This window comes from Juglans regia, chromosome 12, assembly GCF_001411555.2.
Source record: "Juglans regia cultivar Chandler chromosome 12, Walnut 2.0, whole genome shotgun sequence".
In the NCBI taxonomy this organism is placed as follows: Eukaryota; Viridiplantae; Streptophyta; class Magnoliopsida; order Fagales; family Juglandaceae; genus Juglans; species Juglans regia.
In genome coordinates, this window is record NC_049912.1 from 29,799,133 (window position 1) to 29,908,333 (window position 109,201).

The following is a 109,201-nucleotide window of genomic DNA, read 5'->3' on the forward strand; positions in this document are numbered from 1 at the left end:
GGCTTGCCTTTCATCTTTTTCTTTTGTTTTAGATCATGGGCCACGTATTAGACCCAACCAGGCCCAAATCCCCCTCTCCGCCCCCCAACCCACCCAGAAGTTCCGTATTAGATCATGGATGTACTGCTACGTTAGGCTGTGCGTGTAATCGCGGCTTAACATGAACCACTTATCAAATGTTTCTGTATGTCCTATGCGTGCTACTGTGCGACCCCTCACAAAAAGGAGATGGGGAAAAAGACAGATCCACGTTTTGCGGGGAAGGCTAGGATTAGATGGGCCAATGTTGTACCAGAATCGTCGAGTGACCACAAGCCCAGGCCCATATATCTTGTCAGCAAACCGATTGATTTCGAACATTATTCTACCCATTATCTTAAAAAGTTTGTTTCGGTACCAAGATATAAATCAGGCATTGCATACAAGAAACCTAAGTAGCTACACCATGGGGGCATCCTACTTTTTCCCACCCCCCCATCAAGTCTCTCCCCATCACTTTGGAAGTGCTGAAGCCCAGCCAACAGTTGATTTGTTTATATAAATATAACAAAGGAATCTAATTACAATAAACGATCTAAAACTTTATTATTGGCATTTTATTATAAATATAAAATAATCAAGCAATTCTCAAGACTTTCGGGACAGTAATGGCTCCGATTGCGGACTGCCCGACTCCAAGTTGGCAATTGCCAAATCCTCCCCTCTCTGTTTCCATAATCTCTGAAATAAATTTGGTTTATCATCAGGCTGAGGATCTGATGTCTTAGACGTTTCTTTAAAACTCTGAACATGCTGAAGGCAAACTTGAACAGCATCATGCACTCTCACAAAGTACCACTCCTTACCAATCAGATCAACAACACCAGATTTTGATAAGGTGAGCAGAACTTCTCTGTTTGGATTGGAAATGGCAATCTGCAAAGAACCGAGACATTGCCAATAACATTATCATCATGGTATTGAGAGATTCAGAGTGCTAAAAAAGAAAAAAAAAATAACATTTATAGACTCATTTAATAGGGATATTTAACCTGGATGTCACGTGATTTGTACTCCTGATGCAAGTCTTTCAAAGCTTGAACAGCACTGGAGTCTATATATGTTACAGCTGCAATAACAATAAAGAAAAAATAACTCACTTTGAACTCTGGATCAATAAGGGAGGGCGACCCAATGTATTCATGACAAAAGAAAAAAGAAAAAGAAAAAAATTTAGTTTAGCTAACAACTCAACGTGAATTGTTTTAGTCATCAGTTAAGCATTCTTCATCTGAGACTACATGCCGGTATTGTAATGTATCTACAAACCACATTACTTGTATGCACTTGTATAGAGGAAATCATTTTAACTACATGGAGTAAATAAGACATCATGAATGCTTCAGCATGAATAATGACCCAAAACAGTACTGTAGATAGAACTCAAAGAAGCAGAAAATGACTTACGTGCCATCTCTATAATAACGAAGTAAACTCTTTCAACTCCAAAACAGTACTGTAGATAGAACTCAAAGAAGCAGAAAATGACTTACGTGCCATCTCTATAATAACGAAGTAAACTCTTTCAACTTCCGGTCCACGACTAGTAGATCTATCAACAACAATTTCATATTCCCGTAGCCTGACAGATGACATATGAGTTAGATATCATCTTTAAATTGCAGAAACTGGTAAGCACAAATCAACTGTGAATATTAGCAATATGAATTAACATATACAATGGGAATTGTCACTATTATTGAATTTTTCCAATATAAATAAACAATAATCTTTACCTTTCCTTTATGTAACTTATGTTTGCAAAATATATAGGAGCATCAATCCGAACCACCACAATTCCATTGTACGTGTATGATTCTGGATACTGTTGAGTGTTTCGATAAACAGTAGTGCCTGGAAGACGCCCCAAGACAGCTGCAGTACACCCCAAATTAACAATTAGAAGATACAGGTATCAATACCCTGAAACTAAACACGGTTGCAAATTGAAACTGCACTGGCATTGAGCCCCTAGTTTTTATTTCTAGCTGAAACCCACCGAGTAAAAAGAAACTTTCTACTACCAGAGCCCACTAGGGAATTATGTCTTCTAGCCAGAACAGAACGAAGTGGTTACGAAAACTGACTTGTCTAAGCAAGCATTTGAATAATATTCTGTAATGCAGAGAACACAATGGTACATGTAAATAGGCATACACCAAATAAATCAAGCTACTTACCAATATGTGGATTTGCTGATTCGTGGATGACAAAAGCAAGCGAAACACCAACCTACATGTTTATGTAAGGTATATCTATTATGTCTCTAGTTTACACCTTATGCAATATTGAATCATGTGAAATATCCCCTTTAGACAAAATAAATAAAACTGCTACATTACTTTTAGATGTTTATAGTTATAGGGTGGGAAAAGCTTGAACAAACCTTTTTTTTTTTTTTTTTTGGTATAATAGAGTTCAGAAAATAATTTCAAGAAATATGTACTGACTCACTGAGATTCAGATTATTTCAGACGCAATATGATACAAAGCTTCTTTGGATGCCATATTGGGAGTTTAAAGAGCCCTAAAAATTTGTGGCACAGAGCTTTCAAATATATTGGATGCATTAATATGAGTCAAAATGCAAACTAATATGGTAAACTGTATCAAGTACTCACCCCAACAAGGACACCGATCTCAATACCAAGAAACAATGTTGTAGTGCAAGTAATGGTCCAAAGAAGAAAATCTTTCTTATCTACTCGCCATAAAAATATAGCCTCATTGTAATCCACCTGGAACGATACATCCAAAAGAAAAATGTAAAAAGTTTTTATCTGAACATGGTAATGGTGGTTACCAGTCCTAGTCTGATAAATGTCAGCTAATATACCTTGCAAATTCAATTGTCTAACAATTAAAGAAAGTTGACAAAGTAAGCATCATCGGCGTGGAATTTTAAAAATACTCACCAGACCCATCACAGCAGAGATCACAATGGCAGCAAGAGCGCACTGGTATGAAAGAGATCACAAACACATGGTTAGTGTTCCATTAAAGTTTGGAAGGCAAGAGAATAGAAAGGATACGCAGCAGTATAGATACCAACTCGTGTTGTATAAAATGTCAACTTCCTAGACCATGGTTCCCATAATAAATCATTGATAAGTTGTTCAAACCAGGAACCCCTAAGAATAAGGACATGGCAGAACATGCTATCAAACATGACCTGCAAGTTGCATCCCTACTGAGAAAAGAATGTGTTAAAGTTGAAACAAACCTGGGGTATGTATTCAAACAATGGAGTCAAGAATAAAAGGGCACAAGCCATTATGGTTCCGGAGACAATGCCAGATAAGCCAGTTTTTGCTCCACTTTCATGATTCACAGCAGACCTAGAAAAGGAACCTGCATGTCACATTCAAAAAACATGAGCCTATTTCTAATAAGTACGAATGTTTAGTAAAAACTGTAGTGATAAATAAAATTAAAATGAATGAAGAGATCATTTCTGTAAACACTCGTAGCTAATTATGAAGCATGGACTCATGTTGCAGATCTTAGAATTTTGCAGAAGTATCACCTGTGGTAGGGTATGCTGAAAAGAATGAACCCATAATGTTGGCTACTCCAAGACCAAACAACTGTTTAAAACAAATAGAATATTCATTAGATATTTCTTTGCTCAAAATAACAATTGCACGATGTCCTAATATTAAAATAGCTAATTACCACCATAAAAGATCAACAACACCCAGTTCTTTTTTTTTTCCAGTACATAATATAGCATTGTCTTCTATAATAAACCATCACATCTAAACAAAAACTTCATAATCAATGGAAATACATTGTTCAGTTCTGTCATTTTGCTAGATGGGCAGTGCAATCCAAGGAATTACGAGCAACAAATGGTAAATAAATTGCAGATTGTATACTATGCATCATGTATGACGTTCATGATACCAGTTTCTGTCAAGCTACATTATCAATTCCATTGAATTCCATTTTAATTTCATGGGGGGAAGGAAAAATAAACAAAAGCGGAGACTCTTATATGTAGTAAAAGATGCTGAAAATAACAATAAATTTATTATTCTACAAGAAAGAGATGTTAATTGCAACAACTAAGAGACCAGGTATTTAGCTGATTAAACCTCCTCGTGATGAATTTAAAAATTGGTTTCTCATTGAACTACGTGAAGATCCATATGGGCTATGGCAAGGAGAAATGCCTCACAAATGGAAACTAAAAACAAAAAACATAAGAAACAAACATGCCACTATATTTAGCTTGGACCATAAGGTGCTCATTTGAGTATTCCTGTTAATTTCGTGTATGGTGTACCCAAGGACTAGTTACCACAATATATAGATAGAAAAGCCACAAAATATGAACCAAATGAGAGCATTTTAAAAGAAACTGAAAACCAACTGAAATATGGAAAATGATTGTATAGTCCTAAGGTATGCAAGCCCTGTGCAGTTAAGTGGGGCATACTAGGGACCCATCATGAAACAACCCACTTTTCATGATGGGCCCTACTTTTTTACAAAAGGCTTGCACACCATTAGACTGTATAGCATTACTCTCAAAATATATCCCATTTTCTACATAGCTATGGAAAGAAGTTTTATTTTTGGTTTGGTATCAAAATGAAACACATTGTTCACATCATTGTAATAAGAGCATATATATTAATATTTGTGTAGTCAAAACTTCATTCCCATAAACCAATTAAATTATTCGACTGCATGCAGCATGTCAAGGAACATAACAGAAATTAAGCACACAAAAAAAGAAGAAGCAAACTTCCTAAAGTCAAGATTTGAATCATATTTTGTGATACCCCATATGATATGGATAAGGGTAGGTGGTATATGGGATCCCACATTGCTTGGGAAGGAAAAATTCTTGCTCTTTATAAGGTTCTAATGGGGCTCCAATTGTATCATTGACTAGTTATTTTGGAGTATAAGTCATGTGGTTTGGGCCTTCCATTGGGGCGTTACAAATGGTATCAAAGCCTATCCCAACCAGAATTGTGGGACTTGAGCCATGCCACCTACAATGAACAGGCCCGACGAAGACGTCGGGAATTTAAGGGGGGTAGATTGTGATACCCCATATGATATGGATAAGGGTAGGTGGTATATGGGATCCCACATTGCTTGGGAAGGAGAAGTTATTGCTCTTTATAAGGTTCTAATGGGGCTCCAATTGTATCATTGACTAGTTATTTTAGAGTATAAGTCATGTGGTTTGGGCCTTCCATTGGGGCGTTACATATTTATACCCAATGATGCAGTCAAAAGGTAGGATATCATGCACTTCATACAAAATCAGCTGATCTGAGATCATTAAACACAGGCTGGAAAACGTGTGAAAATGACTGGATTTTAGACATTACATTCCCCATCTAGCCACTTGTGAAAGGGAAATTTAGAATATTGATCCATCCGCAAATTGCAGTTGAGCCCATTGGAAAAGAAGAGTTTAAACTGCTACAAATGGCTGAAAATGTACATGCTTCCTTTTTGTTTTTGTTTTTGTTTTTTTTTTTTGGAGGGGTGGATGGGTAATAGTTCACTTGCATAAATATTTAACTGTGTACAGGCCTTCATGCTTGCCCACCCCATTAATTTGTAAATAAATCAGCACCTTTGGCAAATATCTGAGTTGCATATATTCACACATCTAAAGACGTCTGCATTCTGCCTTTTAAAGGCATACCTCTTGATTTGAATCCAACTCGTATCCATTCTTTGCTGCCAATGCTTTTGCAATCCCCACAGATTCCTAGAGTTAAAGATGTAACATAATTTTCATCAGTACTGCAGTTAAATCTAAGAAAAATTTACACGATGAATAATCAATGCAATGCCTCTTACCAATATGGCTACACCAGTGATGAGAAGAGCAGTTGGAATCAAAGATGTTACATACCCAAAACTTTTGGGTACAGAAAATCCTGGGAGGCCCTGAGGTATACCTCCTACCTAAGACAACACCAAGCATCCTTTGTCAGTCTTGTTGAGATGTTATTGGTCTAAGATAGATAAAACATTAAGACAAGTAAAAGGAAACGTTAAAAATGAACACGACTAGCAATTTTATCTGAAGTTTTTTGTCTTCACATGATGCCACTTGAGACCGTGATTATATCATGCAGAAAGTAGCATAAGTTATGACATTTTTTTTTTTTATCGGTAAACAAAATTTTATTAATCATGAGAATAGGCAAGAGCCCAAGTATACGGGACATATATAAGAGCATCGCCTCTGCATGCTAGTTTATGACCAATAGTTGAGATTAAAAATGTTGTAGTGCGTTAGAGATCCCTAAAATTAAGCAGTAGAAAGATATGACTTTTCCGCAAGTTGGAGAAGTGATATATATAAATATGCATATATAAAGGATATATTTTGTTAGGATTGAAGGAATAAGAATTGCTATTATATACTCACTTCCACCTAAATCATGATTATGCAGATGAGAATTCATGGATGTTACTAGAATAGGTTCTTTTCTATGATAGATTCATGATTACTACTTTCTGGTTGATATCATATGAGCAAACATGGACATCTTTAATTCATTAATCCAGAAGCATCAAACTAGTAATATTTCCATGACAATATTACTAGATCTGATACCCATTAAGTTAAATAGAGTCTAACATATGCCATTCTCACCAAAGATATGGAAGAGGGATTAAATATTTTCACAAAAGTTGTTCCCAAAACGACTGCTGTCAGGGGACCTGCAGCTCTCAGGAATCGCAAGTACTTCCTTGTTTTCCCCTACACATGAAATGTCAAAATCATAACTCGATTACAGGTAAAAGACAAATGTCCCTTCAAAACAAAGACAATGAATTCGTACCAGGTGCTTCATGACCAGAAGTATTGCAAGTATTATGGATCCCATTACAAAAGGGGGCCATGAAAACTACAAAAAGAAAAACCTCCTGTTGTTAAAATGGAACTGATAAGCAAATATGCAAGGGCAGCATGGGTATGCTAAAATGAATAACTTAGGATAGAAATGTTTAATCATCAATACGACATGACTTATTCAATGCTGAAAACCATGGCATGCTGGGAAACAGAGCCGACTGAAGTTGGCAAATTACCGATGCAAACTACCCATTTTCGCAATCTTTTTATTTCACTTCAGCTTCCAAATTTCAGTAATTCCACATTCCAAACGAACTCCTAGGACTTTTTAAAATTGAAAATTAAGTTTAAAGGGATTGTTTTATATCCAAGATTTAATCCTAGAAGCCTCCACATTTGATCTTATAGATAAAAAGATATTCACAGCCTCATATTTCTAACAGGCTCCTATTAGTTTTTTTCTTTTAACAAAAACCAATCAACTTTCCCATAGCAGCTCATTTTGGGTTATGAGCAAACCTCAGAACACCAAGCAAAAAGAACAAAAAAATACAACCTGTATAACTACCCCATCCTCCAAAAAACAATGGATTATTAACATCTCATGAAAGGTGGAAAAGCTTTTCCAATGGCCAAAACGTCCCTCACTTCTCATGGAACATCATTTAAATCATAATACATGTCTATCATTTTGGGTTATGAACATCTCTATCAGAACCTTGAGCACCATCTTTAGCAAAGAAATAATCAATATTATTAGCCACACGAAAAACATGTCTCCAGCAAGGCACTGACATGCTGCTGAAAGCCGTTCCCAATATTCCATTACCCTCCATGGCTCCTATTAGTTAAGAAGCCACTGACTGCCACGGGTAGGCTAGGATCAGGCAAGGTTAGGCACGAATGGGAAATGTACAGACCAGCAAACATACGAATAAACTAATATACGAAGGATAGACGACTTGAGCATGCAAAGCATACCCCATCTATCCCAGCTATGATGCTCTTAATCAATGGCACAATCTTGCTACTCCGTTCTATATCATATCCCAAAAAGTATTTTGCTTGAGATAGCGCAATCACGACGGCTGAGGCACTTGTAAAGCCAGAAATTACAGAGTGGCTGATGAAACGAATAAGCCACCCAAGCCTGAAATTTCATATAATGGACACATAAATAAAATGCATGAGAAAATCAAAGATCATAGTTCAAAATGATACGACAGCAAAAATAAAAAATATTCACTTCAAGTAAAACTAAAAGTAAGTGACCAGGGTTGGGATCCATGTAAACCCTCAACCCTTGCCCCACTCTTCAAAATGAGAGGCAGAACTAAATAATAAGTCATTGCTTCATGTGCTATAACACTAAAATTTTTATTAAACGATTAAGTTCATCATATCCTATCAGCTTAAACTTTTGAAGCAATTATTAATTTAACATAGGACTAAAGTAATGGTCTTAAGTTCAAAACCTGATTTCTAGTCTTTAGCCCTATTTAGTGAGAGGAAGTATTGCCACATGTAAATAATGGGGTTAGAATATTGATTAAATAATTAAATCTACCCTTTTCTATAAGCTCAAGTTTTTTAGAAGATTGACAATCTAACAATAAAAAAACTTTAATCTACCTAAGAACAATGATATGAACTTTCAAGTGTTCCACAATGTGAGCTAGAAGACTGTCATTATACAGCTTGAGAATTATCTTTATATAATATGATGACCTACACAAACCAGGAATCAATATTATTTATATAAGGTATATTTTCCTATCTCCACATGATTCAGCATGTTCAATTACTGAGGTTTTAAAGCTATACCAACAAAATTATCTACCACTGCAAGACCAGATTTACATTTTGTAACCGCTTTCATGAAGAGAAAGATAAGCAAAGGAACCTCAAGAGCCCCATTATGCATTCCAGTATCCCAACCATAAGCGCCAGCAATATTGCAAGTTCTGTGTATAATTCATCAGATGAATCAACAATTTCACTTAAGACATTGGAAACCAGGAGAGAAACCAATGCTACTGGACCAACTGCAAGCTGACGAGATGACCCAAATATGGCATACACAAATAGAGGCATAAAACCAGAGTCTTCCTTGCAAAAGCAGAAGTAACAATTCAAAAGTTTGATAAGCAGATTTAATATAGGGAAAAATCAGAGGTCTGTCTAAAGTACAGAGGTGAAATAAAATAATACAGTAGACAAAAGTGAAAGAAAAGAATATAATTCAATAGAAATTTAGCAATAATTCAATAGAAATTTAGCAACGTTTGTTGGTATGTAGCAATCAGATCTGTCATAACTGAAACACTACTTCCAAATGTGTCCAGTAGGCAAAAGGAAGTGTTAGATGAAGATTGAAGACAGGCACAATTTGGAGTCCTCAAGACCCAGTAGATTTTTTTCCTTACTTTTGCAAAATTCACATCATATGAAGTTTTCACTCTCTCGTAGGAATTGGAAAATGAAAAATTTAAGAAGTTTTGTCTCTAATCAGGAAGAAGCACAGTAGAGCCAAATTAAAAGCTGATTTGCAAGGGAATTCAATTTTAAACTTCTCTACGCCAGCTCGTAATTAGAAGATTCTCATTCTTGATTACAATAGAGTAAAGTTAGCCACGTCTAATCTGGTGTTCTGCATGGATATATTTTGCCATTCACCATATCAAAATCAAGCTCTCTCACTCATTTGTTAAAAATCATATCAGTTTCCATCATAATTCAATAATAATTATCAAAGCATACCAAGACGATATTTCTAAAAATCAAAACTTCAATAACATTATAATCCAGTATGGCACTTACAAAGTCCATATATTGGTTGAAGCCCAGCTAATTTTGCATAAGACATCGCCTGGTCATTCACAAGATACAGTCAAAACAACTTGAATCCATCCATGTTATCAAAATATTCAATTAAAACAAATCACATTCCAATAAGGTGTCATGTCTCAATGAAAAAAAAACCCAAGGGAGAAAACGGCACTAATATCGTTAGAAGTTACAATCAACTAGCATTGATGCTTCAGTGGTTGAATAGAGTATAGAAACAGCAATCAGACTCATATTGCGCCCAACCAATCATCAATTGTCTCAGCGCTTGGTACATAGCACCCAAGTCGGGTCAAAGTTACAGTCATTGGAATTCTCGGGTCTGTAATAGTGAATAAACAACCATTTGAAACTTCATTGGAGGAAGGGAGAGAGATCAGCTATCAGATCATGAACAGTTAAGCTTACGGCCAAAATCCAATAACTTAATTCCAACATTAATTATGAGACTGGACCATGACTTCCGTAAAACCACCTACTAGAACAGTAGAAATATCTCTGATAATCAACGTTTGACTGGATAATTCTACCGCGGGTTCAACGGGAAAACAGAGGAAGGCATACGATCAACAAAAAAATACGTGCACAAGGAAAGCTTTGAGTTGCCAGAGAACGGAAAATAAAAATATTCAATATTTTGTTGTCCACTGAATTAATCATTTGCAAATTGCAAGAACATATTTTCCACTCGAGCGATCGCAAAACAACAGTCCAGCTTAGTTGAGCTGAGCCCTGTATCTTTCAAAACAAAAACTTAAGGGTTAATTTTCTTTCCTTTCCTCGGTTTCCTTTACGACCAAACAGAAATTATAACTCCGTTTGGTCGCAGAGAAAGAAGTAAAATCATCAATACAATGGAAACATTATCTACACTGAAGAATTGTATGCTGCGTTCGTTTCTTTTATTGTCTTTGAAGGAAGGAATGGGGAAGTGTAGGATATCAGTACCTGGGGGACGAGCATGACACCGACGGTCGTCCCAGCCATGAGATCTATCTGAAGGTACTCCCTCCATTTGTAAGTCCTAATCCAACGGTAGCAGGGGAGGAAGAGCTCGATCCACTGGACCCAGGTCATGCTCTGCAGCTTCAACGTCCATTTGGAGAGAACTGCGCTGGGATATGAAGTAGAAGACGAAGACGACGGCAACGTGCTGGGGTGCTGCAACGGAATGATCTTCACGGACCGGGTCGACGTCGGCATCGAGTAGTCCGACTCCGCAAGGTTGGGTGAGCTGGGCGATGCATACGTTATCTCCATGCGCACCGCCGGCGCATCCGATTATTTAACTATCGGGTGATTCAGGCCGGTGTACGTTTTGGGTGGCCCAGGATGGTCCACTTCCATGATCATGAAAAATAGAAAATCATTTTAAATAAATAAATAAAACCACGAGAATTTTCTCCCCAGAAATTTTAGCTGGGGGAAGATTAGAAAATGGCGGTTGCTTCTCGAGGTTTGAGATTTTTGAGTTCATACATCGAATGTATGTATAGAAATCATAGATCGCGGCCGTTTGTTTTTGAATGGATGAGATGAGGGAAATTAAAATTAAAAAGTTAAATAAAATATTATTAGAATTTATTTTTTAATATTATTTTTATTTTAAAATTTGAAAAAGTTGAATTGTTTTTTTTATTTTATGTAATAATTTATAAAAGTTGTAATGATGAGATGAGAGATTTTTAAAATTTTAAATTTTAATTTTAAAAATAAATTAGGCTTAATATATGATAAATGATAGTTGCAGTCGTGAGTAAATAAGTATTGTACAATTATTTTAAAAAAATATGAATATATACGAAATTTATATGAAAAAAAAAATTAATAATAAATCTTACTCTTTTTTAAATCGATTGTACAACGCTTATGCAATATAGTATTACTCTAAATATATTATATATACAATTTTTTTTTTGGGCAATTTTGCAACAAATACTTTGGGCTCAAAATTTCAAATAAATAAAGAGGAAGCACGACTTAGAGCATTATCATTGGATTAGCTAAAAGTTAAATCTAATGAGTATTTAGTTATTAAAGAGTAAAATATGCTCACATTAGATTAGTCAAATTCTAAATGAAATTTAGTTACAGTAACTTTCAAAAGTTTTTTCAAATTTGAAGGTTATTATTCATACATCAAATACATATTTTATTAATTATTTATCTCTTCCTTTCTTTCTATCACATATTTTATCACAATTAATATATTAATTTGACTTAGTGATATATTAATTTAATAAGAATATGATTATTAATTAACATATAATAAGTAGAATAATAAAATATGATAAAATTAAAAAAATTAATAATTAAAAAAATTAAATATTTTTGAAATTATTAATTATTCATTACCATATAATGAATAAATATATAATCTAATGTGGAAATTTAATGTGAATAATCAAAACTAAATTTATCTTATATTATTTTATTATTATATAATGAAAAAATATATATTTCAATATGGAGATTTATGTGAAGTGAATAGTTAAAAGTTAAATTTCTCTTATATTCATTAAAATTGTCTTTTAACTTTGATTAATCTAATGAGAGAGCTCTAACCATAGAAAAGGACGATATATTTCCATCAAATTTTTTCATCTCTTTAATTGCATCAATGATATATTTTAAATAATTTGATAGATCAATCATTTAAATAAAAATATATATATTTGATACATTAATTGAGAATAGCAAAATTTCAAAAGAAAATTGAATTGTGACAAAGCTACATAAAAAAAACAAATCGAAAAATCCAAATATTTACCCAGAATTGATCTTCATTAGGTAAAGCCAGTAAATTCAAATCGTTGGAAGTACGTTAGGAAACGGAATGAAAGGCAAGAGTCATTTTACCGGGAAATGATGGGGAAAGTATGTGGACAGCGTAGATGCAAGGCGTGTCGCATAATAAAATTTGAACGGAAAGTCTGCAAGTGTCAGATCCGTGCACGTTTATCTTTTTGTTGCTGGACCTGAACCAATTTGCATCCAACTAATCCCAAACCACGTGCGTATCTATTGGCCGCTGGCCAATCATATTAAACACGCATCTTCATATATTATTCTATATTTTACTTCAAGGGTTTTATTTTGTATTTGTTTTCAATTCAATCCAATCCAATGCGTTATTTGCGTATCTACGTTGCAACTCGTCCTCAAAAAAAAAAATTGCAACTGGTCCCAGAAGGTCGCACATGTTAAAGGACTGAGCAGTGTAGCACGAGACGGTCCGAAAAGAGCAAAATAAATTTTTTTATTCATTTTTTTATATCCTTAAATATCTTTTTTTAAAAAAATTTAACATCATTATAAAATATTTATTTAATCATTAAGTAAAAAAATTGTTCGAACCCAACTGCAGGTGAGAGTAGTATTTTTTTATGCACTTAGAACACTCTCATTAGCTTGACTAAAATTTAATTTTAACCAAATTTAGATAACAAGACACTTAAAGACCTCACATTAAATTAGGTATGTTTATATAAATTTAGACATTAATTACAGTAACTCACCAAATATGTGTACAAAAATTTAACCAAATACTATAATATTCATTTTGCACTCCTCTCACTAAATATGTAAGTATTTTTTATCATTAAGAAATTATGTTCAATTTATTATTATTAAATATAAAATATGATAAAAATAAATTAATTAGTTAATATTAATTAGACTATTAATTATTTAATTAATTATAATATAATTATAATTAATATTAATATTTAATAAATGTGATAAATATTAATATTAATTTAATTTAATTAGAATATAATCATTATTATCATTTAATTGGTAGAATTATAAAATGTGATAAAAATAAATTAAATAAAAAAAATTATTAAATTAATAATATTTTATTATTACATAAAAGATAAATAGATAATCGGGGATTGAATTTGAACGAAAGAGGCAAATTCAAACTCATGTAATATTGGCAGCTAAAATTTTAGTCAATTCAATGCGAATGCTCTTAAATGAGCAATGTTTCGCGCGTTAAGAAGCAGGACCAGCCCCGACAAATTGCACAGGCAAGTCGGTTCTCCAGCTACAAAACGTCCCCCAAGTATTGGCAGTTCCACCAACCTCCAGCCATCACAGCCAAAAGAATTTTTATCGTACACTTCGTGGAAACAGGAACCCGTAATCGAGTGTGCCTTGGAATTACGAGAGCTACGACAAGTTATTTAATTTTTTGTAGTGGACTAGTTTGCCTGAGCATGCTCTGGTTTGTGAGTGTACTCGTAATCAAGATGTACAAAGGCACGCTCTATCTCAGGCAGGAGCTCGAGCTTCTCCTGCAAGGATTCCCCGATGTCGTGAGCCTCTTGCAACGGCATGCCTGCTGGCAAGACTATGTCAACCTCCACAAAGTAATGTGACCCAAAGGTGTATGCCCGGACCGTATCAATATGCCTCACGGCCTTGTGGTGGTTCCAGCAGAGGTAAGTTAGCTTCTGAAGGTATTCTGGAGCAGCTGATCTTCCCACAAGGGAGTTCACATTCTCCAACACTGTCAGTGACCATGTACGGATGGTGTATAAAGCCAGCTGTAGCAAGTCCAAAGTGATATGTCAGTGTAAATCTCCTCTCTGATAGAGAGAGAGAGAGAGAGGAACGAAATGCCAGCAGCAACATTTACTACAGCATAGGTGCACAACTCCCATGTTAACATGAGAAGAAACAAAAGATCTGAGAAAGAGAGAGAGAGAGAGAGAGAGAGAGACTTACAACGATAGCTCCAACGGGGTCCATCCAATCATCAATATATTTTGCCAGCAGAGCAGCAATTAGTCCAATAATGTTGGTGATAACGTCAAAAAAGTGATCCTGGGCATAAGCTTTGACGATCTCATTAGTGAAAGAGCGGCAATAAAGAACCAGAAGGAATTTTACCAAAGTCACAGAAAGCATAATGCCAACAAGCCATTGCTCTTGCTTCATGGTCAAGTCGAACTCATGCTGATAGGAAGCACATAAATATTGAGAAGAAATATCAGAGACGATTTAAGATCTCAAGACCCAAATGCATCCAGTTATTCAGAACTTTCTAATTATCATAGTCATGGAAAATGAAAGGTTTTAAACACATTAAGAATGCAACTAACATCCACTTACATCAGAGAATAGTGTCCGCATCGACTCCAGGATAATCTGCAGTCCAAGAGTCGCCATGACGGAGGCAAATACGAGGATCCCCTGCAAATTGTTGAGATGTATCAAACTCTGCTGTAGTAATATTATGTTGCAAGGCATGTATGAACACTTGCAAGGACTACAAAGATTTTTTAGCAAAACAAGAGCCCTCCCTTTTGAATGAAATAAAATGAACCTCCCTGATCTCATAAGTACAAAACAACAGCAATGAAGAAGACATGCATTCATTCATGGTAAACATATTAAATTTCCCTTCCTCCCATTGATTAAATCACGGACGAATAGCAATTTTACTCAAGGCAATGTCCATTCAACCAAATATAAGTCAAGTGATATCCATCTACAGCTAGTGACTGATAACGAGTCTTGCTGGTAAAATCAGTTTCACATACTAGGATTACAAATAACAGTAAGAAAGCAAAAATAATCCAATTGGTTATTAGTTATCTAGAATCAAAATGGCCCAGCAGAAAGTAATTTGACAAAGATGGGGGTTGCATTAAGTCAGCACTATACATGCATGCAAAGTAAAATAATCATGTTTAGCATAAACTTGGGCTGCACCAGCACTGCACTGTTCATTTGTAAACTTTAGCGTGTAGATTAGAATATCACAAAGAAAGTTTAGAGGATAACTTACCAATGGCTGCATACGTTTCTTTCCAATAGGATACTGATAAGGGTTGGGTGTTTGCATAGAGAATGCAGTAAACCACAGGATGAAGCCAGACAAAAGATCAAGAAGCGAGTCCAGTGTGGATGCAATAATAGCCAAGGAACCACTTTGAACAGATGCGTAGACTTTAGCTGCAAAGAGAGCCATGTTTGCAACATTTGATATTCTGATGGCAAATGTTTCGCTTTTAGCCAACTTCTCTTGCTCTTCCTGAAACCATAACAATAGCACGATTATGGTTTTCAGCTCCAGAGCCAAATGTAAACAAATAAAAGCTTAAGGAATTGAAAATTGCAATGATCGTATGAACCTTTGACATCCCAGGAATAAAGCCACGCTCTGCTAAAGCATCCATTTCATTAAAGCCCTCAAGCATTTCTACCTGCTGCTGATAGTAGTCAGCCACATTGTCTTCAGGACCTGCAGCCATCAAGCAAAACAATTGAGAGTCATTCGTATGATATCTCTGAAGCCTTGATTGTGAGTTATATTACTTAAAGAATCATTCCAATCAATTTCACTTGCCCGGTTTCTCCAAGTCATAGTGTCTCCCCCTTCCACTATTATTTAGAATTAACCAGTGACACACTCAGGCTATACAATTAGCGGCTTTTAAACCTTTTAGAAGAAAATTAGTGACTTCTCAAATATACAAGGATTTCTGAGAAACTATTCATAAAATCATACTATGCTGAACTGTTAAACCTCTCAAACCTCTAACACATTAAAGTATTCTGTTCTTCCATCTTGGCGGCTTATAGGATGCTATCTGCTATCCAAAATTCCTACTTTTGCTTACATGAGAGAACAAAATATCAAGCATGCCAGCACACAAAAATAACCTGAACCAGCCAAGCAAGCAACCAACTCGTGAGCTAAGAAGACCCCCCCTCCCCCAAAAATAATAATAATAATCCAAGTCTCAACGCCTCCACCAACGGTTTAATTACTCTTTTAACGATCAATTTACAAAGCAAAATCCAGAATTGTCACCTATTCTCACCAATTTTCTACCCAGGAATTTGTACCGCTTATATATGGCAAAGCAAACTGAAGCTCAAAACAACCATAGGCTTTTTCCCATACATAACAACCACTGGTTCATATAAATTTAAAGATATGGGAAAACACTAAGAATCAACTAACTCCACCGCCTGTCAACTGAAAATAAGGTAAAAGCAAAGCGAAATAAAGCAATTAATACAATAATTTGGAGGGACATAACTATAGAAATAACACCAAAACAAGCAAAATGCCCAACAGACCAAAAACTCGGAATAGAATATCGCCATTAAAGACCAAAAGAGAAAGATCATCAACAAATTACCAACCACGAAGAATAGTGAAAATACCTAAAACCCCCAGGCAGTCGTGGAGGCCACGAGGAAGCTTTTTCTCCTTCTGCTCTCGGCATAACTGGACCCCGTCGAAGTTCAACCGCCACGACCCGTCACCACAGTTGGGCCGAGCCAAGAGAGAGCGCTCCTCGTCGCTCTCGAGAGCCACCGGCTCCACCATTTTCCTCTTACCCAAGAGCAATGGAGAACGAGGGATATTTGGACTGGAAATAAAATTGGGAAAACAAGAGGGCTTTTTCGGGATGTTTGGTGAATGACTGCTGTGGCTGCTATAGTCGGAGATTCTTGAACCAGGGAAACTGGGAAAGTAAAGAAGAGCACGAAAAAAGTTAGCGCGCACCAAAATTTCTGACACGCTCCTAATCCACGCGCTTCTGTAATTGGATTAGGAAAGACCGGGAGCAAAAGGTCTTGGACCTTGGGATCCCATGGGGTTATTGAACGGTAATCTGGCGCGCGTGGGATATGGTTTTTCGGATTTGTTGGCATGTCGATGAGCATTGGAGTGGCGACACGAGATCGGATTAGGTGACGGTGATAGCGTGGGGGAATAACATCCGAGAGCTCGGGGGGAAAAAAAAAAAAAAGGCGTGGTACAGAATTTGCGACCCGTGGACGGTTAGGATTTCATGAAAGAAAATGGAACGTAGAATAGGTAGACAAAGAGAGTCAGTGGATTGCCGAGGAGAATCACAGACTGATACCTGCCTGAGCCACATTATTCATTGATTCCTTCTGTGGGCCTTTAAGTTGGCGTGTGGGTCCCATTTTTAACTCCGAACCGGACTTGGCATTTGATTCTATCCGATAAGTGATTACGCCTTCCGGAGTGATCAATATTATTTAATATTGATATGAATAATCTATTTTTTTTTTTTAAATAAAAAATTAAATTCACGTAACAAAATTCGAGGAACGGAACCTTTTCAATAACGAAATTCGATTTGGAGTCTGGACCATAAAGAGCCTGTATTGAATGTCATTGGCTTTATAGGGATGGGTATCTGCGATTCGTGGACCCAGTTCCCAGCGGTTAGCGCAGCCGCAGCGCCCGCCGGGGGTGGTCACGATTCCCTCCTTAACGTCAAACCTCACGTGTGGTCGCCTCCTTTGCCTGCTGCAACCATGTCCGCGAAACAATAATTTATACTGTAATGCAATTGCAACCGCGGAACCATATAATTGAAAAGCATACTTTATGGGGCACCTTACAGCCATGCTTTATTAACTAATCTAAATATTCTCCTTTAGCTCGCATAGCTGCTAATATTGAATGCTGATATTAATATATCGAAAAATTTAATATGTAATTACTTTTACGTATTTATTTGTGTATAAGTCAATATGATTGGTTGTATTATTTTTTTTTAAATAAAATAATTGTTTAATTCCGTCACATCAGTAGAATGATTAAGAAGTATGTGTAATTGACTATATATATATCTACTTTCTAATAAGTACCAACTAGAAAATGAGAAAAAAAATTCTTATACACAACCGATTAACAATTCTCTTAACCCGATGACGTGGCACTGACCACTCAACTAGCTCGGCCCGATATCTTCAATAGAGGCCCGATATCTCTAAAATTTTAAAATAGAAAATCATTTGTATGGTTTCTGAATACGGACAGGTTTGGTAATTAAAATAAAACATAAAATTCTTATTTTATTTTATTATTATATTTTTTTAAAATCTCTATATAAAATATAATAAACAATTTAATTTTTTCAAATTTCAATACATATTTTTTATATCTCAAAATAATAATAATATTAAAATATAATATTTTAAACTTCAAAACAAAATACAAAATTCTCATCTCACTCTCCAAATTTAAAGTATTTTAAAATATCCATTAATAATAATTAAGTAATTTGTGAATTATAGTAATATAGTTAGTAAATAATTATTAAATAGTAGTGGAATAATTTTATAATATCAAGTAATATTTGTGTTCCTAAAGGGATCCTTAGATGCATAAGTTTCACATAGTCCATGCGTATAAAAGCGAGGCAGATTTAAATCTTGTTTTTCTTTAAATTGATTGTTCAAGACTTGCACAATAGGTCGTGTTTGGATGTTAGATAATTTCAAATGATTTAAATTAATTTATAAATAGTAATATTTTGTAAATTCTATTGAGATGTGTTTAAATATAAATATATTGAAATATGTGTTTGAATGTACGAATTATGTGAATATGTGTTTGATTTTTTTATGAAAAGTTGAACAAGTAGTGGATCTCATCGATGATTAGTTTAAGATGAGTTGAAATCATTTTAACTACCAAACATAACTATATCTAATATTATTCTTATAAATTTTAAAAAAAAATCAAAATACAAATACTTATTTATAAGAGTAATATTACACCTACAGAAGATTTGTCCCGAATTGGTGTCCAAAAATGTCTATTTCATCTTTTCATTCTTTTTTTTTTTATGTATTTTTTTAATCATAAAATATGGTAATCTTCTCCAATTAAAAAATATAATTTCTTAAAATTTCTTAAACCAACCGTATTCTTAATGCATCCATTTTATTAAAAAAAAATAAAATTGTAAGCTGTGTCTGTTGTTGTGGTTTTTTTTTTTTTTCTTTTTTTAATTTGTGAATTTTGGTTTTGTAACTAAAACAATGTTACTATTAATCATGAATTTATCAGCATCGATAACATTATTAGATGTGATGTATTTTAAATAGTCATACAATACTTAAAATGCATTATATAAGCAAGCCTACAATTTGAAGATAATAAACTCCAAAATTAGTTATGATATTTTTCTTGTAATCAATACTTCAAGTTGAAGAGCTTTTAACTCCTAATTACTAGAGTTACTTTTAGGCCCGTTTGGATGTTAGACGATATTGAAATCAATTTAGTTCAGTCTAATTTTAAGTTGAATTTAACATCTAAACATCAAATTTTTTAAGCATTAAATATCACTCAATTCAAAACATTTTTATACGTAGGATCTACAATATTTTTTAATTCAACACCTCTTTACACACATGATCTATAATCTTTTTCAATTTCTCATAAATACATCTAAATTCATATTATGTGAATTATACAAAACTCACTTCACCATCTAAACTCACCGTTATTTATAAAAAAACTCAATTCAATTCAACTTAGCTCAATATCCAAATGAGGTCTTAATCAAATGGTTTACAACCTATTTTTTCAATATTTTCAATAACAACTTCGTAATTGTTAAAAAATATAAATAATTAAATCTATTCATTTATATTAATTTAAGTTTTTGAAATAAATAATGATTTTACATGGTCAGAATAGGGATTATGAGTTCTAAATTCTAACCCTCGCTCACTTTACTCAATTTAATTAAATATTTATTGTGTTATATTCACTTATTGAAATGAAGCTCGTTTAACACGTGAATGAGATTGTTAAAATAAATATTAAATCTGCATATTTTAAATATTTTAAAAATAAGTGATGATTTGATGACAATATCATAAAAGAACAGTGATATTAATTCAAATTGATGAGCCCACTTTTAATTTAAAACTATATTCCGATAGAAGCACCACTTTATTTGTGATTTATACACTATGATTATTGCCGATTTTCCACGACATAAGGAAGGTACCAAAGGAATTTATATACTCTTAGATTGTGTTTTGGTAGTGAGGTATTCTCAAATATTTTGTAAATAATAGTAAAAAAATAGAATATTAAATAGTAATGAAAAATAGGTAAAAAATAATAGTAGAATAATAAATAATAATTATGTATTTTGAGATATTCTCAGTACCAAAACTATGAATTGTTAGTTTAAGAATTGTTAAACCTGTCAACACGGTAGGTCATTTTTGGAAATAAAAAATTTCAGAAAAGTTTCTTTAAATTGTTACAATCTATGTAAATGGGAAAAATCTGAAAATCACTTATATTGGGTAAAGAGTAGGACCCAGGTTACAACCTAAATATAAGGTATGGGTTGAATAGGGCCGGAGACATGGGCCAGATTAGAGCTCAGGTGCACAGGTTGGGACAGACAGTAGCACTTGGGTTAAGGCTCGGGTATGATGCCTAGGTCGGATCCTATTCACAACGGGAAGCAAGACAGAAAATGCATGCGAAGCTTAGGAGGAAAGGAAACCACAACTCATTACCCAAGGAAGAGACTTGCGATAGTTTACACCCAACATTAATGAGAAGGCGTCAAACACTGACTTAAGCATCGGATGATCAACAGATCCCAAGGTCTCCCATTTGGTTACTGTGCAGGTGATCACTAGTACACTGCCTACGTGAAGTTGCCCAGGCTCACGAAACACGACATCAACAATCTCAATATCAAACATCTTTAGCCCAAAATAATCTTAATGATCTTAATAAGCCAAAGCATTTTAGAAAGACTTACTTTCATTTATATTTTCAATAGTCTCCATCTATTTTCAAATTTCAATAAAAAAATGATAAACTTTCTGAATTTTAACATATTTTTAAAGGGTATAGTCATTTTTATAAAATTATATAGAACTATCTTTAAAATATAGTAGACCATAATTTAACCAAACAAATACAATAATTGTCTAAGACTATTCTCATCCGTTTTTCTATAAATTTTTCTATAATTTGGCTAAAAAACATATTTTTTAAATTTTACTTATATTTTAAAATAATATTTATTTATTTATTATTTTTGTTCTCTCACTTTTATTTATATTCTATTAAAATATAAGTTTAGAATAAAAAAAATCAAAAGAAAGATTTAGGACGTGTACAGTTACTCTCTGGAGAACAACTGTACACATTTTAAAATCAAAATAAAAAATTACTATAAGAAATTCGATGTAACTCATTTTTCTTTCCTTTTCATATTTGTTTTTCTGTAATTTAACCAAGTACCGCATGCGAAGAAGCCTGGGAATGCTCTAAAAGTTGAGAAAATATACTTACAACCGTGAATTGTGTAATCGTTTTGAAAAAAATGAATAAAATATGAGACTTACATGAAAAAAATTAATTTTTTAATAGTAAATCTCACTCTTTTTCAAAGTGATTACGTGGCGGTTACGCACTTCACGGTTGTACGTAGAATTACTCGTAAAAGTTAAGAAGTTTTTAAAGAAATTATTGCAACCAACGACACCCGTCGTTCTGTTCTGTCGTTTTGTTATGTCCTTGTTGCCTTGCCGTTGGATTGGGAGATTACAGATTCCCCCATCCGTACCCACTCCAAGGAGCAATTAGTTCATCATCGTTGACACTCGGGAGCCTCCATTCGTACTTCCATCCATTAAACCATGCTTGTCGATCTCTTCAAGTCCCTCTTCCTTATTCTCGCGCTTGCACCCTGTCTTTACAGAACCCTAGTACTCGGTTCCGTCCCAGAAATCAATGGCTCTCTCACCTACCTCTGGCCTCTGCCCTCAGAGTTCACCTTCGGTAACGACACGCTCTCCGTTGACCCCAGCCTCTCGCTCACCTTCGGCGGAAAAGGTGGCAGCTCCGGTATCCTCAGTGCGGCGTTTGACAGATACAGAGCGATTGTGTTCAAACACAGCGATGTGTTTTCTATATTTAGTAGATTCAGGGGAAGGAGATCCGTGTACGATATTAGCGAGTTGAATGTCATTGTTCACTCTGATAGCGAAGAAGTGAGTTGCTCTTGAATGGAAATTGGGTAATCTTCTTTTTTTTGGGTCGGTGAATTTGAAAGTGTTCTGGGTTATTTTTCAGCTTCAACTCGGCGTAGATGAGAGCTATTCTTTGTTTATTGCGAAGAATGACGGGCAGTCGATTATTGGGGGGGCGACGATTGAGGTAATTTCAGGGCTAGAGATTAGCTTTAGCTGCTCCCGTGCTGCAAAAGCTCAATGAAGGGCATTTTGGTTAAATTTTATCGTTATTTTGATGAATTGAATGGACAATTATTTTTATCTCTGTGATGCGTTATTGCGTATTTCACTCTATGCAGTCAGTCACGAGTTTATTTGTGTTGACACTCTGTTTATTGCAGGCAAATACTGTTTATGGCGCCTTGCGAGGATTAGAGGTATGTATGATGGCATTGTTGAAGCCTGCCATAGCAGGCATTTGCTGCATGCATTTGCAATCATCCCTTCCTGTTTCTGCAGCACTTTTTTAGAAAAGATCGGCAAGCTGGTGATCGTCTCGAGCGTTATGGGTTTTCCATCGCTGACTATTCTATTTTATGATTTCCAGACTTTCAGCCAATTATGTGCTTTTGATTATGGAACTAAGTCAGTACAAGTATACAAGGCTCCTTGGTACATCCTAGACAAACCGAGATTTCCATATCGTGGGCTTCTTCTTGGTAGGCTACATATGTGTCTGGAAAGTATATTTGTAAATTTATTATAACTATGCCCTATATATATATGTAACTGTATCCTTTAATGTTGCTCAATATATTAACTGTGTCCTGTAATGTTGCTTAATATATTAATTGTGTCCTGTAATGTTGCTTAATATATTAACTGTGTCCTATAATGTTGCTTTACACCCATCTTGATTGGCATATTTTTGCAGATACTTCGAGGCATTTTTTACCAGTTGACGTGATTAAGCAGATAATTGAATCTATGTCCTATACTAAACTTGTAAGAGTTGTTACTTGGTATTCTTTTCAAAGTGGTGTTTCACAATTGAATTTTACTCAAGGACTTGGCTGATGATTATTTCATCCTTTGCCTCTCTAATTAAGTGCATGTAAGTCTGATACTGATAATTGCATTCAGTAGAATGTCCTTCATTGGCACATCATAGACGAGCAGTCATTTCCTCTTGAAGTACCCACGTATCCAAATTTGTGGCAAGGGTCATACACCAAGTGGGAACGTTACACAGTTGAGGATGCTTACGAGATTGTGAAGTAAGATATCTGGAGAAACTTTAAATTTCTGAGTAACTAGCTTTAGAGATATTCAGTAACTTGTCCTAGAACTTTATCGTTTCCTATCATGGAGTTACTTGTCTAATAGTTTTAAAAACATATCAATTATATTTTGTGACTTATAAATTTTTTTTGTTGAAATATAGAATTATTCAAACCATATGATGCTACTGTCTTCAACAAAGAACTAATTTTTCATGACAAGAGTTGCAAATCTCATGTTGTATCGAGAACACCGAAGGCTAGGTAAATATATGAGACATAACATGGTACATAAAAAAGAAGACAAAAAATTTGACGTGATGCTTTCAGTATGCAAAAGATATATGACTTGCAGGTGCATTGCTATAACCAAACATATAACTATTTATTTTCTTTATTTGTGCTCTATACACATGGCTTTGTACATGTTCCGATGTTGCTTATACTTTTATGCTTTCTTTGTCTGCCATAGGCTAACAGTGTGTTTTCTTTTCATGTTTCAACTTTCGTGCATCAACCTGAAGCTTTGCCAAAATAAGAGGTTTGTTCTAGATTTATAGTTTTTGAAGCTTCAGTAAGACGCTTGAAAAAAGTGTCTGGACGTTGAAGTTCACAAGTTTTCCCTTTTCAAATTGAATTTACATGCATTAGAAATGTGGCATCTCAAGGTCGGTTAGAAATGTCAAACTATAATTTTTTTCACAATAGGCCATAGAGCAAGTTTCAGCTATTAAATTAGAATTAAAGAGGTTGAATTACCTTAGGGCAAGAATGTCTGGATTTATCTATTTTTCTTGATTATTTCACCTGGTCTATGACAGGTATCAATGTCATGGCGGAAGTGGATATCCCTGGTCATGCAGAATCATGGTAAAACACATATTAATGTCTACCTTTTGTTTTAGTGCAAGCTGATACTATGATCTAATTATTGAAGCTAAGAATCTTTCTGAATTTGAAGACTGTAAAAGAAACCTTTTTTCCAATAAAAAATCTTCTTGGGCAAGCCCAGATTTGGCATAGTAGCGGGTCCTGACCAATAGAAAGGAAATTCCTTTCTGGCCTTCAACCCGTAATTCGGTTATGTTCCCCTTCCGGTGCCATAATCATGGAGTAGAATCCTGGTCTGTAAACTCTTACCTTGCGATTTTTTCTGGCAGATCTGGGAATTTGGTTGATTCCTTCTGCTGTTTCCTCAAATTCATTAGAGGAAACTTGTGAGGCATTCATAAACTCAAGTACCAAAAGATAAAAATTGTTTTAATACTTCATCTTATATTGATATGTTTCCTCAATGAGATATCGTGCGATATACCTTCTACGCAGGGGTGCTGGATATCCTGATCTCTGGCCTTCTCCTTCATGTAGAGAGCCTCTTGATGTGACAAAAAACTTCAGTTTTGATGTTATCTCTGGTATTCTGACAGGTTAAGCTCCTTTACAACGTTTTCCCTGATAATCATGTAATTTTTTTTCCTCTCTATACTGAAATTGTGCACAATATATATAAATATTAGTTAAAAAGCTTATTTTATTCATGTGCTGTTAGATGTATTTCTACTGAGGGGTGTACTACATAATTCAAAGATCAATAGGTGTGCTGCCGTGTGATATAAACAAGCACGTGAAAGTGTATTTCTATAAGAAGTTTATGGTTACACAGAAATTTTAGTGAAATTTGGAAGGGAAAAGCAAGGGAGGAGTAATGCTTAATTTTGCAATTTATTTTATTTTTTCCTTTATATTGCTTCAAAATTTCTCTCTTCTTCATAGGTTTATTTATTAGCAATTTGAATTTTACAGATATGAGAAAAATTTTCCCCTTTGAGCTCTTCCATTTGGGTGGTGATGAAGTTAATACAGGTTAGATTTACTGGTTTTCTTATTGCATGCTAAGATTTTGTTATCACTATTTTGAAAAACTAAATCTATTTTCCTCTTGCATTATGAGATTGAATGCAAATAAACAATGTTTAGCACCAAAGCTTAGTTTATGTTAAGATTGATGTATGTTGTCCCTTTCTCTGCTATTAAGAATTGAGACTGCAATTACTGATAAAAAAGAAAAAAGAAAGAATTGAGACCACAAGTTTCTTCCTTTTTCCCGCCATTATTATTATTTTTTTGATAGATAAATTGAAAAAGAATAATGTTTTTAACCATGTCCATTATTATTATTAGAAGCTTGAGCTTATTGCTAATCCATCTTTATATAACCAAATGTTATAGAGGAGACGAAAATCTTGAAGCCCTTAGAATTTGTAGTGATGACCTCTCACTGAAATTGTGCATTCTCAAAGTTATTGGAAATACCTACTCCTGTCCATTTCTCCAAATTTGTTCACTATTCTTTCAGTCAATGGAGAAGCTTTATAGGCATTTGAAAATCTCATAGATACAGCCTCTGATTTAATTTGTCAAAAGCCACAATATCTGCCATAAACTTTGACTTCATGGTTAGGAAGCTTAAATGAACCTAAAATATTTGTTGGTAATAAACTTTATCCTTATTTGCTTGACAAGTAACTCTGTGTGTGTCAATTCTCTCTCCCCCTCAGTTCTAGTTTTGTGCTAACAGCCTTCTGATGTTTATTGATATGAAATCATTCTATTTGACAGATTGCTGGAGCTCTACTCCACATGTTAAACAATGGTACATACCTCAACTTTTTTGGTTGGAAATCTGGTCATGTGATCACTAAGTTTTACTCAATGTTTTGAATACCGTACCGGAAGCCGTACAAGTCAAGGCACTGAAACGAAATATTTCGGTACTGGTACCGTTTCGGAATAGTCGATATATGAATAAATTATATATATAAATTATATTCCAAAATAATAGTCTATATATGAATAAATTATATATATATAAATTATAAATAGCCTAATCTGAATTGGGGGTAAAAAAATGAGCTTGTAGTTTGAAAAAATGAAAAAATTAAAAATAAAAGGCCGAAATATCGGTTGGTACAAGCCGAAATACAGGCCGGTAAAATAACTGGCCCAGTGGCCGGTACGGTACGGCCGGTATTTGGGCTGGTTATTTTGTACCGGCCTAGTGGCCGGTACGGTACGGTACGGTATTTGAAACACTGGTTTTACTCACTATGTTTTACATGTTGACCACTTAAAAAAAAAAAAATGTTTTACGTGTTGACCATATAGCCTGCACTCAGAATAATCTTAGTCCTCTAATGTTTACTTTTATGTTTGTTCTTTGTTCCATCTATGTGAGTGTGAATATAACAGGAAATAAGAAATGAAATACTATTAGTAAGCTCTGTGGGTCTGGTCAAGTCAGTTTTGATGGGATAATTTTGATTTTGCACCCGCATCTATAACTATGCTGACTCCTTGGTTACATACTTCAAGGGCGTGTTTGGTTTCAAATCACTGAGTTTCATCTTTCTCATAATTTGGTTTAGTTCTCTTTCTTATTTATCTGCCACAATATTTGGAAGAGATCAGTCTTCCCCCCTATTAAGTTGCCCTCAATAAGTTAGCATTGGATAATTATATTTCTATTGTTGTTTTAAAACTAATGCTGGAGTATTTTTGTCAATAGCATACAAGTGATGTTTGTTATGCTTGAATGTTGGAGTCAAACTTAACATTGTGGTGTTGAGGGATGAAATAGCGGTCACTTTCCATGCAAGCTTATGGTGGCCCTTGAACTATGGTGTTAAAAATTCATCTTTATCAAATGTTTCCATTTAGTGATGTTTATCTGACATTGACTAACATTTACTCTCTCCATCAACTATTCAATGTGCAGGCTTCAGGATCGAAACATGACCACTAAAGATGCCTACCAGTATTTCGTACTGAAAGCTCAAGAAATCGCAATTTCAAAAAGTTGGACCCCTGTCAATTGGTATGTCCTAATTTACCACAATAAGATTGCTTGCTATTTAAACTTCATGTTAATTGTAAAAAACCTGTTTTTGATAGGTATTTCCGACTACATTAATTGTAGAAATTAAATGGAAGTTCTAGTATATCAGTATAGAATATGGAAATGGAAAATAAGAGAAATTAAAGTTCAACATGCATAGCTTACAATTGACCTCAGCCAAAAAAAAGAATGTCCACTTTTCTGCGTGTACCCCTAAGGAAGTGTCATTTTATTAAAAGACCGAAGCGTGTGACAGATTCTGATTTTACATCTCAGGGAAGAAACCTTCAATACATTTGCAGCAAACCTTAATCCACAGACTGTAGTGCATAACTGGTGAGTTTCTCTTCCTGGGATAAGTATCACATTAGAGTATGATGCTGACTCTGTAATTGTGTCAACCTAAAAAGTATTTTGTGTGTTGCTACAGGTTGGGCCCCGGTGTTTGCCCGAAGGCAGTTGCGAAGGGCTTCAGATGCATTTTCAGCAATCAAGGCGTTTGGTATCTTGATCATTTGGATGTCACTTGGGATAGAGTGTACACTGCTGAACCACTAGAGGGAATAAATGATGTTCACAAGCAAGAGCTTGTGCTTGGAGGAGAGGTTTGCATGTGGGGTGAAACAGCAGATACATCAGTTGTTCAGCAAACAATATGGCCTCGAGCTGCAGCAGCTGCAGGTATGCCTTTATTGGAAGAAAATCACCAGTTACAACTAATGGACTTGTTTCGAGGTTTTCTATATAGGGAAGTGGTGGTGATTTTTTCAAAATATTTTGAGAGAGAGAAGATACTATGTGCACTAATAGATTTTTGAAACGTGGACTGAAAAAGCCCAAACAAAATCCATTGGTTTCAATTCAAAGTGTGAGGTCTGAGATACATTACACACCAATAGGCACACTTCCACACTGGCAAACACTTTGAGTTTTGCAGAGACGTCGGAAGGGTGAGCAAGTTCATCCTATATTTTCATTTTGTCTTGTTTTATTATTGTCTTCTTTTGCAATTTATAGATGCTCAAAATTATTATTATTATTATTATTATTTGATAAGTAATAGATGCTCAAAGTTATTGTCTTAAATATTGGGTGAGAATTTTCCATTGTTTCCTATAGAGCGTTTGTGGAGCAGGAGGGAGGCTATATCCACAGGAAATATAAACTCAACTGCATTACCCCGGTTGCAATACTTCCGATGTCTCTTGAATAGGCGCGGGGTTCAAGCTGCCCCCATCACAAATAAGTATGCCCGAACCCCTCCAATTGGTCCAGGGTCATGCTATGATCAATAATATTTCTGTTGTGAGATCAAGTGAGTTTAGGCTTCCCACGCTGCATTAATTTTCTTTACACAACATTCAAAGAATGCAAGCGATCTGGAAATTTCCTTGAAATAAATCCAGTACTGTGTGGTAATGACTTGCTGTTGGGTTGTTGTCAGTCATCCCATATATCCCGCCTATGGAATCGTGTGCTTGGTAAAAATTAAGATCAGTATTGACTGTGAGGTAATCTCTGAAATCTATTATTAGTGGTTTGGTATATTGATGATGTTCGTGCTGTTGTTGTAATTTACTTGGAATAAATAAATGTGTTCAGTTTTATCACTATCTCATATGTCCCTGTCAGAGACCTTATTCCTGAGGTACTCTTCACTAAATTCAAGTTCTTCATGATGGGAGTTTTCTGGAATTTTGTCTCAAAGAAATATCGCCCAGCCAGGTTCCTTGTAGGCCGAAGTATTCAAATCTACCAATATTACTTTGAAATCTACCAATGATGAAAGAGTAATGGTGCACGTCTGAATTCAATTTCCGATCCCATGTTTGGAATTGGGGACCCAGTTCTCTTGAATTCCACAAAATTGAATTGGACTTGTAGTTTACACTTGCTGACCAGTCCTCATAGGTGATAATAGCCGAGGAGTTCAACGGGTCTCTCCTATTACTTGTAGAAAGAAGTGCAGAGTCCAAGGTAGGACTCGATCGAGATGACAACTTCAAACTTAGCCGTGCACTCCTTAATATCCTACCCTTTGCAATGTTGTCTTGCTTGCTAGTTTGGGTCGTGAGAACGACTTTCAAAGTCGAGTGAGAGTGCCTTCCTAACAAAATGCTGGGCTCTGTGACTCATAACGAAAGACTTCATTGATGAAGGTTCCTTGATTTTTTTTTCTCTCTTTTCTTGTGAGAGCGACTTATTTGGTACTTTTAAATTATGGACAAAGGTGACATTTTTATCCTTTTCATTCTAATATAAATTCTCGTATTATTCAAATTACTTTCATGAATAAGAATATTCTAACTTTTTAATAACATAATATCTTGTGATCGGTTGAGATTTGAGAATATCCTTGAAAAAATTATGTATATTTATTCTAATAATATTTTATTTAATTTTTAACTTTAATCTCAATTCATTTCATCTCATATGCAAAAATAAACGAGGTCATTGCTTCTCATCTCATCTCCTTTTAAAACATAATTTAAATACAAATATTTTCAAACTTTCAAATAAAAAATAAAAAATAATTTAATTTTTTCAAATTTTAAAATAAAAATAATATTATAAAACTATATTTTAACAATATTTTACTTTATAATATTTTTTATTCAACTTTTTTTTTAAATCTAAAAAATATTCAATTTAAACTATTTCATTACTATTTATAATCTATGTTGTATTATTTACAAAATTCTTACTTTATCATACTCTCCAAACAAGCCGTAAGAATTGCCGGATAAAAAGGTCATTTTTTTTTATTCTCATGTAAATCCTGATGTCTTGAACCATTTGCTTTCATGTCAGTGAGTGCTGATGTAAGATTTCTAAAGAATTCAATGTTGAGGAAATGCCATTTTCTTTACCTCTATTCTCAATCACAATTTATTCAAAATCCTCACTTTTTTTTTTTCCCTTGTCTCTTTGGTTCATGTCGCACATGAATAAGATTTGACTTGACTCATATTCATTTAATTAAACATGCTACACTCCTTGACCCTAATTTGTTAATCTTGTGTTAGGTTTGCATTGAATTTGCTGGTATGGCAAAAATCGTATTATGCTCCAAATGTCGATTGTCTAGTCTAGAATCATATCAAGTTAGGTTTAGATATCTACGACTTCAGGCCTGATAGTATAACACCCACATCTTTAAAATAGAGATTATGGATTCGAACCTCTCCCCCAATATATAAAAAAGAACAAAATTTCAAGATTTATTTGGATATAAAAATTATCTCACCTCAACTCATTTTATCATTATAATTTTTTAAAAATTTCACATAATATATAATAAATAATTTAATTTTTTTAAAATATCAAAATAATAATAATATTAAAAAAATAATATTTTATTTAATTAATCTAAAATCATCTCATTTTAACTTATTTTACTATCGAAATGATCTCTTATTATATGTAAATGAAGTTTCAAACTTTCCACCATGCGACGCGAATTGGGGCTAATGCCGCTAATCAAGACTCGGATCATCGCTTACAAGAAAGAAATCAGGTTAATTAGGTCCTCTCACGTGACCACGTCACGCAGTCGCAGTCGCAGTCGCAGTCGCAGTCAAATAAACTAATAAATAAAAATAAAATAACATAACCGTTGGCAAGGGCTCCCATTTCCCTAACCCCCAATTTCTACGCATTGTTCAGTGTTGTCTCCTTTTTCACTCTCTTCGTGCTCTGAGCTAGCCCTCCCTCCCTCCCAGCCGCATCTTCTCTCTTTCTCTAAAATTACGTCTTTTTCATGGGTGCCTTTCCGTACTTCATTTTGTAAGTCACAAATCTAACTTCCTCTCTCTCAACTTCGCATCACTGGAAAACAAAACACAAGAAAAAGAAACCCTAGAAATTTAAACTATCGTTTCGTTCATTATGAGTTTTTCCCCAATTTACTTCGTTTCAGTTCATTTCATTCTGTTTTGTTGTCTGTAAGCATTTCACTCCAAGGTCGAGACTAAATTTTCCACCTTTTTGTTGCTATTTTGTCCTGTAGATTTGCCACTTTCTTCTCCCTCCAAATTGAGAATGCTTACTCATTTATTTACTGTCAATCTCCCTTTAATTACACCCCTTGTGTTATCTGCTTAATTGTTCTTTTTGTTTTCTTTGCGTAGGCGATTTACCATCTATTTTTATCTGTCGCAGTGCGCTTGATCTGATACGGGTTTAATTCATCATATGTTGGTTAACCCCGCCCATGCTTCACATACCAGTGATAGTATGTAAATAGTTTGGTTTCCCAGGTTTCTGGGTCTGCTTCCGTTTCTATAGTGGGATAGGAAATTTTGAAGTGGGCATGGTGGGTAAAGAGGATGCCTCCAGTAATTCTCGGGCTCCTTGTCAAGCTTCCAGCAACCATAGGATGTTTATGCGCTCAGCGTCATGGTCCTCTTCCCGTGCTGCCTCTCAAAACCCAGATGCTGAAGCAAAAGATTGTGGGGATCCAAATGGTAATGTAGGAAATAATAATGGGCAAAATCGTCGGTTCCCTGTTCCATTAACCCCGCGTTCCCATCAGAATTTCAAGGCTCGGTCGTGTTTGCCCCCGCTACAGCCATTGGCTATTGCTCGCCGGAGCTTGGATGAGTGGCCGAAGGCAGGGTCAGACGATATTGGCGAGTGGCCTGGACCGCCTACACCAAGTGGGAGAGGAAGTGGGGATAGATTAAAGCTTGATTTGTCATCAATTCAGCGAAACCCAGATAGGAATGGTGGGCTTGTGAAGAGGGATAAGATTGCTTTCTTTGATAAAGAATGTTCAAAAGTGGCTGAACACATATATCTTGGTGGGGATGCGGTTGCAAGAGATAGGGATATACTAAAACAGAATGGGATTACGCATGTTCTGAATTGTGTAGGTTTTGTTTGTCCCGAGTATTTCAAAGCCGATCTTGTGTACAGAACTTTGTGGTTGCAGGACAGCCCTTCAGAGGATATTACTAGTATTCTATATGATGTTTTTGACTACTTTGAAGATGTTAGAGAACAAGATGGAAGGGTTTTTGTTCACTGTTGCCAAGGGGTGTCTAGGTCTACATCCTTGGTGATTGCATACTTAATGTGGAGAGAAGGGCAGAGTTTTGATGATGCCTTTCAGTATGTCAAGGCGGCGAGGGGTATTGCGGATCCAAATATGGGTTTTGCTTGCCAGTTGTTGCAGTGCCAAAAGAGAGTGCATGCATTCCCTCTTAGCCCGAGTTCTTTATTGAGAATGTATAGGATGGCCCCACACTCACCATATGATCCTTTGCATCTTGTCCCAAAAATGTTGAACGATCCTTCTCCTTCTGCACTGGATTCTAGGGGCGCATTTATTGTTCATATACCTTCTGCAGTATATATTTGGATTGGCAAGAACTGTGAAGCCATAATGGAAAAGGATGCTAGAGGGGCTGTTTGTCAGATTGTCCGGTATGAGAGAGTGCAAGGGTCGGTAAGGATGATCAAGGAAGGAGAGGAACCGGCTCATTTTTGGGATGCTTTTAAGCACCTCTTACCTTTGATGGAGAAACCCGGCAATGGTGCAGAGGTTGGGCAATCATCTGTCACGATTTTCCCAGGTGACAGGAAAGTAGTCCCATATAATGTCGATTTTGAGATTTTCCAGAAAGCTATTAGGGGGGGCTTTGTGCCTCCATTTGCGTCGTCTGAGAATGAACATGAAACCCAACTTCCTGCTAGAGAAAGCAGTTGGAGTGTACTAAGGCGTAAGTTTGCATCTGGCGACATGAAGGAGTTTGTGACAGCTCCCAAATTGTACCTCTCCAGGGTCTACTCAGATTCTAGGATGATAGGACATTCATCAACAAAATTGTCATCACCTTCGTCATCATTGTCGTCTTCATCCTCGTCATCATCTTCTGCTTCTTCACCTTCGCATCTCTCTCCAAATTCCACCTCTTCGGATTTGAGCACTAATTCGAAGCATCTGCCAGAGTCCTCTCTGGATTCTCCTTCTGCCGCTTCATGTTCTCTTCCAGTATCTTCAACGCTGTCTAACTTTTCTAACTTGTCCTTCAAAACTACTGATGGACCTGAAGTTGTTGGTGTCAATTTTCTTTCACAGCCATGTTCAAAATCCACTTCTGCTCAATCTAAAATATATTCACCTTCCCTTGCTGAGCGCAGGGGTAGCTTATCAAAATCTCTGAAACTGCCATTGATGGCTGATAATTCGAAGGTGATATATACTACCTCATGTTATCTTGCTGATCAAGAAGATTGCGTCAGGATAAACAATAATACCTGCCCTCCATGTGAATTGGATAGGATAGAAGATGTTTTAGAGTCCAGGGATATAGCTCAAAGTGGGGAGGGAAATTTAACTCAATTCTGGAGAAATAATCCTATGGCAAATTTCCTGGGGTCTTCTGTCTCAAATGGGATGGAGGAAAGTGGTTCAGCACCTAGTAAGCTTATGCGACCTTTAGTATGTCGGTGGCCCAGTTTAGAGAAGATTGCAACATTTGGTGCAAGTGATGTGAATTCTAAAGATGCTTTCGCTATTTTCTCTCCATGTTTAGGCAAAAATGAGAATAGAATATTATATTTTTGGGTAGGAAGGTCTTTTGATCATGATGAAAGTCGGACTCGATTGGAAAGTGACAGAGAGTTAGATAATTCAAAAGAGCTTGACTGGAATCAAATTGGTCGAGATGCTCTTACCCAAATGGGTCTTCCGAAAGACACCACTATCAAGGTATTATTCTTCGCTTACTGCATTATATGCTATTTTCTTCTTTTTTGTCTAGAACTTTTATCATTTTCAGCCTGCCTACAACTTTAAGGAAAGGTTTATATATTGTATGATTTAGTCTGTTTGTTATTTCGAGTTTTGATGTCTCGTGGGAAGATGCAGATTCACTATCCATTGTACTTTAAAGCCTTAGCATTTTAAAGGTAATAGAAATGCCTTTATTACCTTTAAAACGTTTAAATGTTTGGGCAGAATGAGTTGTCAAGTTTAGCATGTTTTTCAATTTAGGTGGAACATGTGGTACTGATCGGGGGTTTTCCCTTTGTGGTGTTTGTTTATAACTGGCGGTACTTATCAGGGGCCTCTCTCTCTCTCTCTCTCCCCCCACATTTCAGATGAATGCTTATGTTTTTGTAAGTAAAATAAAATGAATGCTTATGTTATTGACCTGCATTGATGATCTTTATTTATGTGTGATTGCGCCTTTCAACAGCAATAAGGGTGAAAATTTTGTTAAGTTTGTAATTGAATAAGTTTTACTCTTTATTGGTATGTGAAATGGGCTTGCAAATGGAAACATCTAGGTTAAAATGCTTCTGGAAATCTTGGGAGCTTCCTGACAAGAAAATTTGGTTGTCTTGATAAAATTTGATTTTGCCATCATGGTTCACTTGCGGGTTCTTTTCTATTTCCTTGTTTGTGTCCATATATATTTTTAACATTCTGCTATTTGTAAAACTAGCAGGGCTATTTGCTCCATCTATTCTACTTGGTTTTAAGATACAGCTTTGATCGGTTAAGTAGCGATCACATATAACTTCTTGTAACATAACATTTCACCTTCAGCACATTTCTGGTCCAGCTTTCCAAAGGACAACTGCTTCGTGCTTTCTGTTTTCATTTCTAACATATGTTATAACAAGGTTTATGCATTCTTTCTTTCTTGCAATGCCTAGTAGGTCCTCTAATTTGCACTCTGGATGTTGTTCATCAACAGATTGTTAAAGAAAATGAAGAGCCGATAGAGTTTCTTTCATTTCTGAGTTCATTGTAGTGGCGATATGAAGAGTCTGGAATCCAATGCCTTGGATCTTTGTCTGTTTCATAGGTTGGCTTAACTCCTTGCAACTTCTCAGGCATCAAGATGGACTTACCCTGGCAAGATGACCAATGAGGTAATGGCCATCCACCTAAGTACTTTTCTTCTAGTTACCTTGAGCACATGATGGTGCGTCTTTTGTTGTAATAGGGGTACTAGTTTTTCTCACAGATTAATTTCTTAGAGATTAATCTTCTTAGAACAACTCTTACTAACAACGTGTTAAATTCAAGCAAGACACTTCTTTTGACTATATATGTATGAGCCGGGACAGCTAGTTTTCCATTGAGATTAAAAGTAAACCATTGCTGCTTGGCCCACAGTGCGACTGCCAATGGTATGCTCAATTATTTAGCATCTGCTCCATCAATTTTACGTTGGCATACTCATCAGCTGGCCTTTGAATGGTCATAACTAATGTCTTGGGCTTGTAATGTCTTGGGCTTGTATTGTCGAAGTAGCATGCTTGCAAAGATAATAGCCGGAAAACCCAGCACAAAGCTTTGTGTATTACTACAAGCTTAAGCCTGGCTTTTGAGGTTCCTTTTTTGAATCCTTGGGTAAATCCATAAATGAGGCAAACAGGAAGGAAAGAAGTAAAAAATTCGGATTTATCCCATCTTTAAGCAATTTTTAGTTAAGCGTCTTTCATTCTTTTCTGGATCCAAACGAGCTCAATTTTCTGGAGAAGAGAATGAGGGTTAATAGAAATGCAAGCCTTTTATAAGTTATTTTACAAAAAAAATGACCCAAATTTAAAACAAGGTTGTGTAAAGGGTTTTATGTATATCATTTTACTATTTTCTTCTATCCTGTCTATCTAATTGAGATATTTTCTATATGCTGTTTGCAGGAGGAGGCTGCTTTTGAAGTTCTTTGTGGCTCGTCAGCTGGTTGTACAGTGTTGTAACCCTCATTTTTCATGTACATTAAACTAGTAGAAACAATCTGAAGGCCCTAGCAGACTGTATCTTTTTCTGGTTAATCTCATATTATGTTATAGTCTGGTTAAAATCACCACATCCAGCGGGATGGTCATGCAATGGTTGAACAATATCACTCCAATTCAATACATTCACAATACATTTCACTCGAAGGGAGAACTGGGAAGTAGTTTGAAACAAGGTTTGTAGATTAAATAGTTGTGTGGCGTTTCATTCATTCATTGGATCGTGCTCGAATCTTTTGTACCTCTGGCTATTATTTAGGTTGAGTATTGCCACCCATTATTACTAAGAAACTGAAAGAATTCCATCCATATAGAATTACAGACATCGAGGTTCAGAAGATACTTGGGGATGTTGGATTGTATTTTTCAGCCCTTGGGATAATCCTAATTCTGGATAACTTGTAGGATTACTTCTGGGTTCACTATATTCTTAAGAAAACAGAGTACCACTACAAAAACAGAGCGCTCAAACCACTTTTTGTATTTGATTTTTTTTTTTTAAATAAATTTTCAGTTATCTCTTATTTAAATTTCTTTTTTAAACTTGACATGACAGTCAATCAGCTTATTAACTCTCTTTCGTAAAGAATTAGGAAAATACTACTATGTCCACTTTATTTGACACCTCTATTTGACCGCTGGTCATTTTTTTTTTTTTTTTTACTTAGTGATTAAGGAAGTTATTTTGAATGTATTGATATATATTTTTTTATTTTTTAAATGTATTTAAATATGTTAAAAAAATGTGAAGAAAAAAGAAAAAAAAAAAAAAAAGTTTTTACGCTGGGCGGTATGCCCAGCGGTCAAATTGGGGCGGCAGAGTAGCCGCACCCAAAGAATTATATGCAATGAAGAAGAAAGAAAAGACTAGAGCACATAACGTGCTTCAGGAAAAGCTAAACAGAAGATGAAGTTTTTCATTCGTATATTTTCATTCTTCAGTACCTCAATACATTGAACCAAATAAATTTATATATATATATATATATGTACAGATTTCTCTAAGGTAAGATGAAAGAGCAAAATCTTGATCCAACGGTGTATGATGATACAGTTTGTTACGGAGGAATGTTCTGGAAATGGTACACGGGGTGCTCTACCATTTGTCGTGGTGCTCTGCCATCTGTTGCAGAAATATTCTGCTGCTTGAGACAATGGTTGGGTAGTGCGGCTGTGCTCTGCTCCTGCAGGCATGAGGAGGTTGTTGCCGTGGCTGCTGCTGTGTGCATGTTTTTTGAATGTCCTGAATCCATTGTTGTGGCCTGGCAAGATGAATTTTCTGTCATAATATTTCGTAACATCATCCAATGCACAGATAAAGCCGAAATCATTTAATTTAGCTCATTTCCATTACCAAGGCTATGCGCTCTGCATGGTAACCATGCGAAAACCAACGGTTGCATGCTGCTCTTTATTTCGACCATTCCTCTTCCCTATGTAGCAGTAATTGTTGGAGAAATTAGACAGCGAAATAAATAAATACACGCACTTCTGCAGACATAAAAAATTTGAAGTGGTTCGACGTACACAGAAAAAAAGAACTCCACTACTAGATAATAAAACACAGAAAAATATTAGATCACTTAACTCAACTCTCTACTTTTTCTCCAGACCTCTCCTCTCCCTCTCTCTTTTCTCTTCTTTGCTGTAAACGCACGACGATTTGCGGATAATTTTTCCTCAAATTTGATGGCTGTGAATCTTGTTGGCAGACAGTTGGGGAACAAGCCCATCAGTAACGGAGCCTCTCTCTAGCCGTATTATATACAGAACCACAACACCCTAGTGAAATACAGCCACTTCAACTAGCGCCATACCTGGAGTGGTAAGCGGCAATGGCATCCACCGAAATTAGCCTTAAGCTCCTTATCGACACAAAGGGTCGCAAAGTCCTGTTTGCAGAAGTTGGGAAGGACTTCGTGGATTTTCTTTTTGCCCTTCTTTCTTTCCCAGTTGGGACTATCATTCGGCTCCTCTTAAAGAATGGTATGGTGGGTTCCCTAAGCAATCTATATGAAAGCATAGAAAAGCTGAATGAGACATATTTGCAGCCTAACCTGAACAAGGACAACCTTCTGAAGCCCAAAGTTGCTGTCACTGCTGGTTATGATGCCCCTCTCTTGCTGACAGAAGATGAATCCATTAACAGAAAGCAATATTACATGTGTTCCAATTACGATCTAAATGTGGCTGATAATCCAGAAGCCATTTGTCCTACGTGTGAACACTTGATGAATACTGAGATTCCTTTTGTTGCTCCAACGAGGACAAGTGATCAGATATCATCCGATGAGGGAGGTTTTGTGAAAGGGGTGGTGACTTACATGGTGATGGATGACTTGGTAGTCAAACCCATGTCTACTATTTCCGGTATAACTTTGCTCAACAAGTTCAATGTCCAGGAATTAGGTTCTCTTGAAGAGAGGATGGTTACTTTTGACATGGCTGAGGTATATCTATAAACGATGCTAATTAATCTTAATTTTTCTCTCACCTTCATTAGGTTTTTAATATATTTTGTGGGACTGAGACATACGTACTGATCTCCATGTCCATTTGTTGCTAGGGTTTGAAGCTGCTGAAGTACTCCCTGAGTTCCAAGACAGTTCTAAGCAGTGTTTTCCTTGGGAATACAGAGCCATAGGAGCTAGGGGCGATATGGATGCTTGGAATAAAATCCAAATTATTTCCTTAATTTGGAAGTAGAATGTAGTTTGCTAAACTGTCTCATGAAAGTGTTGTGTGAGGAGAATATGCTAAAGAACTGGAATCTTGGTGCTGTTTTTGCTTAACCATCTAGAGATGATTTGGATTAACCTGTTTTTCCTGTTTTTTATTGTGGATTTCTGCGAAAAAGCCAAGATGTTGCCTACTCTCCGTATTCTTTTTGTTTTTTGTTTTTAATTATATCAATTTAATTTACCAACAATGTCTATGCTCACTAAAATCAGACAAGGCATTTAGGATGTATGATATTAAATTAAATTCACATAAAGATCACCAGATTAATAAAAATGAAGTAAGGTTTTATATATGTAATTCTGTACAGTATATGTAGAAACAACATTCATCTTCTTCGCTGGAAAACCTGACTCTACGGCCGCGGCAGCCATCACCGTCTCTCACAGGTTACAAATCTTTCCGTCTTCCTAAATGCACATTGTGCTGTGTTAATTAATTCAGTTTCTATGTGCGTAAACGGTTTTCGATATCACTGTCTTAGATAACAATTTTGTTATCTATATCTGAAACTTAATATTGGTGGGGACACTTATCTATCTAGAGGTCTTGAACGCTGCTTACAATTCTCTTGAAGGGGTGATCTCTGAGGTCGCTTTCATTTTGAATTTGGTTTTTCAGTTGACGAAGTGCTTTGGGTAGAGCTTTCTTCATTGTGCAATGTTTTGGTACTATTGCTTTCTTCTGTCTCTTCGGAATGGTTTCTATTTTCTTTTGGGATGGTGAAGAAACGGTAATTTTTAAGGGTGGTTGTCGGATGTGATTTGGAATCCAGGAGTTCGAGTTTCTTCTCTTTTAAATTTAGTTTATGTGAATGTTAAATTTGTATCGCATTGAACTACTTTTTTGAGTTTATTTGATGCTTATCAATGGAGGAATCTTGAGTGAGGGATGCTGAAGAGGAGGTTGGCTATCCTGTGAGAAGAAGAGAAGAAACGATTTTTTGTTTTTTTACTTTGGGGGGGACGGGATCAGTTCTTTTCTGTACGAGAGAGGGAGGTGTTTTGTACGAGAGAAAGAGAAATCATACTTGTAGTGGCAAATTTCGCATAATTATTTTTAAAAAATTAAATAAATATAAGATTTATATGAAAAAAAATTAATTTTTTAATAATAATTTTTTTTTAAATGTCTGTACGATACTTATATACTCTATAATTACATGTAACATTACTCCAAGAGAAATAGGAGAAAATTTGGAATTGAATCTTTTATATTTTTTAATCTAAGTCAGCATTTTTTATGCGGTATATTACACTATGTGTAGCATGCCTATCTTTTAGCAAAACCTCAATATATTATTTATTTTGGGTAATGAATGATTATGTAGTTTCAAATCTGTCAGAGCATTTGTATTGACTTAGCCAAATTTCAATTAAATCATATTTTGAAGAATATCTACTAAATTTCTATTATATTAGATTAGCTAAACCCAACTCATTTGAAAGATGATGTATAATAACTACATTCCTAAAATCAAGGAATTGTAGCATTTTCATTCTAATATTTTATTATTTTTTGTGTTTTCCTTTTCCTTCTTTCTAGTGTAATTTTATCTCTACAATAACTTCATCCCTAAATTTACGATGTATTTTTTTATTATTAATTATATTTTTATAGAATAATATTAATCATCTTTCTTTTAATATTTTTTAAAATATAAAAATAATTAAGAAATTATTTTTTACATCTATCTATAATCATGTAAAAATTATAATAATATGAGAAAATATAAATAAGCTTTTTATTAATTATTTATAAGGTACAAAATAATGCAATAATCTTATCTTATAACGAATTATAATATAAATAATGTTCATCTATATAATTTAATTAAAGAAATATTAATAATTAATAATAATAATATTTTATTATTTTAAAGAATGTGATGATTAATCCAATATAAATTTTAAATTTTGAGTAATTGGCTAAAAGTAAAAAAAAATTCATATTAGTCAAATTTTAAAGATTGAGATTGCTAACCCAATGCCAATACTTTCCCACGTAAATGTGAGAGTATCGGAGATTAATTTCATAACATCGCCTCATCGAGTCGGGATTTTGATGGATGAATATGTTTCAATCTGAGGAGATGAACTTCCAACAAAACCGAGTAATCTGGGTTCACTATATTCTCAAGAAAACCGAGAACCACTACAAAAACTGAACATTTATTTTAACAACTCTTTTGGATCATGAAGCAAAGTCTCATCCGAACAACCTTTTAACCATAGAGAGTGACGAACTCAAAAAAGTTGCCCTCGCCATTCCCCATTCTTTGTCATTGAAGTGGGAAGTGGTAAAGCAGGCGTGAGGGAGGGATTTTGATGTTTGAGAGCCCCAGTTGTAAAGTAGAGAAAGGAATTCTAGAAAGCAGATCATGAGATACACGACGGTGTGCTTGGTCCTTCGATATGAAGCCAGGTGACACGCCAAACCACTTTTTGTGTTTGGTTCTTTTTTTTATATATATAAATAAATTTTAGTTATCTCTTAATTAAATTTCTTTTTTAAAACTTGACATGATGACAGCCAGGTCGATCAGCTAATTTCGTAACTTCATCCCATGCAGATAAAGCCGGAATTATTTAGCTCATTTCCATTACCAAGGCTATGCGCTCTCAATGGTACCCGTGCGAAAACCAACGGTTGCATGCTGCTCTTTATTTCGACCATTCCTCTTCCCGATGTAGCAGCAATGGAGTCTCTCTCGAGCCGCATTATATACAGAACCACAACGCCCTAGTGAAACACAGCCGCTTCAACTAGCAGCGTCATAACTGGAGTGGTAAGAGGCAATGGCATCCACCGAAATTAGCCTTAAGCTCCTTATCGACACAAAGGGTCGCAAAGTCCTGTTTGCAGAAGTTGGGAAGGACTTCGTGGATTTTCTATTTGCCCTTCTTTCTTTCCCAGTCGGGACTGTCATTCGGCTCCTCTTAAAGAATGGTATGGTGGGTTGCCTAAGCAATCTATATGAAAGCATAGAAAAGCTGAATGAGACATACTTGCAGCCTAACCAGAACAAGGACACCCTTCTGAAGCCCAAAGTTGCTGTCGTTTCTGGTTATGATGCCCCTCTCTTGCTGACAGACGATGAATCCATCAACAGAAGGCAATATTACACGTGTTCCAATTACCATCGAAATGTGGCTGATAATCCAAAAGCCATTTGTCCTGAGTGTAAACGCTTGATGAATACTGAGCTTCCATTTGTTGCTCCAACGAGGACAACTGATCAGATATCGTCCGATGAGGGAGGTTTTGTGAAAGGGGTGGTGACTTACATGGTGATGGATGACTTGGTAGTCAAACCCATGTCTACTATTTCCGGTATAACTTTGCTCAACAAGTTCAATGTCCAGGAATTAGGTTCTCTTGAAGAGAGGATGGTTACTTTTGACATGGCTGAGGTATATCTATAAACGATGCTAATTAATCTTAATTTTTCTCTCACCTTCATTAGGCTTTTAATATATTTTGTGGGACTGACATACGTACTGATCTCCATGTCCATTTGTTGCTAGGGTTTGAAGCTGCTGAAGTACTCCCTGAGTTCCAAGACAGTTCTAAGCAGTGTTTTCCTTGGGAATACAGAGCCATAGGAGCTAGGGGCGATATGGATGCTTGGAATAAAATCCAAATTATTTCTTTAATTTGGAAGTGGAATGTAGTTTGCTAGACTGTCTCAAGAAAGTGTTGTGTGAGGAGAATATGCTAAAGAACTGGAATTTTGGTGCTGTTTTTGCTTAACCATCTAGAGATGATTTGGATTAACCTGTTTTTCCTGTTTTGTATTGTGGATTTCTGCGAAAAAGCCAAGATGTTGCCTACTCTCCGGATTCTTTTTGTTTTTTGTTTTTAATTATATCAATTTACCAACAATGTCTATGCTCACTAAAATCAGACAAGGCATTTAGGATGTATGATATTAAATTAAATTCACATAAAGATCACCAGATTAATAAAAATGAAGTAAGGTTTTATATATGTAATTCTGTACAGTATATGTAGAAACAACATTCATCTTCTTCGCTGGAAAACCTGACTCTACGGCCGCGGCAGCCATCACCGTCTCTCACAGGTTACAAATCTTTCCGTCTTCCTAAATGCACATTGTGCTGTGTTAATTAATTCAGTTTCTATGTGCGTAAACGGTATTCGATATCACTGTCTGATAACAATTTTGTTATCTATATCTGAAACTTAATATTAGTGGGGACACTTATGATCTATCTAGAGGTCTTGAACGCTGCTTACATTTCTCTTGAAGGGGTGATCTTTGGGTAGATCGCTTTCTTCATTGTGCAATGTTTTGGTACCATTGCTTTCTTCTGGCTCTTCGGAATGGTGTCTATTTTCTTTTGGGATTGTGAAGAAACGGTAATTTTTAAGGGTGGTTGTTGGATGTGATTTGGATTTCAGGAGTTCGAGTTAATTTCTTGTCTTTTCAATTTAGTTTCTGTGAATGTTAAATTTGTATCACATTCAACTACTTTTTTGAGTTTATTTGATACTTATCAACGTTGAGTGAGGGATGCTGAGGAGGTTGGCTATCCTGTGAGAAGAAGAGAAGAAACGATATATTTTTTTTCTTTTACTTTTGGTGGACGGAATCAGTTCTGTATGAGGGAAGAAACGATTTGGGAGATTTTGGCTTCGTTTGGTTAGTTAAATACTCTCAATTCATCATTACAACTTTTTCAAATTTCAACATAAAATATAATAAACAATTCAACTTTTTCAAATCCCAAAATAATAATAATATTAAAAAATAATATTCTAACAATATTTTATCATCTCAACTCAACTCAACTCAACTCACTTCAACATTCAAACACAACCTTTCTGTACGAGAGAGGGAGGTGTTTTGTACGAGAGAAAGAGAAATCATACTTGTAGCGGCAAATCTCGCATAATTATTTTTAAAAAATTGAATAAATATAAAATTTATATAAAAAAATTAATTTTTTAATAATAAATTTTATTTTATTTTTAAAATAACTGTACGATATTTATACATTTTATAACTGTATGTAATATTACTCCGAGAGAAAAGATAGAAAATTTAGAGTTAATTCTTTTATCTTTATTAATCCAAGTCAGCATTTTTTATGCCGTGTATTACACTTAAAAGGCTTATGTGTAGCATGTCTATCTTTTAGCAAAACCTCAATATATTATTTATTTTGGGAAATGAATGATTATGGGATTTTAAATTTGTCAAGCACTTGCATTGGCTTAGTCAAATCTCAATGAAATCATATTTTGAAGAATGTCTACTAAATTTCTGTTATATTATATTAGCTAAACCCAACTCTTTTGAAAGATGATGTATAGTAACTTCATTCCTAAAGTCATATGAAAGGAATTGTAATATTTTCATTCTAATATTTTATTATTTCTTGTGTTTTTCTTTTCTTTCTTTCTAGTGTAATTTCATCCATATAATAACTTTATTCCTAAAATTACGATGCAGTTTTTTATTATTAATTATATTTTTATAAAATAATATTAATCATCTTTCTTTTAATATTTTTTAAAATATAAAAATAATTAAGAAATTATTTTTTACATCTATCTATAATCATGTAAAAATTATAATAATATGAGAAAATATAAATAAGCTTTTTATTAATTATTTATAAGGTACAAAATAATGCAATAATCTTATCTTATAACGAATTATAATATAAATAATGTTTATCTATATAATTTAATTAAAGAAATATTAATAATTAATAATAATAATATTTTATTATTTTAAAGAATGTGATGATTAATCCAATGTAAATTTTAAATTTTGAGTAATTGGCTAAAAATAAAAAAAAAATTCATATTAATCAAATTTTAAAGATTGAAATTGCTAATCCAATGCCAATACTTTCCCACGTAAATGTGGGAGTATCGGAGATTAATTTCATGACATCGCCGCATCGAGTCTGGGTTTTGATGGATGAATATGTTTCAATCTGAGGAGATGACTTCCAACAAAACCGAGTAATCTGGGTTCACTATAAAAATTGAACATTTAATTTTAACAACTCTTAATTTGGATAATGAAGCAAAGTCTCATCCGAACAACCTTTTAATCATAGAGAGTGACGAACTCAAAAAAGTTGCCGTCGCCATTCCCCATTCTTTGTCATTGAAGTGGGAAGTGGTAAAGCAGGCGTGAGGGAGGGATTGATGTTTGAGAGCCCCAATTATAAAGTAGAGAAAGGAATTTTAGAATGCAGATCAGATACACGACGATGTGTTTGGTCCTTCGATCTGAAGCCAGGTGACACGTCAAACCACTTTTTGTGTTTGGTTCTTTTTTTTTTTTTTATATATAAATAATTTTTTAATTATCTCTTAATTAAATTTCTTTTTTAAACTTCACATGATAACAGTCATGTCCATCAGCTAATTATAAAGAGTATTGCTATAGGTCCTGAATTTGAGATTGAATAGTATCATTTTTTTTAATATATTTTTTTAATTATCATAAATATTTTTTAAAAAAATAAAAAATTTATAACATTATTAAAAAATATTTTTCTTAATGATAAAAAAAAAAAATCCCATTCGAGACCTTTATTCATTTCTCAATTATTAACTTTGCTTCGTAACGTCATCCCATGCAGATAAAGCCGGAATCATTTAGCTCATTTCCATTACCAAGGCTATGCGCTCTCAATGGTTCCCATGCGAAAACCAACCGTTGCATGCTGCTCTTTATTTCGACCATTCCTCTTCCCTATGTAGCAGTAATGGAGTCTCTCTCGAGCCGTATTATATACAGAACCACAACGCCCTAGTGAAACACAGCCGCTTCAACTAGCAGCGTCATAACTGGAGTGGTAAGCGGCAATGGCATCCACCGAAATTAGCCTTAAGCTCCTTATCGACACAAAGTGTCGCAAAGTCCTGTTTGCAGAAGTTGGGAAGGACTTCGTGGATTTTCTATTTGCCCTTCTTTCTTTCCCAGTTGGGACTGTCATTCGGCTCCTCTTAAAGAATGGTATGGTGGGTTGCCTAAGCAATCTATATGAAAGCATAGAAAAGCTGAATGAGACATACTTGCAACCTAACCAGAACAAGGACACCCTTCTGAAGCCCAAAGTTGCTGTCGTTTCTGGCTATGATGCCCCTCTCTTGCTGACAGAAGATGAATCCATTAACAGAAAGCAATATTACATGTGTTCCAATTACCATCATAATGTGGCTGATAATCCAAAAGCCATTTGTCCTGCGTGTAAACGCTTGATGAATACTGAGATTCCTTTTGTTGCTCCAACGAGGACAACGTCTGATCAGATATCGTCCGATGAGGGAGGTTTTGTGAAAGGGGTGGTTACTTACATGGTGATGGATGACTTGGTAGTCAAACCCATGTCTACTATTTCCGGTATAACGTTGCTCAACAAGTTCAATGTCCAGGAATTAGGTTCTCTTGAAGAGAGGGTGGTTACTTTTGACATGGCTGAGGTATATCTATATATGATGCTAATTAATCTGAATTTTTCTCTCACCTCCATTAGGTTTTTAATACATTTTGTGGGACTGAGACATACGTACTGATCTCCATGTCCATTTGTTGCTAGGGTCTGAAGCTGCTGAAGTACTCCCTGAGTTCCAAGACAGTTCTAAGCAGTGTTTTCCTTGGGAATACAGGGCCGTAGGAGCTAGGGGCGATATGGTTGCTTGGAATAAAATCCCATTTATTTTCTTAATTTGGAAGTAAAATGTAGTTTGCTAAACTGTCTCAAGAAAGTGTCGTGTGAGGAGAATATGCTAAATAAATGGAATTTTGTTGCTGTTTTTGCTTAACCATCTAGAGATTATTTGGATTAACCTGTTTTTCCTGTTTTGTATTGTGGATTGTTACATTATGCATGCTAAATGGAGTTCTGCGAAAAAGCCAAGATCGATGTTGCCTTCTCTCCAGATTTTTTTTGTTGTTTTTAATTATATCAATTTACCAACAATGTCTTTGATCACTAAAATCATACATGCAAGGGGTGACTAATCAGCCAAAAAGTTTTCCTTTAGTCCAAAATGATCAATATGTACGGTCACAACAAGTTATTGTTGAGATTCGTGCAGGAATATAAACTTTTAATTTTAAAGAAAAGGTTTGAAAACATATTTATTTTGACTCAAAGGGAGAAATGCACGTGAGTATCGATGTACACCATGCACTGAAATTTACATACAGTAACGTGCATCTCTTACCAAAAACAAGTCATTTATAAATATTATCATGGGTTCGTGCCGCTATAGTGTAGCCCCTTTATTACTTCAAAAGGGTCAAGATAAAATTAACGTTAATTCTCCTTATGTTGAAAAAAGATCTATTTCTAGAGACGATGATCGAGTAAGACAATATAAAATAGATTGATAAAGGTATTATATTAAATTCACATAAAGAACAACGTTTCTATTGTCATCTTTTTTTCCCTTTGGGGCAGAAAATTGAGGGAAGGAACTTCCGTGGGCCTCTATAAATACTATAGTTACCATTTTAACATCGCGAAAGTCCAGCCCATTATATTGACTTGGGCTTATGCACGATCTGAAACGAAGTAAGTTTTTTTTTTTTTTTTTAATTACAAAAAGAAGTAAGGTTTTATATGTAATTCTGTACTGTACATGTAGAAACAATATTCATCTTCTTCGCTGGAAAACCCGACTCTACGGCCGCGGCAGCCATCACCGTCTCTCACAGGTTACAACAAATCTTTCCGTCTTCCTAAATGCACATTGTGCTGTGTTAATTAATTCAGTTTCTATGTGCTTAAACGGTATTCTATATCACTGTCTTAGATAACAATTTTGTTATCTAGATCTGAAACTTAATATTAGTGGGGACTAACGCGCTTTCATTTTGGAATTTGATTTTTTAGTTGACGAAGTGCTTTGGGTAGAGCTTTCTTCATTGTGCAATGGCTCCTGCTAAAGGTTCATTTCTTCTTCCAATTTCCTTTCTAAGTATTGTTTTGTTTCATTGTTGAAAGATTCTTGTCGTGGCTTTCTGTTTTTGACCATGATAAAAGTTTTCGTTTGTATAACTGAGTGTGTTGTGCCTCGTACGTGTTTGGATTAGTAATGGCTTAATAATTATGTGTGTGTTGCATCATAATTCCGAGATACGTTTGAATATATTTTTTGGCGAGTCTTCTTACCTTAAACTACATAGTTGGTATCCTTGGATCTTCCGAAAGACATGAGCGCATCTATTATTTGATTTTCTTTTGGGAGCGATGAAGCTGAAACTCCATGGAAAATTTTGAACGAATTGTGATCTACTTTCCAATGTCTGTTGACTTCACTCCTTTTACCCTTAAAGGTATACGTGTATGGCCACAAGTAATATTGCTCATCATCATTTAGCTGTAGCATTTCTTTTTCTTTTGTTTCTTTCTTCTTCCGTGTCTGAATCCCGTGGGATGTGCATTTCTTCGTTTTTTTTTTGGATGGGTATGTCCATTTGGGTGGGAATACCTTCACTGATCATGTGAGGAGTTCTTTGGAAAAAGATGTCTGGAGTTGCTGATGTACTTAAGTTTAATACTTATCTTTTTGCAGGTGATGTTACTAAAAAGGGTGATCCAAAGGCTCAAGCCTTGAAGGCTGCCAAAGCTGTGAAATCAGGTCCAGTCTTTAAGAAGAAAGCCAAGAAGATTCGGACATCAGTTACATTTCATCGGCCAAAGACATTGAAGAAGGAGAGGAACCCTAAATATCCTCGCATCAGTGCTCCCCCAAGAAATAAGTTGGATCATTACCAGATTCTCAAGTATCCCTTGACTACTGAGTCTGCAATGAAGAAGATTGAGGACAATAACACGCTGGTTTTCATTGTTGACATCCGTGCTGACAAGAAGAAGATCAAAGCTGCTGTGAAGAAGATGTATGACATTCAGGCCAAGAAAGTGAACACTTTGATCAGGTAAATTTCATTAATTCACAGTCGAGCGTCAAGACAAGTTTAGGTGGTTTACTTCTGGACATTTTTTATGAGTCACGAGTTTAACATGCATAATCATAGAAGTAATAGTTCCTGTAAACCTCATGTCTTGATTTGAAACCTATCCGCAAGATTCATGTGGGTATATAAGGGACGCATTGCTGGGCTTTGCAACTTACTAAAAACAATTCATATTTCTGCTGTAGATTGTAAATCCATAGTGCTATACTGCGTTAAAGGTTTAAGAGTCATTGCTTTCCCTTCTCCTTTACACTAGGCTTTCACATGACTGGAAAAGTTGACTATGTTTTCGGACACCCGGCACTCAAAAAAGAAACATCTAGGACTGGAAATGTTGGATATTTGTTTGCTATTTTATGTGCTGACCCTTCACTTTTTTTATGCAGGCCTGATGGAACCAAGAAGGCTTATGTTAGGTTGACACCGGACTATGATGCCTTAGACGTGGCGAACAAGATTGGCATCATCTGATTTTAGTACCCCCTTCGTCTTAGGTGATTCATTGATATGACAGTTTTGTTTGTACGAGGCATTGTGCATGATAGGGCGGGCTCCTATGTCAGTTGTTCATTTAAATTTGTATGGGAAACAATATTTTCTATACGGCTTATCCGCTGCTTAGAATTTTGGGAAATAGTTGTGGTTCTGATTTGCTAATATAGCAATGCAATTTTTCTTTGCGGGATTTAACATTGATCCTTCCCTTGCTTTCCATGGGGAATATTAGTATTTTCTATCGACCCAAGTTGACAGAACGATGGTGCATAGAGAGATTTTGATGGGAAAAATTCTACACATCATCTCACAAAACACACACTATACCTCTTTTAATTTTTTTCTTTTTTCTCCATAACAAGTATGTGGTATATGAATGATGAGTAAAACAACTCAATTATATATATATATATATATATAGATATATATTTCTGCTGAGTGATAACAATAATAAGTCATGAAGGTAGCGTTGGTGAGTTCTTGTTTGGTGCAATACTTTTTTGGCCTAGTAATATTTGCTCTAGTTAGAGTGTTATCTATCATTCATCGTTGGAGGAAATGAGACAGGAAAATGCCATTCATCCTCCCCCTCATCGCCCGAGCATCAGCCATCTAGTAGACACATCATGATCTCAAGTTTTACAAAATAATTGAGTTCTATATGGTCATCCCGACCTTCAATATAAAAATTGAAGATTTGATCTTCCTCCCCGCTTCCCAAAAAAACAAATACCTCAACATATTAAGAGAAAAAGCTTTCCTGCACGAATTATATATATATATATATATATATATATATATATGATCTTCAATGTAATTTCATTTGGAACAACAAAGAACCTGTCATCATGGTACTCCCTCTTTAATAAGTTAATTGAATGAGACACTGTCTTTACCGGAAATTCCATAAAAGAGAGCCAGAAGGCAGAAAGAAATGATTACCGACTGGTAATGGCTCGTGGACAACTCGAGCAAATGCACAGTGGTGCTTGCAGTTCAAAAGTAGATGCTTCTAATCTTATACAGGAAAATTGAGCGTCCACATGATCAAACATTGAAAATTTTGAAGGAATCAACGACAGTATGCAATTTGTCTTTCATCTTCTCCCACCTCCTCTCATTGGCCCCTGTGGTTAAAGTGTAAAACTTGCCTGCCATAATCAAAGTGATTCTCAGTAAAAAAAAATACATAATTTTGTAAAAAATGCTGAATCTTACGTGGCTACCTCAAGATAGTAGCAAAACAAGCTGTTTCATGTGGTATGTCAGTCTCAAATATCCTAGCGACCACTAATAAATATAGAGTGGTGAGGGGATTACTAATGCTATTCACTTTAAACGGAGGGATGGAATTAGGCCTAGTGAAAACATGACATCAGATTATACTACCGAGTTGAACATATTACTCTAAAGCAGTTTGACATAGCTTTTGCTGCAAACCAACTTCGTGGGATGGATCCAATAAATGATATATGGAATGTGTTACTGATGCAGCTAACATATCCAAATGAAGGAATTGTGCCATACCATTGCCTATGGAGACTGTGCTGAGAGCATGGCGGGTGTAGTTTGGAGCCTGAGCGGTGAACTCAAATGTGTAATAAGCTTTCCCATCGACATCATGCTGTACAATAGAAACGACAACTGACCAGTTAATAGTCTTTGGAATATTAGTTAAATATGTGCTCTATTCTTCAGCGTGCAAGTAATTGTCAAGAACAGGTGTCTACGACAAGTACGGTTTCAGAAATGACTTAACTACTGACCTTGAATGCAATATTGAAGGTAGGCTTACTGAGGCAGAGCCTGATGACAGTAGGATGCTATCTATTCTTATATGAAACTGACAAAAATTTCTTAATCCTTCCCCATAAAACGATAAAGTAAGCATATTTTTCTAAATGTCAACCAACAAAGAAACTGAAAGTGTACTTCAGCTAAAAAATGGAAAGATGACATAGCATTGAGTTTCATGGAGACAAAAGTGGACTTGATGTAAAGACAAATTAACTGTGGTCATCCCGAGGAGTACTAAGATACTTCTCTCATTACTGTACCAAAGAGGTACAGCAAAATATAAATCAAGGTTTGAGAAGAGATGAGACCAAGATAACAAATTGTCATATTACAGGGAATATTATATTTCCATATAAGCATAATTTAAATATACTCTGATTGACCAAACTTCTTTTTTTATAAGTATTACTCTGATTAACCAAACTTCCGGAGGAATTCAAACCTGTACTGCTTCGATTAGCTTTGTTTTTTGGGAAGGAGGGGCCAAGACCCTTTTAATCAAAGTCTCTGCAATCTGTGATCATTGTATGGTGAGTACGTAACAATCAAAACACACACACACACACACACACACACACACAATATATTATAAAAGAAACAGACACATTAAAATAGTTAAAGATGTTAATTATTTGAAATTTTAAGGCTAACCTCTTGGGGTGGCCCAATGTCTCGAATGTCCAGTTTGCTTGTTGGGATCACATTCACACTTACATTTTCTAATGGCTCAATAACATCTTTAAAAACCTTGTCTTGACCTTCAATTACTACTTCCTGCCAACTCCCAAGACATCAAAACATGGAGGAGCTACTCTTAACTTTTGGTATTTAGCAGTTCACTGACAGATAACTAAACAAAGACTAACATGAGCTGTAGATATAAAGACAATATAGAAGCAGATAAAACTGCACAAAGCACACCTGCCACCCAAATGGATAAAGAAATTCATATCCATCTTTCTTATCAGTGACTGGCAGAAATCCCTTCTTAGTTTCTGCAGCAACTGAGCCATATCAAGGGTGTACTCTTAGGATATCAGCCATCATTACTTAAGGAAACCAATGCACTACACAGAGAACAGGCGTTGCTTTCCTAGATGAGCACTACGTTAGTACAAAGATATGTAAAACCCAAATCCTTGAAAGGCAGACTTTCCAGGAAAATAAAAAACAGGAAAAAAAGGGGGTAAAGCTAGCCGCATAGTTATTAATAATACTTACACGATTTGGAATTTTGATTGAAGATGACAACCCAAGGGGCCACTGTCCCGACAGCTAGCATTTGGCGTCTTCCAGGTCTATCTGCCATGTTTTTAAAGATACATGCGTAATCAGTGTCTACCAAAGGTTTAATGCACTAATTACACTGACAGTGGAAAAATGTGGGGAATAAGAAAAGACTAATGTTCTATATAGTATTCGGATATCCACATATTTTATATGTATTAGTTTTATACACATATATTATATATGTCCATGCATGCACGGATCAACCTAGAATCATAACAAGCAATTACAGTCTTGTGCCCAAGGCCATCCAGCCAAAGCACATATCAAGAGCCTATTGATATAATTGACCTATTTCCCTAGGTAAGAGGCTAAACTAAATAGACTTTTGAATTGAATTTAAGATACATAAGTGGCAAACAGCTCGAGGAGATTGATAGGCTAAGTGGAAGTTTGAGTTTCTTGGCATTAAATTAAAGACAAACAATGCACTCCCCAAAATGCTAGGACTGATTACATGCACTGAAAGCCAGCGTGCGCTTTAAAAAATAAAGACGTAGCGACTGTTGCTTTCCGAATTTAAGAAGCAGATCATTAATTAAAGATTTAAAAGAAAATTTAACCTTGAGAAAGAGACCCTGTTGAGGACGTTGCTGCTTGCGCGTCCTTGACCAGAAATGAAATGCCACCTCTTCGGCAACAAGGCAACGTACTATGCTTCTGTAACTGAGCCATAAAACAAAGGCACTTGAGGAGAAAAGAAAAGAATAAAGTGGGGATTGTTGGAGTATAGAGTGGGAGAAAAGAGACTTGAGAACCTGAGGTAAAGAGTCGAGGAACAAAGTCTTTGTAGGTGAGTTTTGCAGAGACGCCATTGTTGGTACTCTCTGCGTGTGAAATAGTGGTAAGAGTTGGGAGTAAGAGGCTCTCCAAACTTTGTGGTGGAGAACCCAAGACCTTGTTATCTTATTAGTTTTTTTCTGTCGTCGGTCGATTTATCATATCCGTTACAGGAAGCGTGGAATGTGGGCAGCTATTTGACACCTGCATTGGGTTCATAGTGGGCCCTGAGATTTGGACCCACTTCTCATGGGTCCAAACCTAAAACTAATATCATTTAAAATTAATAATCCGATAAAAAATTTCATTTTACCACCTATTATTAAATGACCTGTTGAGGACGTTGCTGCTTGCGAGCCCTTGACCAGAAATGAAATGCCACCTCTTCGGCAACTTGGATGGGTTTAGGCCATGCGTGGGATGACCCATGTGTCAACCTACGATACGGCCCAACTTAGTCATAGAGTTTTGTTTGTATTTAAAATTTATCTCAATTTATTTTATTATTATAATTTTTTTAAATTTTTATATAAAATATAATAAATAATTTAATTTTTTTAAATTTTAAAATAAATTTTTAAAATTTTTATATAAAATATAATAAATAATTTAATTTTTATTTTATTATCCACAAATCATCTTAATTCATTTATGAATTCGTATCAAAGCTTCACTCTCTCACCTAAGTTCTCTTTTTTCTTATTCTTGGATGTTTTTAAGGATTCAAACTTCAAACCATTATAATTAAAAATTAAATCCTCCTAACGAAAATAAAAAATATAAAAAAATTAAATCCTATATACAATTCGGCATCGAATCTGCCAAAAAATACCAAAAATACCAAACAGCACAGCCGTACAGAAATACACAGACATGTACATCGTCCACTCGGCCTTCCCCAACAAATGAGCATACACGCAGCACGGGCTTTCTACATCGCTCGTTACCGTACGTACATACATAAATATCCTCCTCCTTTTGAAGGCATCGCCGGCATTTTACCGTTAACCTGAAAAGAGAGATCCCTTGGTGTCGCTGTGGGTGAGTCAAAGGGTTTTCCCTCAGTCTCTCTATCTGTCCGTGTCGGCCTTGTTTGACCGGGTCGCGTACCCACCTGCGACGACCCACCCCCATTCTGTTTTCTTCTCCCTTTGCTTTTGGGAAAAAGCGAAAAAGAATAACAATGATTATATAAAAACGCAAAGCCCGAAATACACTTGCGCTTGAAAATTTATCGGTTGTCATCTGAGTTGGTCCGGGAAGCTAGTGTTTCAGTCAGTTCAAGTCCGACTACGAGTTCGAGTTCGGAGGTTCCGACTTACTCCCCGAAGATGATGGTCTCTAGGGGGCTGTTCGGTTGGTCCCCACAGCACATACAGCCATTGACTCCCGTGTCCGAAGTTTCGGAGCCGCCAGAGTCGCCGTCTCCCTATATGGACCAGAGCATGGACACGGCGGGGCAGCAGCTCGAGCCTGAAGAGGAGATCGAAGACCCCGAGGATATCGAGCTGCCACCCGCCGCCGTTCCCTTCTCGCGCCTTTTCGCCTGCGCCGACTGTCTCGACTGGGGCCTCATGCTTGTCGGCTCACTCGCTGCCGCCGCCCACGGCACTGCCCTTATCGTTTATCTCCACTACTTCGCCAAGATCATTCACGTTCTCAGGATCGGCCCCGGTAGACAAGATGAGCAGTTGGAAAAGTTTAGAGAGGTAATTTACAGCTTTAGAAACCCTAATTTGGCAGTTCTTTTTTCTGGGATGCATCTGTGTTGTATTAGTTCGGCTTCCGAGAACATTTTGTAAATGGGATGAATTCGGGTTTTAAAATTTAGCGTAACTTCGCCTGATAAGCTTGGTGCAGCTAATTGTGTTTAGTTCACATCACCAACGAGAGAATAAAGAGTTCGGAATTCAGATTCCGTTTGTTTCTTTTTGGTTACGCTGTTTCATTAATAACCAAGTACTAAGAAGTTCATGATTTTCGGTGAGAAGTTACTTTTATTTTCTTCTTTTTTTCCCTTTTGAACTGGTTTGTCATATGGAAATATCATATATGTTTATTAGGAGACTTATGAGGGTCATGACTCATCAGAATCTATTATCTGAGGGTGCTGAAGATTTTGTTGTGATCTTCACCTGAAACTCAATAATTCGTTCTTTATTTGTAAATAAAAATGGAATCTCTATTTTCTAGGCTAAAACTTCCAACAGTTCTGATGACTAAATTGACTGAAGTTATAAGCTAACTATGTTTGCTCAATCTATTCTATCAGGCTTTCCTTATTTTTAAAGGGAAAGATAACTGTTGCTATGGTATAGAAAGATTCTGGGGTTGATGTAAAAAAGGATATGAGAGGCTTGCACGTTTTAAAGTGCTTCTATAATGTCCAGTTAGTTTTCGTATGCATAAGTTAGATATAGTTGCGAGTGTGATTTGACTCATCCCGTATGCATAATTTGGTTGTTTTTTTTTTTTTTTGATAAGTAAGAGATAGATATGATTGATATGAATGAAGTAGGCGTAGCCCTTGTACACAAGAAGTAAACAGAAAGACCCCTAAATACATTCTAAGAGCGATAAATTAAAGACAAGAAATCATAAGCATTGTTTCCATTTAGTAAAACAGCAGAAAACCAAAGCATTAAAGTGTGAAAGAAAAAATTCTTCAGTTCCGCCATAGTGCGTTCCTTATCTTCAAAACATCACGCATTCTGTTTCGATCAAATACATCACATGATGCACAACGGAATCATCTTCCACATGGCTGCCACTTGATGACAGCCTTGCATCTTCCTCCAACACCCTAACAAATCCACCACCCTTAAAAGCATAACCCAAGCAATATCAACCCTTTGAAAAATCTCATCCCACAACATCCTAGTTAGCTCACAGTGCAATAAGAGATGATCTACAGATTCTCCATGTTTTTTACACATGGAACATCAATCCATCACAATACATGCCCTCTTTCTCAAATTGCCCGTGGTCAAGATCTTCCCAAGAGTAGCATTCCATACAAAAAAGACAACTTTAGAAGGCACTCATGACCTCCAAATATTCTTCCAAGGAAACAGAGTAGGATCCTGTATTGACAAGATTTTATAATACGTCTTAACCGTGCATTTCTTATGATACTTGTATCTCCACTTCAATTTGTCGCGTTGTGCCGTTGGAGTCCCCATGGAATATAGAAGACTGAAAAAATCTGATACACTAGATAATTCCCAATCATGAAAGTCTTTGTTAAAAAGTACATCCCACTGGTGAGCGCCATGGGAAAAAAGCCGTATATCCGCCACTGAAGCATCCCTATTAGCTGCAATATGATAGAGAGCCGGAAAATCCCTTTCCAATGCATGTTCTCCACACCACACATCCTGCCAAAAACTGATTCGATTACCCTCTCCAACTATCAACCGAATTTGTTTTTCGAAACAAGGCCACCCCCCCCCCCCCTCTATTAACTTCCATAAACCCACACCATGCCCCCCTCGCACTTCATTGGAGCACCAACCGCCCCAAGCAGCTCCATGTCTAACATCAATAATTTCTTTCCATAACAATCCCTCCTCCGAATGATATCTCCAAAGCCATTTCTTCAATAAGGCTTTATTGAAAGTTCTTAGATCACTCACTCCCAACCCCCCATACACAACTGGAGTACAAACTGTCTTCTATCTAACTAGATGAATTTTCTTTTCCTCCCCCATACCCCTCCATAAAAACTCCCTAAAGAGTTTTTCAATCCTGTTCACCACCCCTGCAGGCATCGGAAACAGAAATAAAAAATTTATGGGGAGGTTGGTAAGGGTACTCTTCATAAGAGTGAGGCGACCCCCTTTTGATAAATACATCCGTTTCCTTCCAGCCAACCTAGTCTCTATCTTTTCCACCACTTCATACCATATCGCTCTAGCCTTAAAAGATGCTCCCAAAGGAAGATCCAAGTATTTCATTGGTAGAGATGACACCTTGTAGTCTAAAAGGCTAGTTAGACTGAATATATTAGAAACGGCACCCACCGGAACTATCTCAGACTTACCAAGATTCATCTTGAGCCCAGATACTGCTTCAAAACAAAGTAACAGTGCTCGTAAAGTTTGGATTTGGTTGCTATCTACTTCACAAAAGAGTAGAGTATCATTTGCAAATAAAATATGAGAGATGATGATGGAGCCACCGGTGCCATTACCCACTTGAAATCCAGATAAGAAACCTCCACCAACAGTAGACTGCACCATTCGGCTAAGGGCCTCCATAACTATAACAAACAACAGAGGAGATAGTGGATCTCCTTGTCGCAAGCCCCGTGAACTATCAAAGAACCCAGCAGGTGTACAGTTAACTAGAACTGAGAACTAGACGGTAGAAATACAATGACTCATCTAGGAAATCCACCTATTACTAAAACCACACCTCCCAAGCAGATATAAAAGAAAATCTCAATTCACATGATCATAAGCCTTCTTCATGTCAAGCTTGCACAGGATAGCTGAACCTCCCTCGCTCAATCAATGATCCAAGCACTCATTTGCAATAAGTACCTAATCAAGAATTTGTCTCACATGAATAAAGGCGTTCTGGGACTTGGAAATGATATGATCCAACACATGATTTAACCGATTAGCAAGAACCTTTGAAATAATCTTATACACACTACTAACCAGGCTTATCAGGCGAAAATCCTCAATAATCTAAGCCCCATGTTTTTTTGGGAATGAGCGCAATGAATGTCACATTAAGGGATTTTTCAAACTTTTGAAAAGAGTGAAATTCACTAAAAACTTGCAAAACATCACCTTTCACTATGTCCTAACAAGTTTGAAAGAAACCTATTGAAAAATCATCCGGACCCGGCGCTTTATCCTTAGCCATACCATAAATAATCTTATAAATCTCATTTTCATTAAAAGGTCTCTCCAAAACACTCGCACTCTGAGAATCAATTGCCTCGAAAGACAAAGCATCAAGCTTCGGCCTCCAGTTAGCAGATTCCTTGAGAAGGGTCTCATAATAATGCACAATGTGATTTTCTAGTTCGGAAGGAGAAGATAAGACCTAAGTACCTGAATATAGTGACTCGATAGCGTTACTTTGTGAAAATACTTCGTACACTTATCTCCTTCTTTCAGCCAAAGGGTCCTGGATTTTTGACGTTACGAAATCTCCTCCGACAACAAAACCCTCTCCAAATTTGCCATCATCTTGGCCTTCCTCAATAACACCTCCTCCGAAATATCACCCAAAAATTCTTTACTCTCTATCTCTTGCAATTCCTCCAACAGAGTCAACTTTTGATTGTCAGTGTGACAAAAAATTTCAAGTTCCACTTCTTCAGGTCTTTCTTCAAGGCCTTCAATTTACTTTGCAAGAATAAAACTTGGAGTGCCTAAAAGCTGATATGCTGACCACCAGGCACGCACCATCTCTACAAATCTATCCGCTAAAAGCCACATGTTTTCAAACTTAAAAGACTGGCGACCCCTATTCATACCCCCACAATCTAGAATAATAGGAAAATGATTTGAGTTGACTCGAGCTAGCCGTTTCTGACATTCTTCTGGAAAGTGGGCTTTCCACGACGGAGAGACAAGAAATCTATCAAATTTGGACCAAACCCGACCATTTGACAAAGTATACTCACCCCCTACCAATGGAAGATCCATAAGTTCCAGATCAAAGATGAACTCTGAAAACTCCTCCATAGCCACATAATTTCGATAATGCCCCAATCACTCACTAGAGAAGCGAGTTATGTTAAAATCACCCCCCATACACCACGGCACATCCCAAACGGAATGTAGGCCCGCCAACTCCTCCCACAACTTTCTTCTATCCCTATCTACATTAGGATCATATGTGCCTACAAATGCCTATTCCCATCCATTAAACAACATTTCTGAAAAGAGTTGCTACTGAGAAATCTCCAATACGCTCCTCAATCACCTCAACCAATCTTTTATCCCACATCAGTAACACTCTGCCTGAGGCACCCTTAGAGGCCAAGTAAGACCAACTCACATACGAGCATCCCCATAGGCTCCGCAAAATACTTCTATCAATAAGTTGCAACTTTGTTTCTTGAAAGCACACCACATCACCCTACCACATCCGTAATAATGATCTGATACGAAGGCGTTTATTGCGATCATTGAGCTCCCGTACATTCCATGATATGATCTTAGGCTTCATGTAAATATAAATTGCCCCTCCCTTTCGATCTATCCCTTCCACCACTCCCTTCCTTCACATCATAGTTAATGGAGCAAGTTAGCCTTCTAAGTTCCCTATCCCGCTTAGAGGCTGACTTTGAGCGATTAGTTGGATGTTTTGATTTAGTTTCATCTTATTATTAAGAAAATCTTGATGCAAGAATTATATTTCGTTCCATGAAGTATGCAGCATGTCAAATTTCTGTGTGAAATTAATTAGCAGTTGATCCTATCAAAACATTCCTTCAAAAAATTCCAAGGGGTTGGTCCAAGTGGTGAAGACCTTGGTCTAGGGGTATCACTCCCTTCAAGATCCAAGGTTCAACACCTCATGGGTGCAAACAAGCTTTTAGGGCCACACCCCCTGGCGAAAAGTCAGTGATTTAACCAGTTCCATGTAGGGAAACTTCTGAGGGTCCGGGGTTTACTCTGTAGGGGTGGGTCCGAAGGACCCTGCCTTGGAGAGGTTCCCCGACATTAAAATAAAATAAAAAAAAATCCTTCAAATGATTGAGATACACGTAAACTACAAATACAGTTTGGGTCCTTGGCATCTGGATTTTATTTTTGATTCTAAAGTTTCTATGTGAAGTAAGAAGTATCTTGTTCGACCATATTAACTGGCAATATATGGCAGAAAAGTCTAATAGCTAATTGGTGGATTTTTGTTTGTTTTGGACTTGCATTCTCCAATTGCTGTTTTCTCCTTTTTTCTATGGGAAGTAACAGCCTTCTGTTATTGTGTGTTGCATATTTCGCACTCATGTGTGCAGTTTATTTAGTTAGTTTTTGTATTTGATTTAGAAGGTGAAATATGAATTGTTTTCGTTCATGAACTAGAAGTTGAAGATATGAACTTATTCTCATTTGGTTGTGTTATTATTTTGCTGCAGCTTACTTTAACAATCGTGTATATTGCTGTGGGCGTTTTCGTTGCTGGTTGGATTGGTAAATTATTTATTAAGATTAGTCATTACCACACTACTATTTCTGTGTCATATTTGCAGTCTTTAATGCTAACGTTTTTTTGGCGTGCGCGCACATGTGTGTGTAATAGAGGTTTCATGCTGGATACTTACTGGGGAAAGGCAGACTGCTGTCATCAGGTCAAGATATGTTCAAGTGTTACTTAACCAAGACATGAGTTTTTTCGATACCTATGGGAACAATGGGGACATTGTGAGCCAAGTACTGAGTGATGTGCTGCTTATTCAATCTGCTCTTAGTGAAAAAGTATGTTAAGATAACATATTCCCGCATTTGTCTTAATTCTTTTACTCTCTCTCTCTCTGTCTCCATTCGTTGTTTTGTCTAATCTGTTTATTGGCCTCTAATGATACAGGTTGGAAATTATATTCACAATATGGCTACATTTTTCAGTGGTCTTGTTCTTGGTTTTGTCAACTGTTGGCAGATTGCACTCATAACATTAGCCACTGGTCCATTCATTGTAGCTGCTGGAGGAATATCAAATATTTTTCTTCAGAGGCTTGCTGAGAATATCCAAGATGCATATGCTGAAGCAGCTAGCATTGCTGAACAGGTCTATTTATATTGCTCTTTCCATTTAACATAACTCCCTCTCCCCAAAACAAAACAATGAATAAAGAAAAAAGCAATGAAAAATAAACAAATACTATCATTCCTGGTCTTTTGAAGGATAATCTATCTCACATGCTATGGATGAAATGTTCTATTTTTGTAAATTTGGCTCATTATTCTCATTGTATCTCTAGATCTGCGTTGACTTGATTCCTTTGAAGTTGTGGAGTTTAAAATTAATATGCTGAATGGTTGCACTGAGACGATTTTTTTTGCAGCTGTTTCTGGTCTTTGTAAGACTATTTTTTGGGTAGTTTCCTTTGGTTTTTGCATTCATTAAGGGGAAACGTCTTTATTTTTTACCCACCCGAGGGTAGCCCATGTGGCAAGGGTGAACTTGTGTGCATGAGCCCCACGTCACAGGTTTGATTCTCCCTGTGATCAAATTGCGATTTAAGTGAGAGGCCATGGCGGTGGGTTGCTGTGCTAGTCTCCCCGGAAGTTTAGGTTCCATGGGTGAGTCTTAAGGGCTCTGCTGTGAGGTGGTTCCCCCGTCATAAAAAAAAAAAAAAAAAGTCTTTATTTTTTCTGTTGTTATTTTATGTACGAAAGTATCTGTGTGATTTATATTCGAATTAGAGTGAGATCGTTGTTTTTGTTTTAAATATCGATTTCTTTTCACCCTTTACATTATTAAAAGTCACCAACTAATGCTTTTTAATAAAAAAAAGTCAAACTATGGTGGTGGTGACTTAGGCATAGGCCTAACCCTCCTGCCTTCACAACAATTATAGACTGTCTTTTGATAAGTAACAATAATAGACTGTCTTGAAATGAATGATTGACGGTATCTCCTTGTTGAGTTGGCTGCAAAGGTGATAGATAGTAAGGGATTTATATGTCAGACTTGGCTGAGGGGCGCGCCATTACTTTGTACTACTAGAAACCAACAGCGTATTCTTTTGGCTGCAGTTGATAACAGAGTATCTTTCTGACTACTGAAAGGGTAATTCATTTATTTATTTTTAAGGAAGAAAGACTGGGCTGTCTTTCCACTAGAAGCCCTATAAGAGTTGCTGGCCATGTATGGCTCCCGAGTGGCTTCTCAGCGAATGTTTCAAAATAGAAGGTTGAAGAAATAGAAAGAGAAACAGATGTAGACTAGGGGAAATTGAATGCTTGTAAGACTCGTTGGTAATTGGTAACTGAAATAAATATTTAACTAGTAATGATTTATGCAAACTTATTTTCTAAAATATCTATGGAATTTTTATTTTTTTCCGTCACCGCATATGTTTTGGTTAGATCCTATAAGTGGTTTTCCAGTATTATGTTGTAAATAATCTTCATAGTATGTCAATAGAGGTATAGGTTTATAGCACTGTCAAAAAAAAAAAAAAAAAACAACTTGCAATGCTCAATTTTGTCCGAGCAATTTGTCAACTACCCAAAGATGTACAAGACCTGTTTGGTTTTATTCTCTGAAAGCACTTTTCCTCTTCATAGGGAAATCCTAAAGCAGCTTGTAGAAGGCTATTCTTGTTAACATCAATGTTCACAATTCCCTATAAAAAAACATCAATGTTCATAACATGTTTGTGAAGGGTTTCTGTTTTCCAAAGTTATTTTCCATGGACACAACAAGCAATGCCTTTCTGTTCTTTGTTGGCTGTTACTTTGAGCATATATTTGTTGAAATGGTGACTCAAATTACTTCCCGTAAAATTTTCTTTTATGAAGTGACAGGTAAGTAGTTCAAATAATGGCAAAAATTTTGTATTATGATTGTGGTCATTTTGGTGAAGTATTTAATGCCAGTGATTCTGAAGCGTGAATAATTTCTTGGAACATGTAGGCAGTCTCCTATATTAGGACATTGTATGCCTTTACAAATGAAACGTTGGCAAAGTATTCTTATGCAACATCACTACAAGCAACTCTGAGATATGGTATATTAATAAGCCTTGTGCAAGGACTTGGTCTCGGATTTACGTATGGGCTTGCAATATGTTCTTGTGCCTTACAACTGTGGGTTGGAAGGTTTCTGATTGAACAAGGAAAAGCTCATGGTGGTGAAATCATAACGGCCCTATTTGCTATAATTTTAAGTGGCCTGTAAGTATTGTGCTTAAACTTGTGTGTCCTGACCATCATTCCCACCATTTTTCTAATGGTTTATTTTTTTATAGGGGGTTGAATCAAGCTGCAACAAACTTCTATTCATTTGAGCAAGGACGAATTGCTGCCTATAGACTTTTTGAGATGATAAGCAGATCATCCTCTACGGTTAATCAAGACGGAATCACCCTGTATTCAGTTCAAGGAAATATTGAGTTTAGGAATGTATATTTTAGCTATCTGTCTCGTCCCGAAATCCCTATTTTGAGTGGGTTTTATCTTACCGTACCTTCTAGGAAAGCTGTGGCACTTGTTGGCAGAAATGGCTCTGGAAAAAGCAGTATTATCCCACTCATGGAGCGGTTTTATGATCCTACATTAGGTGTGATAGTCTTCATCTGTACCTTTTATTGTTTTCTCTATTTTTTGGTGTATGTTTGTATTTGTGTTGAATTGGGAGAGGTTGGGCAATACAATGATCATATTTGTTACCTTCTACAAAGGTGCATATAATATACCAGGAAGGGCTTACACTGGAAATCCTTAGTATGGTTTCTGATTCCTATGGTTTTTCATTTGTGGTGCAGGAGAAGTTCTCTTGGATGGAGAAAATATTAGGAACCTGAAATTGGAATGGCTAAGAAGCCAAATAGGTCTAGTAACCCAGGAGCCTGCCTTGCTAAGTTTGAGTATAAGAGACAATATTGCTTACGGACGGGATGCTACCTTTGATCAAATTGAAGAAGCTGCTAAAATAGCGCATGCACATACTTTAATCAGCTCGCTTGAGAAAGGATATGACACACAGGTAAAATTTGAAAGACAAAAATATCAGTTTAAATCTATATGTCTTGGCATTGTCTGTATCATTTCATGTCTTTGTGGCCTCATAAAGTTAAAAAGTTGTATTTCAGGTGGGCAGAGCTGGTTTAGAATTAACGGAAGAGCAGAAAATAAAACTGTCTATTGCTAGAGCGGTACTTCTAAATCCATCGATTCTTCTGCTTGATGAAGTTACTGGTGGACTTGATTTTGAAGCTGAAAGAGCTGTTCAGGAGGCTCTAGATCTCCTCATGTTGGGACGTTCAACTATAATAATAGCTCGGCGACTTAGTCTTATAAAAAATGCTGATTACATAGCTGTGATGGAGGATGGTCAACTTGTTGAAATGGGTACGCATGATGAATTATTGACCCTCGACGGCCTATATGCAGAGCTTCTCAAATCTGAAGAAGCAGCAAAACTTCCTAGAAGGTATAACACGAGCAAACTGTGCACTTGCTGACATAGAGTATTGTGGGTGATTGGGTGGAAGTAACAAGTTTAAGCATTTTCAAGGAGATATTTTCTGTTGACTTTTGGAGTTTTCTGCTAGAAAGTTAATTGCAGTTCTCTTTAATCCTTAATTTTCTTTTTCCTTTTTGATAAGTTACATTTTGATGGGTTCTGTTTTCGTAACTATGTCCAGGATGCCTTTGAGAAACTATAAGGAAACTTCAACTTTCCAAATTGAAAATGATTCTTCTGCAAGTTACAACTTCCAAGAACCATCATCTCCTAAAATGGTCAAATCACCCTCTCTCCAGAGAATTCCTGGCATATTTCGTCCCCCAGATAGCACTGTTAACTCACAGGATTCACCAAGAGTTGGGAGCCCACCACCAGAGAAGATGCTGGAAAATGGTCAGCTGATGAATGCAACCGATAAGGAACCATCAATAAGAAGGCAGGATAGCTTTGAAATGAGATTACCGGACCTACCCAAGATTGATGTTCAGTCTACACATCGACAAATGTCAAATGGTTCAGACCCTGAATCCCCTGTTTCACCCCTTTTGACATCTGATCCCAAAAATGAACGTTCACATTCGCAGACTTTTAGCCGACCACATAGTCAATCTGACGAATTTCCAGTGAAAACGAAGGAAGCAAAAAATACACAGCATCGCAAAGCACCATCATTTTTTAGGTTGGCAGAGCTTAGTCTTGCAGAGTGGCTCTATGCTGTATTAGGAAGCTTTGGTGCTGCTATCTTTGGTTCTTTCAATCCTCTTCTTGCTTATGTTATTGCACTGATAGTGACGGCATATTATAGACGGGATGGTCATCACTTGCGGCAGGAAGTAGACAGATGGTGCTTGATCATTGCCTGCATGGGTATAGTGACAGTTGTTGCCAATTTTTTGCAGCACTTCTACTTTGGTATAATGGGGGAAAAGATGACTGAGCGAGTTCGTAGAATGATGTTCTCAGGTGCATGTCTATTTCCTTTTCTCCTAGTAGTTTTCTCGAGATGACCAATTTTTTTATTCCCCTTACATAATTCCATGATGTGACAGCAATGTTGCGCAACGAAGTTGGATGGTTCGATGGAGAGGAAAACAGTGCTGACACATTATCCATGCATTTGGCAAATGATGCTACATTTGTGAGAGCAGCTTTTAGCAACCGGCTTTCCATATTTATACAGGACAGTGCTGCTGTTATTGTGGCTGTTCTTATTGGGATGTTGCTACAATGGCGATTGGCACTTGTGGCTTTGGCAACCCTTCCGGTTCTCACTGTTTCTGCCATTGCACAGGTTTGCATCACCTCTACTTGCTTCCCATTACAAATCTATCTACAACAGATATAATTTGCAAAGCAATAGCTTTGAACCTGTTGAGCCACGCCATCCATTCATGTGTTAAATGATCATAAATTTAAAATAATTATAAAGTTCATAGAATTTTAGAGGTCATTGATAATGTTTCAGTGAAAATGTTTGTTGTCTTCCACTTTTTTGGGAACATCTGAAAATAATGCAAAATCTGTTTGGCATGTGTGGGAAAACCTGATATAATTTAACAATTCTTTTTATGATATAGACACAAGGGTATTGGCAAAATACCTAGACTTCTGAAGAAGGAAAAAATAAACTCCTATTTGCAAGAAGAAGCAAGAATCGAAATCCCATCTAGACTTTTACTTTATCTAAGCCAACGCCCATCACATATGAGTCCCACAACAACAGTTTATGCATCAAGCCCGTGTCTACATAACATCACCCCACACACATTGTATTCTCATTGATTTTTCCAAATAATTAATTTGAAACGTTCTTTGTTAATAATGGAGTGGTTTTTCCAAGTCTTCAACACAGTTGCCTACATTGCAGCACAATGTCTATATCAAGTTTTAAGTGATATCACTATAATGTCTTTATATTTGAATGTACTTTTTTCTGATCTTTTACTCAACTTGTTGACCTGCCTGGATATATGAAATCTCTGCCAGTCTAGTATTCTGGTATTCTGGTAGATATAAGAATTATTTAGGGGCTGAGTTTTGTTTGTATGATCCACTTTGATGTTTCTTTTTTCTACTGAAGCAATTTTTGTACCAAAAATAAAAGGAAAATGTTTAAATCTTGCAGAAATTGTGGCTTGCTGGATTTTCAAGGGGCATCCAGGAGATGCACAGGAAGGCATCTTTGGTCCTTGAGGATGCAGTTAGAAACATATACACTGTTGTAGCATTCTGTGCTGGTAACGAGGTAATGGAGCTGTACATGTTTCAACTGAAGAAAATATTTAAGCAGAGTTTCCTTCATGGAATGGCCATCGGTTTTGCTTTTGGCTTTTCACAGTTTCTTCTTTTTGCCTGTAATGCGCTTCTCCTCTGGTACACCTCGTACTCTGTTAAACATGGCTATATGGACGTACCTACTGCTATCAAGGAATATATGGTTTTTTCTTTTGCAACATTTGCACTGGTGGAGCCTTTTGGATTGGCTCCATACATACTTAAACGACGAAATTCTCTTATTTCGGTCTTTGAAATCATAGATCGAGCACCTAAGATTGACCCAGATGATAACTCGGCATTGAAGCCACCTAATGTTTATGGAAGCATTGAGTTGAAAAATGTTGATTTCTGTTACCCTACTCGCCCAGAAGTTTTGGTATTGAGCAATTTCAGTCTCAAGGTCAATGGGGGACAAACTGTGGCTGTGGTGGGAGTGTCAGGGTCTGGGAAGAGTGCCATAATATCTCTGATCGAGAGATTTTATGATCCTGTTGCTGGTCAAGTCCTACTGGATGGGCGAGATTTGAAACATTATAATTTGAGATGGTTGAGGAACCACTTAGGTCTTGTTCAGCAGGAACCAATTATCTTTTCAACTACTATAAAGGAAAATATAATATATGCAAGGCACAATGCTAGTGAAGCAGAGATGAAAGAGGCTGCTAGGATAGCAAATGCTCACCATTTCATCAGCAGTTTGCCTCATGGTTATGACACACATGTGGGGATGAGGGGTGTAGATCTGACCCCAGGTCAGAAGCAGAGGATTGCAATTGCTCGGGTAGTGCTAAAGAATGCACCCATTTTGTTAATAGATGAAGCAAGCTCCTCCATTGAGTCTGAATCAAGTCGGGTGGTGCAGGAGGCTCTTGATACATTGATCATGGGGAACAAAACAACCATTCTGATAGCGCATAGAGCTACAATGATGAGGCATGTAGACAACATTGTAGTTTTGAATGGAGGGCGAGTTGTAGAGGAAGGGACCCATGATTCTTTGCTGGCAAAGAATGGTCTGTATGTGCGCCTGACGCAACCTCATTTTGGGAAGGGTTTGCGTCAACACCGACTTGTTTAGAATCAGTTTTGTGATTGTTTAGGTTTGATTCATCTACAGTTCTCACTCTGCTCATTTTGAATTACTGGGATATCCACGTGAACCGTCTTATAATATTGGAGTCCAGAGTGGGTGGGGAGAGAAATGAGAATGATGAGGCGCTTAACAAATTTTATAGTGCAGGGTGAGTTGGTATATCCAGTGGCGGCAGTGCTAGATACATTGTTCAAAAGTAGGTTTTATAATTAGGTTTTTTGAAGTCGATTATATTCTTTTGGAGGCGAGCATCACTAGGTTGGCATTGTGCTCCGTCTCCGGGTTATATTGATTTGCTTCTCAAGCAGAAAGTGGACTGGAGTTAATTCTAGATTTTTACCGAGGTGTGGTTTTCATTTTGCATTCATTTTTAGCAAACTTCTCTGACTCTCTCTCTCTCTCTCCCCCCAGCTTCCACGTTGAATTTTACTTCTTCCTGTAAGTTTTGCTTTCCATCCTTGGAACATGTAGAAAGTTAAAGAGGTGTAAGAAGTTGTAATCTTTGTAAATAGATACTTGTAATTTACAAGCTATTCAGTTTTGCCGGTTTGATCTAACGAGTTAAAATATGCCAAGAAACTGCCATTGTTGGACGCTTTGTGAACAGTAGGTGCCTATGATGTTCATACTTGGGAGTATGTTGCATGTTTTTACTATGTATGAAAACAGGTATTCCGGGTTTTCTTGTTATGGCATAAACTCCCCCAGTGTTGTGTTCGGCTTTGCTACGATCCTTTGTCTGTCCTTGGCATGCCTGGCAGTAGTCGGCAGTGAACTTTGTATGGTCATCGACTCATCGGTCGACAACCAACTTCTGATCTGTCTATAATCACTTTGTATGGTGTTCGACTCATCAACGACCAACTTCTGGCAGTAGTTGTGGACTGTAATCTTCATTTTTGGTTACAGATACGCATGAATTTTGACATGCATTCCCAGGCCAAAACACTCGAATCGCGTGAAACCTATACGAGCACGAAATCATCTTCCAAAATGTTTGCCCGGGAATTCAATTTTTTTTTCTTTTTCTTTTTTGATCTTTGGATGCAAAGGAAGTTAACCTAGGCAGAACACATGGGTTTCAGTTTTACAGACAACATTGATCACGGAAAAAATAATAGTAAAAGTAACTTTACAATCAGATAAATCACATCAAGTCATGTCAGTTTGTTGAATTGATTTTGTGTAATTACTTTTTTCTCAAAACAATATATTTTTCAGTGATAGTCAAAGTATAGCGACAAATCAATAATTAATTATATGTATAAAGCTTTTTCGTTCAGTATATACATCTAACAAAAAATATAAAGGAAAACAAATCGTGACTTTCACATCCGAGATTGCCAGCTCTAATCAGATTGATTATTTCAGATGTCGAGCACCTTAAAAGAGTCTGCTACCACTTTAAGCATGTCGCGATATCTTTTCCAGCGTCTCTTGTTTGCTCCGACAATCAGCGTGTAATATCTCCCTGTCCAAAGAGCAACTTGGTAGGTTTATTCACGATAGTATTTTACAGAAATCTCACCCTCGCTGTCTCCTTCAATGCACATGCCTCTCTAACATAGTATAGGGCAGTTCCTGTTCAGGAAAGGAGGAAAGCATACATGGTTATAGTACTTGTAGATGGCAGGATACTTACCATTTCCAATGGCTATGGTTGCGAAGGAAGTGGTCGAGAAATTCCGAGACGTAAGTTCGAACTCAACGGTGTAATAATTTTTCCCATCAACGGTTTTCTGCATCCATTGGGGGATTGACATCAATATCTTTACTGCAGAATTTGAAGTTACAAATCTTTTCTAGAGAGGAAGTGGGAAGAGAGAGATGCAAACCTCCTTCATGTCATATATAGTAGCTATTTGATTCGGTGCAGCATATATATGATTCACCAAATCGAAAATCACCTGTTAAGCATAGCAACTGTTCAAGACCATCTTTTAAGTCTTCTGAAAAGAAGGCATTGAGCAAATTGCTACTCTTTACCTGTTCCATTGGACCCATATCATGGATGTCTTTTCTCTCTGTTGGTATAAATCTCACTCTAACATTTTGCAATTGCATATATCGGTCCTTAAACGCAGAATCATGTGCCCTGAAGTCGAACTCCTGAACAAGACACAAAAGATAAAATCTTTGCAGCCAAAACTCAGGCTTCCATTAACTCATAATGAAACTAATACTCTTACCCTCCAATCTGCAGGGTAATAATAGGAATACCCATCTGCAGAGTCAACAAAAGCTCGATAATTTTTTGGTATTTCTGCACGGCATGGCACAGCGTCAAACTACGATTTGCTAGCAAATAAACATGTTGAAAGTAGATTATATAGTCATATATGGAAATGACTTCAAATGAACCATGTTACCTTCAGCAAAAAGGGAACTTGCAGGGAGGAAAGTTGTACTCAGTATGCCAATTTTCAACAGCAGCAGCCTTCTCTTGCAATTGCCTAAAATTCATCAAGGTCATGACTTGTGATCTTGCGGGCATGGAAGTTTACAGAAAAGGTTTGGTTCATATTGATCCATAATCTAAAACAAGCTGATGTGATAAACAATTTAACAACCCCACTACAGAATTTGTCGCAGTAATAACCTCAAGCAGGATTCACTTGTCACAGATGACCCTCTATATCCATATTATGGAGAGCTCCCAATCTAATCATCAAGTAACTATACATCATTCAAGTTGATAGGAAGGAAGGAATGAAAACAAAAAACAAAAAAAGACTTGTAGATTGAAGGTCCTCGTTAGAACAAATCATCCAAGCGGAACAATTTATTATTTCTGCAGTATAAAACTAATAGTCTGCTTAGCGTACTAAAAATTGGACCAGGACCATCTAAAACTCGATATATATCGGACAACCCCATAAATAATTTCTTTCCATATATAAGACGCTTAATAATAATATCAAAGGCAAATTTGAAGAGCCAAGGCCGTTTCTGTAAAGCAAGACAAGCATGCACGAGAAGTGGATGTCGAGGTTCAATTTAGCAGAAACCAACATCTACTTCCTAGAACAACTACTTGTAATTAACCAGTGGCTAACATGCATCATAAGTGCGAAGAGGATTCAGGTGGGTGCCTTACTTTCTTCATCGGAGGCTGTCTCTCTTGAGCATGCGATGGTGTTAGTCAAAGAAAATGCAGTACCTCGATGCAAATCCTTTGAATGAAGCAGTTTCGACTGGAAGAATGGTGCCCATATAACTAAAAATGCATGAGTTGTCTTTGAGAAACATATAAAGTCTGAATAAAAGAGTGCCTGTGCGGAAATAAATTCATGCCCTGACCTTGTTGGATAAAGTGGTTGAAACCCAGCTCAGGGAAAGTGAAGAGACTGCCATTTTTGACAGTGAGAAAGCGGGATCTAGCTTCTCATAATTATGTGGCTATCGGTTAGTGTAGTTCGGCCTTTTGTTTTGGCTAGGAGGTTGTGTCATGTGGGGACGTGCGTTTCCCCCTCTTCTTTTTTGTGCTTTTATTTTCTTCCTATTGGATAGCAGTGGATAATTCGTAGTTTAATGAGTGGGAGGCCTTTCAGTGGGCTTCACCAGACTGGTTGGGCTTACCATATGTGACTTCCACTCCCGCTTGGCCCAAAATTAAAAAAAAATAGAAATGATAGCTCAAGTCCTATGTATTTATTTTAAAATAAATAAATAAATATAAAATTTATATAAAAAATTAATTTCTTAATAATAAATTTTTTTTCTTTCTTAAAATAAATACGTAGAACTTACATAACATATTTAACATTACTAAAAAAAAAATAATATAATCCTAAAATTAATATAGATAAAACATTTAACCATTTTCTCTACCTTAAATTTGGCCTTGTTTGTTTTCCAAAAACATCTCATCTTCATCTCATCTCATCTCACCTCATCATTACAACTTTCTCAAATTCTCACACAAAATAAAATAAACAATTCAACTTTTTCAAATCTCAAAACAACAATAATATTAAAAAATATATTCTAACAATATTTTATTCAACTTTTTAACTTTAATCTCAACTCATCTCATCTCATCTCATCTCATCTCTGAAAACTTAATTATTCACAGTAGCTCTTACGAATATGGTATATTTTAAATAATTTATTATGTCCAGCTACTTAAAATTGACAGTCATTTATAACGTGTCATATCAACAAATATTATTTGAATTATAGAATATAAAATTATACAGAGAATTACTGTAATACTGGATAAACATGCATTTAATATTACTCTTGAGAATAGTGACATGATATAATGGGCAGATTAGTACAAGTGTTAAGAGGTCTTATGTATAATTTTGACGATTTTAATGTTACTGATGCAACTCAGCATTACTGTTAGTGATATCAAATGGACTGATGCATAGCCTTTTTAATTTAAAATGAAAAACTCTAGTTTGATATATTCAACGGTCCGTTCGTCCCAATCGAAAGACTCGCCATCCATCCTGCACGCCGGTCTTAGGTCGGTGATCCACCGCCGATTCAGCCGTAGCTAAATTCCATCGCCACCACACACGTGGAAATTAACACCGGGACTCGGTCGGCAAAACCCCCTACTCCTACTCCTGTTCTAGTACAGAGCAGTGAGTGTCTTTACCGGGAACAGCTTAGACCGGTTCCCTAGCCGTTATTTTAGGTATATAAAGAAAATTGGCAGTGAAACACTAGTATATCTATAGGCTACAGACAGCCCAAGTACTTGGAAAAAGTACACAAAAGAGACTGCTCTCAAGCTCAAGAGCTAAAAGTTTTTGAAGAAAATGCCGATCACTAGAATTGCAATTGGTGCGCCTGGAGAGGCAAGCCACCCCGACGCGATCAAGGCCGCATTTGCCGAGTTCTTCTCTATGATTATTTTTGTTTTTGCAGGGGAAGGCTCTGGCATGGCTTTCAGTAAGATATCACCATTCATTCCCTTGACCCATCTTTTTGTTTTTGCAGAGTATCAAACTATTGATCCATCTTATCATCTTTTTTATGGGTTTTAATTCTTGAAATAAATTTTCAGAATCTAAACAAAGTGATTTGGTTGTAAACGGAATTGAATGAGCTTCAAAAGAAAAAGTGTTAATTGCTTGTGATTGGCAATGACTGATTGGTGGCTGTTTTGACAGACAAGCTTACTGATAATGGGTCACCGACACCATCTGGTCTTGTAGCTGCGGCATTGGCGCATGCATTTGCGCTTTTTGTGGCGGTTTCGGTTGGTGCAAACATTTCTGGGGGGCATGTAAACCCTGCTGTCACTTTTGGTGCTTTTATTGGTGGAAACATTACTTTCTTTAGGAGCATCTTGTATTGGATTGCACAGTTGCTAGGTTCAGTTGTCGCTTGTTGGCTCCTTAAGTTTGCCACTGGTGGAATGGTACGTAAGAACTGGCTAATGAGAAATGATATATATATATATACAGTAAATATTATATGCAAGTACATGCATTATGAGGGAGTTTCCTTCATTTCAGTCTTCAGTCTTGACTCTTGCCCTGGTTTTGAAGCCATTAACTACATTGCACTTTTGAATTAAAGTACAATGAGAATTTCATGTCTGATTTTTGAATTTTTTTGCTTGCCCACTGCAGGAAACATCGGCATTCTCCCTATCATCCAACGTGAGTGTATGGAATGCAGTGATTTTGGAGATTGTGATGACCTTTGGCCTTGTTTACACTGTGTATGCCACAGCGGTGGATCCAAGGAAGGGGAATGTAGGCATAGTTGCACCTATTGCAATTGGATTCATTGTGGGTGCCAACATATTGGCCGGAGGTGCCTTTGATGGTGCATCCATGAACCCGGCAGTCTCTTTCGGCCCCGCTGTGGTTAGCTGGACATGGACTAACCACTGGGTGTACTGGCTTGGCCCAATGGCTGGTGCCGCTATTGCAGCCATTGTCTATGACAACATCTTTATTGGCGAGCCAACACACCAGCCACTCCCCAGCAGTGAATTTTAGGCATATTGTCCCTTGTTTTTGTTACTTGAGATTTAAGTCCCTATCTCTAGATCGATATAGCGGCGAGAACAGTAAAGATTGGATGCTGGGGAAAGTACTTAATGTTGTAGGTGTTCTTGCTGTTGTTTCATTTATACTTATGGGTGGGTGAGCTTTTAGTTGTATGCAGTTTGGTTAAATCGGTGCGTTAATGCATTCTTTATTTTGGAATAATTTTTTCTTTATTTTTTCACAGAGTTTTGGAACCATATTTAATTGAGCAGCTTTTTGCTTGTGATTGATCTCCTTGGACAAAGTCAAATTTGGTGCTGATCATATTTTGTGGAAAGAAGAATTATACTCGTTAGCCAACATTCATTTTCGTACTTCATACTTATAATTTTTTTTTTATAGGATATATGAGTATTTTTCATAAAGTGTAAGATGTAGAGTGTAAAATAGTAAATAATGACTGACGAGTAGAAATATAATATAGAAATCACACAAAAATGACAAAAGAGTTATTCAGTCTAAATGTATATAGAAAACAATACATGCACAATTTAAAGACTCTTGCATCTTTTGTTTAAATGAAATGAGAATGGACTGCCATGATCAATGTTGTGATCTTTGGCATGCATTTAGGATTTTAGGAACGCACTCCAACGTAAAGTGCTCCACCGGCCTTCTCTTCAAGCATTTTGCCGCTAGCTGCCTGCCTCCCCCTCCCCTTCAATGCTGTCGCCCCCCACCCCTATAGTTTGGCATCACGCTGCTCGTTGGTCACACCTCACTCCCTTTGTACATCAAATTCACCTTTCTTTTTTCCATTTATTTCCCTTCAATTTGGTTGTAGGAGGTAAATGATCTTGTTCTTTTTTCCGTCTATTATCACCACGCATGCATCCCATCATCAAATCACATGCCATCGAAACATCCACGTCATTGATGAATGAGCCTCACGTGCACGTTAATTGGATGCGCCGCCGCATTCAATGGCTTCTTGGCTTCCCTCAACACCCAACTCTCACCTGCTTCCTCCATCTTTTTGTACAAGATCAGTCATCTTCACAATTCTGCTACCGTACCGGTTTGGATACCTTTTGAGGAATCGTCTAACGTGGCTGATATTATTTATATAAAAAATAAAAAAATAAAGAAAAAAAGTTGGAAGCATTTGTTGTTTAGGACCCAAGAACACCAATGCCTCCATTCCTCTCCACTTTTCGTTCTTTTATCTTTTTCTACAATCACTCAGCAGTCAAACGAGAATATCAAAACCCATAAACTACCATTGACAAATTGGCTATTAAAAATCAAATATTTCCTTCATGAAAATCAAAGAACCATTGAAATTCTTGAAGACATATCATGAATGAGACAACCCCAAAACCTAATTTCATCTTCATCAGAAGCAACATCCCTCGAAGTCGAAACCCATCATAGCCCATCCAAACACAAACCTCACAGGCATCATAATTTGCTCATCATGGCCAAACCCAACAAACCATTTTGGCTTCAAAGTCAAATCCCACATTTCGTAAAAGATTGGAAAATCCCAAACAAATACCCACTCAACAAATCAATAAAAAAAACTCATCTTCGTGGTCGTCTATGGTGAAGCTTGCTTTCGAAGCTGAATATGTGGGTATACGAAAGCGAGTGCTGCATTTCAGATGAGAAGATGAAGATGAGAAGTATATGAGATGAAAATGCGAAGAAGATAAAAAGAAGAAGAGAGATATCCAAATTTGAATGAAACGCCCCGTTTCATTTTTACACGTGGATGGACGTGTACGCAGATGGTTCCTAACCCCGAGTGCAAGTAGAGTTTTTCTTCTTTTTTTGGGAACTATCATTAATGTGTGCTGATCACCCACTCATAGATGCGGGTCGGGAAGAAAATTTTCATCAATCACCTTAGTGCAAAAAGTTCATAAATATAAATCTATAAATTTACGTATTGATATAATAAATTAAATTTATTTTATAATAAAAATAATTTTACAATCTAATATACCACATTAAATCACGTTAATTTATAAATTTATTTTTTATCAAATTTTTTATAACTAAAGTATTTCTCTTTTTATATCGCATTCATGGTAGTTTTTTTTCTCTTGACTTTGGGCCTAAAAAAATATAAGATAAAACTTGTCTAGCTTCATTTCTTTCGTTCATTTTTTATAATTTTCAATTTTATATTTTCGTTGAGCATTAATATGAGGAGAATATTATTTATAAATATATATATTTTATCATAGATATTTAATGTGACATCAAATAGTGACTTTCGATAAGTAAAAACCAAATATTAATTTTTTATTATTGTTATTAGTTAAGAGAACATTTTAAGAGTGACGATTAAAATGTTTAGGAATATCATTTTTCTTTAAGGGGCACAAACGCAAATTTCATGATGAAAACGACGCAGTTTGGAGAAACGGGGCGTTTCACGACTACTGTGGAACAAAGGGAAAGAAAAAGTTGAAACCCAAACTGTGTTAGCGCAAGCCGCCATTGTTGGTACTTGGTAGTATTGGGAGGATGGTTTTATCGAACAAGAAGCTGAAGCAGAAACTAAGAGCCGAATTAACCGAGTCCCTAGCAAAATCCGTGGCCTTAACCGACCCGCACAGCGATGCCCGGTTAGAATTAGGCCCGAATACACAGCCACAAGTGTCTCTCAAAGAGCTTCTGGACTCGGCGAGCCAGAGACCTAGATTATCGAAGCGAGAGAAACGCAGAAAAACCCTTCCTTTGCAGGGAACCGAAGCTGTGAAAAGGAGCAGCAGCAGCAGTAGCATTGGTAACTCGGAAGAGAATAAGGACAATGAGGAAGAGAAGGAAGGTGGGTCAGAGGGTTTAGGTGAGAAGAAGAATAAGAAGAAGGAGAAGAGGAAGAGAGAGGAGGTGGAGGAAGTAAAAGATGGAGATGTGAAGGAGGCCAAGCAATCGAAGAATAAGAAGAAGAAGAAAAAGAAAAAGAAGACGAAGACGAAGAGTGCTAAGAATGAGGAAGAGAACAAAGGTGCTGAGCTTGGAAGTGAAGCGCAACGAGTCACAGATACAAATAGTAACGGCGATAGGTAATTTGAGGATATACCCATTTGCTTAATTTTAGTTTTTGTTTTTAATTTAGTTATTTTCGGATTTTGGTTGTGGTATTGTTGAATTGCGGTTTTGGAAGTGCTTGAGTTGCTTCAGGAAGCTATATATCAAGTCACAGGTGTGTTTATATTGCTATTTCTACTCAAAATGTGGTGCTTTTAGAATGATTGGAGAGACAAGCTTGGTTTTTTTTTTTTAGACAAACTTGATTTGATACTGCGAATTCATGCAAAACTGGCATGGACACTGGCTAAACTTTCTACATTTTCCAACAAATAAATAGATTTTCTGTTCATTTTCATGTGAGGGGCATACATAAATTTACTTACAGTTCTTGCAACACGGTGAGCTTGATACCTGTCTCGCGGTTACTATATCCCTGTTTACATCTTTCTTTTTATATGATTTTGTATTTTTTGAAAGATTATAGATGTGTCTTTTTCTCTTTTCTTCTTCTTTAACAGTCAAGCACACGAGGAGGTCACTCCAAAAGTCTATGTTGGAGGTATTCCATATTACTCGACTGAGGATGATATCCGTAGCTATTTTGAAGGCTGCGGTACAATAACTGAAATTGATTGTATGAAGTTTCCTGAAACTGGGAAATTCAGAGGAATTTCCATTATTAGTTTCAAGGTAAGTGATTATGTAGATGTCTTCCATATCTTGATCGTATAGGGTGGGAAGTTTGTATATATATTTTTTTATGAATAAAAGTTTTATTGAGACAAGTAACAAGGCAAAGCCAAGTATACAGGAAGTATAAAAAAACTGAACCTATTACATGTCAGGAACTAGAAATAGACACAAAAAAATCATGGACACTAGTTCCATTAAATACAATAGCCAAAGCCCATTGAAATAAGGAATTAAAGAAAAAACATCTAAGTTCATCCATTGAGTGTTACTTATCTTCAAAGCATCTAGCATTCCTCTCAACCCAAATACACCACATAAGGCATAAATGTATCATATTCCAAACAGCGGCTATTTGCACATTACCCCTTAAACCTCTCCAGCAAGCAAAAAGGTCCACCACCCTCCTAGGCATCACCCAAGCCATACCACACCTAGTGAACACTTCATACCTTAACAAACTGGTCACATCACAATGTAATAATAGATGATCCACTGATTCACAAGCTTTCTTGCATAAGAACGCCAATCCAAAACAAATAATCCACTCTTCCTGAGATATTATAATCAATGACTAGTATAACTTATAATTGATGTTTCATTTCACTTCCTCATGAGTTAGGGATTGGTTGCTATAGACTCCTGGCGAATGTTGCATTGGTATATTTGAAAAAACAAATGGGCCAGCCAAGCACATAATTTATCCACATCATGAGATCTAAGGCCTGTTGGATTTATTTTATTTTATTTTTTAGAACAAAAAAAAGATACAATTGTTTCCTAATGATTTTGGTAACGAAATTTGTTTGGAAAGAAGAAAACTCGAAGACAATTTTTAGAAGACAAAAAGTTGAAAATATGTCTGTCAACCTCATTTGTTTGGAAATCGAAGAGCTAGAGAGAGGCTTCTCTCTAACCTTCCCTCCCCTCAACTGCCCTGACCCATGGTCCAAACCGCCAGCCATTACACCTCCTACAGCCCTAACAACGCTATCAAATCACTTCCTCATATAGCTGCTTCCACCATAGCCCCAAAACGCCTAAGCACAAAATCCAACATCAATGCCACACAGCCACCCCCACACTTTCATCTGAACACCATCATGTGCAATGCCCAATTAACACGATAGGCCCACTCCTATATCTAATCAGCTAGTTCATTACAAGCTTGTCAATCTTAGAGACCTAGATCACTCAATCTCTATCTAAAAGATTCACTCTTCTCTCTCCGAATGATTGTGCTCAAATATCATCCCTCTGTATCCATCAAAGGCCCTGTAGACAACAGGAAAAAACATATCCACTTAGGCCTTGGATTTAGGAAACCGAGGGTTTTTGGATGATAGAAAAGGGAAGGAAGAAAATCAAAACTGTTACATGTACATCTTGTGCTCGATGCAATTACCTAACTGGTTGCTTTGATTTTGACTTTTGAGATAAACATTTTTTGGGCATAGTTTTGAGAGGCATGTCTGGATTCACCTCATATCTATGCTTAGTTGAAGGTGGCTTCTTTTCTTATATGAATTAGAAGGGTCTCAATGCGAATTAATTCCATTCCCTTCGTTTCTTGCATGTTAAAAGGCATAAAGGTGTATTACTTAGGTGGATTTGTGGTTCAAGGTTGACACCCAATGCCCATGCCTTGTGTGAATCCTTTCACACACTTCTATTGTATGCGACTCATATAAGGTGTTAAAAGCATGTCTTGAAATGTAGGCTCACTCCTACCTTAGGCATGCGGCATACATGGATCAAATGGATTTTTGGTTATTTTCAACTAAAGTGTTAAAAGTAAGAGCGCTAGGACAAATTTCGTGTAGAATGGCATATGCACATTTAACAGCTGAACAGAGTTCGTTTCCTAATTCCTAGTTCTCTTGATCTTGCTGTTATATAATTCCTTACAGACCGAAGCTGCAGCTAAACGAGCCTTGGCCCTTGATGGGTCCGACATGTGAGTAGCATGTACACAAAAGTTCTCTTTAATTATGCTATCCCAACCCCAAAAAAAAAAAAAAAGGAAAAAAAAAACCTCAATTCCCACATCATGCTTACGCAGCTTTTAAAATGTCTCAGGGGTGGACTGTATCTGAAAATCCAGCCATACAAGGTAACTAGAGCCAATAAAGCATCTCATTTTTCCCCAGAAATAGTGGAGGGCTACAACAGAATCTATGTTGGGAATTTGCCATGGGATGTAACTGAGGATGATCTTAGGAAGCTTTTGTCAGACTGCAACATATCATCTATACGTTTTGGTGCGGACAAGGAAACGGGGGAATTTCGTGGCTATGCCCATGTCGATTTCTCTGATAGTATGTCACTCACGATGGCATTAAAGTTGGATCAGCAGATTGTATGCGGGAGACCTGTGAAGATAAGTTGTGCAGTTCCTAAGAAAGGAGCGGGGGCTGACTCAACTGATACAAGATCAGCGCCTGCAAGGCAAGAGACTGAGAATCTGGAGAGTGCTGGATCTAGTGCTACCAGCGGTAAGATTAGGAGGAGGACATGCTATGAGTGTGGTGAAAAGGGCCATCTATCATCAGCTTGTCCAAAGAAACAAAATGCTGATCCAACAAATTCTGAGGCAAGCTAAGCATGCATAACAATCTCCGGCTTTGTTTAGTAGTCATGGCGAATAGATAGGTGAAAGAGTTTTTTCTTTTCATTTTATTTTGCCGGAATGGCCTGAACAATCGCTGGTGGTTGCTGTTACAGGTGGATATTCCTAATTTTGATCGAACTTACTTTTCTGGGAAGAGTTGAAAGAATGAAATAGCCCTGTATTTCTTTCTTGTTTATCAGGGAACCATGTTATACTATATCCTACAGATATGCATATAATAGATGTGGATCTTATCCTTGTGTTTGATTAAGGTCAATGACAACTAATTTGTCGTCATTAGAACGACTGAAGATTATCAACATTGTAATGGCGTAGAAGCCTGCTGGCTGCTGCTGTTTTCTTCTGTCTCCGGAAACAGCAACGAGGTGATGATAAACTTCAGAAAATGTTTGAAACTATACCATCATTCTAACCTTACAGATGTTATAGCGTGTGATAGCTCTTAAATCAATTTTTACTAAGAAGAAAGAAAATCTAATAGTTAGTAAGTACAGTCACATCAGTAGCTGTTTAAACTAGGAAAATACAACAATACATACTAGTTATTTGGCCTTGTTTGTTTTTCAAAAACATCTCACCTCATCATTATAACTTTTTTAAATTCCCACACAAAATAAAATAAATAATTCAACTTTTTCAAATCTCAAAACAATAATAATATTAAAAAATTATATTTTAATAATATTTTATTCAACTTTTTAACTTTAATCTCAACTCATCTCATCTCATCTCATCTCATCTCTAAAAACAAACGAGCCTAAAAGGTCTTGTCCGGAGTCAGAATCCCCCACTCACAGTGGTTAGATCCGTCGGCTTCCTTGGTTTAGGTTAGGAAATTGTAAGCTCGGGAGGAATTGTCAAATTTCATTTTCAGTTTTTGAGGGTCCTTGTTTCACGGGAATGGGTTTGACTTGGGGAGCATTGAAAATGGAAGTTTTGTTTGAGAACGTCTCACTTTGGCCCGTGAGCTTGCTTGCTTGCTTGCTAGTAATGGATTGAGGAAAATGTCGGCATTTGGCACTACACTGCCACCCCCAAACGTCTCACGAAATCCTCCACAGATTTTGTTTGTAAATTAATATGATAAAGTAATTAAACAGCTCAAGATTGGCTACTTGTGATAAGATTTCGGCATTGACAATAGTTTATGGGCAAAAGATTCACCGGTTATTTCCTTCTTGTTGTTGTATAGCAGCACTTTGTCCATTTGCACCTATATACGTCTGACTGCATGCTCACCATGCTCCACGCTTTTATCATTTCCCAAGCCAAGCCCTTATAAATATACGAACATCACACTCCACTCGGACGTCCTCCAACAACAAATCTCTTGCACATGAGTTGCACCTCACTTTTGCTATGCCTGCCTGCCTGGAAATATTAACCTCTAGAAACCAACGACTTTAAGAGCAATCAAACTTGAATAGTTTTTCTTCACTTTTTAGCTATATATAATGGCTGTTGATATAAGACGAACAACAGTGCTATGCATGCCAAGGCAACAATGGCCAGATAGAGAGAGTAGCCCTGAGAGAACCAAGATTTGGTTCGAGCCAAAGCCTAAGAATACCGTGCAAAAAGTTCCCGTCATTTACTACCTCTCCCGGAATGGCCAACTTGAGCATCCTCACTTCATGGAGGTGCCTCTGATCTCTTCACCCAAAGGGCTTTATCTCCAAGGTAAATATTCCAAAGATTGAAGTAAAACATCAAAGTCCTCACTCACTGCTAAACTACACGCTCGCACGAACGATCTTCTTCTTGTATTATTGACTTTGCCCATTGCTCAGATGTGATGAACAGACTAAATTTTCTTCGAGGACAGGACATGGACAAATTGTATTCTTGGTCTTCAAAACGGTAATTTTGCTTGTATTCCTTGCACATTTTTCTCTCTCTAAATCCTGGTTGGTTTCTAGAAAATGTAGCGGAAGAAAGAAAACTACAAGTTTTTAGCTAAAACAAAGACCTGTCGCTGATGACCGAAGCATAAGATTGAATTCATTTTCGTTTCAGGAGCTACAGAAATGGATTTGTGTGGCAAGACTTATCCAAGAACGAATTCATATACCCGTGTCACGGCCATGAATACATTCTCAAAGGTTCACAACTCTTAGAAACCTGTTTGAGCTTTCGATCCTATGAAAGGGCATCATCATCATCATCAACGTCAAACATTTCCACAGAAACAAACAGTTCCAGTGTAGATTCCAATGTCCCGGCCATTCTCAGGAAAAAGAATCAGTCCTGGAGTTCATGTGAAGACCTTCGTGAATATCAAGTTTACAAGGCCAAAACTGCTGCAGAGTTCGCTGAAAAAGCTGCTAACGCAGCAACACAGACTGAGGTTCACAAGGGGAGGCCTAGAGGGAAAGATATCGAAGAGATGGAAGGGAGTGGTGAAACTAAGCCGAGTGCAGAAGAGGTTTCTTCATCACTTTCAAAGTCTAGCTTGGAAAAGTGTTCGAAGATTGATAATGGATCAGCAGATTCAGGAATTCCGACTGTGGAACACGACCGACTTCCCAGTGGGAGGATGAAGGCATCTACGGTGTTGATGCAGTTGATCGGATGTGGATCAAGAAGGATTAAAGATTTGTGAGTACTCAACTTACAGCGATTCAAGTATTGAGGGTGTGACAGAATATGGAGTACAGCTTAATGAATTGTATTGCATATGAGAGAGAGAGAGAGAGAGTGAGCTGTCTTAAAACACTTTTATTTTCTTGTTTGGAAATAGCTTTCATCTCAATCTCATTTTATTTTTAAATATAATTTATATATAAAATTTTTAAAATCATTACAATTTTTTCAAAATAATTATTACAACTTTTCTAAAATTTTAAATAAAAAATAATTCGACTTTTCAAATCTCTAATAAAAATAACATTATAAAATAATATTTTAACAATATTTTAATTTTATAATATTTTTTATTTAACTTTTTCTCTCTTTTTTCAAAACTACAAAAATACTAGAGTACTCTCAATGGTTTATGTATCTTATCTTTTAAAAAACATCACCAAAATCTACTTTTTCTATTTTACATACTGATTTTTACAATATATCATATATTAGTTTATCTATTTTTTCTTTATATTACATTATTTAATAATTTGTTGGAAAAAAAATACAAGGAGAGATAAATTATTGTGGAAGATAAAGTACATGAAAAGAGAATAAATAAATAAAATATTTTTATATTTGTAAATAGTTCATACTAAATGTAACTGAACACTGTAGTAAAATGTAAAATATATTTGAAAATAAATGATCCATTGGAAGCATTTTTGAGCCACTTTTCTTCAAATTTTACATAAAAATAGGTTTTACAAAATCTATTAAGATGCTCTAAAACTCAAACTATCGTATTGCTATTTACTAACTATCTTATTCTTATTACTATTTATAAAATTGTCATTCATTTCATCCCTCGAGTCATAATGGGTGCATCAAAGATTCAGTGTAATCTTCGTCTTAAGAATTGGATTGAACTTCGAGGGTTTTGAACGTTTTAAAGGGGCCTACGCCCAACTAGGCTGTTGTTGACTAGTTATATAGGCCTGAGCCCATTAGATTGGTTGGGTTTTACGGCCCGTAGTAAAAAATTTATAACCCATTTATGAAAAGTCCAATGATGGATATGGAATTCAATTCCGAATCCACAAGAAGAACTAATGCGTTGCGTTTTTTAATTGCTCACTCCGAATTCTCTTATTTGCTTCCCAATTCAAGCACAACAATTTTGACAAGGATTGTGGTTTTCTAAATAAATATTAAGAACCAAATTCCTAAATCCTTTATTTTCTCTTAGCAAATGGATGAATTTCTACCGAAAAAGGGAACCTTCAGGATTCAAACCTTTCAAAGTATCGTTCTCGTTTATTTTTAGAACATGGAGCTATGATATGATTGTTGTAAATAAAATAAAAAATAAAAAGCAAACCTCTGTGAACAGTGTTTGTTTGGTATATTATTTAGATAATACCTATAAAAAAAAACTATTTAAGATTCATATATCACATTGGACTGAGATTCTAATTGGCCAGGAATTATTTTGAGGCCAATAACATAATTAGAAAAAGCATAGCAAATGGGTGTTAAAAATTAAAACTAGTAGTAATTTTCACGAGTTTACGAGCATTAGGATATTGATCTTGTGGGATTTTGAAAATTATGTATGACATGCACGAATTGAAAATCCGTTGTCTTTGGGATTTCATTATATAGAGATATGCAGATATATATATATATATATATAGGCGCACATAATATATAATTTATGTATATGTCATTATGTGTATAGACTCGAGAACAAAGACAGAAGGTAGGGGAGTCATCCATGTCCAGAACCTCTATTTTCTCTCTTCTCTTGTGCATTGTCTTTACATAACAAATATATATATCAGCCCGCGTCACTTGCAACTTCTTTGGTTCCCGTCCAAACCTTTTCCCGTATCTCTTGCTCAAGTATATTCCTCACGACTCTGTTACTATTGCATGCTTTGAATTCGCCAAAGAAAAGCAGCACTTCCCTGAAATACACACCCTCTCGTGTGCTCTTCAACATAGCGCGCGTACATCTTCTAGACCCAATCTTCTTTCATATGTATGTTCCTCTTGCTTGTCATCTTTTTCATTCATTGGCTTCAAATCTGGCTCATGATTAATTGGTTGATATTGTTTTTCGTAAATTCTCCTTCTTTGTTTGATTTTCTTGGTTGACTCTAATGGGTCTTGTTTTCAGTATTCAATGGGACCCATTAGAGGGTTCAAGAGGAAGAAGAGGGCAGAGAAAAAAGTTGACCAAAATGTCTTGGCTGCTTTGCTCCGCTCCCAACCCCAGCCCTTGGATTGGTGGGACGACTTCTCCCAGAGGATTACTGGTACAATATATTCCTCAGTTTTGTATTATGCATTTGCATATTTTGCTTGCTTGTTGGTTGGTTCGATTTTTTGAGTTTTGTGGATATTATGCATTGAGATTGGTGCTAGTGGTCATGTCTCGTTTGCCGCTTACGAGGGCATCAGTTGGGATTTCTTAGCCTTTGGTGAAATTTGAAGTCATGGGTCAATGCAGTTTTCAAATATTGGATTGAAATTTTCGATGTCTACATTCACTCACCCTTTTTATTGTTTTGTTTTTGTTTTTTAAAGCATGAATAATGAAAACTGCAAACTGGAATGTATTATTACAATCTTTTAGCTTGTATTTCTTGCTTATCTTCTTTTGATTGATTTGTGTGGATTTGAATTCCACATTAATATTGCTTACCTTGCTGCATACCTGGCATGATGATGAGGAGGGGATTAGTTAGGTTTCCCTGGCTCTTGGTGAAATTTAAGGTCATGGGTCGATTCCAGTTCTAATAATTGGATTGATTTGTACATGTATTCTTTCATTCCAATATTCTAGTTGTGCCACATTATGACTTTGATCATAACTTACTGGTATGTATGGCAACAGTAAACCATGAAAGACTTTTATTTCTTGATTTGTGTCTGTTGTTAAGCTTCTGTAGATTCCATACAATGATGTTTCTCTTAGTGGCCTGATGATATGGTGCTGCAAAGGATAGGTAAGTTGGTTTTCTTTGTATCCATAAAAACATTAAGACTTGAGAAAAATCCAGTTTGTAAGAAATAAATTGGTTTCTTGTCTTTATGTTGCAACCCAATAATATTTTGTACAAAAGAGTTCACTGCAGTTTCTTATATATATATATATATATTTATATATATATATATTTATGTTTGTGCTATTCAATTTGTTTCTTATGTTCTCGTAAGTGCATCTACCATAATCTTTCAGGCTTCTCCTCTTCATTATACTACTATTTCTTTCCCCAGGTAACCGGGTAAATGAACAAAGAAAGAAAAGTGCACTATTGATAGGTTATCTATTGAATTCTACATACTGTGACTTAATAACTAAAAATCACGTGCATACAGAACAGCATATCTGCCATGCTTCATTGCCCCTCGTTTGGTTTCCAAGTCATTATGTAGGAGTCATATGGTATGCATATAAGCTTCTTCTTCCAGTGGGTTTCCATGACGGAGATTGGTATTCTATTATGTTGGGAAGGGGGATCATTACAATTATCTCTGCTGTTTTCTTGATTTAATATATTTCTGGAAGATTAAAGCCAACATTATGATTTATCATTCAGAAAAACCTCTTTAAATGTCTATAGAAATAGAAGATAGCTGAAATTGATAATGGGAATGATTGAATGGAAAAATGAACCACTTCACAAAACACTTCCAAGGCCCAATGACTTGGGCAGAAATATGGTAAGGGAAGAGTGATTGAGAACCTAGTTTTTCATTTGTTGCTCCTTTCACAAAATACAATGAATAGAAGAAAACAGTACCCCGTTGATGTCAAGATTATGTTCTCTAGAGGATGTAGTTATCTAATTTGTTCTACTTATTACAGTATGTTTTGACACTCTTATCTATGAGTTGATGGTCCATTGTAAGTTTTTCAATCTATATCAAGCAATGGATTTTATTCCCGGAGTATATTCGTGTTTAGAATCTAATTGGAAATTCTTGCTATGGATTTAATACCTAAGGAGATCTTTTCCGTGTCTAAAAAACATCTCCCCTTTCAAATATTTAACAATCATCGTAATTGTAGAGATCGACAAACATTTTCCTTTTACTTAAGATTTGAAACAACCATGGATCACTTCCTTTTAGAAATAGACTCATTCTCAGAAGGTAACATTACTAACTAGCAGCACTTAATAAAAAAAAAACATTACTAACTAGCAGCAAGCTTAAAAAAATTTTGTTCTATCTCTTATGTCTGTTTATCAAAGAGCCATGAAACTGCTGCTGTGTATAACCTGGATGTTCAGAAGGAATTTGGGACACTTCCAGGCACTGTTGTCTGTCTTGTTTCAGTTCTCCATTTAAAAGTTTCTAGCCGTACACTTCCAACAAGATTAGGCAGTTGTTGTGTGCTTGAAAAAACTAAAAGAAGGACGTTTCTTAATTTTTCTTCTTATATGTCAAATATATTAATGAAGTGGGGATAAATGTCGGAGTTCATCATGGGAATCCAAAATGCACATATAGGCCCATCATTATTCTTTTTCTAATTAATTTTATAGCTTGCTTTCTGTACTGTTCCTGATAATTATGTTTAGAAAGTGTTTAGGATTACATAGTTGATATGTTATAAACAAAATAAGAACTAAACTGGGCATGCTTCAGAATTTTGTCTCTATATTCCAGAAACTCTGGGGGAACTTGAGTGAAATCATGTTCCATGGATTTTCGTAATTAATATGAGGGGGCTTCTTCTTTTCACAAACAAAAACTCTCCCTAATGGCCATTAGATCACGTATACCAACTGGGGGATTCCTTGTAGGAAACACGTTTATACTTCAGCTTGATCATGAGGCAGAAACATAAGTAAACCTACTTAGTTATAGAGGACCTGTGTTTCTTGTAAGACAGCGAGGCATATAAGTTTTTAGATATCTCAGAGATATTAATATACTGTATATCAAGAAGAGAAATCTTTGGTCTACACAAAGATTGTATAAGAGTGAACTTACTAACTGATGTGGCTTGATATGTGATGTCATATTATAAAACTCTTTTTATTGTAAAGTAAATCTAGTGTTTCATATCAAGGCACATCAATTTGTAAGATCACTTTTGTAAGATCAAGAAAATGAAATATTCAGAGATTCAGGAGGTGCTTGAGAGAAACACATGGAATGACAGCAGAAAGTATGTTTGTTATACCGGGAAGTGTTGGTTTCCAGTGATTGGAGCAAAGGATTTTATAGTAGCATTACGTTGATGAAACTGATTTTGTTGTACGTGGCTGAAACCTGCCAAAAAAAGAAACTTTGTAGTATGCGGTTCAGTCCATGGACTAACATCAGTATATAGAAAATGGAATACAGTAAGGTCTGAGCCACTCATTCTTCTCCATTCTATTGGGATATAATTCTTGTTTTCCATGTTTAAGAATATAACCATCTTTTGTTGGTTTTGCTTGTATATGGGAATACAGTTTAGACTAAATAATCCACCATTCGCTTTTGCTAAGAAAAAAAATGGTCCACTTTAAATTTATGTTGTCTGGTTTGTCGTAGCTAGATGTTATCTTTTTTGTTTCTTAATGTTCGGTTTCTCCATGTCCACATCCTTGAGTGAGTATGTTCCAATTTTGCCACTTTTCAGGACCTTTATCTCAGTCAAAGAATCCAAACAAATTTGAATCTGTTTTCAAAATCTCAAGGAAGACATTCAACTATATTTGTTCCCTTGTGAGGGACAATATGATGGCTAGGCCTTCCAACTTCAATGGTATAAATGGCAAGCCTTTGTCTTTAAATGACCAAGTGGCTGTTGCACTCAGGAGACTTAGCTCTGGCGAATCACTGTCAAGTGTTGGTGAGTCATTTGGGATGAACCAATCCACAGTTTCCCAAATAACCTGGAGGTTTGTTGAAGCAATAGAAGAAAGAGGGATTCACCATCTCTGTTGGCCTTCAACAGAAGCAGAGATGGAGGAGTTAAAATCGAAGTTCCAGAAAATCCGGGGCCTTCCAAATTGTTGTGGTGCAATAGACATCACACACATCATGATGACTCTGCCTACAATGGACTCAACTGATGACATTTGGCTTGATCATGAGAAAAACTGCAGCATGATCTTGCAGGCAGTTGTGGACCCAGAAATGAGATTCCGTGACATAATTACCGGGTGGCCAGGAAGCTTGAGTGATGACCTTGTGCTCCGAAGCTCAGGTTTCTTCAAACTTTCTGAAGAAGGTAAGAGGTTGAATGGAAAGAAAGTGGAGCTTTCTCAAGGAAAAGAGTTAAGGGAATATATAATAGGAGATGCAGGGTTTCCCCTTTTGCCATGGCTTCTTACTCCTTATCAAGGAAGAGGCCTCCTAGATTTTCAGTCTGAGTTTAACAAGAGGCACTTTGCAACTCGAATGGTGGCGCAGAGAGCGTTGGCTAGGTTGAAGGAGATGTGGAAGATAATTCAAGGAGTAATGTGGAAGCCTGATAAGCATAGGTTACCAAGGATCATTCTTGCTTGTTGCATACTGCACAACATAGTTATTGATATGGAGGATGAGGTGCAAGATGAAATGCCGTTGTCTCATCATCATGATTCAAATTACCGACAACAAACTTGCCAATCTGCCGACAACACTGCAGTTGTTATCAGGGAAAATCTTTCACTCTGCTTATCTGGAAAACTAACATCTTGAAAGCATTCTTCTTTCTCTTTTTGGACAATTGTCTACGATTTAATTGTCAAAGTACTCTTCCTTTTTGTTAGCTGAAATGGGAAGTTATACTTGTTTGGTTATTTTCTCTCACGTTGAGCTTGGACGAATAGTAAAGGACAATTATATGAATCTCTCTCTTAAGATAACTTTTAGCACAATGCTGAATATGATCAGAGGGATATGAACGAGTGTTTTCGCCACACAATCAAATGTGCCACGAATGAATTCAAAAACGTTTCACAATTTTTTTTAGATTTTTTTTTCGGCTTGAGTACAAACATCTTTCAAACACAAAATCTTCACCTCATTGTTTGTCTTAAATCTTATGATAATAAAAAATAAAATTAACTTTCACAATTTTTTTTTCTAAGTATACTTTTGAAAAAAATAAAAGTTCTATCTACAGTCATTTTTGTATATTTTTTGTGCACTTTACTAATATAATTGGTTGCATAATTTTTTTTAATATAAAATAACTAGTTTGATCAATTACATTAATGGAGTGCGTAAAGAATACGTAAAAGTGATTATATGCAATAGAAAGAAAAGAAAAAAAAAAAAAAAGTTCTGAGCATATCTCAAGAAGTCTTTTCAAATCCGAATATAAATATATATATATATATATATATATATTACAGAAAATCTTTGAAAGGTCTAAAAAGTTTCTATACAAAATTTTCCTTAATAAAAAATAAAATTTCGATCCATAAATCTTGTAATGGGCAAGGTTCAACCATAGGTTAACGAGCCCAGGGCCCAACTTCTCAATTTCAAGGGATTTGGGTTTGGATGTTATGGAATGGAGATTTGTTATGCATAAGTTTCACACATTATAAATTTTTTTTTTTTAGTTTTATTCATTTTTAAAATAATTAAATTATTTTACTTATCATCTATATACTATATATTTGATAAGAGAAAAAAATTAAAAAAAATAACAAAAAAAAGTAGTTAGTGGTGTGTGAGACTTATGAATAAAATTTTTTTATAGGATGTATATAATCCGAATATTAGCCTCGGCTTCCCCACTCCCCGGAAAAAGAAGCCGAAGAATATGCTCAGGGACGAGAAGTTCTGGTTTGCTTCTTTTCACATTGGCTTGGCCGCTGCTCTCCAGGTAAAATTAATTCTCAACCAATGCCGTTCTTTACACATGAAGATAAGAATATTGCCTACGTGTGTGTTTATATATATTACACATCCATTCAAATGGTGAAGGAAATTGAGGGGACTTCGTGTGTTGGTGAATGCTCGGGGGTACATGACGTGGTTGCAGAGACAGGACTCCATCAAGCAGAATTTTTGTACTCTTATAATCAAAACACTGAAGATGATTAGAAATTGAGTCATTCTTTACTTGTTGTTTGAAAAGCAACACTTCGGTGGTGGTTGATTTCAAGATTAATGCTTGTGAAAGTGATAACGATCTGTAGTTAGGTAGAGGAGAGAATCTTTGGGTGCTAACTAGTAAGTGGTTCATAAGGATGTGGTTGGCATGAGTTGTAAACTCATACATCTCATATTTAATTCTATTTTTGGAGTTTTCTTGGATTACCTACTACACGGTTCTTGTAAATGGGATCGTGTCGTATATCTGACTTTTCGGATATGGTATTCTGAATGACCGACCATATCTTTATAAGATTCCACATAATTATCCTAAGAAAAAATAAAAATTTTCAGTAGAAATATCACAAAAGCAAATTTACGTATAAATTAATATGATTTAATATGATATGTTAGAATATAAATTTATTTTTATTATAAAATAAATATAATGTATTATTTATAATTATGTCAATTTGCACCTTTACTCTTATGAAATTTTTTTTTATAACTAATAGTACTTATTATCCATATACATATGTTATAGAATTGTTCAATAGAATAATGAAATGATAAATACGTCGGAATTTCTTGTGCATATAGCATGCATTCGACGGAGTATTTAATACTTGCTCGTGGAAGTGAAGATCTTTGACCATCTCCACTGACGCACAAGTACATGTCCAAACTTAATTTGCAGATTCAACTTTTTTTGGTATTGATGTTTTTAACAAACAAGGGATTGAGAATAGAAAAAACTTTACTTATTATTTTCACACTAGTAACTACACATCATACATAATTTTTTTTTTTATTAAATATGTGGTATATGGATAATGAATAGAAGAACTCAATTATTTTAAAAAAATAAAATAAAATAAAAGTATGGTATGTGAGGATGATAACTAGTAAAACTATTGAGAAGAGTGTGTTAAGAGGTAAGGGGGTCAGTGTCAGGAGGCAAGTGAGGAAGTGTCAAGAGAAAGTGTGAAAGGGAGACGTGGTTAGACACGCAAAGCGGACACCCCCCACCACTATCGAGGTGCACGTGAGAAGATGATTAGATAAAACGCAAGCAGCTTGACGGCTTGGGGACTTCAACTTCTTCTTCAACCTCTCAAAGGGGACTTCAACTTCTTCTTCAACTTCTCAAAGGGGAGCTCCAGCGAGGACGTCTTCTCCTGTAAATATATTCAAAATCTTCATTGTATAGTGAGAAATGAGAGGCTATGAGAAATTATAAATAAGCATATTATAGTGCATTTATCCTCCCCCAAACGCTCATGGATGTAGGCATTATGTCGAACCACGTAAATCTTTGTCTCAAACTCTTATTTTCCCTGCATTTATTTTCTATCATCGCCATGGATATACGCACTAACACCGTATGACCGCATCGGATCACAATCGGGGGTACCAAACCACACCAATTGAGACCAAAATAGTCATTGCTGGCCGAGAGTGACTATTTCTCCCTAAATTGTCATAGCGGGCTGGAACATCGGACATTGGAGACATGGAAGCCCTAATATGTCTTAATCAGAACAAATTTCCTAGCACTAATGTGCACTTGGACACATCAAACCTTCGTTATTGTCAAAACATGGCAACCCACAGGCCCACCTTCAATCTTCGTTGTGCTTTAGCAGGGCAAGTCAAGTTCGTCACCTCACTTTGTGATTTGGGTTGTTTATGCTAACCAAATTGACCTTTTTTGGCATGGACAAGCATCTCCTTTAGTAAAGTTGAGTCCCTCGACTTGCTACGACAAAACGGTCGGACACAAGTCTCTTGACTTGCCGACCCTCGTGCCAGCCAAGCCAGGTTCCTTGACTTACCATGATGCATTAGTCACGAGGGCTTGCCCACGCGACCAATAGGACACAAGTCTCTTGACTTGCCAACCTTCGTGCCACCTCGCCACGATGCATTGGTCATGCTAGGGCCTCAGGGCTCGCCCACACAACCAGTCGAATGCAAGTCTCTTGACTTGCTGACCTTCGTGCTGCCAAGTCAAGTCCCTAAACTCATTGCAAAGTTTAGGCTGGGTACTAGTCCTAGGACTTACCCAGACGGCCATTCAGACACAAGTTCATTGACTTTCCCACCTTCACTTTGTTACAAGTCCCTAGACTCGTGCCGAGTGTCACATAGACACTCGAGCCATAACCGCTGCCAGTGGGTTACCTCTGGGAACGAGCCTTCGAAGTTAACGGACCTTCGAGCTTCACAACCGTCTTGTGTGAGTCGCCTTCTAGAACAAGTCAACGGGTTTGACAATTGCCTAAGGTGGATCCAAGGGGTCGACGAGCCTTTTGACCACTTGACGTGAGTTACTTCACACAAACTCCAACACTAATAGTAAATTGAAAACAAAAGCATCAGACTACACTTTTCAATAACGACAGACATACATGCAGATGTGCCTTCGGGCTACGCATAATATATGGTTGAATACACCTCCCATCGCATCCAAGTTTCGCGTTCGCATCTTATGCGGTTGGGTACACCTCCCGCCACATAGAGTTTCGTGCTCGCATCTTAGATGGTCGAGTACACCTCCCGCCACATAGAGCTTCGCGCTCTCATCTTATGCGGTTGAGTACACCTCTTAGCACATTCGAGCTCCGTGCTCACATCTTATGCAGTCGAGTATACCTCCCACCACTACCGAGTTTCGCGTTCCCATCATGCGCGATCGAGTACACCTCCCGCCACATCTGAGCTCCGTGCTTGCATTTACAAGTACACCTCCCACCACATCCAAGTTCCGTGCTTGCATCTTACCATACGACAGCACCAGACCATTGTCGGGGGCACCATACCACACAGATTGAGGCCCAAATAATCATAGCAAGTCAAGTATGACTCTTTCTACCATTTTGACATGTTTTGAAATTTTTTACGCATCAACGATAATAGCTATAAGAAGTTTAGTTTTCCTGACAAGCAACCCCCTAGCTGTCTAGTAGCTATATTTTCAGAATGCGCATGCAAGGGGAGCAATGTTATATAGAAGAATTTTACTCATCATCCTCACATCATACATCACACATAATTTTTTATTTTTTTATCTTATTAAATGTATGGTGTATGGATGATAAATAGAATAACTTAGTTGATTTATAAAGAATAAAACTAAAAATATTTAAAAAAAATTAAAAAATTAAAATTAAATGTGATGCGTGATATAAGGAAGATGAGTAGCAAAGATCTTCTTATATAAAATGACAATCCGTTCCCGAGTTCTTAGTGAGGTCCGTCGAGGAAAGTAAAATAACTGTGGAAGCATGCTTTGCAATTCCCTTATAAATTCGTACATCCTGACCTTCAGTACTCAAAGTGACTCGGATGGTTTGAGAACTCCCCACACATGATGCATGAAGATGAGTGGCAAAGCTCTTCTTATATAACATGACAATCCATTCCTAGGTTCATAGTGAGGTCCATCGAGGAAAGTAAATAACCGTGGAAGCGTGCTTTGCACTTCACATGTAAATTCGTACGTCATGGCCTTCAATACTCAGAGTGACTCAGATGGTTTGAGAATTCACCACATATAATGATCACATATACATACATACATACATATAATATATATATATATATAGCGGTGCTACTCTGCTGTCCAGAGTATACCGCTCTATCTTACTGCTAGTTTAAATTTTTTTTTTATTTTTTTTCAAATTTTTTATTTATATTTTTTTAATTATTTTTAAATATTTTTAAAAAATATAAAAATATATCATTATATTAATAGTCACTTTATTAACTATTAAATAAATAAAAAGTAAAAATATATAAAGTATCAATGAGGTATAAATGAAGTGAATAAAATAACATTATATATATATATTATATAATATATGTGTGCAACAGGAATCATGATTCATGCACTGTTGCACATAAATGGTACCATCTTTTACCCGTTAATTTTGTTGACTTCTTTAGCAATTTAAATACAAACCCGATAAAGAAGACAAACACAAGACGGAGACACAGGGACTACGGTTCCCGTACTTCCAGATGGAACAATATCAGGCCTCAATTAATTTAGTCCTTGGCCCACTGAAAATAAATAATTCTCTATTCGATCCTGACGATTGCACTTCATATCATCAAAAAGAATAATTTTATATATAATTATTTTAAAAAAAGATAAAATTTATTATTAAAAAATTAATTAATTTTTATATAAATTTTATATTTTAATCATTTTTTTAAAATTATTATATAATAATTATACAATTCACAATTATAAATATTTTTTTTCTATTCAAAATATACTACTTACTATTTAGATCTCGTTTATATATTAAAATTATCTCATCTCATTTTATTTTATTTTATTTTTTTTAATATCATTTCATCGTTATATTTTTTTTAAATTTATATATAAAATATAATAAATATTTTAATATTTTAAAATTTTAAATAATAATAATATTAAAAAATATTATTTTAATAATAATTTATTTAATTTTAAATTTTTATTTAAAATTATTATCTTATTTCACTATCCACTCATTTTCTTGGCGGGTAGGAGACCAGCAATGACTCATTCTATAGAGACGACAGCATCTTACTTTTTATTTCCTTCCACACTGACGGCGTTTAAACCCGTAAAAACAATATTTTCGTAAAACGTGAGTATACTGAAAACCACAGTTACATTATATTATAAGAATAAATATAAATAAAAGATACTATTAAGTATATTTATTTTATATATATAATGTAGTATTATTTAGATCACATATATCTTTAATAAAGTGTTAAAAACAATCAATTAAAAATAACTATACAATAAGTATAAAGTATACATATTATAATAATTTCTCTCTAATATTATTCATATTACAATCCCAACCTCCCCCCACTCCAAATAATCGTGTGCATGATGACACCCAGAAGAAGAACGATACAGAGAGAGATGCATGAATGTTGACTGTATTTTCCACATGAATTATGTTATAACTATATATACATGAGGCAGCATAAAACCAAACAGTGATGATGATGGAGATGTCAATTACCCGCTTTAATAAGCTTGACCAGGAACCAATTCAACAGTAGCGGTTAATCAAATAACTGTTTGGCTAATTAATTAATAATATATATTGCACGTGATCGATGTTAGACCCAATTACTTAATTAATTATTAGGCTGCTGCATGCTTGCACCAACTCATGTTTAGCTAACTCCATGATCTACATGTATTTTAGAAAAATTCAGATTTATTAATTATTAGCTTAATTGACTGACCAAGTTCTTGTGGTTAATATCAAAGAACTGGTCCAGACCGCTAGCTTATAAATTTCACCAACTGCTTTCAAAATTTATAAGCAGCCTTTGAAAACATCTCGGTTCCATGTACATATATATATTAAGTCCTAAGTACGCCAACCCCAAAAAGATAATCTAGATGCTGATGCCGGATGAGGTCGATCGATCGGCCAGGTTCATGCAATTAACTAAGTACTATCTTGGACCTCTTCGTCATACAATCCCAAGTCAACATGACTGATCCGGCCCCCACCTGGCACGGCCTGCACTGCACTGTTTGACACTACCAGCAAATGGGAGCGTATCTTAATATTACTATAGCTGATTCATGCAGGTGGCGAGTACATAATTCTGACTTTTACCGTTTCCTTGTGCGTGATTTCAATTCTGAGATCGATATATATAGATATATAAATTCATGGCGGTGAACTAAAAATTGTCAAGTATAATTTATCTTTTGTAAAAATCTCGTAGTTCTCATTAATATAAAATGATATTGGTAGAAGACAGGTGCAAGAAATTTAGCTAGCTAGCAGGTGATCGGAATATATATATATATATATGTATGAATTAAGGAGTACTTGATCAATATAGGTATATATAGCTAGCGGACTATTGATCAGGCTTGATTTGCGCCCCAAATTAAAAACATGCAGTCATATTTTCCCTTAACAATATATCATGTCATGATGACCATATATGCACTTACCTGATGATGACGACTTAATTTCCATGTGAATATATATTATTCATCCTGATCTATTATACATATATAGAAGAAAATAGACGTCTTGTTTGTTGGGACGTATGATACGACTTTTTTTGGTATATATGCAGAATTAAGGACGTATAGTACTATAGCTAGCTGAGACCCACAAACTCGAAAAAAGAAATTAAATAATTAGAACAAGCTAGCTAGCTCAACTAATACGTACCTATATAACATGCAGCTGCATTATTAATATTAATTTGAGTTCACACACATGATTAACCTAAAAGCGAGCATTCCCAAAACCAACGATATTATATATAACTCATGAAAATTGGAGTTTTAATAATATTCGCCCTCTTGTTGACTACTAATAATTAATTATCATTTGGTTTCTGATCTGGTTAATTAATTAGATCATGTTTTAGAATTCATGTTTATTGTGTCAGAGATCACCTGGGAAATGCCCCGACTTAATTTGATGATGCTAATTGATTAATAGCAGCCAAAAATAGAAGATATTCGAGTACTACGTACATAATTAAATTACAATTGAAAAATTATTAAATTCTGATCTTAAGTACGTACGTGATATTCTCATAATCAGAATCGGCCTAGTTACATATAATATCATTAAAATTGTTTATATACAAATATTATTCAAATAAATATTAATGTTTAATGACATGATTACTATATATATTATATATATATTATGTGATAGGATATTAATTTTATTTTTTTCTATCGGTTAATTTGTTACAATTATAAGAATATTGAGTATTCTAATTTTCAACAAAATATTGCATGTTAGATCAAAAAACAAATTAAATGGCTAGCTAGCTAATTTGCCAGTTATATATATATATATATATAGGCCGTAAGCTGATAACTAAATATATATCTGACGTCCTTAAAATTATTAATTTGATATATATAGGAGCGACTTAGTCCACCCACAAGTATGGATTTAGATGTTAAAGTGAGTTGAATTGAGTTGATAAAATATTATTATTTATTATTATTATTATTTTAAAATTTTAAAAAATTAAATTATTTATTATATTTTATATTAAAATTTAAAAAAATTATAATAATAAGTTGAGATGAGTTAAGATCTGCTTAACTTCCAAACGAAGCCGCATAAAATAATTGCACTCTCTTTGCTTTTTTTATGCTCGTATTAGGTTATAAATGACGTCCATGATGACGGTATTGGTACTGGTGAAACTGAGCTTATAATTAATTAATGACGATGACAGTGATAAAGACTACTCTGATTTTTTGTTCATCATACGTAACATCAAAGTGTTGAAATATTAATTTCCTACATATATATATCAATTTAAACAGATCATATTGTAGAAACAAATCGTATGAATTAGACATATATAATTTATTATTATTATTATTAAAAGCCTTTTTCGGATATCTAGCTAGCTAGCAAATTCGATACGCGCCTTAATTATCCTCTTCTATTTATCTTTTAAATTTACTTCGTAATTTTATATATAAAAAAATGCCAATCTGTACTAATAAATTAATTACTAATGCGTTGATCGCCACCTTATTTAGACTAAACCCTTTATATGGAAGCTTCCAGAGTCATGACTTGGGAAAAAAATATTGCCTGATTTTTATATGGAAGCAGTGTCGTGGACGTACGACAGTAGATTAATTATACGTTCGTTACATGATCATGATCAAAGTCCGGTGCCCCATCTTTTTGTTTTGTAATTTTAATGGGGTGATATATAGTCATTAATTTAGTCTGATTATAATTAAACAAAATTGATCGATTTGATCATGATCATATATACGCGCGAGACATCGAATAAAAAATTAAAATATTCTATATGTATATATATATAAGTATATATGCCAAATTAATATATATAAGCTAGCTATAGGATTGATCATCAATTAATCCTAATTATGAGTGTATATATATATATATATATATATTTGAATAGAGAATATTATACCGATCAAAATTTCCTTAAATTTATATTTTTCCACCTGCCATGCAGTACTCGCGCGGAGAGTGGTCTATTTGTTAGAACGTACGTCTAAACCTTAACCCCTCGCTTCCTCCATCTAACTCTAGATTCAGTGTATGTATGTGCTAGTGCTACAACATATATATATATATATAGCTGATAACTATGGATCGAAGACCTGCCATCTGTTCATCATGTTTATCCGGCCATTAATTGAATATGCTGATCTACATTTTCTGCTATATATATATATATATATATATATATATATATAAGGAATCTTTAGTTTCTGGTATTAAATATGAAGGTATATGTATAGAAGAACATGTGCATTCATGTAAGAATGTAAAAAGTTGAATAAATATAGATAAAAATACCTCTGAGTTTTATTCTATAATAAATGAACAAATATATATTCGTACTTACAGTACTGTTCAAAAAAGAAAAGAAGAAAGGAGATCGAAGAAACTACATGAGTCGCCTACCACATGGCTTATACGCAAGCTTAATAATCAATAATTACAAGAAACAATCAACCATGGGTGCTGCCTTCCCAAGCTTTAGATACTCCAAGTCATTCTCAAAGGGTGTCAAGTTCAGATCCAGAAACAAGACTCTCCGACTTGTACTCGTTTTCTTCACGATACGCACTTGTGAAGAATTAGTACGGCCAAGAGGAGCGGCCTGCTGCAGGTTTTGTTTGAGATTGAAAGGGACTTGGTTTTGAATATGATCAGTAGTTAAGGTTGTCCTATGCCTTCTCATGTGACCACCCAAAGCCTGTCCTATCGCAAACTCTAGGCCGCAGATAGAGCACTCGTGGGTTTTGGGCTTGGTTGGGGAGCCATCAGACTGTGAATCAAGACTTTCGTCACCTCCCATCAACCTTGGCTTCTTGTGGCTTGCTCGGTGACCACCAAGCGCTTGGAACGATGGGAATTGCCGATTACATGTCTTGCACTCAAACACACGGCTAGGAGTACTAGAGTCATGAGAGAAAGCGTCCATGGCAATTTCACCCCCACGAGAGAGAAGCATCAAGCAGTTCGCCATGGTCATGTTATGATCCAGCTCTCTTTCTGTTGTGCTTCTTTTCATGGCCACACTAGCTAGATATTGGGAAATCAGCAGATTGTGAAGGGTAAAGGGAGGTACGCACTTTGTGAATAGGGTTTTAGTGTGAAAGAAGAGTTAGGTTTTGTTTGAAGGAAAATATGAATGAAACTTAGGCTGTCTTTTGAGTTATGATATTTATAGGCTTGGTGGGTTCGTTTTTTGCTAGTTGGAGACTGTGACTTTTCTTTTGTAAAGTTGACATTTTGGAATAACGCCACTAATTACGTGCTCACTATTTTACTTGTACAATAAGGCAAGAAGAGCTAGCGATGGGGATATTACCGCGGGAGAGTTAGTACATCTGGGGTGCATGCTACCTTCAGTGTGAAAGTGCCGCCATGGGCACGTAAGCATGATCTCATTGCTGAGCCAATGAATTAAACCAAAGAAGGAGTCTCCATTGGCGAGCCCGGTCGAGTTGATGAGTCTTTCCAAGAATCTTCAACTTCTAGAAGCTATCGGGTTTCACTTACTTAATTCTGGCCGGGTATGAAAGAGGAAGCTGCAGTACCAGCTAGCATCGTGATCAGTTGTCATGATCAGCTAGACTTTCTATTCAAAGTACCATGCTAGCTAGCTGCATGTTCTCTATAAAGCATTAATATTTTTCCCAGTTATGTTAACATTTTCTACAGAGTATATCGATCTTATCTTTATCCAATTTACACGTATAATTAACTACTTGGATATTCGATCTTGCATCTAGAAATTCAACTTAATTACATGTCAAATAGATTATTCTAACGATGAATGATAATATTTAATATTATATATATATTATATAGGAGAAAACAACATTAGAAATTATATATTATAAAGTACTGATATTGATCGATCATCAAGAGAAAATAATTAAGAGATCATATATATATAAAAGAAAATAAACACGCGCACATGCATGGGATTAATTAATTTGGTACGTACGTACTGATGATTATATGCCTAATAATATTTGTAGCCAGGGATCAAGTTTATTAATATTTGTCTTAATTTTTGTGGTATATATATGCAGGTTAGCTAGTGATCAAATTTAATTAATTATTAACGTTTATGCACTTCACATTTTCACTTTAATTTCACCAATATTAATAATATTTATGTCGATGTTGAATCATGAAAAGGATCAGCAGTTGGAAAGGTACTTAGCGTACCGTGTAAAATGTTGATGATCCAGTGCCGTGTCTCGCAATCAGTGGGCAAGTACTGTACGTGACTATATATACATATATATTATATAAATGTCGACGACCTTGTTATAATAATAAAGGTGGACCATCAACGTCCGCCACATGTATTATATATTATACAGTAGTTGGCCAAATGGACGGGTACTTACTCTCGATAGTAGTACTACTTATATAACTTCTAGATCATTTGTACGTACCACAAATTAAAGTTTATCTATCCCTATTGAATAGACAAATCAACATGAATATTGGATTGAGTTGCCATCGTGGGTGGTTAGATATAGATATAGATATAATATAATAATTTCTCGTGTGAATTAGTTTAGAGGACGAGTACTTTGATTTGCCAATAAGTTGAAAAATGCTTGTTGCCTTGGGATTTGGTTTTCAATTCTAATCTCATGTAGTGCTACAATTCAACTAACATTAATTAATTATAGTTGCAAGGTTGTTCAACAAGACGACTATATATGCATGCATGTATGTATATATGTATCCATCCTAGCTAGCTAGCTATCTAGCTACGACTTCATTCTCATGCGCGCGGCGTGTCAACCTCTCTTACGTACGTTATGAAACTTCCAATAAATTTTGCTTGCTTTAATTTATAATTTAATTTCCATTGTTTTTTTTTTCTTTGCCCCAAATCATGACTTCCATTAGAAGCCTCCACAGATAGAGTCTATCCGATTATACTCCTTGTGCTAGCTGACGTTGCTGCAGCATGCTACAAGATGCACTACTACGTACGTACTACTCGATCGGTATTAATTCCCCTCTTCGCTTTTGGTCAATGTTTGATTCCAACGCTAACCAGCTTGGTCTTGTACATGTGTCTACATACATATTATATTGACATCCTTCCTCGCAATTTCTTAGTAATGGATAAAGGCGCCACATCATATATATATATATATATATATATATATAATTATTATCATCAGTTACTATTGATCACTATCCCACACCCAATAAAAAACACCGGTACCCACGCACACCCTATAAAAAAAAAAAAAAAACTAATGTGTGGAGTGTGAGAGTGAATAGCAGCTGATAAGTAGAATTCCTATATATACATGTATGTATGTATACATATATATATATATATATATATAATACATAGGCCGGCTGCCTTTTGATATATATAGTAGTAGCTACCACTTCACAAATTTAATACAACATTACAACTGTATTAATTATATGCCATTTTTTTTTCACCGACACAGCATGATCAGGTCAAACGATCCTTTGTTTTGAATTGAAATGAAAAAAATTAAACTTCTTTTATAATAATTTGTGTTATATAAATAGGACCTCATGTATCGTTTTCCATAGTTAAAATTAATGAGCTAATTATTATTAGCCCTTTAATTACTCTTTTTAGTTATTGGGTACAGACTACATACACCTTAGCCCACATAGTAAAGCCGAAGCGCGGTTGCCAAAGTTCATCCCATGCTTCCAGGTAACTTTGAATGCTCTTCGGCGTCCCAATTTTTTCTGACTTTGGGCTGGGGCTGTGCTTGTTGGACTCTTCCTAAAATTAACCCATGTTAAAATGTCTGGGCTTATTCAGCCTCACAAACCAAGGCTAAGGCCCAATATAGCTAGACTTTGAACAGCCACGATCTTTCCGTCAAATACCCTAACAGGTAATACCACGCTTGTGGCCCCACAGAATCGCATGGGTACGGTCTGGATGAATCCAGCCATGTATGGCAATGGTGTAAAGCTCCATAGAATCTCTCTCCTCACAGTTAAAGCACAAGCTCAGATTTAGCTCCCCAAAAGACTTTTTCTTCTCTCTTCGACTCCATCTTTTCTATCTCCGGCCTGTCGCTGCCAGGAAACATCTCCGGCGAGTGTTCCGGCCAACTTCCTGTGGAGGTACTTTTGCTCCGGGACCCACTCATTTCTCGAAATTTTAGGGTTTCGCCTCCATTGCCATATCTTGTGTGCGAATACACACCCACACAAACACATACATATGCACGCATGTACATGTGTATGAACAGTAGAATAGGTTTCTGGAAAAATCACTTCGGTCACTTTGAGATTTAAAATATCTCCAAAACGGTGCGTGTTTTTATATTCTCTCTGGATCACTGGCTGCATGTCGTACGTGATCGATGCTCCATTTTTTGGGATTTGAATTTTTTTTAAGTATTAGGTTTTGCCGTTGTGTGCAGATAGAATCGGCAAGGCTTTGAGCGGGGCTTTGCGGATTTTATGGGCAAAGCAGCGTAGTAAAAGGTAAGGTGGTTTGGACACTAGAAGCTAGTTCGGGTTTTGTGAGAATGGGCTGACTCAGTGAGTCCTGCTCTGGCTGGGATCACAAAATGGTAGGCTCGGAACTCTAATTGAAGCTTTTCTATGCGAATGATTTGTTATAATCGTAGGTCCTTCGGGAGTACCCTGTATCTGATTTTCGCGCTTAAGAGGTCTTCTTTGGCTTTGTATAGTATGGTGCTACGTGTTCTGTATTTCGTGATTGTTCCTTTTTCCCTCTTTCATATGGTTTGAACATTTTAGGCATGTTTATTATTTAAAATGCGCGTTCCTTAGTGTAGAATCAATTACTTTTATGTGCTCAGGGCATTTTTGTATACATTGGTTGAATCCCCAGTTTGTTTAAATGTTGAATCTTGAGATTTCTCATCTTCTTTTAATGTTATTTATCTAAAACAATGAGGCTGATTTTTCATTCGGTATCATTGACCAACTTATGATATTTTATGCGTTATATCCTTAATTATTACCAATCTGCATAGTATGACTCGTAAATTACCATACCAGTAGATGATGCAAGTAATGAAATGCTTCCTTATATCCATTCATAAAGAACTGTTTTAAATTTAGTTTCAATTTTGATGGACTAAATTAAATGATTTGTTGAGAGTGACGATGTGGTCCTGTTTGTACCTAAAGGAAAGGATGCGTGCTGTTTGTTGCATATGATCAACTGGAATAGCTAACAAGGGTTTTATAACCCCCAAGAGTTGGCTCAAGCGATAAGGGCCATGGTCTTGGTGGTATGCTCCCTCTAGGTTTAAGGTTTGAACCCTTAGGTGCAAACAATTTCTAGGGGCCATCGGACCGGGGGAATTTCGCCTTGAATTACCCTAAGTGCATTTGGGAGAAACTCTTTGCTAATGGCCTGTGCACCCCCGAGATTAGCCAAGACTTTGTTTCCGGACACTCAGTGCCAATTAGGAAAAAAAAAACAAGGGTTTTATCATTGATTCCATATACAGACATTTCCCTTGGGCATTCTTTTGTGCTTATAAGATTCCATTGCCATAAAATTGCATATGAAAATTTGTTGGCATATCTATTATATATAATAATAAAGAGGAAATGAGTGATGTAGTTAATTCTTTTTTTATCAGTAGTGATGTAGTTAATTCTAAGAATTAATTCAAGAGATTACTACCCATAAGTTAGGCTAACTAAAATTCATCTCACAGATTTATGGGGAAAAAATCTAGTGGCAAATTTATCTAAAATACTTGGCAAGTGGAGTTTTGAACTAAATTTTAACGTGGTGATTGGAAATTGTAACTCATTGGGAGCTAAATGATTTGAAGGTGTCTGTGAGGTCAATGGACTCCAAATAGTTTCCTGAGAATATTCAAGGACTGGATTATGTTTTCCCTGTTTTATGCCTAACAGATTTTTTTTTTTTTTGTAAAAAAAATTTATGCCTCGTGCCAAATGTGTTTTATGTTTTGAAAAATATTGTAACAAACTATGTTTATGAGTAGGATTTCAGGGTACTCTTTTTTTTTTCTTTTTTTTTTTTTTATGTCGGGAAACCTCTCCAAGGCAGGGTCCTTCGGACCCAGATTTCGGGGTACTCTTATGCTGGATTTTAAGCAGCCTTGAGGTTTTGAATAGGCTAAAGCTTTGGAAGGCAAATTTATTAAGTACCGTGCAAAAAGTGTTTTCCGTCAAGTCAGTTGTACATCAGGTAGGTATTTTTTTGACCATTTTTGCTTTGGAATATAGCTTAGTTAATTTGGACCAATTCTTTGTGAAGTTTATGAGCAATCTCATGGTTATGAGACAATGCAAGGAGCTGGCATTTTCAACACCATTTCTTCTTTCTTCCCAATATCTTCTTTTCAAGTTTTGTTAGGGATGGCTTTTCTAAAACTTACTTGGACCGGAAAAATATTAATTTATATGGCTGTGTTAGACGACCATCTCTGGTAGTAACTCGAGGGTCTCAGTATAGTCTTTATAGATAAGCTCTGGATGAACAAGGGTGGATATGAATGTATTCAAAAGTGACTATCATCTAATCTATTGTTGCGGACCACCCTGAATCTAATTTGTCTTCCTTAATATTGTATATTTTAAATCAACCTTTTTAAGCTGTTTTTATTGGCAGTCTTTTCAGCACAAAAGCATTTGGACTCCCAGAGATGCTGGGTGTCTAACGGATGGAGAGATGGGCTGCGATAATTCCTCCAGAATTGAACCGAAGCGGGGTCATCAGTGGTTTATGGATGCTGGTGGACCAGATCTATTCAATAACAAGAAGCAGGCTTTAGAAGCTCTGAATGGAAGACAAGTTTCAGGAGTTGCACAAATGAATGTTTTTCCATGGGATAACAATTCTGGATTCCAGTCTGTTCCGGGGCAGTTCACTGACCGCCTATTTGGATCTGAGCCTTTACGGACTGTCAATCTTGTTGATAGAAATATTCCTTCCGTTGAAAGTGGAAGTATGGATATGGGAATAAAAGTTTTTGAGAATCAGTATGGAAAAGATCCTTCAGTGAGTTTATCCAGGTCTCATGCCATTGAAGATCCAGCATCATGTCTAAATTTCGGTGGAATAAGGAAAGTCAGAGTCAATGAAGTTAACTCTGAGAATGGCATGTCTGAATCTTTGGGACACTCTTACAGCAGGGCTGATAACACTGGCATTTCTATGAGTGCCTCCTATAATAAGAATGACGAAAATGTCATATCATTGGAGGCTGCATACAGTAATGGCAATGAGAATACTAACTCAATTGGTCCCAGCTTCAGTAAGGTAGATAACAATTTCATGTCAATTGGGCGCACCTTCAATAAAGGGGATGGCAACTTCATAACAATCGGTCACAAGTATGGCAAGACAGATAATAGCATGTTATCCATGGGTCAGCCATTTGATAAGGGTGATGGAAATTTTATATCCATGGGCCAGTCATATGAAAAGGGAGATGCAAGTGTCATGTCATTGGGTGTCTCCTATGCCAAGGGGCATGAAAATTTCATTACAGTGGGCCCAACGTATAGTAAAACCGACGAGAATTTTATGTCAATGGCTCCTTCCTACAATAAGGGGAATAATCACATAATATCAATGGGTCCTACCTATGACAAAGCAGATTCCAACATTGTATCAATGGGTACTTCCTATGTCAAAGGGCATTCCAATGCTTTATCTATGGGTCACAACTTCAATAAAGGTGAGAGCAGTACCATATCTTTTGGTGGTCTTTGTGATGAACCTGAGACAAATCCCCCGGGCGGGATGATTAGTAGCTATGATTTGTTTATGGGTACTCAGAACTCAGCTCAAGCTTCAGAAATACCAGGCCAGAAGGATCTGGTTGAGTCCAATGGTGAACCAGTTGTAAATGATGCTCCGGAACCTACTTCTAAACCTGATGCCAACCCAAGGTATAAGGAGCCAAAAACAACTAAGAAGGCTCCTCCAAACAACTTCCCTTCAAATGTCAAAAGTTTGTTATCAACTGGTATGTATGACGGGGTCCCTGTGAAGTATGTTTCCTGGTCGCGAGAGGTATATTTGTTCTTTCAGGTTGCTTGTCCATATTTGGAATGCTATTTTAACTTTCTGGACCTCTTGATTTTAATATTTTACGTGTGTTTAAATTTTATGTTTGGAAGAAAAATCTTAAAGGACTTATAAAGGGAACTGGGTATTTGTGTTCCTGCGACAACTGTAATCTCTCCAAGGTAAGCACCTCATATTAATTTTCTGCACAAAGGCAACTAAGGAGTGTTCGATCTGAGCTTAATAACCAAGCTGGTATTTTTTATTGCATCACAGTCTCTTAATGCTTATGAGTTTGAGCGTCATGCTGGTTGCAAGACCAAACACCCAAATAATCATATTTACTTTGAGAATGGAAAGACCATCTATGCTGTTGTTCAAGAGCTGAAGAGCACTTCTCAGGAGATTCTGTTTGATGCTATTCAAAATGTGACGGGTTCTCCAATTAATCAGAAGAATTTCCGGATCTGGAAAGGTAATTCACAATTTACAACTTTGGTGACTGGTTTAGCATCAAACCAGGAAGATAGCTATTCTCCCTCTCCATTGTCTCTACTTCACCTATTACTTAACTAGGTGAAGTTAAATATATGTTAGTCTCTCTCATATGTTTTCTTTTTTGTCTTCTTTTCCTGTCCTCAGCATCATATCAAGCTGCCACCCGTGAACTTCAGCGTATCTATGGAAAGGATGAGGTTATCATGCCATGCTGAGATGAAAATCCTTGCTTTCTGACGATTTTGAGGTTGGTGAATATGTGATCTGTGCATAGCAGCATATAACTTATAGAACATATAGGCTCCGTTTGGGATTTAATAGTTTGGGCTGATGGGTGTTTATAAATATAATGGATTTTCTATTTTATCTAGCTGGAAATCTTAATTTAATCATTTTATTTTTGGATTTAGCAATTTTGGATGTGTGATTGAAGCACCAAGGGTGCCTTTCCCTGTGTGAGTCATGGTCGCAAAAGATTCTCTCTTTGAGCAATGAGGTAGTTAGGTGCTTTGGTCTAAGTTGTGCTATTAGGCCCTTTTGGAAGTGATAGAAAATCAGAAGCATGTAACTGCAGATGGTGGAAAGGTAAAACTTTTGGGAACATGCATACTTGTGAAATGTGCAAGATTGGACCAATCATCTGGTGTTTTTTGCTCATTGAAGATTGGGAGCAATCCTGACTGCATTTTCTTATTATAGATTGAAAAGGTGCACTTCCCATCTGGCCAAATTAAGCTCAAGTTTACTGCTTTTATTCTTTAACGGCCAATATATTGATTATATTCAATAAATGACCAGGTTGAGGTGGTTTTGGCCCAAACCTATACTTTGGCTATTATAGGACCCAAAGTAAAATAGTGTTTCTTTTTGTTGCCTGTTGAATAGTGAAGTTCATTCGATCTCAGGTCTAGTATTGTTTGTCTTGATTGGTTTATAATCAGTTTCTCTAGGGTTGTACTCTCCAAGTTTTTTGGTCAGCAAGACGTTACCTGCCTGGTTTTAGCGTCAGTAGTGTTGTCTGCAGTTGCTTCATTGTGAAGAGTCCGCTTTGTTTTCTTTTGTTTGGTACTTTCTCAAATTATGTGGAAGAGTCTGAGAAATCCCTGTATTTAAATCAAACGCCTGATAAAATTGTTGTAATTCTCGTCTTTGACGTATGGAGCTTTGAGTGAGAGCAAATGTAAAGGGTCATCCTCGTCCTTGATGTATTACTTCTCTCTATTAATTGGAAAGAAATATTTTTTGGATAGCACACCAGGGATTATAATGTATTTTGATATATATTCTTCTTCTTCTTCTTTTTATTCTTTATTGTCCTGAGTAATTTTGATACGTATTCTTGGCAAAGTATAGTGGGTCCAATAAATAATTTAATATTTATATCTCTTAAAAATTAAGTCTTGTCATGCCAACGACATAAAGAGCTAAAAAAAAATGCTGCATTAATTGTTGTTTACGTTCATATAATTTCGAAGGTATTGGTAGAGGTTGTGTTAAATGTTAGGGAAAAATGATGTACGTCGTTCAACTTTTTATTTTTTGAAAAAATAAGGGATAATATATCTATCGATAATGGAAAGGTAACGTACATTTTAGATTGATCTGAATTCTAACCTTC

The 109,201-nt window shown here is 36.1% G+C and overlaps 17 protein-coding genes across 23 annotated transcripts; 12 read left to right on the plus strand and 5 right to left on the minus strand.

Moving 5' to 3' along the window:
* Window positions 1–399: 399 nt before the first annotated feature.
* Window positions 400–11,195, minus strand: LOC109003024 (probable sulfate transporter 4.2). Its single transcript, XM_018980977.2, has 17 exons — window positions 10,676–11,195; window positions 9,701–9,749; window positions 8,784–8,985; window positions 7,862–8,030; window positions 6,867–6,932; window positions 6,677–6,784; window positions 5,872–5,979; window positions 5,714–5,779; window positions 3,566–3,626; window positions 3,263–3,390; window positions 2,955–2,996; window positions 2,661–2,777; window positions 2,220–2,271; window positions 1,776–1,914; window positions 1,533–1,621; window positions 1,032–1,108; window positions 400–915 (listed from the first exon to the last, which is right to left on the minus strand). The coding sequence occupies exons 1-17, from the start codon at window positions 10,985–10,987 to the stop codon at window positions 628–630; spliced, it is 2,073 nt and encodes a 690-aa protein (XP_018836522.1). The 5' UTR covers window positions 10,988–11,195; the 3' UTR covers window positions 400–627.
* A 2,412-nt stretch (window positions 11,196–13,607) lies between these two features.
* LOC109000244 (metal tolerance protein 11-like) lies at window positions 13,608–17,217 on the minus strand. Of its 2 annotated transcripts, none has more exons than XM_035683654.1 (6): window positions 16,916–17,217; window positions 15,874–15,983; window positions 15,528–15,773; window positions 14,849–14,929; window positions 14,462–14,692; window positions 13,608–14,280 (listed from the first exon to the last, which is right to left on the minus strand). In XM_035683654.1, the coding sequence occupies exons 1-6, from the start codon at window positions 17,079–17,081 to the stop codon at window positions 13,936–13,938; spliced, it is 1,179 nt and encodes a 392-aa protein (XP_035539547.1). In that variant the 5' UTR covers window positions 17,082–17,217; the 3' UTR covers window positions 13,608–13,935. The 2 variants fall into 2 exon arrangements, with proteins under 2 accessions (XP_035539547.1, XP_035539549.1); XM_035683656.1 differs by having other exon boundaries at window positions 14,462–14,560; window positions 16,916–17,205.
* A 4,857-nt stretch (window positions 17,218–22,074) lies between these two features.
* Window positions 22,075–29,312, plus strand: LOC109002976 (beta-hexosaminidase 1-like). Its single transcript, XM_035683550.1, has 15 exons — window positions 22,075–22,558; window positions 22,641–22,724; window positions 22,921–22,956; window positions 23,127–23,238; window positions 23,454–23,524; window positions 23,666–23,796; window positions 24,324–24,340; window positions 24,621–24,669; window positions 25,126–25,226; window positions 25,603–25,662; window positions 26,419–26,452; window positions 27,575–27,673; window positions 27,971–28,030; window positions 28,125–28,375; window positions 28,814–29,312. Exons 1-15 carry the CDS (start codon window positions 22,205–22,207, stop codon window positions 28,987–28,989), a joined length of 1,635 nt encoding a protein of 544 aa, XP_035539443.1. The 5' UTR covers window positions 22,075–22,204; the 3' UTR covers window positions 28,990–29,312.
* A 2,026-nt stretch (window positions 29,313–31,338) lies between these two features.
* LOC109003027 (protein-tyrosine-phosphatase MKP1-like) lies at window positions 31,339–36,644 on the plus strand. Of its 3 annotated transcripts, none has more exons than XM_018980979.2 (4): window positions 31,339–31,480; window positions 31,825–34,409; window positions 35,404–35,581; window positions 36,359–36,644. In XM_018980979.2, exons 2-3 carry the CDS (start codon window positions 32,007–32,009, stop codon window positions 35,458–35,460), a joined length of 2,460 nt encoding a protein of 819 aa, XP_018836524.2. In that variant the 5' UTR covers window positions 31,339–31,480; window positions 31,825–32,006; the 3' UTR covers window positions 35,461–35,581; window positions 36,359–36,644. The 3 variants fall into 3 exon arrangements, with proteins under 3 accessions (XP_018836524.2, XP_018836527.2, XP_035539390.1); XM_018980982.2 differs by having other exon boundaries at window positions 31,856–34,409; XM_035683497.1 differs by having other exon boundaries at window positions 31,339–34,409.
* Window positions 36,645–38,068: 1,424 nt separating this feature from the next.
* Window positions 38,069–39,276, plus strand: LOC109003028. The gene is made up of 2 exons (XM_018980983.2): window positions 38,069–38,904; window positions 39,021–39,276. The coding sequence occupies exons 1-2, from the start codon at window positions 38,290–38,292 to the stop codon at window positions 39,096–39,098; spliced, it is 693 nt and encodes a 230-aa protein (XP_018836528.2). The 5' UTR covers window positions 38,069–38,289; the 3' UTR covers window positions 39,099–39,276.
* Window positions 39,277–41,765: 2,489 nt separating this feature from the next.
* Window positions 41,766–43,096, plus strand: LOC109002977. The gene is made up of 2 exons (XM_035683283.1): window positions 41,766–42,606; window positions 42,721–43,096. Exons 1-2 carry the CDS (start codon window positions 41,992–41,994, stop codon window positions 42,796–42,798), a joined length of 693 nt encoding a protein of 230 aa, XP_035539176.1. The 5' UTR covers window positions 41,766–41,991; the 3' UTR covers window positions 42,799–43,096.
* A 2,929-nt stretch (window positions 43,097–46,025) lies between these two features.
* LOC109002981 lies at window positions 46,026–47,003 on the plus strand. The gene is made up of 2 exons (XM_018980917.2): window positions 46,026–46,666; window positions 46,783–47,003. Exons 1-2 carry the CDS (start codon window positions 46,049–46,051, stop codon window positions 46,858–46,860), a joined length of 696 nt encoding a protein of 231 aa, XP_018836462.2. The 5' UTR covers window positions 46,026–46,048; the 3' UTR covers window positions 46,861–47,003.
* An 808-nt stretch (window positions 47,004–47,811) lies between these two features.
* LOC109003029 (60S ribosomal protein L23a-2-like) lies at window positions 47,812–49,924 on the plus strand. The gene is made up of 4 exons (XM_018980985.2): window positions 47,812–47,906; window positions 48,085–48,139; window positions 48,767–49,130; window positions 49,556–49,924. Exons 2-4 carry the CDS (start codon window positions 48,124–48,126, stop codon window positions 49,638–49,640), a joined length of 465 nt encoding a protein of 154 aa, XP_018836530.1. The 5' UTR covers window positions 47,812–47,906; window positions 48,085–48,123; the 3' UTR covers window positions 49,641–49,924.
* A 576-nt stretch (window positions 49,925–50,500) lies between these two features.
* On the minus strand, window positions 50,501–53,666 carry LOC109003030 (psbP-like protein 1, chloroplastic). The gene is made up of 8 exons (XM_018980986.2): window positions 53,507–53,666; window positions 53,312–53,414; window positions 52,683–52,763; window positions 52,383–52,465; window positions 52,113–52,235; window positions 51,904–51,975; window positions 51,192–51,288; window positions 50,501–50,815 (listed from the first exon to the last, which is right to left on the minus strand). Exons 1-8 carry the CDS (start codon window positions 53,561–53,563, stop codon window positions 50,712–50,714), a joined length of 720 nt encoding a protein of 239 aa, XP_018836531.1. The 5' UTR covers window positions 53,564–53,666; the 3' UTR covers window positions 50,501–50,711.
* A 772-nt stretch (window positions 53,667–54,438) lies between these two features.
* LOC109003031 (ABC transporter B family member 20-like) lies at window positions 54,439–68,611 on the plus strand. The gene is made up of 11 exons (XM_018980987.2): window positions 54,439–55,237; window positions 60,634–60,688; window positions 60,798–60,973; window positions 61,083–61,283; window positions 63,138–63,397; window positions 63,472–63,782; window positions 63,988–64,208; window positions 64,315–64,655; window positions 64,870–65,654; window positions 65,741–65,982; window positions 66,817–68,611. Exons 1-11 carry the CDS (start codon window positions 54,860–54,862, stop codon window positions 68,044–68,046), a joined length of 4,200 nt encoding a protein of 1,399 aa, XP_018836532.2. The 5' UTR covers window positions 54,439–54,859; the 3' UTR covers window positions 68,047–68,611.
* Window positions 68,612–69,296: 685 nt separating this feature from the next.
* On the minus strand, window positions 69,297–71,516 carry LOC109003032 (photosynthetic NDH subunit of lumenal location 1, chloroplastic). Its single transcript, XM_018980988.2, has 8 exons — window positions 71,362–71,516; window positions 71,159–71,255; window positions 70,431–70,514; window positions 70,251–70,324; window positions 70,048–70,170; window positions 69,897–69,968; window positions 69,704–69,800; window positions 69,297–69,532 (listed from the first exon to the last, which is right to left on the minus strand). Exons 1-8 carry the CDS (start codon window positions 71,413–71,415, stop codon window positions 69,429–69,431), a joined length of 705 nt encoding a protein of 234 aa, XP_018836533.1. The 5' UTR covers window positions 71,416–71,516; the 3' UTR covers window positions 69,297–69,428.
* Window positions 71,517–72,747: 1,231 nt separating this feature from the next.
* On the plus strand, window positions 72,748–74,392 carry LOC109003033 (aquaporin TIP1-3-like). Its single transcript, XM_018980989.2, has 3 exons — window positions 72,748–72,966; window positions 73,188–73,438; window positions 73,653–74,392. The coding sequence occupies exons 1-3, from the start codon at window positions 72,834–72,836 to the stop codon at window positions 74,025–74,027; spliced, it is 759 nt and encodes a 252-aa protein (XP_018836534.1). The 5' UTR covers window positions 72,748–72,833; the 3' UTR covers window positions 74,028–74,392.
* Window positions 74,393–76,444: 2,052 nt separating this feature from the next.
* LOC109003035 (protein gar2) lies at window positions 76,445–80,627 on the plus strand. Its single transcript, XM_018980991.2, has 4 exons — window positions 76,445–77,095; window positions 77,582–77,753; window positions 79,664–79,710; window positions 79,833–80,627. The coding sequence occupies exons 1-4, from the start codon at window positions 76,554–76,556 to the stop codon at window positions 80,353–80,355; spliced, it is 1,284 nt and encodes a 427-aa protein (XP_018836536.1). The 5' UTR covers window positions 76,445–76,553; the 3' UTR covers window positions 80,356–80,627.
* Window positions 80,628–81,770: 1,143 nt separating this feature from the next.
* LOC109002982 (protein UPSTREAM OF FLC-like) lies at window positions 81,771–83,075 on the plus strand. Its single transcript, XM_018980918.2, has 3 exons — window positions 81,771–82,065; window positions 82,176–82,245; window positions 82,402–83,075. The coding sequence occupies exons 1-3, from the start codon at window positions 81,840–81,842 to the stop codon at window positions 82,985–82,987; spliced, it is 882 nt and encodes a 293-aa protein (XP_018836463.2). The 5' UTR covers window positions 81,771–81,839; the 3' UTR covers window positions 82,988–83,075.
* A 1,626-nt stretch (window positions 83,076–84,701) lies between these two features.
* Window positions 84,702–89,793, plus strand: LOC109003036 (protein ALP1-like). The gene is made up of 3 exons (XM_018980992.2): window positions 84,702–84,994; window positions 85,133–85,271; window positions 88,598–89,793. Exons 2-3 carry the CDS (start codon window positions 85,139–85,141, stop codon window positions 89,641–89,643), a joined length of 1,179 nt encoding a protein of 392 aa, XP_018836537.1. The 5' UTR covers window positions 84,702–84,994; window positions 85,133–85,138; the 3' UTR covers window positions 89,644–89,793.
* A 9,556-nt stretch (window positions 89,794–99,349) lies between these two features.
* Window positions 99,350–100,206, minus strand: LOC109003037 (zinc finger protein ZAT11-like). Its single transcript, XM_018980994.2, has one exon. It carries the CDS (start codon window positions 100,081–100,083, stop codon window positions 99,505–99,507), a length of 579 nt encoding a protein of 192 aa, XP_018836539.1. The 5' UTR covers window positions 100,084–100,206; the 3' UTR covers window positions 99,350–99,504.
* A 2,763-nt stretch (window positions 100,207–102,969) lies between these two features.
* On the plus strand, window positions 102,970–108,835 carry LOC108982984. 4 transcript variants are annotated; one of them, XR_004797715.1, is made up of 7 exons: window positions 102,970–103,175; window positions 103,478–103,630; window positions 105,682–107,091; window positions 107,199–107,267; window positions 107,362–107,560; window positions 107,728–108,291; window positions 108,382–108,835. XR_004797715.1 is itself a non-coding variant. In XM_018954483.2 (6 exons), exons 2-6 carry the CDS (start codon window positions 103,628–103,630, stop codon window positions 107,796–107,798), a joined length of 1,752 nt encoding a protein of 583 aa, XP_018810028.2. In that variant the 5' UTR covers window positions 102,970–103,175; window positions 103,478–103,627; the 3' UTR covers window positions 107,799–108,835. The 4 variants fall into 4 exon arrangements, 3 of the variants coding, with proteins under 3 accessions (XP_018810028.2, XP_018810030.2, XP_035539026.1); XM_018954483.2 differs by having other exon boundaries at window positions 107,728–108,835; XM_018954485.2 differs by having other exon boundaries at window positions 103,478–103,541; window positions 107,728–108,835.
* The last annotated feature ends 366 nt before the right edge of the window (window positions 108,836–109,201 follow it).

What these genes read in the sequence shown, in the direction of transcription:
- LOC109003036 (XM_018980992.2), top strand. Translation starts at nt 85,139, where the DNA reads ATGGGACCCATTAGAGGGTTCAAGAGGAAGAAGAGGGCAGAGAAAAAA. An exon ending in CTTCTCCCAGAGGATTACTG is followed by an intron (nt 85,272 to 88,597) that starts GTACAATATATT and finishes GCCACTTTTCAG; the next exon opens with GACCTTTATCTCAGTCAAAG.
- LOC109002981 (XM_018980917.2), top strand. Translation starts at nt 46,049, where the DNA reads ATGGCATCCACCGAAATTAGCCTTAAGCTCCTTATCGACACAAAGTGT. An exon ending in TTACTTTTGACATGGCTGAG is followed by an intron (nt 46,667 to 46,782) that starts GTATATCTATAT and finishes ATTTGTTGCTAG; the next exon opens with GGTCTGAAGCTGCTGAAGTA.
- LOC109003035 (XM_018980991.2), top strand. Translation starts at nt 76,554, where the DNA reads ATGGTTTTATCGAACAAGAAGCTGAAGCAGAAACTAAGAGCCGAATTA. An exon ending in ACAAATAGTAACGGCGATAG is followed by an intron (nt 77,096 to 77,581) that starts GTAATTTGAGGA and finishes CTTCTTTAACAG; the next exon opens with TCAAGCACACGAGGAGGTCA. An exon ending in TTTCCATTATTAGTTTCAAG is followed by an intron (nt 77,754 to 79,663) that starts GTAAGTGATTAT and finishes AATTCCTTACAG; the next exon opens with ACCGAAGCTGCAGCTAAACG.
- LOC109003027 (XM_035683497.1), top strand. Translation starts at nt 32,007, where the DNA reads ATGGTGGGTAAAGAGGATGCCTCCAGTAATTCTCGGGCTCCTTGTCAA. An exon ending in CGAAAGACACCACTATCAAG is followed by an intron (nt 34,410 to 35,403) that starts GTATTATTCTTC and finishes GTTCATCAACAG; the next exon opens with ATTGTTAAAGAAAATGAAGA.
- LOC109003030 (XM_018980986.2), bottom strand. Translation starts at nt 53,563, where the DNA reads ATGGCGTCTCTGCAAAACTCACCTACAAAGACTTTGTTCCTCGACTCT. An exon ending in TCCTCGACTCTTTACCTCAG is followed by an intron (nt 53,415 to 53,506) that starts GTTCTCAAGTCT and finishes TTTATGGCTCAG; the next exon opens with TTACAGAAGCATAGTACGTT. An exon ending in AACAGGGTCTCTTTCTCAAG is followed by an intron (nt 52,764 to 53,311) that starts GTTAAATTTTCT and finishes AAAACATGGCAG; the next exon opens with ATAGACCTGGAAGACGCCAA.
- LOC109003024 (XM_018980977.2), bottom strand. Translation starts at nt 10,987, where the DNA reads ATGGAGATAACGTATGCATCGCCCAGCTCACCCAACCTTGCGGAGTCG. An exon ending in TGCATAATGGGGCTCTTGAG is followed by an intron (nt 8,031 to 8,783) that starts GTTCCTTTGCTT and finishes ATGAAATTTCAG; the next exon opens with GCTTGGGTGGCTTATTCGTT. An exon ending in TCATAGCTGGGATAGATGGG is followed by an intron (nt 6,933 to 7,861) that starts GTATGCTTTGCA and finishes TTCTTTTTGTAG; the next exon opens with TTTTCATGGCCCCCTTTTGT.
- LOC109003031 (XM_018980987.2), top strand. Translation starts at nt 54,860, where the DNA reads ATGATGGTCTCTAGGGGGCTGTTCGGTTGGTCCCCACAGCACATACAG. An exon ending in GTTTTATGATCCTACATTAG is followed by an intron (nt 63,783 to 63,987) that starts GTGTGATAGTCT and finishes TTTGTGGTGCAG; the next exon opens with GAGAAGTTCTCTTGGATGGA. An exon ending in TCGTAGAATGATGTTCTCAG is followed by an intron (nt 65,655 to 65,740) that starts GTGCATGTCTAT and finishes ATGATGTGACAG; the next exon opens with CAATGTTGCGCAACGAAGTT.
- LOC109003037 (XM_018980994.2), bottom strand. Translation starts at nt 100,083, where the DNA reads ATGAAAAGAAGCACAACAGAAAGAGAGCTGGATCATAACATGACCATG.
- LOC109003033 (XM_018980989.2), top strand. Translation starts at nt 72,834, where the DNA reads ATGCCGATCACTAGAATTGCAATTGGTGCGCCTGGAGAGGCAAGCCAC. An exon ending in AGGCTCTGGCATGGCTTTCA is followed by an intron (nt 72,967 to 73,187) that starts GTAAGATATCAC and finishes CTGTTTTGACAG; the next exon opens with ACAAGCTTACTGATAATGGG. An exon ending in AGTTTGCCACTGGTGGAATG is followed by an intron (nt 73,439 to 73,652) that starts GTACGTAAGAAC and finishes TGCCCACTGCAG; the next exon opens with GAAACATCGGCATTCTCCCT.
- LOC109002977 (XM_035683283.1), top strand. Translation starts at nt 41,992, where the DNA reads ATGGCATCCACCGAAATTAGCCTTAAGCTCCTTATCGACACAAAGGGT. An exon ending in TTACTTTTGACATGGCTGAG is followed by an intron (nt 42,607 to 42,720) that starts GTATATCTATAA and finishes ATTTGTTGCTAG; the next exon opens with GGTTTGAAGCTGCTGAAGTA.
- LOC109000244 (XM_035683654.1), bottom strand. Translation starts at nt 17,081, where the DNA reads ATGGTGGAGCCGGTGGCTCTCGAGAGCGACGAGGAGCGCTCTCTCTTG. An exon ending in CGACTGCCTGGGGGTTTTAG is followed by an intron (nt 15,984 to 16,915) that starts GTATTTTCACTA and finishes TGATGGCTGCAG; the next exon opens with GTCCTGAAGACAATGTGGCT. An exon ending in TGCGGACACTATTCTCTGAT is followed by an intron (nt 14,693 to 14,848) that starts GTAAGTGGATGT and finishes GCTTCCTATCAG; the next exon opens with CATGAGTTCGACTTGACCAT.
- LOC109003029 (XM_018980985.2), top strand. An exon ending in AAAGTGAACACTTTGATCAG is followed by an intron (nt 49,131 to 49,555) that starts GTAAATTTCATT and finishes TTTTTTATGCAG; the next exon opens with GCCTGATGGAACCAAGAAGG.
- LOC109003028 (XM_018980983.2), top strand. Translation starts at nt 38,290, where the DNA reads ATGGCATCCACCGAAATTAGCCTTAAGCTCCTTATCGACACAAAGGGT. An exon ending in TTACTTTTGACATGGCTGAG is followed by an intron (nt 38,905 to 39,020) that starts GTATATCTATAA and finishes ATTTGTTGCTAG; the next exon opens with GGTTTGAAGCTGCTGAAGTA.
- LOC109002976 (XM_035683550.1), top strand. Translation starts at nt 22,205, where the DNA reads ATGCTTGTCGATCTCTTCAAGTCCCTCTTCCTTATTCTCGCGCTTGCA. An exon ending in TATCTCTGGTATTCTGACAG is followed by an intron (nt 25,227 to 25,602) that starts GTTAAGCTCCTT and finishes TGAATTTTACAG; the next exon opens with ATATGAGAAAAATTTTCCCC. An exon ending in TCGAGCTGCAGCAGCTGCAG is followed by an intron (nt 28,376 to 28,813) that starts GTATGCCTTTAT and finishes TGTTTCCTATAG; the next exon opens with AGCGTTTGTGGAGCAGGAGG.
- LOC108982984 (XM_018954483.2), top strand. An exon ending in ATGTTTCCTGGTCGCGAGAG is followed by an intron (nt 107,092 to 107,198) that starts GTATATTTGTTC and finishes TATGTTTGGAAG; the next exon opens with AAAAATCTTAAAGGACTTAT. An exon ending in ACAACTGTAATCTCTCCAAG is followed by an intron (nt 107,268 to 107,361) that starts GTAAGCACCTCA and finishes ATTGCATCACAG; the next exon opens with TCTCTTAATGCTTATGAGTT.
- LOC109002982 (XM_018980918.2), top strand. Translation starts at nt 81,840, where the DNA reads ATGGCTGTTGATATAAGACGAACAACAGTGCTATGCATGCCAAGGCAA. An exon ending in CAAAGGGCTTTATCTCCAAG is followed by an intron (nt 82,066 to 82,175) that starts GTAAATATTCCA and finishes CCCATTGCTCAG; the next exon opens with ATGTGATGAACAGACTAAAT. An exon ending in TATTCTTGGTCTTCAAAACG is followed by an intron (nt 82,246 to 82,401) that starts GTAATTTTGCTT and finishes TTTTCGTTTCAG; the next exon opens with GAGCTACAGAAATGGATTTG.
- LOC109003032 (XM_018980988.2), bottom strand. Translation starts at nt 71,415, where the DNA reads ATGGCAGTCTCTTCACTTTCCCTGAGCTGGGTTTCAACCACTTTATCC. An exon ending in ATTACCCTGCAGATTGGAGG is followed by an intron (nt 70,171 to 70,250) that starts GTAAGAGTATTA and finishes TGTCTTGTTCAG; the next exon opens with GAGTTCGACTTCAGGGCACA. An exon ending in CTATATATGACATGAAGGAG is followed by an intron (nt 69,801 to 69,896) that starts GTTTGCATCTCT and finishes CAATGGATGCAG; the next exon opens with AAAACCGTTGATGGGAAAAA.